Source organism: Lepisosteus platostomus, chromosome 1 (assembly GCF_059453375.1).
Source record: "Lepisosteus platostomus isolate fLepPlt1 chromosome 1, fLepPlt1.hap1, whole genome shotgun sequence".
Classification (NCBI taxonomy): domain Eukaryota; kingdom Metazoa; phylum Chordata; class Actinopteri; order Semionotiformes; family Lepisosteidae; genus Lepisosteus; species Lepisosteus platostomus.
In genome coordinates, this window is record NC_142611.1 from 54356988 (window position 1) to 54498710 (window position 141723).

General features: G+C 43.9%; 8 protein-coding genes across 11 annotated transcripts; 4 read left to right on the forward strand and 4 right to left on the reverse strand.

Annotated features, from left to right (window-relative positions):
* Window positions 1–437: 437 nt before the first annotated feature.
* LOC148678215 (sialic acid-binding Ig-like lectin 15) lies at window positions 438–13652 on the forward strand. Of its 2 annotated transcripts, none has more exons than XM_088632604.1 (6): window positions 438–909; window positions 9046–9456; window positions 9723–10091; window positions 10821–10854; window positions 11915–11982; window positions 12179–13652. In XM_088632604.1, exons 1-6 carry the CDS (start codon window positions 855–857, stop codon window positions 12205–12207), a joined length of 966 nt encoding a protein of 321 aa, XP_088488730.1. In that variant the 5' UTR covers window positions 438–854; the 3' UTR covers window positions 12208–13652. The 2 variants fall into 2 exon arrangements, with proteins under 2 accessions (XP_088488730.1, XP_088488739.1); XM_088632613.1 differs by lacking the exon at window positions 438–909 and adding an exon at window positions 5075–5272.
* Window positions 13653–14937: 1285 nt separating this feature from the next.
* LOC148678216 (5-hydroxytryptamine receptor 3A-like) lies at window positions 14938–21552 on the reverse strand. The gene is made up of 9 exons (XM_088632592.1): window positions 21176–21552; window positions 20268–20422; window positions 20079–20123; window positions 19556–19665; window positions 19288–19457; window positions 18398–18555; window positions 17880–18090; window positions 16507–16722; window positions 14938–15684 (listed from the first exon to the last, which is right to left on the reverse strand). The coding sequence occupies exons 1-9, from the start codon at window positions 21225–21227 to the stop codon at window positions 15416–15418; spliced, it is 1386 nt and encodes a 461-aa protein (XP_088488718.1). The 5' UTR covers window positions 21228–21552; the 3' UTR covers window positions 14938–15415.
* Window positions 21553–22065: 513 nt separating this feature from the next.
* LOC148678217 (5-hydroxytryptamine receptor 3A-like) lies at window positions 22066–31802 on the forward strand. The gene is made up of 10 exons (XM_088639442.1): window positions 22066–22317; window positions 22411–23338; window positions 23577–23746; window positions 24735–24779; window positions 25378–25487; window positions 28751–28920; window positions 29487–29653; window positions 29984–30194; window positions 30732–30941; window positions 31525–31802. Exons 2-10 carry the CDS (start codon window positions 23293–23295, stop codon window positions 31800–31802), a joined length of 1407 nt encoding a protein of 468 aa, XP_088495568.1. The 5' UTR covers window positions 22066–22317; window positions 22411–23292.
* A 102-nt stretch (window positions 31803–31904) lies between these two features.
* Window positions 31905–34808, reverse strand: LOC148678218 (C-C motif chemokine 20-like). The gene is made up of 4 exons (XM_088632645.1): window positions 34574–34808; window positions 33545–33665; window positions 32407–32514; window positions 31905–32194 (listed from the first exon to the last, which is right to left on the reverse strand). The coding sequence occupies exons 1-4, from the start codon at window positions 34710–34712 to the stop codon at window positions 32182–32184; spliced, it is 381 nt and encodes a 126-aa protein (XP_088488771.1). The 5' UTR covers window positions 34713–34808; the 3' UTR covers window positions 31905–32181.
* Window positions 34809–41619: 6811 nt separating this feature from the next.
* rgp1 (GP1 homolog, RAB6A GEF complex partner 1) lies at window positions 41620–49705 on the reverse strand. 3 transcript variants are annotated; one of them, XM_088632628.1, is made up of 9 exons: window positions 49526–49705; window positions 47833–47964; window positions 47189–47322; window positions 46125–46208; window positions 45379–45528; window positions 45006–45152; window positions 44494–44621; window positions 43415–43592; window positions 41620–42412 (listed from the first exon to the last, which is right to left on the reverse strand). In XM_088632628.1, the coding sequence occupies exons 2-9, from the start codon at window positions 47946–47948 to the stop codon at window positions 42189–42191; spliced, it is 1161 nt and encodes a 386-aa protein (XP_088488754.1). In that variant the 5' UTR covers window positions 47949–47964; window positions 49526–49705; the 3' UTR covers window positions 41620–42188. The 3 variants fall into 3 exon arrangements, with proteins under 3 accessions (XP_088488754.1, XP_088488748.1, XP_088488760.1); XM_088632622.1 differs by having other exon boundaries at window positions 47833–47948; window positions 49508–49705; XM_088632634.1 differs by lacking the exon at window positions 49526–49705 and adding an exon at window positions 49093–49248 and having other exon boundaries at window positions 47833–47948.
* A 761-nt stretch (window positions 49706–50466) lies between these two features.
* On the forward strand, window positions 50467–71665 carry gba2 (glucosidase, beta (bile acid) 2). Its single transcript, XM_088632655.1, has 17 exons — window positions 50467–51944; window positions 54729–54820; window positions 54916–55031; window positions 55562–55780; window positions 59363–59602; window positions 60593–60695; window positions 61464–61617; window positions 62309–62434; window positions 62693–62877; window positions 63883–63987; window positions 64163–64270; window positions 65304–65455; window positions 66075–66181; window positions 66750–66892; window positions 67912–68027; window positions 68404–68595; window positions 70381–71665. Exons 1-17 carry the CDS (start codon window positions 51754–51756, stop codon window positions 70732–70734), a joined length of 2703 nt encoding a protein of 900 aa, XP_088488781.1. The 5' UTR covers window positions 50467–51753; the 3' UTR covers window positions 70735–71665.
* A 16157-nt stretch (window positions 71666–87822) lies between these two features.
* On the reverse strand, window positions 87823–89715 carry LOC148678221 (uncharacterized). Its single transcript, XM_088632667.1, has 2 exons — window positions 88544–89715; window positions 87823–87974 (listed from the first exon to the last, which is right to left on the reverse strand). The coding sequence occupies exon 1, from the start codon at window positions 89564–89566 to the stop codon at window positions 88673–88675; it is 894 nt and encodes a 297-aa protein (XP_088488793.1). The 5' UTR covers window positions 89567–89715; the 3' UTR covers window positions 87823–87974; window positions 88544–88672.
* A 14764-nt stretch (window positions 89716–104479) lies between these two features.
* On the forward strand, window positions 104480–111246 carry syt4 (synaptotagmin IV). The gene is made up of 4 exons (XM_088632676.1): window positions 104480–104890; window positions 106517–107355; window positions 108518–108638; window positions 110273–111246. The coding sequence occupies exons 1-4, from the start codon at window positions 104857–104859 to the stop codon at window positions 110581–110583; spliced, it is 1305 nt and encodes a 434-aa protein (XP_088488802.1). The 5' UTR covers window positions 104480–104856; the 3' UTR covers window positions 110584–111246.
* Window positions 111247–141723: the final 30477 nt, after the last annotated feature.

Here is a 141723-nt window from a genome sequence, read left to right on the forward strand (position 1 = left end):
GGGACTCTGCTTTATTGGCCTGTGATAAGCACCAATGCTAGGAACAAGATTAGGTACATTCAGTTGCCAATTCAGACTAGTGGCTCTAGTTTCCCTTGTGTCTTCAGTCCGACACAATTCCTTTCACCTATCCGTGTAGAACTTTCCATTTAGACCTGGGACTGTTCTTCTCCCTCTTATTTCCATTCTTTCTGTGACAGCTTCTTTAATACCTGGATGCCTAAATGCACACAGAAATCTGGGTTAGCTCTGTGTAGTGATTATATAACCTTATCTTTTATTTTCTTTGATTCAATCACTTTTCCAGCATGTTCCTGCACGGTCTCATTGCTTAACCGTATGGCCAGGAAGAGTGCAATAATGAGTCGGAACAAACTGCCGTGCTTGAGTGTTGGGCTGCAAGCGGCTTGTACTGTGTGTTGAGTATCTAGGCAGGCCAGCAGGCTTGTATGCGGAAAGTCGCCGCAGGCCAGCAGGAGTGTATGTGGAACGTTTTCGCAGGCCAGCAGGCTTGTATGTGGAAAGCTGCAGAAAGGTACAGTAGGAGAGGAGCTCAACAGCTGGCTTGTTGTGAGTAGAAGTATGCTACTGGGTATCTTACACTCATAAAGGAGAAAAATCTGTGCCAACTCCTGAATGCAATACACTTGTGTTTACTTCTTTATAATGTGCTATTTTCTCTATAGCTTTCTTACCACAAGCGTGTGGGAGTTGCCCTCTGTGGGTTCCCCACACGGGCGGAAGCTGAAAGTAGAGACCCTGCTCAGCTGTTGCCTTGCAAAGGCCTCTCTCTGCTTCCTCCTCCGCCGCTCTGCCCGTCCTGTTGTCACTCAGTGCCTGCGCTGGCCGGGAGCATGGCCCATCGCTGGCTGCTGCTGGCCGCTGTCGCCATGGGACTGTGTGCTCAAGGTAGGAGCCCGGGGTCATGTCTGTGGGAGAGGAGGAGGCCAGTAGAGCTCTCGGGATCAACAGAGAGGACACCGGGTTTAACAGCGGTATCACTCGACACATTTATTCATTTCAAATAAAAAGGCAGGCTCCTGCCTTTAACCTCTCCTCCGAATCTTGGTTGGGGATTGCTCATTTAGTGTCTGTTAAAGCAGGACGTTTTCTTGGTGTTTGAGCTTTTCTAGGTGGACACTTTCTCATTGTATCTTTATAGCAGGGCATTGCAAGGGAAGATCAACGCACAGACCCAAATATAACTAAATAAAACCCATATGGAATAAAACATTAGGATGGGTTGAACTAAAGGAAAACAGCACTTTAGTAAACACAAAATTATTATTTTTATTTGACCAGATCAGTCATTAACATACACAAATGCGTCTTAGTTCTTTGAGTAACTTTGACTGTTGATTATAACTTCAGGCATAATATTCAGCATTTTAACATGAAATCTCAGCTTTCTGATAAAGTGTCTAAAAGACAATGACAAGCACAGAAACAGTAAGAAACTGCAATAATATGGAATACAGTGATCATTTTATATTTAAAAAAGGGAAGAACATTTTTGTCTGTCTTTTGTTCCTTTTCTTTAGAGCTATGAGATCATAGCTATTATGCTATTAGTTTAACAGCTATATAATATCATTTTTGATAATGTTGTAGTGTGTCACTTCAATTCCATAGACACAATTAGTCATTAGTTGCCGTTGGCTTTTTAATCTGAACAGTGGTGTTCAGTTAGGAACATTGGAAGGCTTAGAGGCTTCACTGGGGAACAAATGTGCTGTTTGGTTTAGGATGGGGTTTCAGATGTGTTAGGCATATTTATTCTTGTTTCACTGCTCAACAATTGCTTTGATGTTTTCAGAACAGACTGGCAGGTATATAGAAGAACCGTGGTCATTTGGAGGGCAATAAAAAACGGATCAAATAGGGAGCTGTGTCAGCATGCCTAGGCTGCAAAGGAACAAGTAAAGTTTATTCCATGCTGAAAAGAGAAGAAAAGAAACACAACATTTCAGCTGTGGGGCCTTATTAGGGTGTGACACCTGAAGAAAGCTCCACAATTGAAATGTGTTTTTCTTCTCTTTTCAGCATGGAATAAACCTTTACTTGTTCCAATAAAAAAAATAGAGCCAGGCAACTACAGATCAGTAAGGTTTACTCTTGTTGTACTGTCATTATGAAGATGTTAATTAAAGTAAAATTGGAAGCCAACGTTTATATAGTGCTAACCTCATTAGGGATTGTCAACAATTGTTTTGAAAGTGCTGATCCTGCGTGAAGATTCTAACTTTTCTTATTTGAGCAAGCAAAAGCAGTGATGGACACAAGAAGTTCGTAATGTGATAAATATGGATTTCCATAAAGCAACTGATAAATTCCCACATAAAAACTCAGTCCTGAAGCTGTGGTGTAGGACTTGAAGGTAAGGTATGGAATGGATTGAGAACTGGGTTAATGCCTATAAAACCGTGAATTGTAGTAAAGAAACCTTGCTATCTGAGCTTCTCAAGCTGTTTTCTAATAGAACTTACATTGTGACTTTAGTGCAAACAGCAATATCTTCTGTTTCCAAATCTTTCCCTTCCCCCGTCCATTTCTTGTCTTATCTATCCTGGGAGTCCACCCTGCTATTGCCCCCTGCTGGACCAAACGTGCAGCTCTGTCAGGGACCCTCACTGCAGTTCCTCAATCTCGGGTGTCCCCACTGAGAACCATGCTGTGCTATAAGGGTCCCCATCCGTTCTCCGGCTCCACCTTGTGTCTGGAGTGGACCTCCAGCGTCTTCTCTTGGCAGATTCTCTGTCCACTGCCCCAGCACACACCTTTCCTTCCACAGCTGTGAGAGGAACACCCCCATGAGGCACTGGTGACAACATCTCTTTATTCTTCATCTCTTCCTCCCCATCCCAGTGAGAACAGCTTTCCATCAACAGCCACTTTGCCTGGCCCCTTCTCTCCTCTCTGAATGTCATCAGTCTCATTAAACTGTGCAGACCCTTGCCTTGCTGGCACTTCACTTTTCCTGAGCATCACAGAAAACTAGGTGTCTATGTGTCTGTAATCTACGATCTTACTACCCATTTGGCAGCTCCACTTCTTACAGTTTCCATAAGCAGTCTCTGCCTTGAGCTACAGCCTTCAGCAGTGAGACCACTTAATTTACTACAGACCTCCAGAAAGTGCACTCTTCTACCACTTGCTTGCCAGTTTGGGCAGAGGTTTGTTTCCTTCAGTCTGTCCATGTAGGACATTCATTTAAATCCAGGGATGTATATGTTTGCTGTTCTCTGGACTGATTCCAGAGCAGCATGTTCTCACACTGTGGTGACCACAGTACAGTAATTGTAACACAAACCAGAGGGCACAAGTGGAGACTAAATTAAACTGAGAACAGAAGGTACAGTAGGTATTTACACAAATGTTTGTGGAAGTCTGGAACATGCTAAAGTTAATACCTTGGCTTCTTTAAATAAATAACCAGATGAGATGCAGTAACTACTAACTACCAGATGGGCACTATGGGTCATATGGTCTCCTCGGCTGTCTTACATGTTCTTATGTTCATAGCAATCTGAAGGAGGTCTTACTAGTGCATTGTATAATTTCAACATAACACCCCATTTCACTTTCTATTTACAGACTCAAACAAGACTTCCTTTTCTTACACCTCTCCAGAAGATGACCTCAGGAAGTAACATAAAATATTATTCTCTGAGTGCAGGAAAAAATAGATAAAGCAAGCAGAAAAAAATATAAAGCAAGCAGGAAAAAAAAGTCACACAACCCCCCCCCCCCCCCCCCCCACAAGAACTTGAACGGAGAGGCAGCACGAGGGCTACTGTGTCAAAACACCAAGACCTTGGGACCCTCTCAACATACCCACGGGCACAGCGCCGAACCCAGCCTGCCCCTGCCAGAGGCGCAGACGTAGAGAGGCACCACTTGGTGCTTCAGGAGGAGCTCCGAAGGTCCAAACTGCTGTTGTTCTTGCTATAAATATCAGTCTCTTGTTCATATTTTCTCTGGGGTGGTGAAATGTAAACTGGTCCTGGACTCTGGGTGACTGTACTTGTACAGCATATTCTGTTAAGAGGCAGAATTTCCTCCGGAGTTATAGCAGGAGTGAGAGAGTCTCGGCTCGCTCTCCAGCAATAGTGTGTTGTACTGTAGGTGTTAGGGTCTTTGTGATGATGGGTCACTTGAACCTTGAGCGGTGGTGTCTTTTGGAAGACCAGTGCCGAGTGTTCTTAGTGTGAGTTACTTGTGAAGCTGTCTCATAATAAATAGTAAGGTATGTTACCGAGTGTGGGAAATCGTAACACTTTCTGGAATGAGAAAATGAGAGAGATCAATCAAATTAGCAGAGGTATGGCCATTAAAGGGTGTTGCTTACACTAAGCAATGTTTTTGGTTAATTTACTTTCTATCCATTCCAGTCAGTTTTGTCAGAAAAGGATTTTTAACATTTAACTTCTTTCATCCATAAAAGTGTAAAGTTTCAACATTGAAGTCTTTTTTTTTATGTAGGTGACTGAAACTACACACTATTGTGAGGTCTTAAAAATCTTAAGCATAATGGCCATTGATTTAAATTTCACACATTTTTCTCAATGCCCAAGTATTTTGTTAGCTTTTTTGTTGCTTCACCCCTTTGTCTTAATGAGGGCAGAGAAACATCTACATATAACACTCGGGTCTGAATCTTTATGAGAAAAAAGTAAAAGGTAAAGTATAAAGTAATGGACCCAAAACAGATACCTGCAGAACACCACTGCTTACGTCTGCCCCATTAGATTAATGGTTTCCAACTCTGGTTTTGAGAGATGGCTGTCTCTCTCGGGTTTTTTTTTCAACTGAGCTTTTAATCACTGGTGCTCATCAAAGTCCTTAACTGATCAGTTGGCTTGTTTAAACTTTTGTTGACCTATTTCTCCTATCTGTCCATAGTTAAATGATATCCAACAGTTGTCACAACAACTTCAGGAAGTTGCAGTACAGAACTGTACAGTTTCTCATCAATTCCCTTTTCTCCTTTATAACTGTATATATAGCAATAAATATAATTAATATCCCTACATCCAAGTTTGTCCATGTGATATTGTGGAGTCACGTGTGGGAGCTGCCCTCTGTGGGTTCCCCACACGGGCGGAAGCTGAAAGTAGAGACCCTGCTCAGCTGTTGCCTTGCAAAGGCCTCTCTCTGCTTCCTCCTCCGCCGCTCTGCCCGTCCTGTTGTCACTCAGTGGCTGCGCTGGCCGGGAGCATAGGCCATCGCTGGATGCCGCTGGCCGCTGTCGCCATGGGACTGTGTGCTCAAGGTAGGAGCCTGGGGTCATGTCTGTGGGAGAGGAGGAGGCCCGTAGAGCTCTCGGGATCAACAGGGAAGACACCGGGTTTAACAGCGGTATCACTCGACACATTTATTCATTTCAAATAAAAAGGCAGGCTCCTGCCTTTAACCTCTCCTCCGAATCTTGGTTGGGGATTGCTCATTTAGTGTCTGTTAAAGCAGGACGTTTTCTTGGTGTTTGAGCTTTTCTAGGTGGACACTTTCTCATTGTATCTTTATAGCAGGGCATTGCAAGGGAAGATCAACGCACAGACCCAAATATAACTAAATAAAACCCATATGGAATAAAACATTAGGATGGGTTGAACTTAGGGAAAACAGCAGTTTAGTAAACACAAAATTATTATTTTTATTTGACCAGATCAGTCATTAACATACACAAATGCTTCTTAGTTCTTTGAGTAACTTTGACTGTTGATTATAACTTCAGGCATAAGTGTGTGTTTTAACATGGAATCTTAAAGTGTCTAAAAGACAATGACAAGCACAGAAACAGTAAGAAACAGCAATAATATGGAATACAGTGATCATTTTATATTTAGAAAAGGCAAGAAAAAGGCATTTTTGTCTGTCTTTTGTTCCTTTTCTTTAGAACTATGACATCATAGCTATTATTACTTAAGAGCTACAGTATATAGTATTGTTTTTGATAATATTGTAGAGTGTCACTTCAATTCCATAGACACAATTAGTCATTAGTTGCCGTTGGTTTTTTGATCTGAACAGTGGTGTTCAGTTAGGAACATTGGAAGGCTTAGAGGCTTCACTGGGGAACAAATGTGCTGTTTGGTTTAGGATGGGGTTTCAGATGTGTTAGGCATATTTATTCTTGTTTCACCGCTCAACAATTACTTTGATGTTTTCAGAACAGACTGGCAGGTATATAGAAGAACCGTGGTCATTTGGAGGGCAATAAAAAAACGGATCAAATAGGGAGCTGTGTCAGCATGCCTAGGCTGCAAAGGAACAAGTAAAGTTTATTCCATGCTGAAAAGAGAAGAAAAGAAACACAACATTTCAGCTGTGGAACCTTCTTAGGGTGTGACACCTGAAGAAAGCTCCACAATTGAAACGTGTTTTTCTTCTCTTCAATCTCAGGTGTCCCCACTGAGAACCATGCTGTGCTATAAGGGTCCCCATCCGTTCTCCGGCTCTACCTTGTGTCTGGAGTGGACCTCCAGGGTCTTCTCTTGGCAGATTCTCTGTCCACTGCCCCAGCACACACCTTTCCTTCCACAGCTGTGAAGAGCAGCCCCATGAGGCCCTGGTGACAACATCTCTTTATTCTTCATCTCTTCCTCCCCATCCCAGCGAGAACAGCTTTCCATCAATAGCCACTTTGCCTGGCTCCTTCTCTCCTCTCTGAATGTCATCAGTCTCATTAAACTGTGCAGACCCTTGCCTTGCTGGCTCTTCACTTTTCCTGAGCATCACAGAAAACTAGGTGTCTATGTATCTGTAATCTACAATCTTACTACCCATTTGGCAGCTCCACTTCTTACATTTTCCATAAGCAGTCTCTGCCTTGAACTGCAGCCTTCAGCAGTGAGACCACTTATTTTACTACAGACCTCCAGAAAGTGCACTCTTCTACCACTTGCTTGCCAGTTTGGGCAGAGGTTTGTTTCCTTCAGTCTGTCCATGTAGGACATTCATTTAAATCCAGGGATGTATATGTTTGCTGTTCTCTGGACTGATTCCAGAGCAGCATGTTCTCACACTGTGGTGACCACAGTACAGTAATTGTAACACAAACCAGAGGGCACAAGTGGAGACTAAATTAAACTGAGAACAGGAGGTAGGTATTTACACAAATGTTTGTGAAAGTCTGGAACATGCTATCATTCATGTTTTTGTTACCTTGGCTTCTTTAAATAAATAACCAGATGAGATGCAGTAACTACTAACTACCAGATGGGCACTATGGGTCATATGGTCTCCTCTGCTGTCTAACATGTTCTTATGTTCATAGCAATCTGAAGGAGGTCTTACTAGTGCATTGTATAATTTCAACATAACACCCCATTTCACTTTCTATTTGTCTGACTCAAACAAGACTTCCTTTTCTAATGCCTCTCCAGAAGCTGACCTCAGGAATAACATAAAATATTATTCTCTGAGTGCAGAAAAAATAGATAAAGCAAGCAGAAAAAAATATAAAACAAGCAGGAAAAAAAAGTCCCACAACTGAATGGTTTAAGTGCTTTGAAAAGCCACCTTTAAAGGTGCTATATAAAATAAAGTTTTAGTTTGGGAATGGAGAACATATTCACTATTGATCAGAGAAAGGACGTTAACTGATCTTAGACAGGCAGACAGGAGGACTGGAACTGATGGGGAGAGTCAATGAAGTAATTTTAGGAAACTAGATGAGATGAGAGTATCACATCTGAAATGCATAACATGAAAAAGCCAACACTAATTTCACTTATTTCAAATACAAACACCTGTATCTTTAACTTTTGTTTTCACTGCAATACCGTCTATTTTAAGTATTGTTAAAATATAATAAAATTATATTACTTTCTAACTATGTTGAACTATAGTTTTACTTACTACAAACTCAAAATAAACTGGATTACAGACAGCACTGATTAGTGTGGGCAGTTATCTGGAACTGTGACAGAGTGCTTACACATCCGTGAGGCTGTAAGTATCTTTCGGCACTTTTTGAAGTGTGAACCTGCCTATCTAACAGAGATTGTAAAACAATGTTCTTGTTAGCTTTGTTGAATTGCAGGTGACTTTTTTCCTTCTCCACAGATTGTGGCCCCCAGAGCCAATTTTACACCTGGAATTTTCTCCCCTTAAACAGTTATATCTCTGCAGCAAAACATTAAGTGGTCTTAAAGTGAAGCTCTAACCCCTTGTACATTAAGTGTAAACAATCAAATTTTTGTTATCTCTTACTGTGTCCACAAATATGCAGAAAAAAAAACACAGACAAAATGTATTTTGTTTTGTCTGAAAATGCTTGTAGATGTTTCCCTATGTGTCTCCTAGCTTGGATAAAAAATTGGAAAAAATTGAAATTGCTATAAAAAGCTTCAAAATTTTACACAATATTCTAAATGAAGCCTAACTAGTATGTTGGAGAGTTGTAGCAGAACATCCCTTGATCTTCATTTTTAACATCCATACTTACATGGAGCTTTCAATTCTTCCTTATATTTTCTAGAAGATGTAAATGATGTGATAGCTTAAACACTAGTTTTTTTATCAGTATCCTCTTCTTGCTCAACTTTTCCCATTTTGTATTTCTAGTTTGTTTTTATTATCTGCACGCTAAACACTGCACTTCTCTACATTCAATGTCAAGTGGGGAGCTGCACGAGAACATGTAAAGTTTAATTCCACTCTTCCACTAAGTGCCAAATCAAAGCTATAAAATATGGAGATAAAGGGTCAAAATACAGTACTTCTACAAGTTGTCTTTCAAATATATTGGATTTGGAAAAGTAATTGTCTGGTGAAACATCAAAGAAGTACTTTTTTTCTGGAGTGCAGGTCTTGTCTTTATCTAATTTGTTTTCTTGAAATAGCTTTAAGTGCAGATTCAGCAAATGATCTTTTCCTCTAGCTACTACAGAGGTGCTGATTTTAGAATTTTCCTAATCAGCTCTGAGGTCCCCTCTGAAGAGGGAGAACTCGAGCTGTGGATCAAGACAGCTGGTGTTCTAGCAAGGCTGGGGCTGTGTGCAGCCTGGCTCAGTGAGTGACCCTGTGTCTTCCTGTCTGCAGAGCTCGGTACGTCCAACTGGAATGTGGACCAACCATCCCCAGTGAATGGCTGGCCAGGGGGCTCTGCAGCCCTGTCCTGTAACTTCACACACCCTCCGACCTCGGGCCCCACACGCATCCTCTGGCTGAAAGATAGGCACAACTTGTACCTCCAGCCAGACTCAGGAGAGGTTGGAGTGGTGGTCCTGAACTGCACAGTGAAAACGCTGGGACAGGAGTGCAGTGCAGGAGCTGGCTGGAAGGGACGCGTCTCTCTGGAGGGGGACCTCCAGCAGAGTAACGGAGCCCTGAGATTGAGAGATCTGAGGCTGAGTGACACTGGACCCTATTACTGTCGCCTGGAGTTACTGGAGAACAGCACAAGGGGCTACACCTTTGTCTATCCAAGACTGCTCAACGTCAGCATGGTGGGTGAGTGCCTTCGCGGTCTCCTGAGGTGATTAACGGGAAAAGGGCTTGAGCAGAGCTGGGGCGTAGGGCCGTTCCTCCTGCTGGCGTTTCTGCCACTATTCCTTTCTGTCCCAGATCTCTGCATGAGGACACCAGCCATGACTCTGCTCTCACATCTCCTGTGTGTCAGCTCTGTCTGCAGGTGGCTTCTTTCGCTCTGCTCTGTCGAACTGGATGTCTCTCTCTCCGTCTTCCTTTAGCTGTCTCCTTCTCCCGCTTTCCCACAGAGCCAGTCTCCATTCGGAACCTGTCCTCAAGCGCTGGCAGCTCTGGCGCCGTCCTGCTGATGTGTGTCGCAGGGGGGACCCCTGTGCCCTCCCTCACCCTCTTCAGCCCCACGGGCAGCACTGTTCCCAAGCTGCCCGGCACCTCCCCGGGACAGCTGAGCGCAGTGCTGCACTCTCCTGTGCCCCCTGGTAATTACACCTGTGTGGCAAACAACACAGCTGGCCAGGAAACCCGCACCATCTGGCTGGAGGGAGATACCCCAGAGGCAAGCCATGGGGGTCACTCTGTGTGGGTGTACATACTGGCGCCCCTGTCTGTGCTCGTCGCCATAGCTACCGGCTTGGCACTGTTCCTCTGGAGGAGGAAGGGTGAGTGACTGCACACTCTATGGTCTATTTACCATTAATATCCTCCCCATGTGGGCGATTAATTAATTTTAGTACATAATTGTGAAAATGTCCATCTATTTTCAAACTGCTTCTTCCAGTTCAGGGCCACGGGGGAGCCAGAGCCTATCTCGGCCAGCAACAGGCAAAAGGTGTGGTACACCCTGGATGGGACACCAGTCCATCGCGGGGCAGAAACAGACACACACTGACGCCGGGGCTAATTTCCCCAGACTGTCAGTATGTTTCTGGAGTGTAGGAGGAAACCAGAGCACCTGAAGGAAATCCACACAAACACAGGGAGAACACACAAACTCCATGCAGATAGAGCCCCAGGAATTGAACACAGGCCCCAAGTGCCACGCAGCAATCCTTAACTGCTGCTCCATGCCTCCCTCACTGTCATAACAGCTTTTACTAAATATTCAGTCTTTAAGTTCTACCCCCTGGTCTTAACTAGGTGCATATCAGTTAGTTCCCATTTACACTTTGAGACAAAAAAACAATTTAATCACTGTGTTAGAGGAATTCTCTAGTTTGAAGAATAAACTCTTTTAGTCGTTTGGAAGCATTTTCTAACCACTGAGAATATCCCCTGACTCTTGAGTTGACCTGTTTGTGGAGGTGCTGTTATGTATGAAAAATCTATTATTTATGGAAGGTCTTGGAGTCTGTAGTTCTATTGACTTTAACAGGAATTATTACTTTCAGGGTTTTCAGGGCCTGAAGACTCTCACCCAGTGATGTAAGTGTATTATCACCTCTAAAACCTCTTTTCTTGTCTTATTTCCTTATCAAGTCTTGTTCTTATTGATCATTCATGTAGCTTACAGATGTCTTATTAACAGGTTAAAGTGATTTAAAATCTCGTATTACATTGGCCTACAACTAGTTTCTCATTCACGACATTACATTGACCCACTGTTAGATTGCCATTTTTGCATTTAACAGCGATTTCCAGAAAACACAGAGCAAACTTTACTGAAAAATGTATTGTCCAGTGAAATTAATGCCTAATGTGTTATCCTTAAGGTCTTGTCAAAATGCCGATGTGTTAAGTTCTGCACTGAGCAATGTGGCTCTTGAGATAGCAGAGCCCAGCACTGTCTGAGAGAAGGGAATTCTGGGAGCGCTGCTTCCTGCCTCACTCTCTGGGACACTGCAGGCAGAGCTGAACTGAATTATTCTTTCTTGCTACACAGCAGCAGTTGGTAGAATTTGCTTTGGGTACAGTAAGAGAACATTGATGAAGCAGACGTACAACACATACAACACAATATTAAAAAAAATGCAAATTGAAATGAAAAGACAAGCAAAACGCATTTACAATCAAATGCATACGTAAACATTTACCTTACTGTACATCTGGCAAATGGAATTTTGAAAAAGATGCTCATTGGAGGCTAAAAAGCTAAAGGGAGAGGTCAAATTCTTACGGATATGGGAAAGAAGCTAAGGTTAAAGCAGGGTTGATTTAAAGTGTTTTCCCAAAGGGCTTGATGTGAGCAATCTAAAATAATCTTGTAGGCACAATTGGAGGTATGGCTTGTGTAAAGGGACTGAAATGGAAGGGAGATCTCGGCCTATTATTTTTGAGACTTTGGACACGATCCTCTCCAGTTTTTAGTGTGCACTGGTGCATGTAGGCAGAGCCTGTGCCAGTAGAACACTAGGGTGACTTTGCTATGAGTGTGTGTCACACCCCGAGGCCTGTGTCGCTGAGTGGGAGCACTGGGGTGCGAAGTGTGCTGGGGAGAGGGAGAGCGGTGTGTCTTCAGCGCTGACTTAGGAGTGTCTGCCTGCAGGGGTGAGGAGCACATCTACATGAACACAGTCTGCAATGCTGGACAGCTCAAGAGACCCCAGGGCAGAGGTGAGTGTCAGAGAGAATAAATGATGTAGAGTTTGTATAATTTATGAGACGAGGGCTTTTGTCCAGCCTTGTGATTCATTTACACACTTCCGGATTTGATTTGAATCATGAATTAAATTGAGACAATTTAGGATACTGCTCTGTACAGAAAATGTGTGTGCACTGACTCATTATTTCTGCCCTGTGTGTTTCACAGACCTCATCTATGAAAACACGAAGTGGTGAAGCAAGGATTTGTTCCAGTTCCATGTTCCTCTTCCCAGCTTGAGCCACAGTTTTCAATGTTTTATTTGGTACTGTAGAGTGCTTCCTTTCTCGCTGTATTGTGTGTTTTTGCTGGTGAAGTTTGTTAAAAGAAGCTTCTTGGACGCCCTTCTTCCTGAGCGCCTTCCCAGCTGACATCAATGTTTTCATCTGCATCTGTGTCTTCATCGCAGGTTAAGACCCTCTTTAAACTGACACCCCCAAACCTGTCAAGTTCCTTCAGCTCATAGCACAAAGAAGCAAATTGAAATGCTAACCAAATAGCTTTTGGCTCATTCTCCCGCAGTCTTATAAAAGAAATGTTTTTAATTTATGAGAGAATAAAGTACAGGGCTAACAGTTGCTATTGATGCTATGCAACACTGCATCCCAGAGTGTTCTTTGGTGCTGTGTGGTACTGTAGCATTGGGGCTTTCAGAGTGAGAGCTGCAGCTGTGAGGAGACTCTGGGACACAGGGGCCAGGGGAGAAGAAACACTGTTTAGGAAAGTGAGTCAGACAGGCATGCATTTTCAGAACACACCAGCTCTAGTCAGCCTTGCCTTAGACTGACGTGGCATCTAGGTCATTTCTGCAGCACCTGTTCGCCCACAGTTCACTGCATTTGAAGTGAATCTGTTCCCGTAACATGACTTGAAAATTAAACCCATAGTTTTGAGAAACCTTTGTTGTAACAGAAAGAATAAGGTCTGGATCCCGAGATGAAGTTAAACAGATGAGTTTATTGCATGCAAGGAACAATAGAACCGAAGTCTTGTTTCCCGCAAGAAACAACAAAACCGAAATATTGTTTCAAGTGCCGGTACAAACTTCCAGTTTATATAGGGTTTTCCTACTGCTTCTGATGTCACTCGTTGTTATTATTGTAAAGGGGGGAGGTCACTTGTTTGGCCAGTTTACGGCTTTTTGGCCAAATGGTCAGGGATTAAATCCCCAGGGAGTTTCCTAGCTTGCATCTGGAATCCTTATCAGTTCTACCTTTCCTGCCATAAACTCCTGTTGCTTAGAAGTCTAATCTTCAAGCAGAAATGACTTAATTTAACCCCCATCTTTACATTTTGTATTTTACTTCACCTTCTTCCCCATTAGCTGGATTAATCATACAGTTTGGTCTTTAAATTGATAATTGGATTATTATTGTATGTATCTTAAGAGTAAATCACTTTCTAAAGAAGATCTTGTAACATCGCTTGTAAGTATATTTTTATGGGTAGCATTAAAAACCTAAGTATTTTTTTAATTAAACTACTCACGTGATCCCTCATGTCGGGTTCTCTGTTCTCCTGCTTGTGGTTTTGTCTGTTTAAAAGCGAGCTTATTAGTTCGGGACGTGCTGTGACTCACCATTTGAAATGCTGGAGTGAGGGTTTTATTTGGTATTAAAAGCTCTCCTTGAATGGCCGCACACAGGGAGGGCGCTGATGCCCGGTGCAGCAGTGTCTGTACCTCAGCCCTGCCTCCGTACAGGGCACCTAGAGGCTGTGCCAAGCTGAGGGACAGGCTGATGCCTTCTCTCGGTGCCATTGATCTGTGCAGGGTATGCAGAGAAACAGGAAAGTGTCCTTATTAAAGGTTATTGCTGTATACCATGGTAAAGGTTTGCTAAAGCATTGAAATACCATGAGTTGCTCTGATTCTGGCAAGTGTGGGTATTTTGGGATTAGATTAGCTATTTTGGGAAAGAGTGTTTGCGTAAACCCTAAATATTTCATAAAGTGCAGCAGAAAGTGTACCTGTGTCTCAGCTTCTCTCTGCTGGCAGAGCACAGTCTGGTGCCGGTGTGGCTCTGACTAGCTGACTGTGGGGGCTGAACTCAAAAAGTGGACTGGGTGAGAGGTAGGTTGTCAAAGCTCATCCTGACCCTTTCCACCCTGTTTGAGCTCTTCCTTTCACAGTTTCAAAGGTTTAAAGGCAATGCACATCACACATTATCTGTTTTAAATTAACATCTTTGGATTTACACAAAACCTAGAAAAATTACAAAATGCTGATGTAAGAGATACATGTAGCTAATAAAAAGGTAGGATTTAGACTTAAAGATGTCAGAAGTTAGATGTACAAATTGCTCTATAAGAGACTGAAATTGATGGAACTAAGGCTAAATATGTCAGTATATGAAATCAAATCAAATTTCTACACAATTTCATTACACATCACTTATACCAATTGGGGCCCCGTTTTTTACTGGGAGATTGTATGATCTTTATCACTGATGCAGAACTGAAGGCAACCTGGCAGTGTCATTCTGTCTCCCTCAGGTGCTCCAGTATCACTCTGTTATTTTCTTTAATCAGGCAGTGTACCCAACTGTGATCTTGGTCATAACATATCAGGCCCAACCACAGCCAGGCTCAGCAGTGTATCACAAATCTGTGCAATGTCAGCAGGACTGAGTATCTGTGAGTTATATTTGCTCTTGAATGCCCCCTTCTGCCTCCTCATCACACTGTTCATGACAACATTGGACAAACACAGACATACTAGGCTTTAAGAAACAGCACATAGACAGGGGGCTGAATACTTATGCAAACAGTTATTTTCCGTTTTATATTTCTAATTAATTTAGGTGTGTCTGTAGAATTTTGTTTTCAGTTTGACATTCTAGAACATTTTGTGGCACGCAGTAGGAAGAAAGGAATCTCACATACTTTCTGATTGCATGTTGTAACAGAAAAAAGTCCATGGGGGTGAATACTTTTGATACGCAACGTTTTATATCAAATTTATTCTTATTCAAGTTCTAACATTTATGATGGGATGAATACATGAGCTGTGACTCCTTCAACCCGCCTAGTCATGCACATACATGAACAGATGACTGCAGCACAGGCTGTAGGATGTTGTACTACAGGACTGAGATACAGCATTAGGGCTGTGTAGCACAGGGAGTCAGGCACTTGTATGTACAGTAGTATGATTAAAAGTATGTGAGATACAGGGTTATTGGATTTAAGGTGTAAAGTACACCTTGACAAAGTCATGTTTTAGACTCCCATTGCTCATTTTAATAAAAAAAAACACACATTAAAGAAAATACAGTGTAAGCCGTGAAAATTCTAATGTCGCTCTGATAGGTTAAACAGGAAGGTCTGTGTCAGGAGAGGTGTGGCAGAGACTTCAGCACTGAAGGTACAGTACACAGCCCTGGGCTGCAGCTCTCCTGCCTGGGCTTAGTGCCCCAGCATCCAGAACACCATCAGGATGAGCAGGAAGGCAGCCAGCATGGCGACGTAGACACAGAAGCACAGCCAGTCCGTCGTCTCCATCAGCTCCAGCCGAGCTCTGCGCCGGCTTCCTCTGTGCGTCAGGATCCTGAGCTCCTCGCTCACCTCCCACAGCTCCGCCTCCAGGGCCTGCACTGCGTCTGCCAGCGTGCTCCTGGCCTCCGAGCCCTGCCCCTGCCCCTGCCCCTCTCCCAGCCTGTAGGCCCGCTGCAGATCTGTGGCACACAAACAGACTGTGATTTAGTGACTATAGGGAAGACACCACTGTACCACCCTCCTCTTCCTCCACTGCCCCAAGGAGTGAGAGTCCATCAGGCATGAAGAGGGAAATGTCGGGTACGAGAGTGTCTGTTGATTCTTGGGACTGTACAGTGTTTGTGTGTATTGGGTCTGTGTTCTACACAGCTCCAGGGTGTAATTCAGCATTGTGTCTCTGCTGGAGGAGGAAGAACTCCTGGAGCTGGAAAAATCAGCTTTCTGAAATTGGGTGGGTGGATAGGTGTTACTAGTCTTCATTTGGACAAGAATGCACTGAAACAAAAGCCAAACAAGTGAACATTTGGAACTGATGTCAATGCAAGTATTAAAGGAGAGCAGTGGGAACTGGAGCTGCTCAAGGACGTTCTAGCCTGGGTTGGATGGGAATACTCCTCCGGGAGTGCTATTCCTACACATGAGCAACATTTGAGGGCATGTGGGGCCAAGGGTACTAATGTGATTTTTGATACAAAATAAAATTCCATATTATATTGAAAAGAGCGTATGTATGCTTAAAAATACAGAAAATGTGACTGTGCGCCAATCTATCCTGCTGGAGCTTGAGTAGATTAACCAGTGTCTGCCCTAGGCTGGCGGGAGTGGGAGATGTCTGACAGGAGGGGGCTCTTTTTGAAGAGCGATTACCAATGGCACTGGCCACACAGTGAACATACTGTATGTATCACACTAAAAGAGTGGAGCATGATTGGGACAGGCTTTCCTTGCCTTCAGCAGGAATAGGACAGGATGCGAAGGATGCAACATCGAGCTCTCCCTACCTCTGATGAGCCGGCTCTTGTCTCTGAACTCTGAGTCAAGTGGTGTCTGTGTTTCTGCCCATTTTTTATTTTTCATCCAATCAGGGAAGAATAGGGTAGCGAGGCGTGGCAGAGGTGGGACATGGTGTAGGATGTCAGGTTTCCCCAGGGCCAGCAGGATCATAGATTCGCCCACACTGAGAGACAGGAATGCCAGGCACACTACAAAATACACACCTGCACAGAGAGACTGAGTTACCTTGCTGTGACACAGATATAGTCAACACCGCATCAAATACACAATCACACACAGATACAGAGTCAACACTACACAAAATACTCAATTTCATTCAGCCTTTTATATTGTCTGATATATAGTATACTTTAAATATTTTGATACCCTTACCAGAATTGTAAGAAAAATTGGATTCAGTTTGAAAATCCAGTTGTAAATCCCTTACTTTTTAATAAAAGTGAATCAAACACTACAGACTTGTATAACCTTCTATTTTTACTTTATTGATACACCATCTTCATTACATAATTTTCAATCGTTCATGGGAACCTTTGGAAACTGCCCCCCCATCCTAGTTAGGATACCATGACATGAGGCCGCAAACTAACATTAAATCGGGACAAATCATGTTATATTCTTTACTGAAAGCTTTCAAAACGAGCTTAGTCTTTTCTGATTGCACCCCAAGTTAGTCTGACCAAAACCCAAATTAGTGCTTCATGTGACCCAATCCTGTGGTTCCATTTGAATTGGGATTCAATTTGTTGCTATGTGGCAAGTTCATGTCATTTCTTTTCATGCACACATGGAACTCAGCCTCCTTTAATAAACAGAGGGGCATTTCACTACGTTTTAGAAACCGAGCCTTGATAAAGGACATCCACGTATTCCTCCATTACTAGAAAACTGCCCATTCAGTGTAATTCTTGTGGCAACATTCTGTCTATTCTGAAAAGACAGGGTGTGGGGCTGAAATACCGTGCAGGACACCAGTGAATCACCTGAGAGGCAGAGATCACTGAGACACCACTTAACCCAGTAGAACATCTTTGGATGGTGGGTAGGACACCTGATCTTCTCATGAGACACAAGCACAAAGGGATAGTTTAGAAACACTAATCTACCAGCATGTCTAAGGAAGCTGGGAGGAAACAGAAGCACCTGGAGAAATCCCCTGTAAAAACAAACTACTATTCCCCTGTCTGAAATCAAATTATGCACTTGATATACTTGATATTTATTTTCATGCATGCTTTTTATTATTTCCTAATTAAAAAGTTTTTATGTTGCCAAATAAGTTCTCAGTTCAGTACATCAGGGACATGAATGCAAGTGAAGACCTTGGTGTGATGGTCTCTTCTGAACCCTTCCCTCTCACCTAGTATTGGAGTGTTTTCTCTGAAGGGTGGCAACAGGTCATTGACCAGCACCAGGAAGACCGTGTAGCCCAGCAGCAGGGTGACCTTGAAAGGGATTCGCTCAGCGCTCTCCACGGGGATGGCAAATCCTGCCAGGTCAATCAACATCACAAACCCACTGGGCACGATGAGGTTCACCACGTAGAAGAGAGAGCTGCGGCCCATCTCCACCTGCAGGCACAGAGGGTCGATGAAGAGCAGGAGAAGAAGCAGACGTAGGAGAAGACTTGGATGATGATTTTACAGACACCAGCGACAATGACTCAGATTTTGACAAGCAAGTTGGCACAACAGGGACAGACTTTAGAGATGTCCTTCAAAAACAGATGTCCGGCCTAATCATACATAGACACATGGATTTTGTCATGATTAAACAAGATGGCTGCGCTACTAGATGAGGAACTGAAATAAGATGAAATGCTTCTCGGTCTCTGGTAGTTTACATCCATGTGCTGGGCAGTGCCTTTGGTGTCAGTACCTGGAAAGTGATGCGGGAGTAGCTGTGGCTGCCCTGAGTCTCGCTGAAGCTGTAGGTCCGGATAGACAGTAGCTCCCACTCCCCGTGGCGGATCAACTGTCGACTGGCATTGAGCACCGCGCCTGCAGACCTCTCTGGAACCAGTTCCACATCCTCCACTGCAGGGGAGGCATGGGCTGACACAGACAGCACAGCAATACACACACCCACACCCTGCAGCACAGACACTAGAGCTGGGCACAAATGCAGTATGGAACGTGCGTAGCTCTGCTCATCCCTTGTCAGGATTCAACCATGGGTGCTCACCGTCTCACAGAGTGGACACAGAGCCACTCTTGTCCCTAGACAAGAATGAACTCCACTGCACCAGAACACTAGACTCTTTGTCACAGCAGAATTTTACATTCTCTAGGTTTCAAGGTGATGATGTCACTTCTGTGATACCTCACTGCTCTGAGCCCCATTACACATACAGTAAGTACCTGCTATATCATATTTGATATATGAAGATTGTTACATGATTGTATTTGTGTTGAGGTTTTTTGTCTGGAGTGTACCTGTGTTGATATGTGTATACAGGTGTCCAGGTCATATGTCTGGAGTGTACCTGTGTTGAGATGTGTGCCAGGTGTATATAGGTGTTGAGGTTGTGTGTCTGGGGTGTCTCTGTGTTGACATGTACCCCAGGTGTATACAGGTGTTGAGGTTGTGTGTCTGGAGTGTACCTATGTTGATATGTGCCCCAGGTGTATACAGGTGTTGAGGTTGTGTTTCTGGAGTGTACCTGTGTTGACATGTGCCCAGGTGTATACAGGTGTTGAGGTTGTGTGTCTGGAGTGTACCTGTGTTGAGATGTGCCCCAGGTGTATACAGGTGTTGAAGCTGTGTACCTGTGTGCAGGTAGGGCCCGAAGGTGAGGTTGCAGCGCTGGCTGTCGAAAGGGAAGCGAAACATGGCCAGGTCACAGCGCAGGACCAGCAGCAGCGGCTCAATGCGCTGCACCCATCCAGTGGAGTTCACTGACACAAAGGCGTCAGCCTCCACCCGTCCCACACTCACCCTGCGGCACACACACACAGGACACTGGCTGATAGACTAACTCTAGGACCATTCGTCACTAAGGAACTGCTGTGTTGCAAAGAAGTAAGCTTGTCTTACGCCTCTCGGACAATGATGTCAGGTGTCCACACGCTGGATACAGGGAGGGTGAAATGAGAGAGGCCACTGAATTCTGCAGGGTCCCATGACAGAAACTCATCTTTCCATCTCTATTGTGAGAAAGAATGAAGAAAAGCAGTATCATATATGACAAGGAGAAAGAGTGAATGAACATTAGAACACACAAACTGGAGTGCTACTGAATACACTCAGACCACACTCTGACTCCCTATCTGACCAGTAAGCAGTGTTCTCCCACAGTGGAAACAGGCTCCTGACACAGCCTGACCACAGAATCTGGAGAACACAGGCAGACCTGGCTGCTAGAGACCTGGAGTGAAATAAATTTAGTCTATATTCCACATTATTTCATTTATTTCAAAAGTTCAGTTGTTAATATTGGATTTTATTTTTTAATGTTTTGCTTGTTTCTCGTAGCAGCGTCTGTGACAACACTGTGAAAGCTCATACCAACAACACTTCTGAATTTGTGGTGGGGAGGGCTGAGGGCTGTCAAACTCACCTGGGTGCAGAGCACGTGCAGGCTGACCTTCTCCTCTTTCTCATTCTGGGGAGAAATAGAGAAGAACCAACAGGAAGGGGGTGGGGAGGAGAGGTGTTAGCAAACAGGGGTCTTGAGGAATCTAATGATCTGTTACTGTCAGCAGCGTAAACGAGTCAACAAGCTTGTAGCAATATATATATATATTACCACATCCAGTATAGAATACAACCGCAGGTCAAGCTGCACAGTGAGTGTGGTGTCCCAGTGTCTGACTGGCCTCAGTCTTGGGGAGGAGTGCTGAATGATGGAGCTGATCAGGGAGGCCATGTCTACTGGCCCCTTCTCACCCAGCACACAGGGACCTGGAGAGACAGGAGGTTTAAGCCTTTTGGTACAGGTTGGCATTCCAATCCTTCAATAATATATGGGTTCACATTATGCAGAAATTAATCAAAGACCTTAAGAACATGAGCATTCTGAAAACCACCAAATTCAGATTATGGTGAAAATTCGACTTATATACAAACGTATCATAGACACCAGGGAGAAATTATAATGATGGTGGAATTCCTTTACATAAATTATGCTGCACAATTACCAGTAGGAAAGATAGGATAGAAACAACAGAAATGGGATATGATGTTTTATGATTCTGATTTTGCGAAGTCAGACACAAGCAAAGGAACTTGTTTTGTTTTCTGAACTGACTGATGTTTGTTTTGATGTTTTTTTCTGAACCAGGGAAAATCTGATCATGTTTCTCTATAACAAAAAAAACTTTATTTTATATAGCACCTTTAAAAGTAGCATCTCAAAGCAATACAGTAGGTGTAAAAACAGTTACTGTATAAGGACCACAGTGACAGATTGAGGACAATGGTCACAGGACTACTATGGAAAAGTGATCACAATTTGGTATCATATGACGCTTGTTTTAAAACTTTATAGCTGGTCTAGCAGTATGGCTTGCACTTTCAGAAAATTAGGCTGTGAAGGAAAGATCAAACAGTTAAAGCTGACAGTGTCTTTTTGCACCCAATCTAATGCTCCATTTTTCTCATCATCCACTCTCTTTCTTCATCTCCTGCCTCGCTCTCTGTCGCACATCTCCTTACCTCCGGAAATCAGCCAATAGAAGCTCAGGACCCACAGAAAACCCAGGTCCATTGCTCAGATCCTGAATCCCAGTTCTCCCCCCTCTCCTGCCTGAGACTCAGCTCATCCAGGTCCACTTCTCCAAATTGAATTTCTCCTCTCCCAGCGCAGGGAGTCAGCACCAGAACATAGATGCTCTGCTACCTCTTGGGCCAATCTGTTCTCTAGTTTGAAGCTTGAATCCTCTTCTACAAACAAAAGAGAAGAGAAGGATCTCTTCCCTCTCACCGACAGAATGCTTGCAGGCTACTCTCTGCCACAGACCTTTAAGTGTTGTAAATGAAGGAAGGGAGATTAAGCTTAATTTCAATATTCAAACTCACAGTGGCTCTCACTTGCACAGAGCTCCATTGTCACATGCTATCTGCATGTACAGATAGGACCTGATTTGAATATCAATTTCTCAGTAGCAGTTCCTCTCCGACTCACTTATCCGGTCTGGTCGCTTTTCTGGGACCTAGGACTGCTTGAACAGGGGGAGCAAGTAGAAAGTGTCCTTCCCTGACAGTATCGAACATGTGCAATGCCCACCCGTCAGGAATCGATTCCCTTCTATTTTTCTTGAAACCTTTTGACAAGGTCTTCAACAGCAATTCAGAATAAATCAGCCTCCACTGAGGTTATGAAGGTTATTGTAGCCATAACATTGCCCCTTTAATCTGTCATAATTCAGAATAGATAAATGACTAATCAGAGCTGTAACCTGATGTGTAGTGGTCAAGATGAATGCAAGATTCCATATACCAATAACATTCTAGGAAAGTATTCAGTTAAACATGCAGACCCACCCCCTGGTACAGTATATTATCATGAAGACTCAGATAGGATAATGATGTGAGGTGAAACCTGTTACATCAGCACAGGACTCCCATTTAATACGCTCTGTTCTCTCCAGATCGGTCTGTCAGCTCTGAGTTCTGGAACAGGTCTGGGAGAGAAAATGCTACACATCCTGAGGGAAAACAGGTCACGGGGATTTGCAGGAATCCAATGTAGAACTGACACAAGAGAGCTCATCTGTGTGGATTTTCATATATATCAAGGATCTGCCACACGACTAGGAAAGCTCTAGAAATTGAAAGCAAGGCTGCAGTAATCCCAGGTAAGATCTGACAGTCCAATATGGAGACTGCATTTCTGATCTGTCAGTCTATGCCAGTGAGGGGCACTGATGTTGAGCTTTGTGTCTCTTCAGATCTCACTGTGCTGAGCATGACTGCTCTCATGGTAGGTAGATGTTCAAAGCTGTTTCTGTCTGGGTATTTGTACTGCTGAGTGACTTGACAGTGGAAACATCAATACTGCCTAAATAGTGGTTGATGAGAGGAGGAAGCCCCCTTGAGCAATCCCTGCAGGGCATGAGGGTGAAACCATGGATGGATATGTAGGTGTCGTGGCACACAGTGAATTGTATTGTTGCCATACTCATTTTTGATGTAATATTGTATAACTAAAATTTGAAACAAACTTGTAAGATATCTACTTTGTAAAAAGTTAAAAGTATACTAATTTCACGTTATTGTTGATTACATGGAGGCATTTGGTGAGCCACATGTCCAAGGCTTTGTTTTCTAAGATGGGTGACACACAGTAAGAACACTGAGGCACAGGGTTTAATCCAGTGAATGTTCCCAGTTAATAAAAGCTTCTTTATGTGTTTTTTTGTGAGTGGAACGGTGGGCAGTATTAGAGACAGATGTTCATGGGAGGTCAGTGCCGTCTGTATTCTCTGAACTCTGCCCTTTCCCTCCAAAAGGAAGTGCAGTATAGTAGTAGAGGCTGACTCTTCTAGTGAGTCTGAGCCCAGAGGCCTCTGTGTATGGTGTACTGCATGCTCACAGCTCCAGTGTTTTCTGTGCATTCTGTGTTGTGAACTCTATGACATGCACTAACATCTGTTATACAGTCACAGCACCAGCTCCCCTTCTCCAGGAGAAACTGACCTTTTTTGGATGCTTCTGCAAGGATATTTTCAAATATTATTTATGTGTATTGTAACCATTGCAAATCACATAAAAGTGTTTCAGGATGAGTTTATCACCCAAGCTGAGCAGGCTGTGAGACTGACCCTCCTAGAATGAGTGTGAATCTCCACCTCTTGCTGCTGCTCTCCCTCCTGCAGGGTAAGAAACGTTCACCCGTTCCTTTTGTATGTATTCAATGCTTACCATGTCTACCACTTCAGGACTAGCTAAGGTCTCAATGTTGTTTTCCAAAATCTGTGTGAAAAGCTAAAATGTCCCATAATAACACCTACTTTCTTTATATAACCACCCCTGATTTGACTGTAAAAAGCCTGCATTATGACTGACACAACGGGAGTTTCTAACTGCATGCCTCTCATCCCATTGTGCCCTCCAGGTGCGTGTGTGAGCCCAGCTCCGCAGCCCCACCCGCCGGCCCCACCCTCCCTGGCCCTCTGGCTAGACACTCTTCTGTCTGGACGCACTGCCCAGTTGCGGCCAGTCCTGGACTGGAGGACAGTCACACTAGTCACCATCGACTTCAATGTGCTGGCAGTGCTGGACATGGTGAGGCTGCTGCAGAGCTCCTGCTGCTTATCAACAGTTGATTTTAACAACAATTAACTACTGATACAAGATCTCCACAGGCACCAGGCATAGAAAGGGATGTGTTTCATGCAAAAGACACCTGTGTCTTTCTCATAACATTTACATTTATGCATTTGGCAGCTGTTTTCATCCAAAATGACTTACAATCACACCCACCCAAGATGTAAAGGGTGAATATAATATTTAAACCACCAGAAGCAGTAAATGCATTGTTAATTGTTAAACGTGATTGTTGCACAGGGTGTTGCAGGGTGTTGCACAAGCTTAAGGAGTTTAAGTGCTGCTTCTCAAACAGGAAGTAATGATAAGTAACTTCTTCAAGCTCGGTGTTTTATCATCTTAAAATGTGTTTGTGCTACCAACTTGTAGCTCTGTACTTGTCTGCATTAGATTTACAATGACAATGATGTATATAATAGCTGTTTGCTCAGACAAGTGGAGGCATGAAAAGTATTGTTCATGAACATCATGAGTGCCATACACTCCAGAAACAATCCTGTTCTGTGCAAAGTGAGAAAAAGAGAAAATTGTCTCTGTGGATCTTAAGGGGTGCATGTTACAACCTCAGAGTGGCATCCCATTTTAATCATTACAATTTAATAGACAGAAAATGTGGCTGCTACCGGGTGGAGGTGGGGGTGTGGATGGGCAGTTGCCATTAGCCTCACTACTTTCCCACACAAGCAACTCACTCTACTCTTCCTGCAGTTTGTCGAATTTTATTTATTCAATTTTTTCGTTGTCCTTTTCTGCAAGGCATTTGAGAACGGAGAGTGTGATAACTTAGGGGGCAACTTTGTAATAATTTTTATAATTGTAATTGTAATAATTTTATATTTTTATAATATAACATTTCTTCTATTTCACAGCATAACACTCATTAACAGTATATTTTCATTAACCAAAATGTAACCTTTCTGCTGTGTTCAATGTTGTCTCTCCACAGGATGAGAAGCATGAAAAGCTGCTACTCTATATCCTATACAGACAGGTAGGCCAGAGACAGGATGGAGGACAAGTGACACACTGGGACTCAAGGGATGTGACCTTATTCTGTGGTAATGGAGTAGGGTGAGAAGATGAGTATAGTCAGGGTGGTAGGAGTGAGGTCAGGTGGAGAGGAGTGAGCTCAGGCTGGGCTGGGAGGAGTGAGATCAGGTGGAGAGGAGTGAGCTCAGGCTGGGTTCGGAGGAGTGAGGTCTGGTGGAGGGGAGTGAGCTCAGGCTGGGCTCGGAGGAGTGAGATCAGGTGGAGAGGATTGAGCTCAGGTTGGGCTCGGAGGAGTGAGATCAGGTGGAGAGGAGTGAGCTCAGGCTGTGCTTGGAGGAGTGAGATCAGGCTGGGCTTGGAGGATTGAGGTAAGAGTGGAAAGGGAGTATAATTTGCTGACTATTAAGGTGGAATAGGAGACGAAGCTGACTAGAGGACATCTAGCCTGTCACTCACACTGGGTCTGAGAGATAATGTGTAATAATGGACATTCCCTGCTTTAATCTCCCTCTTCTGTCTTTTTTTTCTCTTTTCCTCCTCTTTCCCTGTTCATCCTTCTCTCCTACTCACGTCCCATTCCCTCCCCTCTCTCTCCATAGGTCTGGCACAACGAGTACCTATCCTGGGACCCTGCTCTCTATCACGGGGTGAGGCAGGTGTCAGTGCCAGTGAAGGAACTGTGGATCCCTGACATCAGTGTGCATGAAATGTACGTTGACTGAATCCTTATTACTCTGCCTTTCTGTCCATCCCCTGATTCTTTGCCTGATTTACATGTCAATTCAACTGTTTAGAGCAAGGAATATGAACCCTGTTTCTGAGGCTGGTATATGTTCCAACTCTTCTGGTAATTACTCATTTATAACATGTTAGTACTCATTTGTAACAATCGAGCTGTCCAGTGACTGACTCAGCACTACAGAAGAAAAATAAGGAACAACAAGAAAAGTCTCAGTTCTGAGTTTTTTGTAGGATAAGAATTCAAGAAAAAAAAAATTACAAACTTCAACTTTTTTTAAATGCACAAACATCACTATCGATGTTGGCACGATTCATTAAACATAACACCATTCAATGCGTCTTCTCACAAACGACAGAACTTTCCATCCAAAGTCCAGCTTCAAGGACACCAATCTCTGTGCTCCCACTGACTGAACAAGCCAAGCAACTCCTGCCCAATCTGGACACTGAATCTTTCACAGCACTCAACCCTTCCCAGACCTCCAACTTCCATCCGCTATTGACCCAAGATGATCTCACGCTCTTCCCATCCATTTCTCCATCTCCAACACCTGCATCCCTTCTTCCATTCGCCAGGTTTTGGCCCAATCTCTCTACCTCCTGCTCTCCTTTTCCCCGATCCCACGCATTCTTGAGAATCTCCTGGCAGTCAGTCTTGTTACACTACTCTCCGTCTATGCCTATCTCTGTCACACCATTCAGGTTGCAACTATTCCAATAGCTAAATTGGCCTTTAGACTCATGTCTCTTTTCTAAACCACTAGAGCCTGACTTTTCCACATGATATGGAAAATAAGTTGTCATTCTGCCCTCCCTTATATTTTGGCCCATCCTGTTGTACCTCCATTGTGCTCCAGGACAACTGTGTCTCCAGGGCTGCCCTTCATCGCACCCTCTGTGTTTATCCTGCGTGTCTTTCCTTCTCTTTCTCACTTCTTCAGCAATCACACCCAGTTTCTGATTCTTGCTCCTTCCCCCATGGGCTTTCAGTGTTTGTCAGGTCTGGGCTTCTCATAACTCCTGCTGCCTTTAAAGCGTTTCCCACTGGTATCTTACATCCGTCTGCTCCCGACTTTCTCCCCCAAACTACTTATCCCTGGCCCCAGATCTGTACCCTATGTCCCAGACTCCTGGATACAAAAGAAATAGCTTGCAGGCCCTTGGTTTTGCAAAGTGTCTCCAATTCCACTATTACATTCTTCATCAGTATTGTGCAAACTGTGTTCCTTCTTTGGGTGATTGCTCTGATGGAGTCAAGCTTCGCAAGCAATGGTGCAATGATGCTGATTCCTCCTCCTTCAAATGATTTTCCAGTAAGCCCTTTGTTATCTTCACTTTAACAATACTCTTCAGAGCATCATGTCCTGAACTCTTTAATCATAGGGTACTTCATAAATATTAATTTAGTTGCATTGGACATCTCATATCCCCTTTTCTTCAATCACTCCAAGTTTAAATTCTATTTAAATGTTATAACTTAAGAATTCTACATCAGCGTTACAGGGACCATTCATTTATTTTGAGGGTTTCAGCATCCTTGCCCTCTTAGCCAGGCTAGATAAGTAAATAAAGCAAACAATTTAGTATTATGCCCCTACTGTTCCTTTTCATTTATCTTCTCAAATCTTTTCCCCATTTGATCCTCCCAAGAAAACCCATCCCAAAAGATTATACAGTATATACCAATTTCATCTGTCTGGCAACAAACTTCCCCAATTTTGACATCTTGGACCAGGTCCTAAAAGAGGACATATCAAAACTTGAACAGTACTGCCACACGTGGAAACTCAAACAAAGCCCTGCAAAACCAGTATCCAGACAATTTCACCTCTACTATTAAAAAGCTCAACATTCAGATGAATAATCAGAATTTGCAGAACCAGCATCTCCAAACTTGCTGGTACAACATGAAGCGCTGCCGCTACCACCCTCCAGACTTCAACACTTACTGTACACTGTCTTAATCAGCAGCAGAATACCGTGCCCCTGCCTGGTCAAGATCATCACATACTCACAGAGCAGACACCATGTGCATTATCACTGGAACCCTACACTCCACTCTTCTGACACCCTGTCCTAACAAACATCACATATCTGACAACTCGACACAAAAATGCTCCAATAGGTCCTAGTCACTCCTAACCTGCAACTTTAAAGGAACATATTTAACTCACTACAGATACATTTGCTTTCAAGAAAGAAAGCAATCTGGAAAAACCCTCCCCAACAAGACCTCAATACAAACTCCACCTGGGCACAAGAATGAGAATCACTGGACTTATCAAACAAGCTCCTCATCACATGCCCTACCTAACAACCTCCAGGCTCTCACCTACCAAGAAAAGAATGATCCACTCTAAAATACTTTAGGACCGGTCATACTCCATGTCTTGCCAACTTCTGTAGATGGAGAATCAGTGCTGCCCTCTTTGTGCCTGTGGGTTGGAGTAAACTATACAGCACATCCTAAAGGACTGACCAATCCACAGACTCAGTGGAGGATTGCTCACACTCAAGACAGTTGGACCTGAAGCCAAAGCTTGGCTCTGGGATTTTGCATTTGCTAATTAAAATGAGCAAACTCCTCCTTAACTGGGTTTTGTATGAACTGTTGAACTCAATGTGGCTAGAGGAACAGGTTAGTGAAGCATCTCAGAGATCACATAAAGAGTTTGGAGAAGTCAGTCGATCTTCATGCAGTCGTGCAGTTACTGCCACAAAAAATATGCAATCAAATACTGACTTTGAACAGTTTGAAATGTACTTTAAAGTGAATGTGTCTCAATACTCATGATTACTTGGAATTATTGTTAACACAAAGTATGTTTTTGGTCAGCTATGTTCAAATGTGATTGGAATGAATCAAGAATAAAATGCATACTGTACTGTGCTTATCATTCATTTCAAGCTCCTGATCACAAAATCAAATTGCTTGACTCTAAATCAAAGTTTTGACTTTGCTGTCTGAATATATTTTGAGGACAGTGTACCAGGATGTACTGTAATGTTTTTCACGGGGGCACATTCTTTTATTTCTCTGGTTATATGATACAGTACTTTTTCATGAAAGGCCTAAAGTTTAAAATTCACAGTTTATGTTCTATATTGATGTAATATTTTAGATTATTAATTTTGTGCATAATAATTCTCTATATTGATTTGTGAATATGGGTCCCCTCCTGGAGTCCAGCGTTAATTCCTCAATGTCAGTCCTCTCTCTTTATTGTTCAGAGCAGGTGAGAACAGTCTTCCACGGTCACATCTGGTGTCTGTGTCTCACCTGGGACAGGTAGAGCAGATTCAGCCTCATCTTCTGGTGTCCAGCTGCCCACTTGACTTGCACCACTTCCCTCTGGACAGGCACACCTGCAACCTCACCTTCGGGTCGCTGGCACACACGTGTAAGGATCTGTGTCCCTCTGTCACTGTGTTCCTTTCTCCCTCTCACTCTCTGTCACTCTTCACTGTGCTCCTTTCTCCCTCTCACTCTCTGTCACTCTTCACTGTGCTCCTTTCTCCCTCTCACTCTCAGTCACTCTTCACTGTGCTCCTTTCTCCCTCTCACTCTCAGTCACTCTTCACTGTGCTCCTTTCTCACTCTCACTCTCTCAGTCACTCTTCACTTTGCTCCTTTCTCCCTCTCACTCTCAGTCACTCTTCACTGTGCTCCTTTCTCCCTCTTACTCTCAGTCACTCTTCACTGTGCTCCTTTCACACTGTCAGCCAGTTTGCCTTGCTTTCCTCTCTCTTCATGTTTCAGTACCTCTTACCCATATCTCTCTGTTTGCCTCTTTATTTCTGCATCTGATATTTTATTTTACTGCCAGTCAGACCTAAATTGAAAGTCAGACTTAAACTTTTGAACTTTTTAACACTTTCCATCTGATTTGGCTGTCCACAGTGACTCTCATTCCTTCCTCCTTCTCTCCCATCCCTCGTTCCTCTCTGTTCCCCCATCATTTTCCAGGGGAGGAGGTGAGAGTCCAGCTGAGCCCCCAGTTTGTGGAGATCGGCAGGAACTGGGACAGGTCATTCTCTCAGGGGGAGTGGGAACTGGTGTCCCTCACTGTGCCTGGATCTACATCATTCATACTGTCCAAATCCCCCAGCAACACCTCCACTGTCAGGGTGCAGGTCAGTGGGACTCTTTCATCTGTATCACCAACTATTATTCACTCCCCTGCCACACCTCTCTCTCCACTCTCAGTTCTATTGCTCCCACAGCTCTGTAGCAAAGAGTGCACCTCCAGAAGTTAGTCTTCTGGCTCCTCTCTCACTTCTAATTCCATCTCCTCTGAAAGACGCCGATTAAACAAACAGATCTGGGTCTATAGTACTGGAGAACAAAATACTTTCCTTACAAAATGCAAAGAAGATGCTAACTTACAGGATTTGATAAAAACACACTCTTTCTATTTGTCTGAGCCTGACTCTGCCTCACTCGTGTCTGTGTGTGTGTGTCAGGTGACTGTGCGCAGGAGGCCTCTGCTGTACCTGGTCACTCTCCTGCTGCCCAGCTCTTTTCTGCTCCTCCTGGACGGGCTGGCCTTTCTCATCCCCCCGTACTACAAACAGCGGCTCAGTGTGAAGACGACCATCTTTACCGGACACTTCATCTTCATCTTCATGGTGTTCAGCCTCTTCCCCCCCTTCAGAGGACAGCTGCCCCTCATTGGTGAGACAGAAGTGTGGGACAGGGAGGTGTGACGTGAAACTAATGCCCAGCTAGGGCTCTCTCTGAGGCGGCTGATGTCTGCCACGCCAGAAGACCAGCCGATTGGTGTGGGAGACGTCAGCATTGCTGGGAGTCTTGGGAGCAACATCACCCTGGACACATTATGAGACCTGTTAGAGAGAGACAGAGGAAGAGTGAGATGGGGAGGGAGGGGGAGAAGGAAAGACCAAGAAATGTGTTTCTGAAGATAGGGAAGAGGAACTAGCAAGAGATAAGCATCAGGCAACAGGAGAACTGTTTGTTTGGGCAGTCAATGAAAAGGGAGGTGAGATGTTAAGATGAGGGATAAAATACAGACAAAAACACTCACTGTATCATAAGGAGTGTTATAAATTCTGGATTGCTGATGTGTAAACAGTGCTTATTGACAAGGTGCGTGCCAGGGCTCAGAGACAGTAAACAGTAGGTAAACTGCCCCAGGGCAGACTGCTGTAGGACTACACTCAATTAAACTCGGTGTTAACCCCTTCTCCCCAGAGGTGTACTTGATTGGATCCCTTGGGCTGCTTGCCTGTAGTGCCATGGAAACGGCACTTATTTTCCAGCTGTCCAATGACAGAAGTGCATGGGTGGCAAAATACATCTTCCCCCCACTATCACAGCTGGTGCGGAAGGGAAAATGGGAGGATCCAGAGATTAAAGGCAAGTACCTCATCTCCATTGGCTGGTGTGTGAAGGGTGACAGAAGTACTGTAGCTAAGTTTTAATTTAACTGATTCCCTTTGTTCTTTTTGCATGTTAAAGTTATTTTTGATTACCAGTTAGTTACAAATTTATGTTTGCAACAATTTATAGCAAAGGTATTTTTTATCATTAGTGAATCTCTAAAAATCTTTACATGACTGACTGGGGAGGATAACACCTCTCATTGACGTGTAGTAAGACAGACAACACCAAGCAAGCAGGCCAATGTTTCACTGGAAAGCTCGTGGCTCATCACCTGCTGCCAAACTGGGTACAATCTTATTGCACAATTAATAAGTATTCAGTTGGACTCATTGGTCTTTTTGGTGACTGTGGTGTGTCTGTCCCTGTAACTCACATCTACGCTCCTGTGAGACCCCCGCTCCTCTGATAACCACTCTTCTGCTATGAGTGTCTTCTTCAGTAAACACCTGCATGAAGTAATTCACAGAGAGATAAAGGCTTTGTTTGGCAAAGTGATGAGTCTTCTGTCTTTTTCCTTTTTGGAATGAAGTGTTAAATGATCTGTGCCATAGAGAAAGGTCATCTGTTTGCTGACACCTGACCCCTGTTTGTGTGTCTGCAGCGCTCTCAGAGGAGCTGATCATGGGAGATGGCAGGGTGGAGAGGGTGGAGGCCAGTGTGGGACGGGGAGTGTGGCCTCAGAGCCTGGCCAGGCTGAAGCAGGAGCTGAGCCGGGTGCGCAGGGAGCTGGAGTCCCTTCGGAAACAGCAGGACAGGCTGAGTCTGAGCAGGGAGCTGGGCACTGCCCTTGACCACACCTACCTCTACCTGCACTGCCTCACCCTGCTGCTAGGGGGTGCTGTGCTCTACATTTTGTGGGCTCCTAATTCTGAAGACTGAGAGGATGACTTTAGTCTCTGGGAGGACATGACTCTAATCCCTACCTCAGCATCATACTTTTAGCATGTGCAGAATAATATGAGAAAACAGCACGTATTTTACCACACAAGTCTTTTTTTTCAACTTTATTACACAAATTCTGATATATTCCGATATATATTTTTAAATGCAGGTAAGAAAATATTCAGTGTAGCACAGGCGTATACAAGGGTTACAGTATTGGTCAGGTAACAGATTTTGTCCCTATCAGAAATTTGGAATCTGATTGTCAAATATATGGTATGTCCTGCTGAAGGAGGGTAATACTGTGCGGGCCAGGAGTATACGCTGTCCTGCCAATAGGACTCACACAGTCCAGGCCTTCAGCCTGCTCCCCGTCTCAATGGTGCTCCCTAGAGGAAGGACAAATATTGGAGTGTTAGAGTGAACAGTCACAACTTGTACTTTGAAGTCTTTACAAATGTATCAAATAAGACCCTTTACTGTGTCAAGCTCTCAGTAGAGATGGCTGTGCTGGCAGGATGGGATACTCAGACAGGGGTGTCTGCCCTAACTCCCACAGCCACCCTCTACTCCCACCCCAGACATCCTGCCCCCTGCTCACCAGTGTGGGCTCTTCTTCTTGCCCTGATGGTTAAGCCATTTCTTTATATTCTCTACCCACGGCAGGTCCTGAGGGGCGCACAGCTTCTTGTCACGCTTGGTGATAAACCTGCAAGACACAGGAAGAGAGTCTTAGTCCCGGGCAGACACAGATGCCTTTTTTACAAGTCCAGGAACTTCCTAACATGGCCAATTTGAAATGTTCCCCGTTTTCTTGGACAAAAAGACAAGGTGTCCAGTACGAGCAGCTCAGGCACAATGGCCTGCCACAGAATGAATTACTCTAGTCAGGCACAGAGGGAAGTCTGTCCTTTATTTTTTGTTTTAATGCAGTTGATGTTGTCATGTTATTACATAATCAACAGCTTTTGGCATAGCTGTATTTTCCTTAAGAAATGTCAATTGACTTTCATCACTGCTGTTGAAATGTTATGAATGCATTTCTAATAACAAGACCATGAATTTATCTATAAAAAAAACTATAAAATTAAAAGTGTTTCACTTTTGTAAGTCAAAAGTGTAATCACATTTTTTACAATGAAATGTAATTGTTTTCTGTTATTTGAGACGTGCTTTGTAAAATCTGTGATTTCTCTGTCGCTCCAAATAAGCACTTTGAACTACTGAGGGTACAAAGTGGAGGAAGAGATGTGTGAGGCAGAAAGCCCAGTTAAATAGGAGACATTTTTAAAACACGACCAGGAGGAACAGAAATTTAGCAGTGTTGCTTTTTCCACTAAAGAAGATGAGGGAGAAAAGGAGGAAGGAGGAGGGAGGAGAGAGGAGGGGGCTGTTAGGGATCAGGATGGTCAGTGTGAGGAAGAGGAGGGGGCTGTTAGGGATCAGGATGGTCAGTGTGAAGAAGAGGAGGAGGAAGGAGACAGAAGGGGGCTGCTAGGGATCAGGATGGTCAGTGTGAGGAAGAGGAGGTTGAAGTTGACAGGAGGGGGTTGGGAGGGATCTGGATGGTCAGTGTGAGGAAGAGGAGGAGGAAGGTGACAGGAGGGGGTTGTTAGGGATCAGGATGGTCAGTGTGAGGAAGAGTAGGAAGGAGACAGAAGGGGGTTGGGAGGGATCAGGATGGTCAGTATGATGAGGAAGAGGAGGAGAAGGAGTAAGGAGACATGCTCTTCACTCACACCACGGCGGGGATCCGGCAGCCCTGGTCTGGGTTCTGCACCTGATAGTCTTTCAAGATGGAGCGAGGGATGGGAATGCTGCTGGTGCTGAGGCAGCAGTCCAGCGAGCCCATGTCGTTACCTGCACAGAGAGAGAGGCACAATACAGACAATCCCACTCCTGGCCTTCAGAGCACAGTGCTTTAGATCCTTTTCAAATTGGTAAAAATGACAAAAGGTTGATCTAGTTACCTCAGCCACTGTTTCTGAAATTAATTTCAAACATATCTATTCTTGTATTTCACATTCTATAAAATGCAGTTTGGCAACATAAGTAGCAGAGGCTGCCAATCAACAGAAGTCCCCAGGGCTTCCAGAAGGCTGCAGGGTGCCCCCTGATGGTCTTTGCCGTCTACACTCCTCAACAAGCACCCCAGCACGAGCAGCACCAGGTTCCCCATGCTCCTCTCATGGAGAAATCTTCTCCTACAGTACACCTCCCGTGCCACACAGCTGCCAGAAATCCAGTTCCCTACTATTACTTCACTGGCCAGTGCTCTTCCAGCGAGACATGCAAAAATGATTATAGACCAATACTGACTGTCCCAAAACCATGCATCCAGTTCTTGCCTTGGTGAATTACAATGTCTTTGCCCTGTACAGCGCCTGTCTCCCTGTGCTGATGTGGTGCTGTTCTGCCTGACTCTCAGACAGTGCTGGAGAAAAGGACTCTATGAGCCCCCGCATAGCCATATTTTGTTTTCAGTGTCTCTACTGTTTAGAAATCTCCTTTGGACAATTCCTTTCGCACAAAAAATAAAGTCCCTGCAATGCACTATTGTTTCTCATTTTGCCTTTTGTTTGTTAGAGTGCAACAAAAGTATAATCATATTTGAGTCACCGATGTTGTTCGAGACGTTATTCATATGTATGCTGCTCTACACACACTGATCTGTACTTTAACCCTGCTGTGGAAAGATGAGCAGTTAGGTGGGCACCCAGCTGCCCCCTGTGCACGGTGACAGTGTGAACTCAGTATAAACTCAGTACCTCGTGCACAGCCCAGCAGCAGTCCCACCAGCAGAGCGGCCCGCAGTGTTGCCATGGCGCCAGGGAGGAGTCGCTGTCCACAGTGCTGCAGGATGTCCGTGCTCTTCTGCTCCTCCACTGCGAGGTCTTTGTCCCTCATCTCCGGCAGCTGCTCTTTAAATACTGCCAAGAAGTTTCATTTTGAGTAAAGACACGCACCACTTCTCTCCTTCCAAAAGCTGACAAACTCCGCCTCAGCACAGCCTCTTCTCATCTGATCTGTCTGATCCCCCTGCCAGGGCAGAGAGCAACTAGGTCACTGGAAATGAACTTTAACCACATTCCTCCATAAGAGAACGCTTTTAATGTCTTACCTCACACTCTTACAGTAGTGCTTCCATACTGATTATATGGATACTGTGCAAAGTGAACTATGCTTGCTTGTGTCTGTGAATTTGTGTACTCTATATACTAGTTCAAGCTTGTTTCCTCGTGACAACCCCAGAGGACAAAGAGGACTTTAATTTATTAAGGTGTTTTCTTTTTCTGAGAGATTGCTTATTTTGTGCAGTGTGTGTAGGAGGGTGAATGCTCCTCTCTCTGTACCTAGTTACTCTAATGAGAATGCATTACTGTGGACTGCACATGGTCACCACAGACAGAATCTGTATGTACAGCGCTGGGCTACACATCTCTGAGTGTATGTGTGCAGAGAGGCTGTGCTGCACTGCTGGCTTGGCTCCCAAACACTGGTAGCTGAGCCAGCACACCCAGCCCAGAAGTCCCCTCCTTCTCGCCTGTTATTACTGGAATCTCTATTTCCCCAAAGCCCACAGGGCATCCTTACATCCCACCCAGTTACCGTAACAGGAGTACCTCCACCTGTGGGGCAGGACCCCACAGCGAGCACCTAGACTGCACAGCCTTTCACCTGCACTCCACAAAGACCACGGATTCAGTGCAGAACATTGCAACTCAGTACAAGGCAGAAAAAGCCTGCAGCATTAGAACTGTAACACTGTCAAGATAGCTAAAGAGCACTCAGACCTAAGTCTCTTATGTCATCAAGATTATCTACTGCATACTGCAGCAGTATTCTAAGAGACAGTTTGCGTGGTCTGGAAAAAGATACTGCATTTCTGCCTTGTTAGCTGTCTTTGAAGAGGCAATAATGGATTCAAGGGAAATACAGTAGAAAGCCCAGTGGAGTGGATAGCTGTCTTACGAAAGGAAAGGGAGGTTGAACAGTATTAGAAGCTGGATGAGTTAATAGAGTAGAGAAAGTGCACAGAAACACACTGGAAAAGTATTAAGAGGCAAAGCTTCCATCTAATGCTAATTAAAACTTACTTCAGGAGGATAATATTGTTTAGTGAACATACAGTCATCCTGTGTTTTGGGTACAGAGGTGCAGAGATAAGATTAAATATTAAGAGCATGATAAACATGAATACACAGAAACAGGAAATAGAAAATTGAAATAGAAACAAGATTCTTACTGATTTTCTCGAAGTAGCTGCTCTTGTCCTTCCGCTCTCCTTTCACGCTCTTTCAGCACTGGAGTGCCTCCTGTCCGTCTCCCAGGGAAGGGAATTATCACACCAGTGGAGGCAGGAGGAGGTCTGTAGAGCATCTACAGCCTCAGCTGCCTCTGCCTCTGTGCTGTCTCCTCGTCTGCACATCTCTTCTGCTCTAATGCTGTCCAGCCTCTGACACGAGGCAAACCAATACCAACCTCCGAAAGCACAATTTTGTTTTTGCAATACCTAACTATAAATGTGTTCATTTTCAACCAAAGCATTTCCGTAAAGCAGGCTTCTTGACTTAACACATACTGTTGAGCTGCTTTGTATATTTTCCAGGAATTTTGTGACGCGGTACCCTGTGAAAGGCCAGGGTGATTCTCGTCTGAACCACATGCCGCAGAAAGCATCCTCAGTCACTTGCCCAGTGGGTGGAAGGCAATCGGTCAGGTGACATTTAAAACCTGGAAGTTGATGCTTCGAGTTTGACTGTTAACATTTGCTATGGAGTGAGTAGCAGCGGACTGAAGTTTTTATTAGGAAGGATCCATGGATGTTATTGTGATTTTTTGGAAGAGTTTCAGAGAGACTTATATTTTTATGCTGGCAAGCCGTTTAACTCGGAAATCAGATAAAAAATCAGAGAAGCATGGTTAGAGCTCAGAACAAGAAGTGTTTTGTTCTGCACTGTAAAATAAATAAGGACTGTTTCTAATTTGCCATGCACGCGTATCTGTTTTTCTTGCGATCTACCTGTTCTAAGATCCTGTTGTGGCATGGCACCCCTCCCTGGGGTGTGCCATAAAGGGTAACTGTCAATTTGGAAGCTGTAAATATCCTAAAATAATGTGTGCATATGGACTTTGAGCTGATCAATGTGGAGAATACAGAAAGCACTGATAAGGGGAATCCCTTTTAACATAGCTTGGGCTACTAGTAGGGTACCACAGGGGTCTGTGTTAGGACCACAGCTCTTTATCATTTTTAAACCTAAATGCCTTTCCAAATCTTGGTCCAGCTAATCCTTAATTAGAGCCGTGATTAAGTAAAAAAATTAAGAATCAATTCATTACTTAACTTATTGGATAGTTCAAGGTCCTGAAATGGTGTGGAGCCTAGGTGCTAATGTTGATTCTACAGATCCAGATGTGCAGATGACCAATGAGTGGGGTCTGAGAAGAGGTCAACAACAGCAAAGCAAAATTCTTGAGACTATCCTGCTCTGCGGAGAGACCATGTGAAATTCACAATTGACAGGTAAAATGAAAGAGACCTGAGGATCCATTAAGTTAACAGGCTCTGCCATCGACTGTACTCGAGATTAATAGCCTGGCCTCCTTGCTAAGTGTTCTGTTCTCTGGCTAAGATGTAAGACTGAAGCCTTATTGTAAGAGACTTATCGCCGAGGCTCTAGAAGTTACTTTCAAAAGCAAAATCTGCTAAATGGCTATTGACAAACCTCCAAATGCACCATGAATATCAGTCTGTTTGCATTGAATGTAAAGAAACAAATGCAGAAAGCTCGAATATTCTGCCAAACAGATGGAAATCAAGTGAAATAATGTCAAATTTATATTACAGAATTATATAGACGTAAAGCTGTATTTAGAAATCTGATCAGATTTGGTCAGCAGATTATGAAAAGAGGACATTACCGCCCTGGGAAGACATGGATGAAGAACAACCCAATGCCTGGAATGCAGTTCAATGACTGGCGACAGAGATAGCTCTTTGGGGAGGAATAAAAGAAATTGTAAGAAATGTTGATTTTAAGAATTGAAAATTGTTACAAAATTCAGAAAATCAAAATGATGAACTCCTTGTCTCCGTCATGTGGAAAGCAGAAGGCTTGACCTCGCACAGAGAGAAGAGGGTCTCAAAATGTCATTGAACCTGATTCAGGAAATTCATCAAAACACAACTAGATAGGATTACTGTAGTTGCCATGTGTCAGAGGAGTTTGTTTAAAACTTCTTGACACAAAGGATTGTGTGGGTCTAGAACACGATGGCCACCTATGTCGTTAATGTACAGCATACCCTGGCTCCCTTCAAAAAATGTCTGGACTACATGAACTGAATGGTTTCTTCTCATTTGACACCATTTTCACATTCTCACACACTTCTGTTCAGCGACTCTATGCCTACGTCTGTCAGTACTCCATGTCTTAATCTCAGTCAATACTAATAACACTAATACTACTACTGCTAATAATAATAATGCTTTGCAGCTCCAGTCTAATTCAATAGCAGCTCTCAGCTCTGTGGACTCTTTCACTGTGCATCGATAAACAAAGACAGACAAGCCTGATCTAGACAAAGGGGATTTTTATTTTCTTTCTAACTGGAAATATTTTGGTAGAGTAAAAAACAAATAAATAAACTGCTGACATACATTCAGGAAAGGCAGTGACTGGAAAAACATAAGCTGGCTGAGTGCCACACAGCCTGGGGAACAAAGCACATACTGTACAGTAGCACAGAGGACTGAGGGACAGTGTCTGTCCTGGATTATAGATTTTCTATAGGCACTTTACACATTTCATGAACCACTCAGTCACTGACGTGGACAGCATTACTGAGGAACAGCGTTAGGACATTATAAAGATGTTCCTCGAACCACTGAGCTATTAACAGGTTGACACAGCAGGACTGAGGGACAGCATCAGGGCTCTTTAAACACATTCCCACAACCACTGACCTACTGACAGACTGACACAACAAGAGTGAGAGACAGCATCAGGGCTCTATATACACATTCCCTGACCCACTGACTTATTGATAGACTAACACAGCAGGACTGATGGCCAGTGTCAGTGCTCTATAAACACATTTCCAAACCTGCTCAGCTACTGTAGGGCTCTACTGTATATGCACATCTCCACTATGGACACTATTGATATATACACATCCCTGAGCTATTGACAGACTGACACAGCAGGAATGAGGAACAGCATCAGAGCTCTATACAGATTCCCACACCCACTGAGCTATTGACAGACACAGTAGGACTGAGGGATTGTGTTGTGTTGGTGTACTCTTTTGTAACTCCAGGTAACACAGTAGGGAGCGGTACGATCTGAATTGATGACTGGGTTATGGATCTTCAATTGAGAGACATGCAGGGTGTGGATCTGTTTGGGGTTGTAAGTACTCAGACCCTTACCCATGGGAGGAAACAAAAAATGAATATGGAGCTGTGCTGGCCCATTTGTCTGCTATTATACCAGAGTGCCAATTCCTTACACAAAGTAGAAGGAGTAGAGGCTCTCAACCCGATTCCTGTGGAACCCCATTAAAGACCTCACATCACTGGCTCTGCTTTCGTTTTTTTCACTGTCTTCTTTGTCTGTGGACATACAGTTCCTGGACTCGAACAGCTGTTAACTAATGATTTCATTGTCATTCCTCACTCTACATTTTCTATAGTATATGCAACTGTGGCTTGTACAATCTTTACAAAGATTTGCACAGAAGTAAACCTTGCAGGTCAAGCAAAAATCGATGTAAACAGTGAACAAACTGCCATAAATATACTTCAACATGCAACACAAAATGGTTGGCAAATCCAGAATAATTTGTGAGTCTGTGTTTAGTAATTCCTGAAGTTTTATTTTAAGTTTACAAAGCATACAGAGATGGCACAGAAAGCTCTATGTCACCTCACTAATAGCATCAGTATCAGTTTGGGTTTCACCTGGTTAACACCGTTCGTTAACCAGCCTTTTCTTATTATACAAGTCTTTCCCAGGATTCCTATAGATCAAAGATCTTCAAGATACCTAAAATGTTGTGTGTTTTATTGGTCTCCATTGCTACTCCTGCATGCACAAAACAAGTCTAAAAGGTTGGTCTGACAGGATGTTGCTTTTTTATTTGTGCTTCTCTGCTAAAGTGTTATAATGGTTTATTTACAGTTTTACTCACCTGTATAAACTGACACAGCTGAAGTTTATAACTGAAGAGATCTTTATTTTTCTGATCCCTCCCTCTGCATCCAGATAACTGAATCATCCGACATGAGTGAGCAATCCCAGAACAGTCTACATGGACCGTGTAAAGGTTTAGTAAAAGAACATGTTACTCTTTTCCTTGTGAAAGTCTCAATACACAATATTTCCTTTCAGATTGTTTCCTTTCTCTTCCCGCCTCCTCTTTCTCACATTGCACTCTCTCCCTCCCTTGGCCTGTTCACACTCAGCCTGTTCAGACGGGCAGTTTCCTTGCTGAAGCAGGAACTTGCCCGTGTGGGGAATCACACCCCTCAGGGTCAGCCAGGCTATGACGAGAACTCTCTCCTCACTCTTCCCTTGGGATTGCACTGATGCAAGCTCAGGTGGGAAAGCAGCCCTATTTGATCATAGCGTTGTGTAAAGCAGAAAGAGACTCTAACGAAGCACAGGCTCAGTAACCGCAGCCTGGACACGGAAACTGGGTGACAGGTAGACAGGCAGAGGACAGGCTGTGTCCCCACAGCCAGCAGGGAGAAGCTGAGAGATGCACTTTCGGCTCCACTGTGAGTAATATTCAGGGGTTTGCCAACATTCATTTCCAACATAAATCAAATCGCAGACTTCCTACTGGAGAAGGGGGGATGATTTCTTGTCACAGCCTGAGGAACAGATTGATTCTCTTCTAATAATAATATCATAAATTATATTTGTAAATATTTTGGTAACTATTATAGCAAACAGACTTCTTTTAATTTACGCTACTAGAAAAAAAATATAATGAGCGTCAAAGAGAGACCAAAATACTAAGGGTTAGCAGTGATGTCTGTACCTTCAATGGAAGATGAGTTCTGGAAACAAGTACACTGCTCACAAATCACCCAGGACAATACCCACTGGAGCAACAACCTGACTCAGTGTGACCCAGCCCAGCCCAGCCCACCCAGAAGAATGCAGTGATGACTTCACAGTCTTGACACTACAGCCACAACATGGGTCACTAAGTCTAATGTGTTCATGTACCCCACCATACTCATGGGTACACCGTGAGGTCTTGCATTTGAGTCCAAACTAACTTGCAATTGCTTACTTCCTTAATTTGGCATTATCACTGAAAGAGCTGTTACCAGGATGTGTAAAGGTGAATGCCTTATCTTTTAAATCTTTTTTTAAATTATTTTCACTGTCTATATATGGAGTGTTGTGGTTAACGTAAACTACAAGATACCCACAAAATTTGAAGATTTCCTTTACCTCATAATTAAAAAGGCTTAGCCCCAGAAAATTCAGAATTGTTACAGTGAACCCAGAAGACAAAGGGACTCTGGTGATCAGAACAGTTGAGCCCCCACAGTGCAGGGTTCCCAGTCTGGACATTGACTGCACACCCACTAAACTCAGAGAACTGACGTTTTGCAAGGACCTTATTTTCAGCATTTTTGTTCATTATCCATGACTGGAAAATGTGGTATTTCTAGGCAATACAGTTGCAGGGGGTTCACGTGGAGAGTTCTGCCCACAGAACTCGGCTCTGGAGCCCTGCAGAAATACCAACACGATGTGCGGTGAGAAGCACAGATTTACAGCACAGTGACTACAGAAATTATAGTTTATTCCAAACAAACACTGCATTACAGAAAAGAAAGACTTATTATAAGGAAACAAAGCTCCCTTTAAAAGAAACAGAGGCAGAGGGACAGGGGATTGTGTCCGGTTGGCACAGAGAAATGCTGTCAAGGCAGGTCTTGCTGCTGTCGGCTCTACCTCACTGCATCACCCTGTTAGCCTGCCACTCCTGTGCACCATATCTCCCCTGTCATGCTAATTTATCCTCATTCACATTCATCTTTTCTCCTTGTGGTATTCTCTGCTAAACCAACCCCTTGTCTTAACCACTCCACACCTGTGATAACCACCACCTCTCTCTAAACCCATCCTCGCGGGCCACAGTCTTATAGGCTTCACAGCCTTCTTTACCTCAGAAACCAATCAAAACTCTGGAGCAAAAGTCTGTCCGCTCAGAGGAATTTCAGATAAGATGAAGTAACCGAGGCTCAGGCAGAAGTACAGGAAGCCAGAAGAGAAATTCCGTGTCTCTCAGGGTAAAAGGACCCAGTCCAGCTATGGCAGCTGCTTTGACTTCCCAATCCCAGCAGATCCCCGCTCAGATACTGATGCTGTTCTTCCCTGAGAACTGGGACACGTAGGACGCCAGCACGGGATTGGTCGGCAGCACCTTGATGGGCAAGTCCCAGCTAAAGGTGTCCACGTCCACGTGCTCAGCCCCCGTCCACACGGTGACCTCCGACTGGTTCTGCAGCACGATGGCCGGCTCCACGGGCTCGCGGGCCGTGACGAACTCGAAGTGCAGACGCCAGCGCAGAGAGACTGTCGGAAGAAAAACACAAGAGCGATGAAAGCTTATATAGCCACTGTGGAGCGAGTGCAGAGGCTTGGGCTGTGCTTGTGTAGCAGTCTCTCTCAGAGAGAGACAGAGAGAGAGAGCAAGGGTGCAGAAGGAAGGAGAACTGGGCTGCAAGCTGCTTGCTCATGAAGGTTTAGCTCTTGAATTGTTTCTGTGTTGTATGCCAGTATTTTAACTTCAATTTCTACTCTACAGATATCCCTTGATTTACGAACGTCATTAGTTCCATTAAAAAAATATTCCTAAGGCAAAAATTCACAAATCAAAAATTAATTCCCATACGATTATACGCAAGTCCTTCGGACTGATTCTCGAATCCCAGAAAAATCACAAATTTTCAAACTTATTTATGTGTAGTTAAACCATCACTTTTTTAAATGACTTTTTTGTTGATAACCGAGTGTTAAAGCCGAGTTACAAGTAACCTAACAGAGCACTTTCCATATTGTTAAATGATGTGTACGTTGTACAGTAGTTTTGGTATTTAAAGTAGTAAACAACTTACTAAACAAGCAATACATGCAGCAGCTTTCTTTAGTAAAACCTTCATTATTAATGTAAAAAAGTTAAAAAATAAATTAAAATTAAAGAATAAATTAAAGCCCCAGAGCTTTTAAGTGCTAAAATCAAGGTCTGATTAAAGAAAGGTGAAAATGAACACTCACCAGAAAGGTGACAATCGGAAAGGGGGAGTTATGATAGAAGGAACATACTTCTTATAGCAAAATCAGTCCAAATTTAATCAAATATGAATAACTTAGCACGCTTCCTTGAGGTAAAAACTCATAATACGAATGTAGTGGACGACAAAGGATGCTTTGCACTGATGTGTATTTTGTTTTTTATAGTGAAAACTTTGATAGTATTTCACAAAATGGGTATTCCTAAATCAGTTGTCCACAACTCTAGGGATGCATGTATTTGTTTCAGACCTGCTCAGTATTATTAAATATGAATCGGCTGACCGATGTCTGTGCTGAAGCCTGGGGTGGCATTGAGTGGGACGGGCAGGGAGAAGTGGCTGGCTGCGGTGTGCAGACAGGCCTCCTGGTGCCGGGCGTGTCCAGTCACACTGGCCGGCTGGCCGGGCCGGCGCTGGTACTGAGGCTGTACCTCCTCCTCGCTCTGCAGGGTCACGGAGTACTGAAACACACACACAGACACTGTCACTTTCTCTACACACGTGCACCCTTGTGCTCCACCACAAACACAGGTGACCTCACTGACATTTACTTAGATACCCGCGTAACCACCAAAAATGTCGGGCAATTTATAACATTAAAGACACAAAAGTTTCAAATATTTATAGAAATGGTAGAAAATGGTCTTGACATGGTTTAAACTCTAAGTATTCTAGACTACATCCCCGACAGTCTGCCATCCAATTACTAATCAGGATTGACCCTTCTGAGCTTCTGACATCACACTGTGCAGGGATATGTATACTGGGGAACTTGTGGGAAAGCAATCAAAAACACAAACAAAATGTTAGGCAATGCAGTTAAAATGCAGAATTTAAATTTAGGCTAAAATTGTATAATGAACTTGTAAGGGCTCATTTAGAATGTTGTTTACAATTGCAGTTATCACATTATGGAAAATATATTGTTGCTCTGAAATCAGTCCAGAGAAGAGCAACCAGATATATTCTGAGACTAATAAGAACTGCGTACACTGACAAACTGAAGAAACTGAACCTTTGTAGTCTGGAACAGAGCAGACTACCAGGGGACCCACGACAAGTATTGAAAATCCTGAAAGGACTGACGTGAACCCAGTGGACTACTTCTGAATCAACAGTGACACACAAGAACACAAGTGGAAACTATGTGCGATTGCATTTAAAACTGGGAACAGGAGGTACTCCTTGACACCGAAAAAAACGTTGACACCCTTAGGGGAAAAAAAACAATGATACGTTTTGCTCGCATGTGTTTCTCAAACAATAAGCGCTGCTGAAGTAGCCGTTACTGAGAAACTGAACCAGTTTTGTATTGTGTCTGATAAATGAGCACCCTGCACTGATGGACAGACTGCGACTCACCTGCAGACAGGGAATGTCCCCCTCAGAGAAGGTGAAGGTGCCAATGATGTCCTCCCCCAGCCGGTACACTGTCTTGAAGATGCAGAACTTGCCCACCTTCCCCCGGGCATTTGTGATGTTGAATAGGTCTGGGTGGCACAAGGCAGGGTCAGAGGTACACAAAGACAGCCCAACACAGGCAGACCAGTCAACAGACATACAATCAGACAGAAACACAGTCAGAAAGAGCGGACATTCTGACAGTCAAACACAGCGACAGTCAGTCTGATGGACAGACAGTGGGACAGAGAAATGACCAATCTAATGACCAAAAAGACAGTTAGCTAGACAAAGAGCCATTAAGTCTGATGGTCAAACAGTTAGACAGAATGTCAGCCGGTCTGATGTACAGATGGACAGGAAGTCGGCCAATCTGATGGTCAGACGGACAGTTAAGACAGTCAGACAGAGAGCCGTTCTGGTGGTTAGACAGAGTCGCACAGATACCCAGGTAGGCAGTGAAACTGATTTACGGGGAGAGCGGCGGGAGGTGTTGTTCATCAGCAGGTCCATGGCTCTTTCCAACAGCCGAGAGTCACGACGCCCCGACTCCTCCTCCTCCAAGAAGGGGTTTGAAGGGGCCACCTCCTCATCTTGTGGGAACGGGGGCTCAGGAATACCTGAAGTGGAGGGTACAGCTTATTTGACATTCACATACTCCATCACTAACATGCCATGTGCGCACAACACTGGAGATATCTCACCTCATCTTCATCAAATCACACCAGAGTGAGAGAACGAGCGGCAGACACACAGGAAGACAACAGGACATACTGAAGAACAGACATACACACAAAATCAGACAGACAGGAGGTGACAGGCAGCAGGTGGTATGGAAGTACGGACCGTGCAGCACCAGCACTCTGAAGGGCACCCTCAGCAGTTTGATTGGAGAGTTGACACGCTGGCAGCCGATGGTCAGCTTGTAGACATACTTCACTGACTGACCTCTGAAGGTCGGGGGTCCATCCACTGGCACAGTCTCACAGTACGAGTCTGGGACAGGAAACATGTCTTTATTCTAGAGGTCTGTAAATGTTCTGTTAATTGATTCTGCTTTGGTAACACTGTAATTCATCAGTCATGCCAATAAAGCTTTTTCTGAAATTAATTTCGAGAGAGGATAATAACTGCATGGAGCAGCTGTGGGGTATCCTCAACTATCCAAATATCTGCCAGGGACTCCCATTACAGACTGGATTGAGCCCACTGCAGGTCTGGCAGGACTGTGTGAGGCTCCAGAGTAAACTGGAACTCTTTAATTAGGGAGCGTTTATTCATGTCTGGTTTCTACAGACAGGTGGACAGGACAGAGTTCCATCTTCTCTTCTGTGCTCTGATCATTTGCATAGTTTGGCAGAGTTTTCTTTTCAATTTATGTACAATATAATACAACACTTTAATCTGATATAATAATTTGATATAAAACTGATGCTTTTCTTTGTACAAACTTCAGTTGAAATCACAATCACAGCTAATAAGAAAATAAACATGTTCAGTATTTGCTGTACTTTTTGGCTCAATCACACCCATAAAGCACTTTTCTAAGGGGACCGAACATAGAGAGGCAGACACACAGATTTGTGACTCACATGTTTTGGACTCCCCTGGGTCCAGTCGCAGGTCACAGAACAGAATCTTTGGGGGAGTGTCCAGCATGCACTGCCCCCGCTCACCTGAGAGGGAATGTGACAGAGATAAGAAAGGAAAAGTTGTCTTTGCACTTTAGCTGCTCAGTAAGAGTGCTACGAGTTATCAATAGAGAAACCATGTTCATCAAGCACATAAAAGCCAATGAACATGTATGTTCAATTAAAAAAAAGACGAGAATAAAACAACAAGTCAAAAGCTATAAACAAGAAAGAAAGAAGGTAACAGAATCTAATCAGGAATTTCTGATTCTCAAATAGCCTGGAAGATGGGAAGTAGGAAATTTTCTGATCACAATGACAGAGTTTCTACAGTAGTGACATGCAGCCTAACTATACACTCATTCCTTAAAAACAATGTCTGCTTCAAAGACGGCTTCTCTTTGTCCTGCATATTTATCTTTATAATGAGAATCCTATCACACAGTGTGGCCTATAGAGAACACCATCAAGTCAAATCTGCTTCAAGTTCATTCAAGACATCCTTTCAAACATGCAGAAAGACAAGGGAGAACTATCTTAATATATAACACCTGAGAACTCCTGCTGAATAGGAATATATGGGTGAAACAGATTTCTTAGCAATGGTACTCAAAGGCATAGGGACCTATAATGAACATATCATTTTCAGAATCGTTTTTCAGACTTTTCAGAATCATTTTCATATCAGAAAGCAGGAGAATATCATTTTATATACACAGAGATTATTAAAGATAGCAAATAGCTTTAAAACATGGGGGACTAAGATTAACTTGGTAATAAGACTTGGCTGTGTTACCTAAGAGAAAGCAGGAGAATATCATCAGCACAGAGTGAAAGTGATGTTTGGTCTATGAATGTAAATTAGAGTGATGTTGGTATGATACTGCATGTGCCAGGGGCTCTAACGCCGGAAAATAAAATGAAACTAATGGAAATAACGGGAAGCTTTTTTTTCCGCACAGAGATTTATGATCACAGACCACCTCCTTACAGCCCATGCAAACAGCAACTCTCCGTCCTCTCACCTCGGCTGGAGATGAGCACAGTGTCGCTCTCTGCCTGCACATCCTGCTTGGCGCCCTGGCTGGGGAGTGCCACCCGGCTCTCACTGGCATGAAACTGACAGTGGATCTGGGCACTGGCCCATGCCAGCATCTCACTGAGAGGACGAGAGAAGGGAAGAGATTCGAGGAGAATGAAGAAACTAGAGCAACTCAGTTCTGGGCACAACTCCCCTTCCTCTCTGAAACCCCCCCCCCCCTGCATTTCAGCCACTCCTGCCTCCTTCCCTATGGGCAGCGGCATTCTGGAAAGCCCTGCTGCTAGGACACCACCCAGAGGGCATTAAAGAAGCTCACAGGTCTGTGCTGGAGCAGAAACACAGTTTCTCCTGAAGATGGCAAATACAATCACCACATCCAGAGAAACAGACAGAGGGAAGTGTAGAGGAAAGGATGGCAAGAGGTGGGACAGGAGGTTAAGAGTTTTGCTCTCCAGATGAGTTGTACAAAATAATACTCCACTGCATTGTTCAATGTGTCAATGGACACAGGTCGTCACTGCAAATGAAGTGAGAAACAGGTGTGATCTAGCCGATGCTGATAAGACCCTTGTGAGTTCTACAGAAAGAAAGAGCTGAAGAGCAGAAGAAAACGAGGAGGGAGGTTACCTGCTGGCGGAGGTAGACAGGTGAGACATGGGGTTGGTGAAGGTGATCAGACACTCCAGCATCTCTCCAGCCAGGAAGACTGGCCCCCGGGACAGAGAAGCCATCACTTCAATCATCTGAAACACAACAGCACTGTGAGCCAGTGACACACAGCAACGCCAGACAGCACCGGGCATGTACTCAGGCTCTTGCACAGCTTTCACACTGTTGCTTTAAAGCCATGACTCCTTGAAGTAGCAATTTATATTTTTATATACACAACCAATGCCACACATTCACAGTGAAAAACACAAGAAGTAAATAGATAATATAAAAGAAAACTTTCTCATGGAAAACGCATGATTGCATAAGATTGCCATGCATAAATTAATTTTGGTGCATAAAATTACTATGAAACACACAATTAACTGAGTGGCCTTTCTCTGTGTGCTTTTATAGTGGATCACATGATTTCAGAATAAATACACCTGTCTTTGTAATGTCCTTTAGCCAGGCAGTGAATTTCATGTAAAGATTCAAACATGAAAGCTAAGGAGCTTTATAAAATTGTGGAAATGCACAGATCAGGAGCAAGGGGGAAGCTGGTAAAGGATGTCACTGTGAGGCCAACAGAGACTGAAAAAGCTACAGAGCTCAATTAATTTTTTAATTAATTAAACAAGATATTTAAAATTGGGATGAAAATTCACCTCTGAGGAGGACAACGCTCCAAAGCAAAAGGCCAGAGTATTTGAAGTATAAGAAAGTGAATGCTCTAGTGCTTTTTCACTCAGAGAAATGAGTGGCGCAGAGCCTGAGTGGCTCAGTCAAAGTCTTGAATTCTGAGAATCTATGGAAAGATTTGCAAACTGCTGTCCATAAACAATCCTTAAGCAACCTGAGACAGTTTGACCAAATCTGAGAAGAAACAGAAAGACCTGTGGCTTTAACTGCAGTCAAAGGTGCTTCTACAAAATATCGAGTATGGGTCTGAATATTTATGCAATCAACATATTTCATTTGTTTCTCTTTGATATTTCGTTGATCTTTACGCCTCCTACTCTTAGACATTTTCAGCACTAGTTCAGTTTTTGAATAAAAACCACTTAAGGTAAAAACTGGTATGCATCATTTTGTAAACACGAAACACCGTAGAAAGAGTCTGAATATTATGCACTGTAAATAAACACAACTCTGTATCGACAATAACAAATACAATAACAACTTGTACTTAGACACAACAACACTGTGCCAACAAACGTGACATTTTGTTATACGTACCAAAGACACTGCACCACACACACATTGTAGACAGTGTGCGGAATGTATCTTACACAACCAAGTCTCATCCCTGCCGTTGTCTTAACCCTACCCCTTTATCTGAGCCTACAATTCATATTATCCTCAACAATAGCATTATTCTTAAAGATTATTCTTTATCTCAGCCTGTGGTGTAGCACATTCCTAGGGTACAGTACTAAAAAGCAGAACATGTCCCCGGGCTATCGACTCTTCCCTCGAACACCTCTGTAAGGCTATGTGTGTGCTGGTTTGAGTTGCCTTCCGGTGCTGTGCTATTTATTTGTACGGCTCAAAGCGGATGGCAGTTGAGAGGACACCTAGTAGCCTTGCGCTGTCTGCAATATCGGCCACTGGAGCCAGTTGTAAACAATCCGCGGAATGAGTACCGCGGTACCTTAGCAATCAGCGTCACAGTGGTCTGGTCGTCACCCCGCAGTGTCCAGCTCAGTCTGCTTCACTTTGCTGGCTCGGTCCAGTCCGGTGTCACTACAGTTCGAAGTAGTTCTTTGCCATTTTGGGCTCCAGGTCCAACCGGACGACATAGACCCTGTGCAGACAATAACAACAGCTCCACTCTGCTGAACTACCACAAACCTTCCCTGGATTTTTTCAGTCCTCTTGTCGCCAAAGCAGAGAAACAGTTACAAAACAAAATTTAAGAATCCACCATTTCCGAACATTACAAACATTCCCTTGCATAGTGAGTAAGGCAGGGATAATGTATATACGTAAATTAAGAGTACTGAATGAATTGACCAATTTTGTGTGTGCACAACTAAAACATATTGCACTTGCTTTAAGAAATAACGGTTTCCCAGTTTCTGTCACTGGGGTTTCTAATACGCTAAGCTGTTTTGTATGGTAAATGTCTGTTAATGTTTTTTACTGATTGCTAATCTTTTGGTAGTACTGCAATATAACTATTTGAATTTGTTTATCGCAGTTCTGATACCCTCGGATCTGAGATCTGCTGCTGGAGAGAGATACAGTAGCAAGGCTAATTATAATGATTTATCCTGTAACAAGGATGGTCGCGTCCATTTTCAGGGAAACTCTCCTGTCGGCCAACAGACATGGCTCCGTGGCATCTTAACGTCATGGGCTGTGAAAATCAACTTCACGTTACAGGGGGTGCTAAGAGCACAAGAAGTACTAGAGTTACAGTTTAAGTATAAGCACAATCGACGGTAAATTTCCTTGAACCGATAAATTAATTATAACTAAAAAAACATAATTAGATCTTTTATTTGCACACATAATTAAATTAGATCAAATATACTGTTAACATAAAACCCCTGCGTTCTAGGTGAGTTGCGCTCTTCCATACAGGTAGGACGAGCAGACAGAGCTGCGGGTCTGAGGGGTGGCCGCCGGTTCAGCCTGGCTTGATAACACCGAGATCCTAAACAGAACGGGCTTACGTGGTCACACACATTCGATTACCGTGACTAAGATTAGTAACCATATGATTCAGTGTGTGGCGCTGTCGGAGACTGTGGGTCAGGCCTTTATGCTCCTCCTTGTCCTCCCCAGTTATCTGGGATAGCCTGTGCCGCGATCCCTGCAGTTCAGCTTGACCCCAGAGACAGCTGTTCCTGCGGGAAGACTTGCCGGGGGGTTGGGCGCAGAGGGCATTGTCTTCAGCCTGAGCAATACGGCTGGGGATATTAAAGCTAAGTTGAATTTAATTTTAAAGAGTAATGAAACGCAGCCGTGGACGCAGGGCCAGGGACACAGGCTCCCACAGACGGCAGCGTCCGGGCCCTTGAGCTGCCAGCGCTCGGCGCCAGAGAAGCGGCTGAAACAACAACAGCTCAGCCACAGCTGCAGTGCGGGGTCTCCCGCGGCCGTCGCCGCAGTGTCGAGCACCATCCGCACAGAGTGCCGAGCCGGGGCCGGGGCCGAGGCCGAGGCGGAGAGGATGGACAACTCTGTGTTGCATTGCGTCACATGATGTGTTGAGCTTGAAATTGCCGTGGTGGTGCTGCCCGATGCGGCCATGCAAATACAGGACCGTTTCATGTCATGATATTTCAATTTACTTGCAGAGAGTGACACGGGGACTGACTGCATGTGCTAGCGCGGCAGGCGTGTGCGTGATCCACGCCCACTGTACACACAGACAACAGGTCGGACCGGTGCTGGCTGACTCTTAATTAGAGCAGCAGTTGTTAGGCGCAGGAGTGAGCTGGGCTCCTCTGTTGCTGTCCGGCAGTGCACTGTAGTCGGCTTTATCGATGATCAATTATCATTAATTCGGATTTGCGCAGTCGGCACTGGTTGTGTTGAAGTGCGCAGCGTGTCGCTCTCTCTGGGTGCAGCAGGACAATCGACACGGAGGCCTCGCTACATAAAACCGGCGCGTACAGCCGAGGTTCAAGGTTTCGTTGTTTTTTATAGTTTAGTTTCCTTGTTATCGGTAGCTGCAATGCATCACAGACGTGTCACCACGCCTGTGGCTGAAGGCGCTGCGGTCCCGTATAGCTAAACTGCTGGGCTCTGTCGCTGTTCGCCCGGGAGAGGCGTGTGACAGTGGGGACAGAGAGTTGTTTACACAGTGAACGCCTGCGGTTTACGGCAATTCCCACTGCCGTATCCATTGCCTGTTCGGCGGCCGGGTTTCGAGCGCGTTCCGCAGTGATGGAGGCGGGGGACAGCGGCTCCACGGCCGGGCTCATGAGCCGGTACCAGGGTTCGGCCCGGGGGACCGGGGTGCCGGAGGAAGGCTGGCGGATCTGCCTGGCGCACGAGTTCAAGGAGAAGAGGAAGCCCTTCCAGGCGCGAGACGTGTCGCTGGCCAACATAGTGGAGCACCTGGGGCTGGGGGTCAGGTGAGAGGGCTGGTCCGTCTGTCACTATTCTTCTCTCCGTCTGTCTGCACAGCAGGTGCCAGAGCCTTGCTGCTCCATAGGTGCTGGCTGCTATTCTGATTAAATCTGCGTGAACAGTCAACAGGAGTAAAAGGGATATATTCGTTGACTCTGCCAGGCAATGTGGTCTGCTACAGAAACTGGTTACACAAAGCAATTGAGAGCACATGTGCTGTGGAACTGGAGCTGGTGGACGAGCTGACGGCGGTCAGCCTGGTGTGTTCGGGGGAGAGGTGTGGACCCAGAGTGGCCTGGGCAGAGTCACCAGACTGGGGACACAGGGTGAGGCCAGCAACCCAAAGATTAGGATGAACTGATTAGGAAATTAGTGCATTCCAGTCTGACAAGGCACTCCTTTGTGCAGGAGTGTTGGGGACTCTGGTACAGGCTGCCTAGCCAGTGGCTGAAGCAACAGTGTACAGTAGCTCAGTGAGGCTTTGAATGCAGAGAACCACAAGAAAGACGGGTTAAAATACCTCTCGGTAAAACTTGCATTCCTCTCAATTCAGTGGCCTGCATGCCTGTGGCACGATTAAATATGCTCTTAGACACTTGATTATTATTTCATATATCTCCAGACACAGAAATGTGTTATAAATGTAATTGGTGAAACACTATCTGACTTCTGGTCCTGGTCTGCCACACAGTGGGACTGCTGAGTTTCACTCACATGGGGGTAGATGAAATATATTCTGCTAATTTAAAGCAGAGGCTTGTTCTAGAAATGAAATTATGTGACTGAGACAATGACAAACAGGCAGCCTGTGGGTGGTGTGCAGAAGTGGTGTGTTCAGGAGGATCTCCGTGTACAGCAGCTGCACCTTGAAGAGAGAAGGTGTGGGTTGTGTCTGGTGGTGTGTGAAGTTAAGAGTGAAAATGTGTGTCCTTGTGGTGTTGTGTGTACAGAGAGGGGTGTGAAGGTGTGTGTGTTCTGGGCACAGGTGTGAAGAGTGAAGGTGTGCTCCTGTGTGTCTCTGCTCTGTGCGAAGAGTGGTCTGTGTATATGTGTTGTGAACTTGCTCTCAGTGCAAGAGCATTGCTAGGATGAACCATTGAAAACAGAACCAGCCTCATCTTCTGCAGGTCAAGTCTGCTGTGTGAGAGGGCAGAGTGCTGTGGTTGTCCGGGCAACATCCACAGCACATGTGTGGGAGTTTTGTCAGTGTGGATTAATGAGTGACAGGGAGATTAGCAGTTCCAGAGCTAGGGCAATAAAACTGGTCTACGAAGCATTAGTGTTTCTGCAGTTAAGGGGAGGAAAAATCAAAGAACTAAATAAGAAGATTATTGAAATGAAAATGTGTTCTAAGAGATAATTGGCATTGGTTTATAAGAGTAGGCTGTACCTAAATAAATCTAGCGGGTTACTTTAGCAAGAATCTAGTGCACTAGACAGCTTTCGGGAGTCGGGCACAATATAGTATCATTTCAGAAAGATTTTGATTGATACCACATGAAGCTCTGCCTACGAGCTTACAGTTCCAAGATTTCAATGTAAACAAAAGTACGCATGGATAAAAAAAACACAAGAAAAACATAAAAGAGAGGGGAGTAGTAATAATAGCTGTTCCCTCAGATTGAGGCCTTCAGTGAAGCAACACAGGGCTTAGTTGTGAGAATGCTGCTCTTGCCAATCTGTTTTCCTCATCTGGACTCTGCAAAAGTGAGTAAAGGTCAGATCCACAGGTGCTGTAAAACTAGGTGCAAACAGTCTAGCAACAGCGCAAGCCGTATCAGGAGACTGACAAAACACAGGAATGGACAAGGCCTGGCAAATGAAATTTGAAGTGGATTGAATGTAAAGATATAGACACGGGGAGCAGGGAGAGGAAATACCAGTATCAGAAGGGTGGTATGGAGCTGAAAGGAAGAATGTAGGAAGAAAATCTAGGAGTTTACATCGACTCAGCCCACACTAAATACTGCGGGAATGCAACAAAGAGGCCAATGAATGTTTATATTCATCTGAGTGCATAACTAACAGTATGCACATAAACACTAGACTATACCAAAGAAGTCATGTTAAAAGCATTCAAGAAAATCGTTAGACCTCGCTTTGGAATATTGTGTTCAATTTTGGTCAACATTTTACAACAAAATGCTGCTCCAGAGCCACAGTAAAGGAGAGCCACCTAGACTCCCTCCAGTCTGAGGGAAGGGAAGGCTAGGAGGATTGCATACTAGGACAGGCCAAGGGAGTGGAATCTCCTAATGATTTTATGTGTCACAAGCAGTGGTGCCAACATTGAAATGCGAATTAAAGATATCATCAGCAAAGGGCATTATTGAGCAGAAACACATATTCCAGAATCGTGATATCTGTGTATTCATTCAAAGTGCGATTCAAAACGCAACCGCAGATCAATTGACTGCAAATTATAACCTGGAGTGCATCCATCCATTTTCATTAAAAACAGTCTGCTGAGAGCTTTCATGGAGTGGGAGTGGCAATGGACCTCTGAGCTGTGGGAAAATGTAAAGTGGTCAGATGACGGCGATCGTGTGACAGTGGTTGCAGTCACGATGCTGACACAGACAGAGGGCTTGTAACCGACTGACTGTGGCCAGAGGCTGACAGGGGCCATGATGTTATAGCCAGCCAGCAGCCATATCACCCTGCAACTCACAACTGGCAACCCACTGAAGCTAAGCAGGTGTGAGCCTGGTCAGTACCTGTGTTCAGAAAAGTGCTATATAAGTATAAGTTATTATTATTATTATTATTATGTCTCTGCTTGCCTGCAGGTACCTGAGGTGGTGGTACAGGAAGACTCAAGTGGAGAAGAAGGCTCCTTTCATTGACATGTTTAACGCCCTCCCCTTGAGACAGATCTATGGTATGAGCTCTACTCCATCAAAGTGCTCAAAGGTATGAGGTGCAGTTTTGTTGAATGTGCTTTAGTTTCTCAGCACATTGTTCTCGGTCTTTCAGGTGCCCCTATGGGAGGGTTTGGAGGAGGTACCATCACTCGAGGTTGGAGGGGGGAGTTCTGCAGGTGGCAGCTGAACCCTGGAATGTACCACTACAAAACAGTTATTGCTAACCAGGTAAGTCTGAGAGGATGGGGAGTGGAGGGGCTCAGGAAGGCTGCATTCTCCCCTCACTGCCAGGCGATGTTGGGAGGCATGTTGGAGACAGAGTGAGGGAGTCTAAGCAAAGGGGGCATGTTCAATTATTCATCTCTTATCAATATTTTAGCTGCTGTGTCTTAGTCTGATTATAAAGTGGTTGCCATGGCAGTGCCATTTATAAAATAGTGCACTCATCTGCTCTCTGTACTACGGCCATTGGAGCTGGCTTTAAGCAGAGGGGAAGGATAAAGAATCAAGTGTAGAAGGTGAGGACCTTAACAAGAATGATACTTGGGGTGTAATGTGAGGATGCTGCATCACACCGACTCTTGTTTCGTTGTTTTATTGTAATCTGCACAGGGGTTGACATTAACAGGAGCTGAACAGTGGTTTGACGAGGGTATTGGGATACAGGCCTGCCCTCAGGAAGGCCGTCTGTGCTTTGTGGCGCGTTGGGGGGGGTCTCAGGCAGTTCCTCACTGTCCTCCATCCCGTTTCCATCTCAGTTCACAGTGTGCCTGCGGCGCGGAGGACAGACAGTGTACCAGCAGGTGCTCTCGGTAGAGCGCCCCCCCACTCTGCAGGGTTGGAACTGGGGGTACTGTGGCAGCTACGCCTTCTACCACGCCCTGTATCCCCGTGCCTGGACTGTCTACGACCTGCCGGGGCAGAACGTCACGCTCACCTGCCGGCAGGTGTCTCCCGTCATACCACACGACTACCAGGTATCCGCACTCTGTCACACAAGCAGGCGATGGCAGATGAGAGGAGGTCCTCTGGCTGTTGACAGCTAGGATACTTCACCTCTCGCTTAGACTGGGGCTGTACCCACCAAGTGGAGAACTGTATTGTAGCACTAATTCCTAAAAGTCGGCACGATACAGAACCAGGAAACTACCGACCAATCAGTTTTACATCTCTTACGGGTAAAGCTCTAGAAGCTATAGAGCTAAATACTGAAAACTTGGCATTTAAAAGGGGAACTGCAAGCCTATCTTTATGTTTTGGGGTTAGAAAGAATTGGCAATGATGAGTGCATTTTGAACTACAATGAAAGTAAAATGTACACAATAACAGCGTCTGTCACAGTAACAGTGTCGGTCAGCGACCTTCACTTCCTGAGACAGTTAAGGAAGTGGGGGATGAGCAAGACAACACTCACCAATTTTTACAGTAATACGATTGAGAGTGTCCTGACAGGTGGTATGGTGGAGCCAAGGTACAGGACAGAAAAGCCATACAAAGGGTTGTGAGGTACACGTAGAAAATCACTGGGACCGAACTACCCTCCATCGACCGGATATATCTCAACCGTTGCCACAACCGGGCTTGAGCTATACTTCGGGACCCAATTCACCCTGGCCACGATCTGATTTCGCCTCTGGGTTCTGGTAGGAGGTGACAAATAGGTTCAAAAACAGTTTCTTCCCCCAAGCAGTCCGCATCTTAAACAGCTCAAATTAATTAGCACCTGCACATATTAGCACCTGTACTTTAAGGTACTGCACTGTTTGCACTATGTCCTATTTTGGCTGTATTCTAATGTCTATTGTCTAAATTTATTATCCATGTCCGTTTGTCATTCGTGCCTATTTTTTTTTCCTCTAATGTTACTGGGTGACGAGTAAGCATTCCAATACACTTGTTGTATATGGCAAATAAAGAAATCTTGAATCTTGAATTTTAACTTGTAAAACCTCCAATTTACATAGTAAAATAGAGGTAATCTCCAGGTGTGTGCAGCGCCATATTCTGCGATTTAGGTTGAGGCAACAAACTTTGTGATGTGAAGCGGCCTTATTACATTGTTAATAAGCAGGCTTGTGAATTCATCTCTTTTTAATCCAGTAGAAGTATTTTCAGACGGATGCAACTTGTTAACTCTGCATGCAGATCACATTGGAACATGCAGTAAAATGTCTGCTGCACATCCTGTACTTATTCGCTCGTCCATTACATTAGTCATTACAGTGACTAGTGAGCAGAAAGGGCTGCTTCACGTCACAATTCTCACAAACTCTTGCTCTCCTCTGTGGCGAGAACAGTGGTTTTTGACAACAAGGCTACTATCAAGTACTTTCACAAAGTTCACGATTTTGTACTTAATTTAGAATTTCTAAAATTTCACAATACTGTCAATGTATTTTGTTACCGAAGTGTCATAAGTAGTCGGGACTGCAGCTCACCTTTAAGGGCATGGCGAACAGTCATTTAGAGAAAGTGTTAATTCATTTGCTCGACTTCATGGAAGAAGAAGCAAGATCAGTTGATAATAGCACTAGATCCCATCCACACAGTATATTTCTAGAATTATATTTTACATTATATAATATTTATTTAATTAATATTTTCAAATTGTACTCAAAAACTTTAACTGGGAAAGGTAATATAGCTCCTGGATCGTTAACTGCTTGAAAGCTGACAGTGCGTCATCTTAAGGGACAGCTTCTAACTCTGTAGATGTAAGTAGTGGTGTACCACAGAAATCTGTTTTAGGCCCATTGCCCTTCTTGCCCTCAGTAAATTGTTGATCTATATCAACAATTTAGATTCTGATGTTGCTGACAAACTAGTTAAACTTATTGATCATAGAGGGAAAAGGTGGCAAAGGAAATACAGAAAAGCAGATGGGTGGGGCAGACACTTGTCTAATGAAATTTAACATTAAAAAGTGAAGAAGATGGAACACACTGTACATATCACATGTATGATTCTGAGCTGCGTGAACACATGAAAGGGATTTGGATGTTTTTTTCATAGATTTTTCTCTATCCTCATCAGGGAAGTCTTGGGGAAACTAGAAATTAGAATTTGCAAAACTGATATCTGGTCTCAGAAGTGTACTGTATATGCATATTAAGGTAGATAAATCTCTTCAGTCGAGAACGGAGATTGAGAAGAAATTTATATATAAGGTAAATACTAGAAGATTTTAAGGGGTACAGACAGGGTCAGCCCAGAGGACTATTTTACTCTTATTAGGGAAATAAGGGCACAGGGTCCCAAACTGATTAATTTAAGACAGAGAATAATCCATGCCTCTTTCTGCAAAGAGTAGCGGGTAAATGGGATGGGCCTCCTAGTCAGGTTGAGGTCAAAGCTCTTGGCCATTAACAAACAGCTGGATGACATTTTATTTTCACTCAGCTGAACTGTCAAAGGAGCATGATGGGTTGAATGTCTCATCTGCTGTTTTTCTGCCCCTTTATTGAACTTTAGTTTCTCTCTGTGTATATATACTGATGGGGAAAAAAGAAATGCAACTCCTCCTCCTCCTAACTCTGGCCCTGCCGTCTGCGTAGAACAGGCTGAAGAGTGACTCATCTGTCAAGAGGACCTGATGCCACTGCTGACGAGTCCATCACAGCCTCTGTCTGGCCCAAGCCAGTCAGGTGTGACGTCTAGGAGGTGTGAGCAGAGAGCCTCTGACAGGTCGCCTTGCTCTAAGGCCAGCAGCATGGAGCCTCACTGTCCTGTCACTGGTGCGGGCATTGTGTCTGCCTGCAGTTTCAGCAGCAGTACGGGTGGCAGATCTGAAACGATCTCTCAGATGGACCAGTCTAATGTGTCGGTCCTGCTCTGGTGTGGTCACTTGAGGGCGACCGGATCTTGGACGGTCATCTGTTCTGCCGGTCTGCTGAAACCTTCTCTACAGTCGGGACACAGTGGAGCAGCTTACTCCATAGTGTCTGGCAGCGCTGGCACATGACATGTCTGCCTGCAGCATGTCAATGGCCCTCTCCCTTGCTTCTGGTGACATTTGAGTCATTCACAGAAATGCACAGAAAACTGACTGTGTGTGGCCTTTTTTCTTGCAGTGACCTAAGCTTTGAATTATGGCCTTCTTAAATGTGACCTGATCAGACATTGTTCCACCTGGACCTCGTTGGGTAAAAGTGCACCTAATGAGCTTTCATGTGATTGGAAAGTTGCAATGCCTCACTGCACAAGCTGTATTGGTGGCCAGAGGACTTAAATTAAATTGACAACTTTTTGTGGAAGTACATAATCTATAATTATAGTATTCTTATTCCAGAAAATGTTGCGTTTCTTTTTCCCGTCGGTATATATTTGTTTGTTGCTGAGTTACTGAGCATTTGATCACAGTACTAAATATTAACTCTATGGAGAACGTGACCAGCGACATATAGAGAGTGATGCCACTCTTTGATATCACCATGTTTGTTTTTGAAAAGCTCAGAATTGCAATCTGAAATGGGACAAAGCAAACAAATGACATAGGATACTGGCACCGCCATGTGCTCGCAGTGATGGTGGGTTTATTCTCCCAGTAATCTCTCCCTCAGGACTCAAGTCTCCCAGCTGCCGTGCTGGTTTGGGATGTGGAGAACAGGAACGACTTTGCCCTGGAGGTCACCATCATGTTCACCATGACCAACGGGACAGGCCACAAGGATGACAAGATAGGGGGCCACTGGAATGAGCCGTTCCACCTGGAAAAGAACGGGGAGGCTGTGTCTGGGGTCCTGCTTCACCACTGCACCCCTGTGAACCCCTACACCCTGGCCATCGCAGCACGAGAGCAGGTAGGGGACCATGAAAGCAGTGGCCATAGCCGCTGTGGAGTGGGTGGGTGGGAAACCATAGCCCTGGACAGAGCAAGGGTGGAGAACCTTCGAGAAGGTGTGTTCTAATAGCGATGATAGGAAAGTCATTCTCCACAGGGTCAATAGGGCAGGAAGGTTGCCATGACAACAGGACACCTTAGGCACTGTAGCAGTACTGCTTGTAATGGCAAGTAACCATGGCAACATTATCGCCCTGAAAATACTTGGGTCATTAATAATAACTACATTATTGTGCTGTTGCACACTTCCCTTCCTATATAGTTTATTTATAGGCTCAATAAACTCATCAAGAAGGCTGGCACTGTGTTGGGGATGAGCCTTGACCCCATGGAGGTGGTGGCTGAGAGGAGGATGCTGACCAAACTCACAGCCATCATGAACAACACCTCTCCTCTGCTTCATGGGACTGTTACTGGGCAGCGGAGCACTTTTAGCAATAGACTGCTCCAGCTACGGTGTTCAAGGGAACGTTTCCGCAGGTCTTTCCTCCCGGCGGCTGTCAGGGTGTATAACGCTGCCCTAGGCTAGGACTGTCAGCCCTTCATTTGCTCCTCTATGGACAGCATGTTTGCTCCATTGTACTTTTTGGACAATCAGTCTATGCACATATTTTATTGTTTTTACAGTGACTATGATCAGCACATTTTGCACACACCTATGTATTTATTTATTATTTTGTATTATAACTATTCTGATGTCTGTTTTGCTTGTCTTGGGCTGCACTGCTGTAACACATCAATTTCCCTACGGGATTAATAAAGTATTATCTATCTATCTATATGGTAGATTAAATTTCACTTGCTATTTGCTCTTAATTAATAGTCAGTTCCTGTATGGTTGCTGTCCAGGTTTATGTTGTTATTGTTCGGCTCAACACAGTAGTGCCTTAGCCTCACCATGTTATTAATTCCACTAATTCCCTGTCCAATTCTCCTTGTCTGTCCCCAGCCGGGCAGAGAGATCAGCCACCAGACGTCCTTCAGTCCTCAGGGGACGTGCAGTGCGCTGTGGAGTGACCTCATCACTGACGGGCAGCTGGGCTCCCCTGATGGTACAGCACTGCCCTCTGTCCTTCTAAAACATGTCTTTCTGCTGGTTCTGCTCCAGCTGGGTCTTAAAGACAGCTCAGTGCTTCTATACAGGTCTCGGGAGGCAGAGTGGGGCAGGTGTCAGCAGCTTGTGAGTTCTGAGCCTGTCAGACTGCACACCCGAGAACATTCAAGCAATACATCACAGTCAGCAAGTACCCCTAGATCCTCTCACAGCTGGTGTTAAGCTGATGGTTAGCAGTCAGAATCCAATAATACACAGAAACACGATAAATTTATCAGAGGTACGAAGGTGATGCTTCATTAGTAGTGTTCTTCATCTAAGGAAGGATTGGTCGTGTGTGATGAGGTCACACACTAGACGTTAAACTTCAAATAGCGCTTTGCATGATGCGACAATGGCTAGAGGAAATGTCTAAATGGGAAATGGGAGACTCTGAGGAGCCTCCTTGAATAGGAGCTCGTAGATGTTTATTGCTGTCAGACCACTTTGTTCAGCCATTACTTTCACCAGTGATCTCTCCAACTGGGAAAACTCGACATGCTGCTGCTGTATGTTAGAAATCAGTGACATTGTGGAGAAACAGGTACTACAGTGTAGAGCATTTTGATTAATGAGATCTGAAAGAAAAGTGTCTTGGCTTTTCTGTGGATGGTCTGCACAGTGTCTTGGTACCCAGGCTGTACTAACACTGTAGTTCTTTACTACATTCTGTCCAAATCTGTCTGACTAACTTTTCTCTTGCTTTCCATGTCTCTGCACCTCTCAGGCCCTAGTCCTCCCACTCAGAAAGGAGAAAAGGTGGCGGCAGCTCTAGCGGCTCGGTGTACGGTGGCTGCAATGGGCCAAAACAGCCTGGAGTTCAGTCTTGCCTGGGACATGCCCAAGGTGACCTTCGGCGCTGGAGAGAGAGAGCACCTCAGGTACAGAGAGAAGCATAGATTTGATAGCAAATTCAAAATGTTTTGCTGATACCTTTAATCGTTTTTTGAGACAGAGTCCAACTCTGGTTTGTGCTGCTAATCATTATGCAGAATATAATTAAAATATTGGCTCCACTTAAAACCTTACTGACGTCAACCAATTTTGGGACAGCACAGCTGAAACAGCACAAACAAACGTGAACTAAATTACAACACAAACCAGACAGCACTACCTTACCCACTGGTATACCCACAAAATGGAACTACTGTATGGAATCTCAGAATAAACAATATCCCAGAATACCCACACTTGCCGCAATCCGAACAGCTTCCAATCCCATGCTGAGGTGAAAAAACTAAATAGAACTGGCAGTCCAGTACGTGATCTCCAGTCACAGTCTAAGAGTGAGCCTGTCAAATGATGCTGTTGTTCTAAATGTAGAATGTTTTGCTAATTGTTATGGCTTTGGCAACACTGTAAATCATCGGGCAGGCAAATACTGCTCTCTAAATTTGAAATTTGAATTGGAGAGATCAGGTACAGAGGCAGAAATGAGACAACGGAACAGCTCATTTTAAAGGAAACTGGTGATCTCTGATGTGCCTACTTGAGTGTGATGCAGTTTTGTTCTTACATGGGCTTATAGCCGGTGACAGTGGGTGTCTTAGCCTGTAATGTTCTGCATTCCAGGCGGTACACACGTTTTTTTGGCGGTAGTGGAGACGCAGCACCGGCACTCAGCCTATATGCTCTGACCCGGTACCGAGACTGGGAGAGGCGCATTGAGGACTGGCAGAGACCCATCCTACAGGACAGGTACCACCGATTACTGAACTGGACATTTTGAGCAAGACTGGGCTGCTTTCTGTTATTAGGCAAGATTAAACTGGGAGATTGAACTGCAAGGTTTAGACTGGATTAACCAAACTGAACAGGTCTATGCTGACCTATCTAAGCAAAAAAAGGTTATTTTCTCATCTGCTCTCCATGTCTTTTCCCTCGATTTGAGTCAACAATTCACACACAGGCACGTGCTTGTTAAGTACACCTCTCTCTGTGTCCTGCACTCTCCAGGTCCCTGCCCAGCTGGTATAAGTCCGCTCTGTTCAATGAGCTGTACTTCTTGGCTGATGGGGGCACAGTGTGGGTGGAGCTGCGCCCAGACTGTGACATTAGCGGGGGGCTGCGCAGCGAAGAGGGGGGGCTGCCTGCACAGCCGAACATCATCCGAGAGTACGGGCGCTTCGCCTACCTGGAGGGTGAGGCCGGCACACTGTGTGTTGTGTTACAGCTCTTGCAATCACACTTTCAGGAACCTGTGAACGTCTCCACTAACCCCTCGGGATCGATTGTTCTGTTTGTGTGGCGTCTTGGCTTCTGTGTCACCCTGAGGGATTCTCAAGCAGAACCTGCCTGAGTCACTGAGGGGGCTGCCTGCTGTCTTCTGACACTGTTCCAGAGACACTGCTGGGGCTGCCTGTCAAATGATCTTGTATACCACCCCGCATTCTCAACTAAACTGAGTCACCATTCGTTTTCATGTAATGAGACGACAGCATAATTTAAATAACATTCTAATAAATAAAAATATAAAAAAATATATATTTCTTTTTCAGAAAGCTAATCTGAGTTAGCTAATCTGAGTATATGATGATTTACCTTTTTGAGAAAGGGTGGGTCGGGACAGATCTAGCAGTGATTTGTTATACTGTCAGTAAATGGTTGGAGTGTTTCTGTAAGGCCTGTAAGTGTGGGGCTGTGTGTATCTGCGTTTTTGTTTTCATTGTTCTGTTTTACTGTCACAGGATTTCTGCCCCCCTTCCTCTGAAAATACCCCAGGAACTCCCCTCCTCCAAGGGCACAACCTGAAAAAACACTGGGGATAAAACTCTGCCTGTTATTGAGCATCTGTTTAAAGGGAGAAGCCTTTAGATCCTTTATGAACTCTGCCTTTATTTCCAGGTGGCTATGTTAGTTTTAAAAGGGCAGAATGTGTCACATTAATCCAGTGTTAAATGGTTCCAGTCAGGGAGGGCAGAATTCCTCCTCTTCTGCAGCAGAACCAATATCCTTCATTAAGATAGACTTAAATACGTTCTCTTCAGGCTCTAGGCTATTTCAGGCCTTCAGTAGGACGCTGTAAAGAACTACACAGCTCACAGCTCACATCTCTTGCAGGAGCAGGTACATGTATCGAGTAGTCTGTATCATTGTGTACAGTGTGTTCTGTGCTGAGCAGACCGTGTGTTTGCTGTGCCGTGCAGGTCAGGAGTACCGGATGTACAACACGTATGATGTTCACTTCTATGCTTCCTTCGCGCTCATCATGCTGTGGCCCAAACTGGCCCTCAGTCTGCAGTACGACATGGGTGAGTCAGGGCCAAGCAGGCTCACAGAGTGCTCGGGAGAGTGTTTGTTGTGTACAGTTGTGTGGAGATAGTGGCTGGTGAGGGACAGTACTCGGTGTAGAGGCTGTTGTGTATCCATGTGTTGTGTGTCAGTGAGTTGTGTAGTGAGTTTGTTTCCATCTCTCCCTGTCTCCAGCGGGCTGGGTGGTGCAGGAGGACAGCACTCAGAGGCTGCACCTGATGAGCGGACTTGTGTCTCCTGCCAAGACCAGGAATGTCGTCCCACATGATATTGGAGACCCAGGTCAGGCCTGTCCCTCTGTCGCTCCCTCACCACTTTTAGTCTCTGTCTCCGACTCCTTCTCTTTGCCTGTCTTGGTCTCCACAAATGTTCTTAGACCTCTCTGTCTCCAGCAATAGTCACCAACATGTACATGATTGATATCTAACATTTAAACCTCTCTTTCTAAATGTGAGCTGAAGAAATACCTCTTTAGTTTTGAATATCAAGGTCTTCTATTCTTCCAGAACTGATCTTGATTCTAATTTAATAAGCACACTTGTGAAATCATTTGAAAAGGAGGGTGGCAGAGATAAAATAAATCCATCATCTGGGCTTGTGCAGACATGACATTTAATGTAGGTACATGCAGAAATACTTCAGTTGTATATCTTAAATACAAAGATAGGAAATTGATCTGGAGGATGTGGCTTATGAAATGAAGTGAGGTTTTTTTTTGGATGCCTTAGTGTTCTCATTCACACAGTCTGTTGAAGCTGACATCCTGGAATCCTTTCAAGAAACAAGTGGAATAACCAGAGGTGCAAGATGTGCTTGAAATTGAAATCGCATCTTCTGATCTGTGACCTTTATTTTGTTATGGTTTAAAATTAATATTACAGATACTTCCCCTTCATACCAGTTGAGAACCATGTGGACTTTTTCAGTGAACTGCAGTTCCTGCCAGCCAGTGCAGGCCAGTTCCACGGTGATGGTGCTGACTGGTGCTCATGTAGTATCTACCCAATTGTACAGCTGTCTGCTTTTACACTCCCACCAGGTTTGCCAGTTAGAGTAAGACTCAAAAAAAGTTTCAACACTGAACCATCTCTCTGGAGGAATTTGAAAAGTGTGTCTTCTCTTGTGTATTTGAAACAGGATGGAAGAACAGCGCTGCTCCATCTTGGCTTCTCTTACTTCACCATCTTGTTTGGTTTCCTTTCTAATTACATCTTGAGTTTGTGTTTTCAGTTTCAATTTGTAGTTGTCTCTGGGGAGTGTTTCGTTGGAGGCAGGACGCACCTGTGTTAATGTGGCTGTCTCGGTTGCTCCTCAGATGATGAGCCCTGGCAGCGGGTCAATGCCTATCTGATCCACGACACAGCGGACTGGAAAGACCTCAACCTGAAGTTTGTGCTCCACGTCTACAGAGACTTCCATCTTACTCAGGACCAGCAGTACCTGCAAGACATGTGGCCCATCTGCCAGGTCAGCTCTGCTCGCCGGTTGCCTCGGCCCCCCACATCGCTCTTTCGCTGCCAGTAAAGTCACGTCGAGGTGGAGAGAGTAAAAGTAAATGAGAGTAAACTAGCAATGGTGGGAATGCAGCAGTAACTAACCCCCCCTCACCTGACCCTGCCACCTCCACAAGATACTTTAAAAGAGAGGTATCGTGCACAGATACCTTCTGTGTGTAGGAATAAGCTTTTTCCATGTAATAGCAGTGAGGATGGAAGTGTCAGGGTCAAATCAGCACAACATAAAATGGCAGAAATTGTGACTCAATATTTCTGTGAGCTGGGAGACATGACAGAGCTCCTGTCTGTGTGCTGTATTGCTGCTGCTGTGGTATTTGGGCCCTGTCTGAGCTCAGTGTGTGGTTCATCTGTGTTGTATTGTGTCTGATGTGATATTTTGCCCAGTCTAAGCTCAGTGTCCGTGTTGTATCTCTCATGATGTGGTGTTTCAGCCCTGTCTGAGATCAGTGTACAGTGTGCTGTATCTCTCATGATGTGGTATTTCTCCCCCAATCGGAGATCATTATATAGTGTCTGTATGCTGTATCTTTCATGATGTGGTATTTTATTTTCCTAATTAACTTACTCAGGCTGTGATGGAGTCAATGATGCGCTTTGACAAGGATTCCGACGGTCTCATCGAAAACTCAGGCTACGCTGACCAGACTTATGATGGCTGGACCGTGACTGGACCCAGGTGAGGAGGACAGGGCGTGAGGTATTCTGGGGGCTGTGCAGTGTTTTAACTGGGGGACCCAGGTGAGGAGGACAGGGCGTGAGGTATTCTGGGGGCTGTGCAGTGTTTTAACTGGGGGACCCAGGTGAGGAGGACAGGGGTGAGTTAGCTTTTTGGCATTACCAATGAATTACAGTTTTGAGTAAGCAGAAACACTTAACAGAACACTTATAAAAAAAACATTATTTATAGATATCACATAAAATATTATGAGACATGCTATGTGATTCTGTGATGCTCAAGATTTGTTAAAAGAAAGCATTCGGTCTCTCTGTGGGTACTGTGGGGACACTAGAGTAGTAAAGCTTTCTTAGTGTGTACTGTGGGGTCTATAGTGTGTTAAAGCTCTCTCTGTGTGTGCTGGGGTGGCGGTAGTGTGTTAGAGCTCTCTCTGTGTGTACCGTGGGGGCGGTAGTGTGTTAAAGCTCTCTCTTTTTGTACTGTGGGGGTGGTAGTGTGTTAAAGCTCTTTCTGTGTGTACTGCGGGGACTGTAGTGTGATGTATTAACTCTTTCTTTCTTTCTTGCAGTGCGTACTGTGGGGGCCTGTGGCTGGCAGCAGTATGTGTGATGTATAAGATGGCCAGGCTGCTGGACAAGGAGCCGGTGTACAATCGCTACAGAGACCTGCTGGACAGGGGCAGCTCCGCCTTTGACAGACTGCTGTGGAATGGTAAGGGGGCAGTGAAGACAGGGGTGGGTATTTGGGGTAATTGTAAATAAGTGTAATTAGCCACTTTGGCTGATAAATGAATAGGAGGCTTTTTGGTTAGGGAGTGGCCAAGTAGGTAGTTAAGTGGGTGCAATTCTGAAGATGCTCTGAGGCTACTTGATCAGTCCAATCTCAGACCTCCTCCTTGGGACTTACACCTGAAGGTGACAGAGTTACATTAGCTACTTAGGCCATCTTGCTACAGACAACAGTAAGACTGAAACTTAAAACGGCAGTGCGGACTGTGCAATACATAGACCAACAGAAAGACCTCAGGGAAGCTCAAGAGACACCTATACAAGAGCATTCTTATACACAGTTATACTGGTGCTACTACATTCAGCTTTCAAATCAAATCAAATCAAAGTTTATTTATCAAATGCACAACAATACAGCGTGCAGCAGTAGTTGCTGGCAATGAAATGTCTTTTCTGCAAGCTCACAAAAATCACAAGAATCACAGAAATCACAAAAACACAAAAATCACAAAATTGAGGTTATGAAAATAAGGTTACATAATAATAGATGTAATAGAAACGAAAATAAACTCAATATGAGTAGAGCTGCTATGTGTGGTGTATACAACATATACAAGTAGTGCGGTTATGTGGTGACTAGGTCAGTGTGAGTGACTAGTTTGATGGTTAGTGAGTTAGCTTTTGTGACTAGCTGGTTAGTGACTTGTGTGGTGGTCGCTTGTTAGTTAGGGTGGCTAGTTTTTAGTGTAGTGGTTAGTGAGTTTGTTCGGACACTCCGTGGCTAGTTTTGTGGTCACCAGATAAGTTTGGGTGACTAGTTGGCTAGTGTGCTGGTTCCTGAGTTAGGGTTGTGAGTTTCTAGTGTGGTTCTTACTGGGTTAATTAGGTCTGGTTAGGAGGAAGGTGGAGCAGACTGAGCAGTGGGGCAATATCAGGGAGGGGACAGGCTAGGAATAGATTAGTTGCCAGGATGACACTCTTTCCCTGTCTCTCACCCTGTAGGTCAGTACTATAACTATGACAGTAGTGGCCGGGTGTTCTCCAACAGCGTGATGTCAGATCAGTGCGCAGGACAGTGGTTCCTGCGGGCATCTGGACTGGGTGAAGATGAGTTCCAGGTCAGTCAAGTCAGTCCCTCGCGATGCCTGACCCCTGGGATGTTCTTCCATGGCTTTGCAAGTCTCATTCCTCCAGCGCTGTGCCGCCTTTCCCTCTCCATCGCCGACCCTCTTACTCCTCCAGGGCCTCTGGGTTGGGGGCCTCTTGGTCCAGGGCAGTTGATCCAGTGATGCCTGAGCACCTGAAAGGCTGCCAGAACAAATACAGTGAACCACTGGCATGCCATTTGAGAATGTAAAGTAAATGAGATAGACATTAATAAATGGATATCAAACAAGCCCAACCCTCTCACTTTCCTTCCTCCTCCTTTCCTCGTAATTGCTCAGTTTTTTTGTGTGAGCTCAGGTTTGTTCTCCCTATATGTCCATCTCCCAGGCGTTTCCCGTGGAGAAGGTGCGCCGGGCTTTGAAGACCATCTATGAGCTGAACGTGATGCAGTTCGCCGGGGGCCAGATGGGAGCCGTCAATGGGATGCGCCCAGAGGGCGTGCCAGACAGCTCCAGCGTCCAGTCGGACGAGGTGTGGGTGGGCGTAGTCTACGGGCTGGCGGCTACCATGATCCATGAGGTAAGAAGGCCGGCAAATGACTCCCTGTGAGAAATAAGAGAACTGACACAACTAGAGGGCTGGGCTAGAGATCGAGTCGGACTACAAGCACAGCACTGATCACGTACTTATCAGCAGGCTGAAAGGTTTCTCAGAAAAGAGCATTTGATAAGTTTGCCCATCTATTAAAATGCTGCTGCTGTGAGGGTGACAGATTTGAAGGTGCTGGTGCACAATGTAAAAAGTGCAGGAATGGCTGGTGAGTCTTAGGCACTTGTGCGCATTGCACAGAGCTGTGAAGATGGCCGCCCTCTAAACAGCACAAATGATTAAACCCATCACATTCCTTAGTGCTTTATTTGTGCTGGTGTGTGCCATTGAAAGGAGTGTTTGTGCTGCTTTCATTTCCTTAGTACCTTATTTTTTGTGGGGTGTGACATCACTCAATGTCCCTACAACCCCAGGTGAACCGAACTGGTGTGAATCGTTACTGCTGCCTTTGTACCGGTTTGTGCTGTTGAAAGTAGCGTTTGTGCTGCTTTCCTTCCTGAGATAGAGCTTGCTCTGTTTTGTGGTGTATCGTCACTCAGCCCCTCTACACTCAGCCCCTCTTGAGCACAGGAGAACTGAACCGCTCAGAATCTTTAGTGCTGCATTTGTCCTATTAAAAGCAGCTTCCGAGATGCTTTTGTTTCCGAGATACAGCACCATAATTTTCGGGTCACTATGTACAGTGAACTTGACCAGTAGTAGCACAGTCTGGGCAGTTCAGGCACTGAATAACTTCCTGTGAAAATAACATTGTTTGAAATTTTGTTTTTCTGTTTGTCCTGGGGACAAGGTGGAGGTTTTGCATTTAATACTTGTATTTTCTGTGTGTTTGTGTGAACAGAAAAATTAAATGTGTCTCCAATATTGTACTGTAATCACAAGAGTTGCAGTTTCTGCCTTAAAAAGCAAAAACTAGCAAACAGTTGCATTTTCTTTATCAAGGGTTTAGCTGCCATGACATAATCCTTTGCAGCTGTGTCAGTATTTTTTAAAACTGAAGAAGCAGCAGAAGAAAGTTTCTCAAGAGTCCTTTTTAAATAAATAGGCATCATCATCAATAGGCTTTTCAAAGTATTTAAAGATTCAACTCTTCTGACATAAACAGACATGCACACACTCACACCAAGGCCAATTTTCCTAGAAGCCAATGAACCTACCAGTATGAGTTTTTGGACTGTGGGAGGAGACAGGAAAACATGGAGGGAAAACCACACACGGGTACATGGGGAGAACATGCAAACTCCACACATAGAACGGCAGGAATGTATTCCAAAGGCAGCTCAAACAAATGAGACGGGTTCGATTGATGTCAGTGATGTCAAAGAAATAAGGCGCTGTAACGCGGTGGGTTTAATTGTTTGTGCTGTTTGTAAGAGAGCCAACTTCACAGAGCTTTTGCAGAGTTTGGATTCTTATTTACACCACTAGAGGGGGATGATGCACAACTAAAGGTGGAAATCACATCACATCAGAGGATAGCCAGATAGTCTCTAAAATATCTGGGTCTTTGATTACAGATTCACAGAGGTTTACATATATGTGAAAGTGTCCTTCAATACTTTTTTGTACATTATCCGTTTTGAAATCTCTTAATAGTTTAAGGATATTTGTAAAAACATTTTTGCTTTCACATTTATCTTTTGTTTTTTCCCTGTGGGTGCAAAGGTTCGTGTTCTTTAGGCTATCTGTTCTGTTCATGGTGGCTAGGGTGTGTAATAGTCTCCTGACTCCCTCTTCCCTGTTCCTCTGTCTCAGGGGATGTTGGAGGAGGGGCTGAAGACAGCAGAGGGATGTTACCGCACAGTGTGGGAGCGCCTGGGCATGGCGTTTCAGACGCCAGAGGCCTACTGTGAGAAGGGCATCTTCCGCTCGCTTGCCTACATGCGGCCTCTCAGCATCTGGGCAATGCAGCTGGCCCTGGACCAGAGAGCGGGCCAGCCCAGGGACTCGGAGAGCCAGGCAGCTGGCCAGGACGCTGCAGAGCCTGCAGCCAGGACAGAGGGCGAGGCCGTACAGGCTGTCCCACGCACACAAGCTTTCTCTCCTGAGACTGTTATTGACACTGCACAGGTTGTCCAGTGTCAGAGGGCCAGTGAGCAGGACCCATGAACCAGGAAGGGGTAGAGCCACAGTATGGCACAGTGACATATCTGGAGACCCCCATGGCCCTCTGTCTCTACCTCTGCCAGCATTACTTCACAGAGCTCATCAGTCCACCTCTCCTGATCTCCTTGTCCTCTCTGCTCCCTCACAGGGCTCATCAGTCTACCTCTGCTGATCTTGTTTTGACCTCTCTGCTCCCTCACAGAGCTCATCGGTCTACCTCTCTTGATCTCTTTCTGTCCTTCTCTCTGCTCACTCACAAGCTCCTTTCAGATCTCCTCTCCTTGTCAGTCATCCTCTCCCTGCCTTTGCTCTCTGCTCTCCCTGTGTGTGGTGTGGTTGATGACTCTGTGCACAAGGGCTGGAGTCAAGCTCTGTGTCAGCAGCTGTCCGTGTCTCACAGGCACAACCAGCTTGTTCCCCTGGCAGTGCAAGAGCAGGCTGCATGCCCGGTGATCACCTGACTGCTGTTCTCAGAATGACTGCTGGCGCCAGGTGTGGCTGCAGAATGAGTGAAAATGCACAATCCTTAATCCCAGTGCACCTCATCCATAGTCACTGACTCCAAGACAGCATGTTTTTATTCAGATCACTGGAAGTGTCAGGAACCTGGATGACTATAAAGTCACACACTGTGCACCACAGGGTGAGGCCGTGTTAATATCTCCCCTCCAGCCCTGAGGAAACCCCTCACAGGGATGTGGATGAGCTACATTGGGTACTCTCTATGGTTTTATGACTATAAATGAACACTTGAAGTTTTAGGTGAACTCTGCTGTTTCCAGTTCTACTGTACAGTGTGGGTTATGGAGTGTTTGAAGTTTTTTTGTGTGTGTTTATAGACATTATGTTTTTAGATAATCTGGCAGGTAATATGTGGAATGTTGTATATCAATCCAGAGCTTTCCAAGCAAATAAAAATGAATGAATACCTTCATGATGTTTCAGTGCCAGATGTTTTCAGGAAATTTGTCCACATCAGTTGTCACACTGAAGTTAAAAAGAAGTTAAAGTTCCTTGCTGGTGCGAGCAGCATGTACAACTCCTGCGTTCCTTCTTCAGTCTCCTGAGGCCTCGCACTTGCGCCGACTCACAGCCTCCCCCACCTCCTGGGATTTCGTCGTCTTGCTGCCCCCCTGACCTGGGGCCTCGGCCTCTTGCCAACTCGCAGCCTCCCAGACCTCCTGGGGCCTCGCCCTCTCGCTGACATGACCTCCTGATTCAAGGCTCAGCGCCACAGTTAGACCTGAGATAATCAGTTGTATATCAATTCTCAAATCTGAAACCATCAAGAATCTGAAAGAGAACGAACAGTGTGGTCAAGCCTGATTGTCCAGGTGTTTGTGGTTTGTAGATGGAGTAATGCTGCGTTTCTATAGCACTATTATAGCTAACTAGTGACTTGAGTTAACGCCAGCAGCCATATCACCCTGCAACTCACAACTGGCAACCCACTAAAGCTAAGCAGGTCTGAGCCTGGTCAGTACCTGGATAAGAGACCTCCTGGGAAAAACTAAGGTTGCTGCTGGAAGAGGTGTTAGTGGGGCCAGCAGGGGGAGCTCACCCTGCGGTCTGTGTGGGTCCTAATGCCCCAGTATAGTGACGGGGACACTATGCTGTAAACAGGCACCGTCCTTCGGATGAGACGTATAACCGAGGTCCTGACTCTCTGTGGTCATTAAAAATCTCAGGGCGTTTCTCGAAAAGAGTAGGGGTGTAACCCCGGTGTCCTGGCCAAATTTCCCATTGGCCCTTACCAATCATGGCCTCCTAATAATCCCCCTCTATGAATTGGCTACATTACTCTGCTCTCCTCCCCACTAATAGCTGATGTGTGGTGAGCGTTCTGGTGCACTATGGCTGCCGTCGCATCATCCAGGTGGATGCTGGACATTGGTGGTGGTGGAGGGGAGTCCCTATTACCTGTGTCCGGAAAAGCACTATATAGGTGTAAGCAATTATTATTATTATTCAGTTAGCCTTGCAATCCCTCACAATACTGTGCAGTGACCGATGGGACTTGCTGCCTTATCGTATATTTATTTGACCACCTCCTTACCCATTGCACCATCACACCAGTGCAATTTACTTTTGCACCCATTTTCACAGCTGGGAATATACCTGCCATGAAGTATCCTGCTCCGGAGTAGAGCAGCAGTGCTCCAAATGGGATTTGAACGCAATCTTCCAGATACAACTCCAACTCCAGTGACTGGCAGTCAGAGCTAGTCACTTCTGCTAGTGATGTTAATGGCAGCTTTGTATGACTTCATGTGAAAAGTGGAGGATGGTCTTTCTCTGTCCCTTCTGGAGTGGTACAGGGCTGTTGTATGTTAACAGCATGAGGATACACTGGGACAGCAAACTCTAAACTGCTATACATTATAATCATTAGATGAGTATGCATTTTATTTTGAAGCCTTCCATACATTCATCTGATCATAATAGAACAAAAACATGCTTTGTGTTCAACCCATGATTTCAAGTGACTAAGTATTGGTACACATTCATTTAGATTTCAGTGTGTAGAAACAATTGGTTTCTTATTTCTTTGAGCCTTTAACTGAATAATGTCTGCCATCCATTGAGCTGAGCTCACACAACTTTGTGATCATCAACATGCTTTGCCAAAGTTTTGCTGCAGCCACACTGTCTTACCTAACCAACTTCAATGTTTTCTTCAGTTTGTAAAATCCTTGCTTAGTTGCATGTAAATCTGAGCTGTGCATGACATTACCTCCACCAGGCTTCACAGATGAGATAATGATCTTAGGAGCATCTGCAGTCCCTTTCTTCCAGAAAACCTTGTTCCGAAACTCTCTTACCACGTCTGTGTATTTACAAGCAAACTCTAATCAGACTTTTCTGTTATTTTTTCTAATCTCTAATCTTTGTATTTCTGATGTCTCTGTGTTCTGCAAGTTGTATATTTTTATACTCTCACTCCTGCGCTCCAGATGTGATTGGTGATAAAACTTAATTAATTTAAGGTTTACCTTGAAATCTCCAATAATGTTTGGTCATTAGCTGAAGACGATTTTCTTGCCTGACTTGGTCTTGTCTGCTTGGAAATTTACCTGGGTGTCTTTGTTCTTTAGTGTATCCCACATTGTGGTTGTTGGTATGCCTGATTTCTGTGCTGTGTGACTGATTGTTATTTTCTCTTCTTTATGCTTCAGATTCATTGTTTTTTGCTTCTCAACAGTTCTTTTGCATTTATCAACTCCAGGCACTGAGGTCCAAGTGAGACTAGCCCAGCAGGCTGGGGGTTAACACCCCTAATGAGCTGAATGTGGCTGAGGAAATGCTCTGCTCTGCCTCTGTGTGATAATAGGGCTCATCTATAGTATTTATGTCTCCTTCTGGGAAATGTGCCTCTTATTACTGCTGGTAATTGTGGTGTTATAATTTGTGAATGGCTGTCATTAATGAAACAGTCCACTCAGAGGCCAGCCCTCATTCAGAGCCTCAGAGAAGCCGATGACTCGTGGGCAGATGAAGTCACTGAGCAGAATTTACAACAACTCCGCTCCTAATTTCCAGGAAAGCTTTTTAGCATGTTTATGGGAAGAAACATTCCTGATTTTTGAAATTGTGGTGTGATGGGAAACTACAGTACAGAGCAGACAGTAACCACTCTGATAATAATTATGTAGTAATGTTAGTTTTTAATGTGGCCCTGTATAAAAGCTGTCTCAAAGGCCTGTCTTAGCCATCCAGTACTCAATTACGAGTACTCTCTAAGCTGTTTTTAAAGTTAAAAAAAACACTGATACACGGCTTAGAGGTGGCTTTTAAAAGGCTGATCCCAAAAAGAATTTACCTCACAGTCTTGAACAATTGCTGTTCCGTCCCTCTCACATAAGCACTTTTGCCAGGAAAGGGTTAATGAGCTGTGGTAGCTCAGGTGATGCTCATGGGATCTCTCTCTTTATTGGGTCCCGATGAATTCAAACACTGTCTGTAACTGGTGCAAAACCTGAGCCCCAGCTATGCTACTTCCTCTCTGCCAAAAATATTTTTACCCCAAATGCCGAGTTTGTTTTATTTCACACCAGCTATCTGGTTTCTATAACTGGAGTGCAGATGAGCTCTTCATACTGCCAGGCTGCGTGGGTCGGAGCACCCTAGGGTGGCAGGATGTCATGGTGGTATGGGTGTTGGCAAGCCAGAGGTGAAAGGTAACGAGTCTCTCATGGACTCGAGCGCAGACTCCCTATATGAGAGTTACCAGCAGAGTGGCAGGAGCTCTTGTGTTATGAGCAGTAGTCCTGGTGGGGCTGTGTGTCTGCAGGGTGTATTAACTCATAGATCGGCTTTCTGTGCGTCATCACTCTTACCAGGTTACAATCACCGTGCTCGCTGGATGATTACTGGAATGCCTTTCTGTCTAATTTCATTGCAAGGAAAAAACAAGTAATCACGTGCAAAAATGGCAAAGGACAGATCAAAACATCCACAGCAAACATGCAAAAATGTTTCTGAATGACTCTCCAGGACAGAAATTGACCAAAATGAGAGAAGTGCCACTTCAGGCAAGTTAAGGTTCCAGTGAGATGAAGCTACAGAACATACGACTCCTAGAACATAAAGAAGAGGTATTCAGTCTATCGAGCCTATTGTGTTGTTAGAATTTCATTGATGTCAGCATCTCATTCAGCCATGTCTTTAAGTGGGATAGGCTTCAACCAAATGGTTGCTTCTAGCAGTTTTCCACAGCCCCTTTGGTTCAAGTGTCTCTGCTCATTCTAAGACCTCTGCTGGGTTGGCTTTGCCCTTGAGATATGTAGTTTTTCGATCAGGTTCCCTCAGAGTCTTCTCTGTTCAGGACTAAAAATGCTCTCTTCCTTCAGCCTGTGAGTGTAAGACATTCCCTTAAGGCCCAGAATGCATCTCATGGGTCTTCTCTTCATCAATTCCAGAGTAGCAATATCTTTTGTGTCACAATGTGAATTGAACTGTACACAGTATTCTAAATGAAACCTTTTAGCACAGAACAGCACCTAAAGTATCAGCAGAGCAGTACAAATGATTCTGCTTCCTGCAATTACCTGAAAGCTGTTCCCTTAAGCTACACTGTAGGAGAGCATTGTAGAGCATTGAGCAAGTTCTCTCATTCTTTGCACATGGCTGTGGTATGAGTCAGGACAGGGCTGTGACTGCAAGCGGGGCATGACTGGGGTTTACCTGTGAAGGGATTCAAGGGGGACGTGGAGTATATTGGATGCAGACTGTGAGGGGAAAGTCACCAACTGTCAAACACCCTGCAAATTCCCTTTTCGAACTTCTCCTTATTCTTCTGTGGCAACAAGCCTGAGGATCAGGTAAACAGCTGTGAAAGATGCCTCACAGCCTTAGAAGCATGTTTTTCACTTGCCAGGATGCCAGCTGTCTCCATGGTGACCGAGTCTGAGTGCACAGGCAGGAGCAACAGTGGGTTTGCTTGTTTGTGAATCCAGCTGTCTGTCAGTATCACCGGAGCAAACACACAAACACACCACTGGTCCGAGCAGAGTAAGGTGTCTGCAGGGTGATGATAAATGCCTCTACATCTGTGTGTGTCAGCCTGGCTGTGCGTTTGAGCCTATGCACATTTGTGTGTCTCTTTGTGACTATTTTGTTTGTATGCAAGTTTTGAGGTTTTAAGAATTGTTAAATGAAAGGTTGAATGGATTGATTCCTGCTCATAGTGCTGTAAGTACGTAACTGATTGGTTCTAGAATCTCATCGAGCCATTTCTTGAGGAAGATAGACACCAGCATACTTGCCTTTTCTGTTGCTAAGCCTTTCCACTTTGAATATAAAGAAAAACCTCTTCTTCCCTATGCCCTATGAATCTGCTCACAATTGTTCACTTATGTCTTATTTCCTAGTTTCATTAGCAGTCCTTTAGAAGGACTTGGCAAATATCTTTCAGGAATTTGAACACCTGTGCGAAAATTGCTCGAAGTTTTCAAGAGAAGAGAAAAGGGGCTCAGATAGTGAAGGATTATTCTGAAGTCAGTCTTAATCCTTTCTCCAGGGATATACTGTGTTGTAACATGGTAAAGGAATTTGTGGTAGTTTTTGTCTAATTTTTACAATATTTCTTTCTTTTTAAATGAATAGTGATTCACTATACATCCCAGGATTTCGTTAATCTTTTTCATTCCCTAACTGATATCTCCTTCTCATGTTGTTTAATCAAGTAGGCTTGTTTATTCCAGACAGATTTGATATGTATAATCTGAACTGCTGCTTCCTGCATGCATTACTTTACAATTGTTGTCTAGGCTTAAATGTTCTTTGTCTGGTTTCTGCCAAGTCCTAAATAGCATCAGCATCTTGAAATACCTTCTTGCTGCTTGTGCACTCTCTGTGAATGAACACGCTCACTGTCCTGGAAAGAGTAGCAGTTTTGGCACCTGCACTGGCTCCTGAGCTTTTTTTTTCTTGTGTTGACCAAACACTTTTAGGCTTTTTCCTCTGGCTACAACAGGAGCCTTTGGCTGCAGAGTGAAAATTAATCTTTCATGTGGAACTGTAGCAAAATTGTTCCAGAAATTCAGATTTGCCATACTGCACGCTCTGTGGGTTTCCATCGCTGCTATTTATTAAACATACTTTTAAAATCACTGCTGTTTTATTTCCTCAAATGTTTCCTTCTGGTCTGTTTTTAAGCATCCAACACTCCTGTCAGACCAGTACAAGACTCTTAATTTATTGTTACCCTCTGGAAATGACATGTTCAGTACTTGGAAAGTGAATTGTCTTGGTAATTGAGACAGTATCAAAATAGGAGGATTAGCTAACACTGTAAAACAGTCAATACAATTTAAAAAAGATTTAGGTAAAATACAAGACTGAGCATGCACCTGGCAGTATAATATAAATAAGTGTAGAGTGTCATATGTAGAGTAGAAACAAACTACAAATACAAAATAGGGACAACTGAGATAGAAGAGGCTACTTATGAGAAAGACTTAGATTCTAATATTGACATCTTGTAGACAACCTGTGGCAGCAAGAGAAAGGAAAATAAATGTTGTGTTCCTTGCAGGACGTGTTAGAATCAATATTAAGAGCACTAGTCAATAATTCTTACTGAGATCAATGAGCTAAACTGGTGTATATACTGTAGTAGACAGTTTCACAGATGGTAACAAAATGCTATTAGCAAACATTGGAGAAGCTGCAAAGAACATCCAAGACCTAGACAACATCCACGGAATGAACCTACACCTGACAGATTGAGACACAAGTAACTGTTATTACTGTTATAATTTTACTATTAATAGTATTATAACTATATGCAGGTAATGTAGTGTATAAAGATACAAAATGCATAGGAAACACTGAACTTAAGATACTCATGAAAAAAACTCAGGATTTTATATAGATGCATATTTTTTTATCTACTAGACAATGGGGGAAACCAATAGAAAATGAAACAGAGTGTAGGATAAATACTGTAGTTAAAAACATGCAGTGTAGGAAAAAGTATATCCTCTTAGGATTTTATGGTTCAACACATTTTGACATATTTGATATTCACCTACTCACCAAGTCTACTAATAGTAGATAAAACTAAACGCATTTGACAAATAATGTCAAAATTCAACTTTTTCATTTTTGAAAAATCTGCTACTATTCAGTTTTTCTGTCTTCATCTCAGTTAAGAGTATACAGTATGTAGTATCAGGTGCACTAAACAAATGCAAATGATTAGTTGATCATCAGGAAGTGATTCCACCTGGATGTAAAATCAGAAACCTCATCAGTTTGGTCTTAAGCACTCAGGTTTGCTGTAATACATCCTGCCCAGATCAAAAGGAAATCTGTGACAGTCCTAGAGAAAGAATTGCTGTTGTTTATTTGTCTGGGAAGGTTTACAAAGTCATTTTGAAACATCATTTCAAAGTTCATCATTCCATGATAAGAAAGATGATCTACAATTGGAGAAAATTCAAGACTGTTGTCCATTTACCAGCAATGGCTGTCTTTCCAGGACCTGACCGTATGATGTGTGGTGCGTGTGAGAGTGGGGAGGTCTCAGGGTGAATGGGGTAGGTGTGAGAATCAGAGAATGGGGGGAACTGGGGATCTGTGGTGCCTGTGAGATAGCAGATGTCTCAGGGAGAGTGGGGTACATGTGGGGCTCAGAGAATGTTGGGTAGTAGAGTGGTTTGTGTTGTGTTTGAAGGAAAGGGATCTCCTGCCTCTGATGAGTTAAAATCTTAGGTGGAGGCTATGTGTGTTTGTTTATCCTCTTGACATTTCAGAGGCGGAAGAGAGGATTAATAAAAAGTGAGAGTGAGTCAATCCATTTGTTCTGGGATAAAATGTCTTCAGGTCTCGAGTGGCAATTACAGACCCAACCTACAAAAAGCCTACAGAATATTTTTTAAATGTAAATGTCTATATAAACAGTAAATCTCTCTCTTCAATTCCTTGTTATTCTTTCCCTTCCAATGATGTCCCTGTTTCAGTAAATTATAAGAATGAAAACTAATGTAATCAAAGTATTCTAGATTTTTAATTTCTTTCCAGACTCCCACAGTTTCAGGAAGGCAGTGATCACACCAGGGAGCCCCAGTCTAGTATGAGCATGGACTGTACATTGAAATGCTGGAGGAAAAGCAGTATGGAACCCCTGCTAGACTGGCAGAAGGGCGTGCTCTTGTTCGTAACCTTACTTGTCTTGTGTTTCACCCTGGTCAGCTGCTGGCAGGGCTGCTGCTCTGTGTCAGACACACTGCACTGGTTCCAGAGACTGGGGTGTATGACACTCACGTAACTGGTATCATACCGGAGTTCTGGGGGCTTGGTTTATCAGTTCACAGCATCTGACTGGCTCTGCATTTATATTAATAAATATATTTTTACACATATGCTTTACAAAAGTATCAAGATCCAAATAATAGTGGATTAATATATAGTTAATATATGATCACCTTTTCTCTGTTGATGCATTCAGATGGAAAACACAGGAAATTAAATCTCTTGATTTCTTTTTCTTCTTGTCTCCTCTGTAAATTGGAGGCACTCCTCCGCCTGACCCACTGTAACACAATCTGGGTGCTGGGACTGGAAAGCCCTGGGAGGAATTTTCCAATGCAGCTCCCAGACAGTGGGCTCAAGACTAATCCAGGCTCTGGGTTCAGTGCCAGTTCAAGTCTTAAGAGGATTTGCAGGATACATGCATCCTCTCTGGCCAGTCTCATTCACCAGCCTTGAGTAAATGCAGTCTAGACACCAACAACACCTCTTCTTTATTCACAAAGCAGTAATCCTGCCCATCTTCTCTAAAGCAAAACCTAGCCCACTCTCGCTAATGGAGCCTTTTATTCTAAACCATAGGTGATGTTACTGGTGGCTACATTTGTGGCACATGTCTGTGAAGAGACTGAAGTTTTTTTCTTGCACATTTGCATTCATTCATTCACTCACATGCTGCAAGGGTGAGAATATATTCCTTGGGGATTTGAATCTTCTTCATAAGGGCTGGACCTAGTTGATTGGAAGTATGAATGTTTAAATAGAAATTGATGATCATCTGTTTTCTTACAGAACATTCAGCATAGAATTTCGCAACCACAAAATGAATATTATTGGAAGACCAGCAGGTAATAGTTCAATGATTCCATAGGTGTTCACAAAGGAGGAAATTCATGATTTATTACAGGTCAAATGATCATCAAGCTTAGTTCTAAACCATTTTAACATATCACAGACTGAGGTTTAGAAGTCACTCAGAGAACTTTCAAATTGCTGATGGGAAACTTGGAAATGTCAGAATGAGAGAATTACTGACCAATTTCCCTCACCTCAATTACTTCTACCGTTATAGAATCAATTCTAATATTCCGATCAGGAGAACATATAAATGAAAACTCTTTTCACAGCACGGATTAAGAAGAGGTGGGTCATGCCTAACGATTACATTTCTTGGAGAAAATAGATATCTAAATAACAAGAAGTGATATACTGTATATCTTTATTCATATGACATAATTGACTTAATATACTGAGACTTCTAGAAAGCTTTTAATAAGATACCAGGTGCCAGACTGAGCTGGAAAATGACAGACAAATTTAAGTCAATGTGTGGTGAAAAATAAACTGAAGAGCAGTAAACAGAGGGTACTGGTAAGGGAACTGAAGTAACACTGAGGACAGTAGTGGGCTAACACAGTTCTATAACTCTTGACCTTGCTCATAGTATATCATTGATGAACGTAGATACCGGCAAAAGGAATACCAATCAAACTGACGGATTATGCAAAAACATTTGGAGCTACAAATAGCATAACAACAGTACAAACAATACAAAAGAAGTTAAAATCTGAGAAGGTGGACACCTTGCAAATTGATAAACACAGGGCTTAGATACAGGAAGCATTTCAAATGTCAGATGGATCATTCTGATCTCAAAGAAACAATACACCAGATCTAGAAGTTCAATTACAGTACCTCAGTTACTACATGGGACTAATAAACATGGTCAGAAGAATGCTTGACTATACTGCTTATAATGTAGAATTATTCAGTATCCAGTGTATTCTATACACAGTATGTATTGTGTTCAGATTTGGTCACCATTTTACAAGAAAAATAGTCCTGCTATAGGTCGCGTTAGACCAGTAAGAGGTACTATCTTCTTTGGACTAGGATTTTCAAAACCATGGTTCTGATGATGGTCTGGTTAATCTGTGGTCATTAAAGACCCCATGAAACTGGTCAGAAAATGTGGGATATCCTGGCTAAAATCCTGTCTGGCAATCTGGTCTTTTCAATCTTTTAATTAAATCTCCCCTGTAATTTAAATAGTGAAATAAAAATGTTTCCATGCGATCTGCTGAGTAGTAAGCTGCTGTAGAACGAATACTACTTCTCACCAAGGTGTGTGCTGCACTTCAGTGATGGATGTATTGAGTTCCTCTGTGGTGTGTAAAGTGCTCTGAGATCTCTTGCTCTTTTGTGCTCTTGTTCCACTGATGGCACCTCAATACATCTCATGATTACTGCATCTCTGAAGCATGGAGTTTAAGGGCCTTTCCAGCTGGACATTAAGATGTTTGAGCGCATACTGCACCCCACCAAAGCTCCATCAAGAGCCCTCTTCAGTTTTCAGTTCACAAACTATCACCTATCACCCATCTTCAGCAAGACAGCGCACATCCTCAAGGCCTGCATACAAAGCACATCAAAGGTCTCTTGGACATAATTCAAACCTTCAGCACAAACCTTCTTTCTACCCCCTCTGACTCCTCCCTCAGGTTCACCACCATCTCTGTGGCTCAGACACTCTTTCCCACCTCTGACTCCTCACTTCAGTCTCCTCCTCCATTTCTCTGAGGCAACAGAACTGCCTGGTCCCACAGGCGAGACAAACATTCAGGCCCACTTGGACACTCTCCACATGTAGGGACAAAGGAAGAGGGGATCCCTGGGAGAATACTCCTTTGATCAGGAGTCGGTGTGTGTTTGCCACGTTCCACTGTGTATTTGCTGTGAGGTGTCTGTGTTTGTTCCCTATGCTGACCTCCCTGTCTCTCAGGGTGGGCACAACTCCCAGAGCCCAGCTGTTCGGCCCTTACCTGTCACAGCTATGCCACAGCTCTCTCACCACACTCACGAGAGCTGTCACCACTGGGTCTTCACTCAAGCCCTCATTTAATCATATTCATCCCAAATGTGAGTCACACCACTGTTTACTTAGAAACAACAAAAGCTGTCAATCTGAATTGCAAAGGTGAGCGTTTGCAGGCCACTCAGGACTCATTCAGAAAACATTTCCCACTATTCTTATTCCAGTGTTTGCAACTAATAGTACAACAGCCCAGTGAAGCCATTTGAGTCTGATATATGTTTCTAGATGATCATTCAAGGATCCTTGTGGGAGGGAGTTCAAAGATGTCTTTTTGTAGCTCCATTGCACTTTGCTTCTCCTATTTTTGCTAATGTGATTCCTGTTTCATTAGCCTGTTGGAAGGGAGGGTGTGCTTGTGAGGGTGGCTGTGTGCTTGTGAGTCACAAAAAAGCTACAAACATGCAGTTTCTGTTTAATAGAGCTTTCCTGATGAATATGACCTCAAGTCAAACAGAGTCCTGTGCTGTCTAACACTTAAAAATTATATTTCTTAATCTTGCTCCAATGCATAAAAACATCAGAAAAGTTAGAAATGATAGGGGGACATCAGTGCATGTGGCTGATTTGGAATTTAGTAGTTAAATGAACTAAGGATCTCATGCAGCTGTTTTTTTAAAGAAAGTCAAAGTATTAGCTTTAACTACACAGATGACTAGAAGGGCTGAGTGGTTGTAATCATTCTGTTTTTATTTCTACTCTCTGTCTTTTATCCAGTTTGAAATCTATAGTGACAGCACATGTAAGTGAAGAATGATTCCCTTTTGCCCCATTTTCTTTCCCTTTTCCACAATTTTGGAAAATTGGAAATCATTTAGTATTACAAATGTAGCCCTTTTTGAACAGAAACAAACATCGCCGACAGTGGTTCTGATCATTTTTAACGCGCCATTTCTGGTACACCAGTGTTATAACCGCTTTCCGGTCGTGATGATCCAAGTGTTCCCTTCTTCTGAGAGGATCACCAGTTCATGGAGCCAGTGCACATCTCGCTCAGCACGTCATTTCTGGAAATCCTTGTTTGGGCTGCAGGCTCTCCACTTATTCAGGCTCCTTGAGGCCTGCACACAAAGCACATCAAAGACCCACAGGTTGAGACACGAGCCCACGGGCTTTTTATCTCCGATGGAGCTGTGTGTGTTTTATGAATACTTCTCTTTTTCCGGGTGAAAAGGACATGCCCCCGTAATAACCAGTAATATCTCTGTGAATTTTTTCAGCCCACTGCCTCATTTTTAGCAGTGGCCTGCTATCAAGTCTGGACTGGCTCCACAGACCACAGGAGCCCCAGTGATTAGTTAACCTCTGGAAAGGGTGTCTAAACAGCACAGTGTGTCAGTGCACAGTATTGAGTGACAGTCCACTGTTTCACTTCAGTTCCTGTGACAGAGCAACATTACAGGCTGGACAGGCTGAATGTCCTCCTCTCGTTTGTAACCATTAAGAACATTTACCAAAGACAGGCTGCTTCTTATCCATCTGTTTCTTGTAAGAAACCATGAAGAATTTTTTTCTCCAACTTGGTCACAATCTATATAAAGTTCATATTTATCCAGCCATCCATTTCATAACTGTTTCTTCCAATTCAGGGCCACAGAGGAGCCACAGCCTGTTCCGTCAGGTTCAAGGCAGGATACACCCTGGATGTAATGCCAGTCCATCGCAGGGCATACACAGGGCACACCTGGAACAACAACACACTCCCCACTCACCCCAGGGCCAATTTTCCCACTAGCCAATTAACTTACCAGTATGCTGACCCACACTTCCAGGACAATCCTTCACCTCTGTCTCTGTCTCTATCCTTTTACAGAGACACACAGCTCCAGGCAGTCCCTCACATCTGTCTCTGTTTCTGTCGATCCACAGAGACACACAGCCCCAGGGCGGTCCCTCACCTTCGTCTCTGTCTCTGTCCATCCATAGAGACACACAGCTCCAGGACAGTCTCTCATGAGGAGGAATGGGGCTGTCAGGCTGCCTCACTGAGACCTCATAGTTAATAACATTTGACCTTTCAAGCTTGTTTGCTGTCACTAACTTTGTAACTCTGCGCTCTTCTGCAACATGCACAGAGCTGCCGTGTGTGCTGTGAAGAGCTGGACAGGCCTTCTTTCTTTAGCCAGGCGGAGCAGCTGGAATACAGTAAACACCCCTAGCTGGACATACATAGAAATCACACACTGAAGAGATGCAGAGATGCTGATTGTCTCTGTACATAAGCACAGATCTGACATAATATCAAGTAGCCCTGCAGGGAGAATGTTTCAAAGGCAAGATGAATGAGAAAACAGTCCATTAAGCTTATACAAATGCTTCCAACTTAATTGAAGTCATTTGTGAGCAGCGTACCCACATGGTGCAGTACACCATGATGCCAGGCTTTGTGAGGCTATATAAAGGCTATATCTAATTGGGCTGCTGGAAGGAATTAGGGCTTAATAAGCCATAGCAGCTCTAATGAATGTGTTCTGAGTGCAGAGGTGCCAAGAAGCAGCTGCTTCAGTCACAACCCACGTCACAGGCAGGGCAGAGAGTCTTAATAGTTCCAGAATCAACCCAGTCCATTAGTTCAGTGCTCATCTGCCATCTCTCTCTCTCTGTTGCTGAAAGAAACATTCTGTCCCCACAGAACAGGCAATATACAACAAACACACTTCACTAGAAGAACCCTAACAGTCAATACCATCACAATCCACCCATAATATCATTGCAGAGTAAGGAAATAAAGTGGAATTAGTCCAGACGTGTTTTCTATACTGAGATGATTTTATGGATCCATGTGAAACAACAAAACAACAACAAAAACAAAACATTCACTGACTCCGAAGTTAACAAAAAGTCCTGGTCTCGCGGTTTGTGGAGATCATCAGCACAACACATTGAGCTGTAGAGTCATACAGAAAAAGAAAAAGACAAGTGTTAACTACAGGTACATTCATCTCATTTTACATGACCCTGTGATTTGCATGTTTCCAAAGGTTTGCATGTGAACTCTTCTTTCACGTACACTCACATCTCTGAAGAACAGTCATTCTCTCCTAAGGGCTCAAAAGGAATTAAGTGAAGGTCCCCAGGAGCTGCCCGGCATTCAAGTCCAAAGAAAAGGACTTTCTGAGAAAGTTACCTAAGACTTTACAAGGACAAGATCAAGACAGAACATTCCATTGTAGTGGGTCACTCTTTATTGCTTAGTAGTACAAACACTGGAAATTCACTTTGTAACCTGCTTTTTAAATTGATTTTGAGCACTGAAATTGTGACCAGTTAGGTGACTATTAGGCTTTTTGGTATTTGGTATGATCTTCTTTGTTTGATCAGTTGCAGTACAGTAAAAGATTTGCTGTACAGATACAAGTATTCCCATTTTAATGCGTCCTTGTGCACCAGCCAGTGCTTGTGTTTTTGACTCATTATGATGAAGTGGAGAAAGGCAAGGGATCATTTCAGAACAGTGGAGTACACCGGGGGTAAAATGATTGACCAGAACAAGAGGGCAGCCCCATGTGAGGGCATAGCAGATGCTCCAGGAAAGGAGAGGACAGCAGTAAATAAGGCTGCTGGGGGAACACCCTACACTGGTCCTTCAGTGTCCCTGAACTTGTTACTCACATACCTCACGACATGTTTTCTTCTTTGCTGTCAATTTCCTTCTAACTATTTTCTACAAGGTGTTTAATACTTGTATTTCAAGAGTTCAGTTATTTATGCTATAACGCCCACTTCTCCACTTTATAGAAAATAAAGCCTAGCAACTAAAATGTTACAGAGAGAAATTCTCAAAGGCTGAGATAAGCAGAAGAAAGACACGCCTGGAGCAACAGCTGTACATAAGCACAGAAACAACAAACCCTTCTCCTCAGTCAGGATGAACAGCTGTCAATACCCTTCTCCTCAGTCACAGTCTGCACAGCTGTCAACACCCTTCTCCTCAGTCACAGTCTGCACAGCTGTCAACACCCTTCTCCTCAGTCACAGTCTGCACAGCTGTCAGCACCCTTCTCCTCAGCCCCAGTCTGCACAGCTGTCAACACCCTTCTCCTCAGTCACAGTCTGCACAGCTGTCAACACCCTTCTCCTCAGTCACAGTCTGCACAGCTGTCAACACCCTTCTCCTCAGTCACAGTCTGCACAGCTGTCAACATCCTTCTCCTCAGTCACAGTCTGCACAGCTGTCAATACCCTTCTCCTCAGTCACAGTCTGCACAGCTGTCAACACCCTTCTCCTCAGTCACAGTCTGCAGAGCGTCAACAATCTTCTCCTCAGTCCCAGTCTGCACAGCTGTCAACACCCTTCTCCTCAGTCAAAGTCTGCACAGCGTCAACAATCTTCTCCTCAGTCACAGTCTGCACAGCTGTCAACACCCTTCTCCTCAGTTACAGTCTGTACAGCTGTCAATACCCTTCTCCTCAGTCCCAGTCTGCACAGCTGTCAACACCCTTCTCCTCAGTCACAGTCTGCACAGCGTCAACAATCTTCTCCTCAGTCACAGTCTGCACAGCGTCAACACCCTTCTCCTCAGTCCCAGTCTGCACAGCTGTCAACACCCTTCTCCTCAGTTACAGTCTGCACAGCTGTCAACACCCTTCTCCTCAGTCACAGTCTGCACAGCGTCAACAATCTTCTCCTCAGTCACAGTCTGCACAGCTGTCAACACCCTTCTCCTCAGTCACAGTCTGCACAGCTGTCACTTTTAACCCCCTGCACACCATTTCAGGGACTGTGCCTCTGTGAGCTGGTGGAAGCCTCAACCTCCTCCAGTAAATTAGGAGCACGGATCTTAGGAGGTTTCTTCAGCTGCTCTGTGTGACTTTCTCTAGAAGTGCATTGTATGGCTTGGGCCTTTGGGGCCATTGTTCAATGATTCCCCAATTCAAACCTGGGACTTACACCTTCCACACTACATACAGTGTGTATGTAGCCATAATTTATTGTTTATCGCTGAAAGCTGTAGGAGCTGTGTCACGAGCCCAGGGCTGTCACTCAGTGTGGGGCAAAAGTTTATTCTAATGTTTCCGGCAGTTACAAACGTAGAAGCTTTTTGTGTTCATATGTTTTTTAGGCCTTATTAACTGGTAATTATTTTTGCAATGTGGTGCGGTGTGTAAGAGGACTGTTTTTTAACTTTATACTGTATTTGAAAGCCTGGAAAGTTGAATGCAAAACACGTTCACGTTGCAAAGCTTTGTAATGACTGAATATAGAGTGATTTTAACTGAACAGGCTTTGCCAGGGGAATGTTTACTATCAGAATCAGACTGAATTGTATTGCATGGCTGTTCTCCTGGTTACAATGCTTACAATGAAACACAGCCTGTGTACTCTTACTGAGAAGCGCAGCCCTGTCAACGACTGCGGCTGCTCGCCTGTGTCTGAGGAACCTGTGGCACTCACACTCGCTCTCCGCAACCAAGCAAACACGTCCTCGCACCAGATTGTCACAGAAACAGACAAGGGGGCAGGATGTTGGCGTTTCTTTAATAAAGTGTTTATCACAAGACAAACAGGTACAGCAGGTGTCTGGGAAGCAGTCAAAGGCTCTCCTGGAGCAGAGGAAAGGTGGAGTCCCTGTGCCAGCCCTGCCCGGCCGTGGAGATTCTGGGATTCCTGCAGCACCTGCGCAGTAACAGAACACAGCACACACTGACACATGGGCAGAGGGAAGGTCTTCTTCTGTTTCCATGACAGCCTTCACCAGCTTTGTCATCATGCTTCATAATGTCCCAACATTCTTGGTCTAAAATGGCTTGATATGGTTGGCTTAAATTACTAAGCATTTGAATGCAAAACATTTTTGATTCATTAATACGTATTAGAGTTAGTGTTAGTCTCCTATGGAGACTTTTAAAGCTTTTCTTTCATAGCACAATTTGCTTTTTTGTGAAAGTAATTCTAAAAGTCTGAAGGTATGAATCCAGAAAGAGATATCACAGATGTGAAAAAGTGTGTGGTTGCTTTTTTAATGGAGCAATGTGTTACACCTACCACACCAGCAACATTAGAGACTACACTAAGCCCAATTTCTGCTTTAAACTTTTACAATAATTTTTAAAAAGTGTGGAGAACAGTTTCACTGGAACAAATAGCTTAGAAAGATATTTTCACTGTACATAATTTAAAATAGCAGCGGTAGAAATGCTGTGAGTGAGTGAGAGGGGCACGCCGCACGCGGTTAAATCCCTTACCGCCACAGGGAGGGAAAGACCGGTGCTGAAGTACAGTCTCTGGCCTGTTTCACTGCAGCGTTCGTTGCTCTCTGTGTCGGTGATGTTCTTGTCCCTTTGTGCGTCTCAGTCCGTGCAGCAGGAAGCGCCTCACAGCACAGTCTGGCTCCGTGTCCGTCGAAACGAAGCGGGCGCTTTTTCGCCCGTGGAACTACCCGACCGCATGCGCTTGATACTGGCGAGGTGCTTCTTTATCAGGCTTTGGAATCGTGTTTTCTCCGGCTTGTGGCAAGGAGTGAGCGAAAGAGAGTTAGAGGGAGTTGCAGGGTGGGAAGAAGTGGCTTTGCAGATGGCGTCCCAGGACACCGAGCGGCTGGACCGAATGGGTTGTAAAGTGGGTTCCTGCAGCCCGGTTGGAGGCTGCTCAGAGACGCCAACAGGGGAGGAGCGGCTCCGGGAAAGCGAGTTGCTCTTTTTTCGGTGGGACAGCAGCGAGCGGATGTCCTGGGGGTCTTGTTCGAAGAAGAGGGACTCCTTTCTGCGGATGTTCGGGCTCTCACCCAGAGCTAGGAAGCCGTAGGGGGTGGTGATCTTGGCGAGGTGCGGTAGAGAGAGGGCGGCGCGGGTCGCCGGGTCGGAGTGGTCGGCAGCTCTTTCCAGATCCTGTGTGAAGAGAGACCCGTCAGTAGACGGGAGGAAGGCTTTCTTGCACAGAGCTTCTCTGCGGGCCACTGCCTCTCTCCGGCTGCTACAGGGCTCAGGCGAGGCACAGCTGGGTTTAGCGCCACAGGTAACCTGCAGTTCCTGCGCGCACCCGGGCTGCCCTCCATCCCCGGGATTAACGTGTACAAAGATGTGATCCACCTCCAGCGAAGGGATGAAGAACTGGGGGATGCGGTCCGGCGTGACCATGACGCTGAAGATGTCTCTGTTGCGGGCCAGCGGTCTGTCCTGGGTGGAACTCTTGCTGGGCTTGAGGTTGGTCCAGGTGAGCACATTGTCGAGCGCAGTGCGCAGAGAAAGGCTGGAGCTGGCGGACAGCATGCTGAGCTGCTCTCTCCGTCTGCGGCAGAGGGGCTTCCTGGGATTCTTATAGCGAGCCCCCGGGGCCAGAGCCGCCCCGAGGGAATGACATCACTGCCACAGGCGGGAACTGCGGGCTGCCTGCGGATTCGCTGCACCGAGTGTTATAAAATTATCCACAGCTCGACTCATCTAGCGCTTTTTGAAAAGTTAGTTGATAGCGAGGAATATGAGCACTTGTGTGCCATGTTTACTAATACACTGTGTTATGCAGATCGCTGCCTGTTCTTTGGGGAGTTCTTCTGGCGTGTTTTAGCACCAAGCCCCGGCAGACAGCGCCCAGTGTGTCCACTGCAAAAGGAACAGGAAAAGACGAGAGAAAGATTTAAGATAAGATAAGATCACTTTATTGGCCATATACAATTTCTTGCATTAGGAATTTGTCTTTTCGCATACCCCAGTTTGCTCTCCATGAGACACACAGGCACGCAGACAGGAACAAAGAACATTTGGGAAAAGAGAGGAAATGAGGGCGAATGGAGAAAGTCAAGCAGAGCCGGAGAAAAAGAGAAAAGTGAGGGAGGGAGAAACGTGCGTGCGAGAGGCTGTTTAAATGAAAATCAGATCTGACGCTTCAAATAAAGGTTTCGCTGTCAAAACACGACCATCAAAAAAGCGTTACCGACGGTGTTTTTCTCCTACTGTACAGTACCTCATAATAATAACTACAGTATATCCGAACTACAGTATATTGAAATTATTGAAATAATTATATTGTACTATCACTGTGCAGAAAAATGGGCAGCAAACTGTACTGTAGCTGCGTAGTTAACTGTGCAGTAAACTTATCATAGTTGTGAGGTAAAGAGAAGTAAAATCTACTGTAGCTGTGCAGTAAATTATAAATTAACTGTTGTGTATTGTGTAGTCAACTCTAGCTGTTAGTAATCAGTGTAGTAAACTCTAATGTAGCTGTGCAGTAAACTGTACTGCAGCTGTGTAGGAAATTGTGTAGTAAACTATAATGTAGCTTAGTCTTCAACTGTGCAGTTATATACAGTAATACTATACCTATATAGTAAACTGTGATGGTAACTTTACTTCAGCTGTGCAGTAAACTGTTCAGTACACCATGTGTACAGTCAGCTGTGTGAACATGTATGCCTTTGAAAGCAAGCCTCGTGTGGGTGTGCCTTTAGTCCACGCTGTTCAGAGTCCTGACATGAGGCATCAGTCGACAGAGGTACTAAACCATACAGATAGACTTCTGGACATAATTTCCGGCATGAGACCAGAGAAGAGCATCCAGATACATTCTTATTTTAAAGGAATGTCCTACATTGACAGGCTGGAGGACCTGCGGCTTTTTATTCATGAACAGAAAAGATAACAAGAGGACGTGATACAAGTATTTAAAATCATTAACAGCACTGACAAAGCCAGCTCTGCAAATTTCTTCTGAATGCAGAACACGATCCTGAGGACACCAGTAGAAACAACTTGTGGAAGTACCTTTCAAACTGAGAATGGAAGGTGTACACTAAGGGTTGTGGGAGTGTGGGACAAGCTGCCCAGCCATGTTATTGAAACTGATGTACTGGCTTCTTTCAAGAAACAGCTGAATGAGATTCCTGGTTCAATTAACTTCGAACTACCTAACAGGCTGCAGAAGATGGACCAAATGGCCTAATCTCATTAGTAACTATTTCAATGTTCTTATTCCCACATGGCACACATCTGATGGGCTATATTCCAGGGTGCAGATGAAGCATTGTAAAGAACCACAACCAGTGTGGGCTGGGGCACTGGAGCAGCAGCTGGGTCCAGGCAGCTCGTCACACCATGCTCTGTATGCCTCAGGATTCTTGTTCTGTATTGGGAAACAAGTAAAAAAACATTTGAGATGGTCCAGCTCACTCATCTCTTCTGAAATTGTCCCAGTTTCCCTTCTTTCTCTGCCTATTTTCCCTCTTCAATATCCATTTGCCTCCCTCAGGCAGGAGCGATTAAAGGCCATTAGTGAGTCACTCTGCACATTGGCCATTTTCAATGACTCTTCAAAGAGCATTTTCTTGCAGCCAATTTCATGCTCTCTTGGTGCCTTTTAAAACATATTGAAATCTATTAAAATATATGGTGCATTTCATAGTTTCAAATCAGATGATTTTGGCTACAATTATTTCAAGCTCTCAGACTGGTGAAGATGCGACCTATGTGGTTTTACACTCTTTAAAGGCTCAGATATTTGAAATATAGAATTTTATTTGAAATGTTATGTAAAATTAAAATTAGGATTATGAGTCATGTTATGTTTTCACCCTCCTGAGGGAGAGCCCACAGTGCACTCTGTTGGTGAGTAATAATAATAATAATAATAATAATAATAATAATAATAATAATAATAATAATAATAATAATAATAATTGCTTACACTTATATAGCGCTTTTCTGGACACTCCACTCAAAGCGCTTTACATCAAATGGTAATATACTCAGGTCCAAGATCAGAAGGCTGCTTATTTCTGATGAGCTTCACGGTCCACTGTAGGCAGTACACACTGGAAAATAGTTAATACTGTGATGAAGACTAGAACATATCAGTAAGACTGCAGACTAGCTGAATGAAACTCTTGAAAATACTGCTTTCAAAAACACACCTAACCCTAACTCAGAGCTGCAGTCTGTGTATGAAGTGCATATCCAAGTGCTCCTGAAGGAGTTGAATAGGTCAACTACTGGTCTATTGTCATTCTTTGGTTGTAGAGATCTTAGGCCTTACAAAAATGGAGTTCTGTTTCCCAGTTCCAGGTGCTAACTAGATAAGGGCCAGGGTACTGAATGACAGAAGCCTGTGTGCACTGCAGCCTGATTGAGGCCAGAGGTTAACACTCAAAAGCAGCACTGGTTTATGCCCCAGAGCCATGTCTGTAGTTGAACCATGGGGTACATAGACATTCAAGGACTTCTTTAGGAACCTAATGAGTGTCACTACTTTGAAAAGCTCTTTGAATAGACAAAGAATTAAACACAAGGCAGCTCATCCTGATGGTGAACAATTGCTTCATTCAGGAGTGAAGGCAGACATGAGATGAGAGAGAACAGGAGTGTTTGGACAAGTCCCTGCTCTCTTCTGCTTGGAGCAGAAACTAAATCTAAACAACAGTGACCTCTTGCGGATAAATGGTTGTACTGCATTTCCTCCCTTGCCTGAGATAGCACAGGTGCTGCTCACGTAGCACAATAAATAGATCAATCTTTAGGTAGGTTAGAAGTCAACACAAATGTAACACAAATCGAGAATGTAAAGCACAGCTCATCTTTTTGTTCTAAGATAATTGAGCCGATTGTTCAAAATCCGAAGAGAGATTGCCAGATCTTTGCTCCAGATTCAAAGCTACTATTCGAAGTCCGGGCTGTGGGAGTGTTAACAGTATATTTTTTTTATTCCAGCTGGAGTACTTAATTAATCTACAGTAATTATTTAGGTTATTGGGTTGATTCTTTACACATTTTACATGATCTTTTTGTGAAAAGACTTTGAAAGACAAAGACTGTCTAGACCTTGCAATAATTAAACTGCAGAGCATTAATACTAGGCAAAAAGGAGCTCACAGAAGGTGAAGGTGTTAATTAAAGAGTAACTGCAGTCCCAATTTCTCAGACTGGTTATTAAATCTCAGTAACAAAATACATTTATTAATGTTATAGAAAAAAGTTACTTGTGAAAGTACTGTACTGTATGGTCGCTGTGGGGGTGCCGAGCTAGGTGTCATGGGACCTTATCAGTTCATTGTTCACTCTCCGGCTCTCCCTCTTCCTCCCTTGGTCTGGCTAAAACTGGCTCAGTGACTCCTCACACCTCCAAGTCTCGATACCTAACTGTTCCTGCTAGGCGGTATTCATTGGGACAACTGCAGTCGCCCCCCCCTTGAGTAAGAGGCAACATTGACACCACCCTGGAAATCAACATAACCTAATCACTCCCAGCCTTTTACTGCCTCAATAGTCTACATCCTGCAACACTAATTTAGCCAGCAGCCATATCACCCTGCAACTCACAACTGGCAACCCACTGAAGCTAAGCAGGTGTGAGCCTGGTCAGTACCTGGATGAGAGACCTCCTGGGAAAAACTAGGTTGCTGCTGGAAGAGGTGTTAGTGGGGCCAGCAGGGGGCGCTCACCCTGTGGTCCATGTGGGTCCTAATGCCCCAGTATAGTGATGGGGACACTATACTGTAAACAGGCGCCGTCCTTCGGATGAGACGTAAAACCAAGGTCCTGACTCTCTGTGGTCATTAAAAATCCCAGGGCGCTTCTCGAAAAGAGTAGGGGTGTAACCCTGGTGTCCTGGCCAAATTTCCAATTGGCCCTTACCAATCATGGCCTCCTAATACTCCCCCTCTATGAATTGGCTACATTACTCTGCTCTCCTCCCCACTAATAGCTGATGTGTGGTGAGCGTTCTGGCGCACTATGGCTGCCGTCGCATCATCCAGGTGGATGCTACACATTGGTGGTGGTGGAGGAGAGTCCCCATTACATGTAAAGCGCTTTGAGTGGAGTGTTCAGAAAAGCGCTATATAAGTGTAAGCAATTATTATTATTATTATTAATCAACACAACCCAATCAATCCCCGCCTGTGACTGCCTCAATGGCCACATCCTGCGACATAAATGAACGATAAGGATCTGTCCAGGTGTACTACAGATTAGTTGCTATATTGGCTTAACCTGCCTGTTATGGAAGGAATAAAATCCTGTCTATAACAGATTGTCAGCAGTGCTTAGTGCCATGCAACTACTGTTGGAGCTACATTATTCTCCAGTCATTAGCTGTTAAATCCTCTCTTCCGTAATGGAATTCTAACAAAATTATAACAGAAATTTGGGAGGAAGATTGGGAGAAGATGGTCAGAAGTATGCAAGATTGGGTAGATCCTAAACCTGCACACTTCTGCCCGCCTGCGTACAGTACATGTATCTCGCACCTGGAACTTCCTGTAGTCCAGCTCTCTCATATGGAGCACCTCTGCTCAGAATTCTGCATCTCGCTTTGTTGAACACAGGCCTGTCTTGCATTCGACATTCTCAAGACCATACTTTTATCACATTCATCCAGGAGCAGAGTCCCTCTCACTTCACACCCAGCACCTGGGGCTAGGCAGCTACAGAAATGGCTTCCCTCCATCATTTACCTTTCCTTCTCTGGTGTCCAACTGGTGGTTGATACTGGCCTTCGCCTCTTCCCCTCCCAAGCCTCCAACCTCATAATGTATGTCGCCTTTTGTAGGATACAGCTCACAATTTGCTCTAATTCAGCTAAATTCTACAAGTATGAGCTCTCTTCCATCTTCAGCGTCAGACTACACTTCTGGTATCTCTTTCTGTTTTGGCAGTGTGGGAGTGGGAGGAGCCGCGTTGAGCACCGGTAAAAGTCGATGTCCCGTCTCTGAGGGCACCAGTGTGAAGTTAGTGAAACCCCCCCCCCCCAAAATCAAACAAAAAGAAAAATAGAAAAATGTGCTGCTGTGTAACATGGGGACCAGACAGGATTAACCCTACTTAATGGGGTCCAGTCTGGGAGAGCAGGCAGGGAGCGCAAGGCCAAACAAAAAACTAAACAAGATAAACAGGGTCAGTCTTTCTTTCCCAGTAGAGATGCACGATGGGACAGGCAAAAAGAAAATAAAAAGAAGAAGAACGGCCTTATGCACGGTTGTAATCCCCTCTGGGACTACCGGTAGAAGTTCCTCCCCTTCCGGGGGTGCCCTGCTCGTGTTCAGTGTGGTGTTCCGTGTGTCTTCAAAGAGCCCTCACGGCTGTGGCTCTTCCTTGAACAGTCAGTACAGCTGTTACAAAGGCAATGCGTTGGCCTTCATCCAGGGCTCAGCCTCCACCTGAACACGCCCCCCTATGTAGTGCCACACTGTTGACAGCACCTTCTGCTGCCAGAACAGATTTCCAATCTCAAACTATAGTAGCTCATACAGCTACCTGCTAATCCGTAACCGTCTAACCTCCTTCTGCCCATCTAGCTACTCTCCTGATACCCAGTGCCTTCTGCTGCTCACCACTTCCTCTTCACCTAGTCCCTATGGCAACCGGAACAAACTCCATTATGAAATTGTCATCACTTACTCATACAGCACAGCTGGAAACTGAAAAACCAAGAAAATAACATCCTGCTAACCGGCACACGTCAACCAGTGATTCCTATTCCACCTGTTCACTGACACATGTTCTGGTGCTTCTCAAGCACCGCATCCAAACTCACCTACTCTGTGTCTTTCTGGTTTGGCCATTTGTCATACACACTTATTTCAGCTAAAAATAATCTCAGTTCCAAAAAATCCACAGCTGAACTGACTTTTCACTGATCAGTGTTTTTAATTCTGCATTAGTGTTTTTCAGGATTCTTTTCAGGGGTCTGGCAGCCTCATGCTGTCTCTTGTCCCCTCTCCTCCTCCATCAACATCCCTGCAGCAACCCGCTGGCTCAATCCTGGCACTACCGAGGGGGGGTCTGGGCAGTCACATCCTTGCATTGAGGCTGCCAAATTCCCTCAACCAGACGAACTACGCCAAATATACTCTGCATGTCTTAATTCATGCATTTATTAGGTTCTAACTGAACTGCTGAAAGAGCAATTGGCAAAATGGATATGTGTTTGTCTTGAACTTGAGCTTACAAGTGTGCCTGATCTTTAAAAGCATGTGATCTATAAGATTAATTTGATTGATTATCTCCACCCCGTGAGTCGGGCTGGATATCCCTGATGTAGAGCATGACTTCACCCCTCCCTATCTGAGCACTGCCCCCTTCAGGACAGGAGAGGGAGGTGCTGTGAGGGGCTAGTCTGTAGAATATCAGATTTTGATTGCACCTGCTCTTTAAACTTACTGTGGAGATTCCTAGTTCTGCCTGTAGGTGGGGATGAATTATTATGAATCATTAACAATAGCAGAGACATTAGCATTCTGTGCATGTCCAGGCAAAGGTAATTAATTGCCATAAAACTGCTGCTTTTTCCTGAAATTAGTGGAAACTGGAAATGTTGACTCTGAAGCAGAGATGCTCCCAACGGAATTGCTTCTCAAGTACTGCATTATTTACAGTGCCAGTGAAATGGGGGCTTATAAGGGCTGAGCACATCTATATGCTAATAGCAAAGACACTCAGCAAACATGTGGGCGGATTTATGGGATCACTCTAATACTGCTCAGAACTGCCAGGGAATAACAGCCCCGACACAATGAAAGCTGTTTCCTGGATATTTACCTTAGTGATAGACTCATATTCTCACACTGGATGTCCCAGTATTGTCCTGAGTGACAGGTGATCTGGAAATGGAGTGCTGTTGCTCTGTCTGTGCCATAGTGCTGTCTGAAACTGACAGAATGGGCAGGAATTAGCTGTATATTTGGGCTGAAAATATAACATGAAGTGCTGATTTTTAGATCACCAGCCTGAGTATCAGAATGTTAGAAAGACTAGAATCCAGAAAATGGTATACAGTTGACCTCTGGTTTGACTGAATCCTAAATCTCCACCGGCAGCATGTGAAAGAATCCATGGATGGTAGCTTTACCTACTGGGATCAACTTTGAAGTACTGGAATTGCCATCCTGGATTATGGGAGTGTGGAACAAGTTACCCAGCCATGTTGTTGAAGCAGATGCCCTGGCTTCTTTGAAGAAACAGCTGGATGAGATCATTGACTCAATTAGTTACCAAATGAGCTAGAATGACAGAATGGCTTCCTCTCAAGAGTAGACTGTTGTATCCATCCATCGTCAAACCACTTCTTCTAATTCAGAGTTGCAGGGAAGCCGGAGTCTATCCCAGCAAACAACACACACAAGGCAGGGTACACCCTGGACTGGACGCCAGTCCTTTGCAAGGCACACAGAGGCATAAAAACACTCACACTTAGGGCCAATGTTCCCAGTAGAAAATTAGTTTACCAGTATTTTTGACCATGGGAGGAAACTGGGACACATGGAGGAAACCCTTATGAACAAAGGGAGAACATGCAAATTCCATGCAGACAGCACCCCAGATTGAACATCGAAACATAACATACAAATAACTGGACCCATTCTGAGAACACATTTTCTCCAGTCATACAGGAGCAATACATTCTATGCTAAGGAGCTGAATAGCAGTGGAGACACTGGAAGCTATGGAAATATGGGACTCCTGTTGTAAGGGCAGGGCTGGCCTAGCCCTTCTTTTCGGGGACCCCTAGGCCCACCCCAAACTTATTTTAACATTGAAAGTAATAACATGAAATGTGAATCTGTTAACGTCTAGTAAAACACCTCAAGTAGTCTACATGTCTAGCTACAAAATATGACTTGTCTACCATTTGCTAGTTACATGGATCAGATAGACTGGAAACCAAATGAAATAAAAATGAATTAGTACAGTGACTTGATCTGGTGTAGCTCTGTTTGGAGATTGCTTATCCTGCTCTTCTCTGCACTTCCTTTTCTTGATAGGTAGGTGGGAAGAAAGATAGGTACTGTACGTGCTTCTGGAGGACGATGTGTGTTTACCAGTTGCAACTGAATTATTTTAATTTAAAACCATAACAACATCATTTACAACACAAGTAAAAGGTCACTTGTAATGTTTCAGGTTAGATGTAATGAAAGATAAATAATCTGATCATCATACTGTAACATTCACTTCTTTCCTTTATTAAATGAACAGCATTCAGTGTAGCAGCAGGTGCAAGCTGCAGGTGCATTGATACTGTCATCTTACGGTGAAGATGAGAGTCATTTACTGCATCAACAGTGAAATAAATTACTACACTTACATTCATAACTAATAATATCATTACTTTATAACTAACAAACTTCACATTATGGATGTTCACCACAGTAAACTATCACAGCATTTTCACATGACTGCTATGGGATTATCAGTCATTTGCACTGGTTGCTGTGGTTTTACATGCTTTGTGCTTTTCCAAACAGGGCCATGAGACACCCTGGGATCCTAGAGCTGATGTGTGTAAGGAATATAGTAGTGCACTACAGTTCATTCACAGTCAACACCTTATAGCAGAAGTAATGTAAAATATCCACACAAGTAAACTAGTGTGAAAATACAGGTCAGAGTAGTTCTGCTCTCTCTGGTCCTGTAGAATTGAAGGGTCTGCAGGTCTTTAATGCACCTCTACTCATCATGAGTTTCTTCTTGGCCCAAGTGGTATACTGGTATATGTAATGTATTATTTTAGAGTTCATAGTCTTAGATTCCTACACACCTGGCAGATCTGTGATCTCTGGATGAGATCCTTGGATCAGTTAGTTCTAGCACCCAATCAAGATAGATGGGGAAAATGGCATTTTCTCATCTATAAACATTCTTGTGTTCTTATCTTCTCTTTGCTTATTCAATTCTGTGTACACCAGGATTCACCTTTAAAACAAAAAAGGGAGCGAAAGTAGTTCAATGTAATGCATAAATTGTGTTTTCACCGAGAGCAGCATTATCACCAATAAGCCTGATCTCATCAGATCTCCAGCAGCCGTATCACCCTGCGTTTCTTGAAAAGAGTAGGGGTGTAACCCCAGCGTCCTGGCCTAATTTCCCATTGGCCTTTATCAATCATGGCCTCCTAATATTCTTCATCTATGAATTGGCTTCATTATTCTGTTCTCCTCCCCACTGATAGCTGATGTGTGGTGAGCGTTCTGGAACACTATGGCTGCCGTCGCATCATCCAGGTGGATGCTGCACATTGGTGGTGGTGGAGGGGAGTCCCCATTACCTGTAAAGCGCTTTGAGTGGAGTGTCCAGAAAAGTGCTATATAAGTGTAAGCAATGATTATTATTATTATTATTATCATCACAGAAGCTAAGACAGACTGGGCCTGGTCAGTACTGGGACAAGAGACTTTCAGGGAAAACCAGGCTGCTGCTATAAGTGGTGTCGGTTGAACAGCAGGTGGCACACGTTCCTCTGGATCAGGCATATCCAAACCCATGCCCCAGTAACTTAACAGGGGACACAATGCTGTAAGAAGTACCATCTTTCAAGTGAGATATAAAACAAAGGTCCTGATTAATTGGTCATCAAAGATCCCTTTGCTGTTCTTAAGAGTAGGGCTGTTAACCCAAGTGTGACACCAAGATTCCCCTCTGGGTTTGAATAATCGAGACTCTCTCCTTATTTCTACTGGTGAAATGGTGTAAAGAATAATAATAATAATAATAATAATAATAATAATAATAATAATAATAATAATAATAATACTTTCAGTAGTTTAAACTGTAATATTTTCTCATCACCAGCAGAGGACCCTCCTGTCCATAGAACAGTCTTCCTATTGTTATCGTCCATCACTTAATGAGCACTTGTGCAGCTCTGTGTCGTTGAATGTGTGTTTTGTGTGTCTGAGTGTGTTTCTCTGTGTCTGGGTCTGTCCCTGTCTGTTTTCGTGTATGTGAATGTGTATGTGTGTGTGGTTGTGTGTCTCTCCGTGTTTATTTGTGTCTGTGTGTTTCAGAGTTTATGAATCTTTCTGTGAGGGAATGATTTAGACCACAATAACACTAATCAGCCCCCAGATCCTTTGGATATTGTATTTTGTTCCCTGGGGTGGGTTGGTGTCCCACCCAGAGTGCACCCAGCTTGTGCCCGTTGCTTGCCAGGGGCAGCCATAATTGCAGAAATGGTAAGAAAATGAATGTTTGGATGGATATTGTATTTTTATATTACCTAGTGGAGACTGGGCAAATATAACTATTTAGCAGTTCTTTTAAACCATATATTTTTGCTTATGGGTGCAGCAGCGTGGAGTTTCTAGACTCATGCCTGGAAGGTTGTGGATTCAAATTCCAGGTGACACACAAATACAAAACTCCTCCCTTCAGGACAGCTTTTCCATGCTCATGGAATTTCGTTACAGATTTCGGTCTGTCTCTTGTGTTATTAACACCCATTTCAAAATACAAAGCCTGCCCTTACTTCTACTTTAATAACTTCTCTCTTCATTTTATCTGTAGAGTTGTGATCATGCACAGTTTGGTAAGATAGGAAATTGGAATAAAAACAGAACATCTCTGATATGATCTGTGCAACCTTGTATGAAAGTCTAGATTTTCAGTACTGGCTGTGCATGGACTGCTGCTGTAGAGGAAGGGAATAGAACAGGATTTATGTGATATAATTGTATTGTGACTTAACCTCTCCTGCTCAGTGGTGATGATGATGATTGTTTGTATTATCTCAGATACACTTTACTTCATTCTTCACTGATTGTATGTTATTGTAGTGATAGGAATGGTAATGCAAAGTGGTAGAAAGACATTTCATTTTAGCTGGCCTCTAATTTCTGATAACGACACTCCACCAGCTTCCTTGCTCTGTGAAGGGAGTGCGTGTGTCTGTAAAATGGAGCTGAAATTGGTATTCAGTGACACACAGCTGCCCACAGCAAAGAAGACATCTAAGCAGATTTTTTCAACCAGTGAAAAGGAGAGGGATCTCAAACAGCTTGTCGTTTTTAATTAACCCCCAGGTCACTGCCACTGTGGGCCTGCCCTTGACAGTGTCTCAGCCCAGACACTTCAAAGTAAATTAAGAGAAAAGAAACAAACAGCTCCCCAACACAGTGACAGCTGAAGTTCTCCGAGGACAGGGACTGTTCGTCCAGCCCAAGAGATAGGAGGATTGTTCATCACACCACGAACAACTCTTCTGTTTTCATCAGTTGTTTCATTAATGCAATATGCTAATTGTTTCTCCTATGTACAGTAGTTCCTTATCTATGCAGACCAGATCTCCATCGCTGGGACTAGGAAATGAGACACACCAGGCACTCTGTCCGCTTGTGCAAAACACAGACATGTGCAAAGCATGAAGAGCAACAGCAGCAGCATGTCTTAGACTGATCCCCTGCCTCCTAGTCAGGCATTCATCATACTACGGCAGCTGTGATGAGGACAGTTGTTGGAGCTGTTCTTGTTTCCTGCTGCTCTCTTCCTCTGTCCTCCAGTGTGCAGGAGCTCTCACTCCTGACCATGCCTCCCTGACTGAGGGAAGCCAGGGACGACCTGAGAAGGATCGATCTTTTGGCACTTGCACAGCTGACCTGGGATTTGGCAGAACAAGGGCTCAGAAAGAGAGAGGGTGAGCACCCATCAGAATGCCAGGCAGATCTTTGATTTATCTTCAAAAAACTCTTAACAGTATGTGCAATTCAACTAAGACCTGAGCAAAAGTACTGAGAAGTCATAAAAACAGAAAATCCAGCATTAGGGACATTTATTCTCTAAACGTGGCACATTCAATTCCTCAAGACACACCAAATGCTCAGCCTAATGACTCCTCATACAGCGCCCAGAGTCAATACATTACTCCACTCCATTTACCAGGGGCTCACAGCTTAGTCACAAGCCGCAGTAATTTCATTTTTTTTTCTTCGTTGAATGCTTTTGCTTGGCTGAACCGTTTTGTCAAAGAAAGTCAACTCATCTGCAGAGCAGAAATGTTTGCAATGAAGTGAAGGGGCAGTGGAGCAGAAGGGTAATACTGTCAGCCAAACACATATCCAGAAGCTGCTGAAGTTGAGCATGTCAGTGGGCTTTTAAACATTTATGTTTGGTGCGCTGTTTCTTTTGCAGTCTCCCCCAGGCTACTGCGTGCAAATCATCATGAATAATGTGGGAGGCGTCTCAGCTCCCCCTGCACACGTTCCTCCTGGGTGTCCAGGATACAGGATTGAAGAAGCCTTTAGTGTCCGTCATTTACTTTCCTGCCCTACTGGCTCTTGACCTCAGCATGAAGACCTGGCTGGCTCACTGTGTGAGGTCAAGATGACAAAGCCTGATTCCCCCTTCACGCAAGCTAATGTGATTTTCATTGTTGAAAAAAAACATTCAAGCATTTCATGACCTGACGTAACTGTGTCTCTCTGTTTACTGAATTCCTCCAAGTGTCTGAGAGAGATGTTGAGTTTTCATGTTAATAAAACAGATCTATCCCACATTTTCTGTAAAGCACAGGCCTGGAGAGAACCTGCTGTAATGCAGGCTAGAGTTCCAGATCAGATGAGAAAGGATAGCATTAGGGTGTTTCTTCCTGTGTCTCCACCATTACTGACACTTATATAGTACTTTTCTGGACACTCCAGTCATAGCTCTTTACAGGTAATGGAGACTCCCCTGTACCACCACCAATGTGCAACCCCAGGATGATGCAACAGCAGCCATAGTGCACTAGTACACTTCAGCTATGATAGGGAGAAGAACAGAGTGATGAAGTCGATTCATAGATGGGGAGGCCATGATTGGTAAGGGCCAATGGGAAATTTGGTCAGGACGCCGTTACACCCCTACTCTTTTCAAGAAACGCCCCGGGATTTTTAATGACCACAGAGAGTCAGGACCTACAGTATAGTGTCCCCCTCACTATACTGGTGCATTAGAACCCACACAGACTGCAAGGTGACTGCCCCATGCTGGCCCCACTAACACATCCTCCAGCAGCAACCTTAGCTCTTCACAGGAGGTCTCCCATCCAGGTACTGACCAGGCTCACACCTGCTGAGCTTCAGTGGGCTGCCAGTTATGAGTTGCATGGTGATATGGCTGCTGGCTATGGGCAGCTCTCATTGTCGATTTATTACACAGTGACACACAGATTATGTATACTCAAGATATTAAAGAATAAACATTATAAATGTAAGGAGGCCATTTAGTCAATTCACCTGTTTGGTAGGTATTGGCTAATCAATCCATGAATCTCATCCAGCTTTTTCCTGAAATAATCCAGGGTATGTTGTTCAACAACATGTCTAGGTACTTTGCTCAGGACTGCTATAGCCCTGTGTGTCAAACAAAGTTATTTCTGTTCTGAGGTTTTTGTGCATTTCCTCATAGGTTCTATTTGCCTCTCCTGGCTGGTTTTCACTGTTGATACTGTATATGTCTGAAGATTTCGAATAATGCTACAAATGTCCCCCTTTTCACAGTTGGTATACAGAGGTGAAGATGAAGATCCAGTGAACACACGACCAAGGCACTGAAACCCTGCTTCACCAGCACAGGCGCGAGTAGTGTTTCAGTGGTCTCCACTGCGAGGCTGACTGAGGGCGAGTGAGGTTGAGGGGGGATGGGGGGAGGTTCAAAGCTCATGATGACAATCACAGCAGAGAAGGCAAGGCTCATCTTACCCTTTGAGTAACCAGGACTTCCATTAGTAAGAAAATGCCCAGATAAGTTGATAGAGATAAATTTAAGCTTGGCTATGAACAGCTTCAGAGAGCTTCTGTGTATACATTTTCTGCTTCATTAACAGAGCTTCAGAATCCACATGCATTGGAATAACTGAGGTACTATCAAATTCCTAACAGCCAAGGCAATCTGAGTATCTGGTCTGGAATGCATGAAAAAGGAAAGACCATAGAGATTGTGACTGCTTAATTCTGCATAGAGGCTAATCAATTAATATTAATTCACCAATGTTGAAACAGCATCCAAATTAAGAAATGTTAGCTTCTCCGAGAATAGATGTGATGATCGGGCACAGTTTAAGGGTGGGGTCTCTGGCTGTAGCTCAGAAACAGTCAGAGACAGCCTGCTGAGCCAAAGCAGAGAACGCTTTTGGCAGTAAAATCAGCCTGGGGTCATGGGAGGTAAGGATGGATTGATGCCTTGTCTTTAATCTCTGTCTTTGTCCTATCCTCCCCATGCACAAACGCTCTAACTTACATGTTTCTAATGACATGTACTTCCTGTCTTGAATTTCTTTCCTTTGCCCAGTTCAGAGTAATTTTCCTCTGGCTGGTATGATGTATATATTTTTGCTGTGAAATGCAGCAAGGATTAACTTCCCGCAGGCAGGCGGTTACAATAATTGATGAGCCTGTTAGCCTGCCCTGCCATTCCTTGGAGAAAAGGCGGTGATTTCACACAGCTTCGTCAGAACTGCGTCAGAAGCAGAGCAGCCGTGGGGAGCACAGAGCCGAGCCGACGCCTCAGAGGCGCTCAGAGCTCAACGAGTGACCGTGCAAGAAAGTACGACAGAAGTGCTTCGGGAAGATCACGGGGAAAAAAAACAACCGAGTTTTTAATATTATTAAAAAAAGAATAATAACAAAACATTTCGGTACCTTTATATGTAGATTTTCACATTTCTTTTTGATCGACAAATTAAAATAAGAATCAATTTTCAACTGAAAGGCAGGCATTTGAGGGCTGAGTCGCAGTGAAAGCCGGAGCTGTCGAGGGTACACTCAAGCGCTGGAATACAGGAGTGTGCTTTCAGCACCTCGGACAGAGCACCACGCGTCATGGCGCCAGTGATTGCAGAGGGAGCGCAGTTCGGTAAGACCTTTGATTTTCTTCACGCGTTATGCCCTCCGATGGAACGTAACAGGCTGTCTGGATAGAGATTGCAGTTTACAATAACAGTTTTCAGCGAAAGAAAAAGGATCGCTTCATTGTGTCTGTAGAGAGGCCACATTGAATGAAAAATAATACCATTGAATTTAGTTCTAATTGCAAATTCCAGCATTTTTATATTTATTTTTCACGGCGTAATAATCGTATCAGCTATTGCCTTTATTTTCTGTATTTGTCATTAAAAGAAATCCCCCGTAAGTAAATGAGACATATTCAGTTGTTATTTCATGCTGAGGACAAAGATAGGCAGATGACATGTGTTTGGATGAAAACCAAGGTAATTGGTAGATTTGTTTTGCTGCGATTTTGGTTTGTAGAAACATTCGCTGCTTTTCTACTCTTGGAAAGCACGATTGGAATAAAAGAATTATGTTTTTTTGTCTGTTACGGAAAGACCTGCAGCAAGTAGGATGTGGATTCTGGTGTGGCTGCTGAATCCCCAGGATTGTGCAATTCTGAGTCACTGTAGATTCCTGCCCTACTGTGTTACTTAGACCAGTGGACACACTGTCTGCTTCTGCAGAGAATCTTCTGGGAGGGGGAGGTGTGTGAGGGGGGTGGAAAGACAGAGTAGCACATCACGATGTCTGACAATGCTGCTGCCCCAGCCTGGGTGGTGAGGGCTAGACACATAGAAGTTGATAGGGGAAAGCAGAAAAGAGAGAATCAGTGAGGAAGAGTGTAAACAAGGGTTAAACACACACACACACACACACACACACACACACACACACACACACACACACACACACACACACACAGAAGACTCGGGGGACCTGTTTCAGACCAGTTGTGTTCTACTGATGTGTTGATTTCTCAGCTGCATTAACACAAGCTGCAGGCAACATGAACCACGCACTGCGCTGACGAAAATGGTTAATATCTTCTGATACATATAGACAGACGGACACAATCAAATGATGAATCATTTTCACTTCAGAGTGCCATTTCATAGTATACTCCATCTCATACGGATTTTCAAATTCAGGGCGCAACAGGGAACGGCGCAGTTTCAGGTTACCTGACATGTATCATTCCGTACCTCAACAAACAAGAGGTACAGAACTCAAATCAATGTATTAATATTAATTTAAATCATTAATAAAATTTACAATAAGATTCAAACATTTCTATGAACCTCTCTAAGAAAGGTCTTAATACTAGTTGAAGTCATGATAGGGGAAAACAAGACAGATTGTGCACACAGGAACACACACAGACACACACAGAAACTGATGCTTGCACATACAAACACGTACACAAACCAGCGCTTACACACGCACGAACGGATGGTTACGCACAGATACTTGCACACACACACAAACCTATGCTTGCACACAGAAACTGACACTTGCGCGCACACATAACCCAGTGCTTCCACACACACAAACTGATGCTTACACACAAGCCGATTCTTACACACACAAACATACAAAATGACACTTAAACTCAGTTTCCTGAGCACTCGAATGCCACACTGGCTCTGTAGTCCCAGTTTGCAGCTGCAGCCGTGCAGATTTCTCATGTCTGTTCTCTCCTGTATTGTAGCCGAGGTCCCGGCGGCAGTGGGAATCGTCAGTGCCTTTGGACTGGTCTTCACCGTCTCTCTGTTCGCATGGATATGCTGCCAGCGCAAGTCAGCTAAATCCAACAAAACTCCCCCCTACAAGTTTGTGCACATGCTGAAGGGGGTGGACATCTATCCCGAGAGCCTCACCAACAAGAAGAAGTTCGGGGCTGACGAGAAAACAGAGCTGGCCAAGTCCACGCCCAGCCCTACCAGCGCCAAGACCGCCCTCCACCTGGACCTGGAGAAGCGAGACCTCAACGGCAACTTCGCCAAGCCGCACCCCCGCGTGCGGAGCTCGCCCGAGCTGGACATGCCCTCCCCGCATGGCTGCTTCCCAGAGGAAGGCAGGGAGCCAGCCTCCCCGGAGAGCGTGCCCTCCAGCAAGGCGCTAACGCCGGCGGACAAGCCCCCCGACCGAGAAGCGGGGTTGGGGACCCTTTTCTTCTCGCTTGAGTACAACTTCGACAAGAAGGCCTTCATCGTCAACATCAAGGAGGCGCACGGGCTGTCCGCCATGGACGAGCAGTCTCTGACCTCCGACCCCTACGTCAAGATGACCATCTTGCCTGACAAGAAGTACAAGGTGAAGACCCGCGTGCTGAGGAAGACCCTCGATCCCGCCTTCGACGAGACGTTCAGCTTCTACGGGATCCCCTACAGCCGGGTGCCCGAGCTGGCTCTGCACTTCATGGTGTTGAGCTTCGACCGCTTCTCGCGGGATGACGTCATCGGCGAGGCTCTGGTGCCCCTGGCGGGGGTTGACCTCTCGGAGGGGCGTGTCCTCATGACCCGCGAGATCATCAAGCGCAACGTCAGGGTAAATAGCGATTCTCGGGAGGGAGGGGGAGTCCGCACAACACTGTCACACAGGGACAGAAAACACGCAGCGATCAAACGCATTTCAGAAACAGAGCTTGTGCGCTGTAATGAAACAGAGACAAGATAAGCAGAGGAGGTTTTGCAGTTTATTTAAGTCTCAGTATTCAGAAACCTTAGATGCAAAGAAAACATCATCCCAGTGCATGTATTTTAGCATAACAAATACCTGAGAGTTCAGAGTATTAAATACTAAATGAATATTAAATGAGTAATACATATTAAATATTAAAAGAGTATTAAATAGAATCTATGACATTAGAACACACCTTTTTACAGAATGAATCATGGGTGCCTGGAACCAATTACCAAATAATTTTAAAGCTATTTTCTGCTTGGAGACGTTTTTAATTGCAATTTACTAAATAGAAAAGATCGACAGAATGGCCTACTCTCATACTGTATGTACCTTATTCGCTATTTCGCTATTCAAGATGCCATATATGTATACAGTTGTGCAAAAGCATTACACAACTAACAGAATTAAGTGATCTTCAATTCACATTGATCTGAACCTTTAAAAATCTGATGTCCATAACACAAGGTCAGCTAAAGAAGAGCAGTCAATATGAAGGGCTGTGGTAGCTAATCCATCACATTTACCAATCAAATCTAATTGACTCATTGTCAGGTCTTCTTTTCAATATGTCCATACAGTTAAATTGATACTACAAAATACGTATCAAGATCAACTGTTGGATTAAAACAAAACAGATACTACAACAGTAAAGGATTATTACAGGAATGTTTTGGTTTCAAGAAGGACTAATACAGAAATCAAAAGAACAGTGTAAAGTGTTTGATTTTTTTTACAGCCGTGTGTATATTTTTTTCTAACCATTTCAGAACAGACAACAATATGGAAATTATAAAATGAAATCAACCTTTTCCTCCTCTGTTTTCTTTTACGTTTGATCAAGGTAAAATATAAGCGAGGGTGAACACATGTTCGGAGACTCTCCGTGAAGTGATTGGTGAAGAAATGAAAAAGATAAATAGCTCTGGAGAAAGGCAGCAATATCACACTGCACATAGACATGAGCAATACTGGTTTCGAAGGTGATGAGCTCTGGTTTTCATTCCCTCTCTCTGTGTCTCTGCAGAGGTGTGTGGGCAGAGGGGAGCTCCTGCTGTCTCTGTGCTACCAGTCGACCACCAGCACTCTGACTGTTGTGGTGCTGAAGGCACGCCACCTGCCCAAGACCGAAGCCTCCAGCCTTTCAGGTACAGCTCAGGATATGGGGTCCCTGAAGGCCTTCTGCCTTTTAAACCATCAACAGCTGGGAGGCAAGGAAAGGGGGAAATGACCACAGTTGAGACAGTAAATAAAACTAGGTGAAAGCACCCAGGTGGACTGAAGATCAGAAAACCCTACAGAACCAGACCTCAGAGACGTACTTTAACCATCTTTGTCAAACAATAGCAAAAGGTCTGATTTATATGATATGTCTGTGGTAGGAAGAAGATTTATTGTTTCAGTGGTTCAGGCTGCTCATTTCCGCATTCTTGGTTATCGAGACAAATGTCTGGCCTTCATGTGCCAGAGTGGCTGGTCCACCCTTCTTTTCAGTATTTTGACACAATGCTCAGACTCAGCTGTTTTCTTGCGTAGATCTGGGTCAGGAGTGTGCATGTCGCTTTGCCAAGGTCAGGGTGTGCTGCAGTAAACCAGGAAGAGCAGCAGATTCTCTAGAGGAAATGCAGAATACGTGATATAGTTATATAGCAATTTCAAGAACCTGGAACCTTCCATTAGAAGATGTAGGAGCTGTACAGCTGTTCAGCCTCACCTGTACAGACTGAGGCAAAAAATATCAGATAAATTCAGGCTACCAAAGAACTCCAGTAAATTAATTCCTCTCAAAGGCATCTTTTGTAGATTTGAATTTAAAAGAAGATACAGTTCCTTTCTTTAGTATTTAGAGTTAGTGTTCACCTTCACTCTGCAGGGTCTCAGGGCTCTTTGTTAATGATTTCGACCTCTCTTGCTCAGTTCCATCCTTGCCTGTAGATAAGACGGCCAGCTAGAAAGGCCTGTACCAACACTACAACAAGCAGTGAGACTACTGTGTGCTTTTTTCTTTGTTATTGAAGAACCATACAACAGATTATCGATTATTTAAGACAGTATTGGATGAATTTACTTTTTGTATAGATCATTTCAATAAAAAAAGAAAATCAGTGAGAGGCTAGAACAGTTATTCATAATTATTTTCATACCAGCTGTCAGGTGGCGTCACAGACTAGTGAATTCAGAATCTAAACACAGTATCTGTACTCTCCCCTCTTCTTGAAAGCAGAGACTAAGGGCAGAGAGCCCTGGCACTGACAATGGAAAACTGCGCATAATTTCCTAGCACAGCAGGGCCCAGGAAGCAGTGCGATTCATAAAGAAAAAGCTGAGCCAGGGGCACGATCAGCAAGCTCTGCTGCCCCAGGGCACAGTCACTGCCTGACTGTATTCAAGACCATGGGGGAAGTGCAGGCCTGGAGAACAAAGATTGTCTCATTATTTATCATCCTCTCTCCTCCTGAGGGGGGTTATTGAACATGTGATGCCCTGCCAATCAATCAGCAGGGAAATTGCTCAGACTGCATTGCACAGCGAGTGGAATCATTCCAAGCTTTACAAGCAGCAGAGCATTGAGTATCAGCCGGTATCAGGTGCTGCTGAGCTCAAGCACCCTGCCTTCATTTGAATACATTAGTATTGACAGGCATAGGAGGTTAAAATTCAATACAGTGCTTTCGCGATCCATCGGTATCAGTAGAACAAGCGCATGTGACTGGTAAAAGCGCATCTGGTGTGGTTTCTTCCTCTGATCCATGACTGACACCCCCTCTGCCCTCCCCCACAGACCCGTACGTCAAGGTGAACCTCTACCAGGGCAGGAAGCGGGTGTGCAAGAAGAAGACCCACGTGAAGAAGAGCTCCCCCAACCCCGTCTTCAACGAGCTCTTCGTGTTCGACATCCCCCCGGAGACGGGGCTCGGCGACACCAGCGTGGAGCTCCTCCTGCTCGACTCCGACCGGCTGGCCCGCAACCAGGTGATCGGCCGGCTGCTGCTGGGCGCCAACGCCGAGGGGACAGTGGGCGAGCACTGGCGCGAGATCTGCGACCACCCTCGGAGACAGATCGCCAAGTGGCACACGCTCTCCGAAGGCTAGAGCCACCGACCACGCCCGCCCCCATTGCGACCGCTGCTGACCAGCCAGCCCAGGTCACGTATGCCAGAGGGAGTTAATTAATAATCGGCTCATGAATTATCCACATTATTGGGTTCAGCTCCTCAAAGAAGTGTCAGCACACCTGGCCATCAACGATCCAAAGACAGTCACTGAATTCTCAATAATGCCGCTTCATCTTCACTCAATACATCCTGACCTTGTACAGCTGATTGTCTGATTATTATTGTGAACTGTTCTTAGCAGGAAACAACAAGCAAAAAGCATCTTCGACTATACCGTGTTTGTTATTTTTTTATCAAAGCAATCTTTCGTTTATTAATTTATTTATTGATTTCTCGTTTTTTGTATTTTTATGATTGTTTTGTAAGTACAAGTGGTATTTCACATTTCATGCCAATTGGAAAGCAGCCTAAATTAGGCTGCCGTTGGTCCCTGAGATACCCGGAGTGAGAGAGAGAGAGAGAGAGAGAGAGAGAGAGAGAGAGAGAGAGAGAGAGAGAGAGAGAGAGAAACGGGATGAGCAGCAGCTGTGAAGGAGAGGCTGCGAAACTGAACTGTTCGGTCCTCTAAACTGTGAGCACAGAGGCAGGTTGAGAATGTACATGTACCTGAATATAAACCATGTCCAATTCTGAGAACACAGCTGTCGCAAGTCGTGTGAATTACTAGTGCTGTCGTTTCACTTGTCTGAGTGGTGTGGGGTCAGTACAAACTGATTCCCCGGTGTGTTTCTCACACATCACGTACAGGATGTACATTCTTGCACAGGTATTCTTGCACAACCAGGTTTCATTTACAGTTCCCCTCACTAACAGTTAATTCTGCCCTGAGAATAACCTGCATTTATTCTCCACAATAAAAGCCCTTTTGGCTGTAATATCACTCACCTTTGCTGTTCTCGCACCTGGGCCTCAGTTTTCTGGGGAGGCTTGTGGTTCTGGAAATATATTGCCACAGGGTCCTGTACAGAAGCTTTTAGAAATGATTCTCTCTACAGCACAATGACTTGAGAGTAATCGTGACTGACATGGCGCAGACCTATTTGCTGCCTACATACTGCTGCTCTCATGCAGTAAGTGGTAGTGAAAGGAAAACCTTATTGTACAGGGTAGAATAGAGCCTGTAGCACAATGCAGCTGTAAGGAGAGTGGGAGATTCAAGCAGGGTCTCTCACAGCTGCTTGTGAACTCTGTTTACTTCCTTACAGCCTTTTTTGGAAACTCAAATTAAGAAAGGTAACTATGGTAAATTTGAATGGAAAACTGTTTTTTCCAGTACAGTATTCAATTTGGTAAACTCACATAATGTGCTTTCAGTATTTTTTCTTCTGATTAAACCATGTTTCATTTAGGGTAATTGCACAAGACAGTGAGCATAACGCAGTTTCTCATAGCTTCTTTCCATTAGGACAATTGGAAATTCTTTCTGTTGTAAAATCCAGTATCTCCCCATAGTCTAGTGATTGTATGCATGGTGAATGATAAAAAAACAGGCAAGCACAGGAAAAGGACAGGATTTCCCACATATATATATAGGATTCAGTCATTATTTCTGTTAACTCAATACTTTCCTGCTGCTTTAAAACATGTAAATACATACCCAATAAACTGCACCAATAAATGGATTATTTTCTCTCATGCCAATTTTATCAAGATTATGGTGCCTAGAGGGGTTTAGATTATAGCCTGGTGACGCAGGGGTTAGCAGGGGTTAGTTTTCTTACAGAATCCAGGAACATTCTGGTAGGTTAATTGTCCTGGTGGATGTGTGTGTCTGTTTGTGTCTGTGTGCCCTGTGGTGGACGGACATTCTGTCCAGGGTATATCCTGCCTTGCTCCTGTTGCTTGCCAGGATAGGATCCGGCTGCCCCCGCAACCCTATATTGGATAAGGTTCCATTCGAAAATGGATGTATGGAAGATTGGATGTTCGGATTAACTGGTGTCTGTGAATCAGTGCTCTTTCGAGCAGTCCCTGTAAAAATGCTTAGCAAAACCTGCTTCTGGCTCTATTGCATCAGGAGCACAACTCAAGACTATGAAGGTAGTCACTTTCCTTCTTTCCCAACACTGAAGAAAACAGACTTCGAGGACTATTGTACACTCATCGTGTTAGGAATAAATAGGCCTTCAAATGTTATGAACAGAACTTGTATTTTCAGGGAAAGTTCAGTTCTGAGCAGCCTGTCCTCATTCGAATCTTCCTCTCAGCTCGTACATCTACTGACGTGGACTTTGGACAACTGTGAAAGTACTGAGCTTTCTTACCCAGGTAGACCTTTACAAGAGAGAAAAATAAGCAGTCAGACAAATGCCGTAGTCTTTGAAGATATCAGGCCACTGAACTGTACAATGTGAGCCAGACCAAAGCCTGCATGGGTAGCAGAGCCAAGGCTCATTGCAGTGCAGGCTGTACCCATCTGAGCAGACAGCTGGGAGAACACAGACACTCTGAATGAAGCTGAATCCCCTTCAGCTGGCTGAGGTCCATACAGCCTGAGGTGAGGCTTATGAATTAGAAGGTGCACAGAGTGTTATCCACCCTAAAATTTAAGGATATAAAAAGAGTTACAGATGAGGAAAACAGTTTTCATCCTGCCTTGCTCATTTAGTTACTCAGTGACTAATTAATCCCTCAGGACTGAATTAAATTCTCAGTTGAAGTCCATTTGAGCTACACGGCTGTGTATTTTTGTTCCAGACACATTCACATCTTTGTGTTTGTGCTCACCATGACAATAGCACAGAAAAGGCATAGTCAGAGGAGTAGATAATTAGAAGAATAATGGTACATCCTACATTACCTACATTAACGACAGCCAAAATGCCACTCAGAATTACAATGCTGCTTTAATGTACAGTTCTCCACCCCCATCAACCCCATCCTCCTCCGTCAGCTTTCTGAATAAGTGCAGGCAGTGTGAGTCTTTGCTTGCAGAACCAGCACATCACCCCCCCTCCCTCCAGGGGCTCCGGAGCCCTGTCATTCCAATTCTGACATCATTTTCTATTCTTAATGTGGCTCAAGAGCAATGACATGACATTCTGTTCCTGCGGTCTTAATGTAATCAGCAGGTTACTCTGCAAAGCTTCTCCCTGTAGTAAACTGACATCTTCTATCATCTCTAGTTCTGTGGACAACTTTCTTCCCTGAAACAGGGCTCACAGAGAAAGAGAGAGGGAGAAAGTATAGTTGAAAAAGATCAAGGAAATGCTCTCTGAAGACACCATAATCCCAACAGAAAAAGAAAGAGCCACTGTGAAGTACAACACAACTGATGGTTTGTATCGGAAGAGCAATATTTTTCAATCACAGAATCGCAGATCACTAGTTGTGAAAAAGGAGTCTTTAAGAATCCTCCTCTTTGCAGGCAGTGCTGTTCAAGCCCTCTTTGATGCCCACACAGGGAAAGCTAAAGGCTTAGCTGGCACCCTGGCTGCAGCGTGCTTTTTCTATTTGGCACGCATGCCCTTTCAATAAGAACAGGAGGAGTGTGCGCAAGCTGCCCAGAATAACAACTGCTGCACTAGTGCAGGGCAGCATGTGGTCTCTCTGTGAATGAGTGAAGAGCTACATTAGCAATGCGCTGCACCTGTTGTGAGATCACTGCTATCACAGCAGGCTCACTGCACTCTACACACAGTAAAAACACAGAGCCACTGACAGCAAATGGTCATTAAGAAACAACAGCTCAAGTGTCTGACTTCACGTATCATATGGACATAAGATTTTTTACAAATGAAAGACCTACAGTATTCTATAAAAATATTTAGTTTTATTCAATACTGTAAGCAGAGTTCCTGATTCAAGAGTCAGACTGGTTCAATACTGTGCAGAGAGCCTATTTCAAGAGTCATTCTGGTTCAATATTGTGGGCAGAATGTCTGATTCCAGAGTCTGACTGGTTTAACACCATGTGCCGAGTGCTTGATTTCAGAGTCCGTCTGGTTCAATACTGTGTGCAGAGTACCTGATTCCAGAGTCAGTCCTGTTTAGTACTGTCCACCATGTACACAGACTTTGTTTACAGACTTTGCAAATATGCAAGATATTTAATAACAGTAGAACATGGTAATCCCACCCAATTAACTGCAGAAATGGACTACAAAGAAATAAAATATTTACTATTTGAGAAAATAATAATAATAATAATAATAATAATAATAATAATAATAATAATAATGGAGCTATACCAGGGGAAGCATAGTCTCCTGGTAGGGTCACCCACGTCAAAAGGTCGACGAGTAGAGGCCAGACTAAGTGCGATCCACTTTAATAAATTATGATTACTGGTAATAAGGTTTTCTCATGCCACATTGCTCATCACATGGATAAACAGGGAGCGTGTCTCCCACTGAATGCCGAACAAGTTGGGGTCGATAAATGGAAACAAATGGAAAGAGTTGGCACCTCTTTCAGATCAAACTGGTCACCACACCGAGAATACTCAATGTGGTCCAATTGATAGTGCAACTAGACCAACAACACCAGTTCAGATAATAAAATGTAGACAGAACTGGACACATAAAGACCACTGCAACAACAACAATTATAAAAACAACAACAATAAGAAATACACAAGATAAACACGATGAGAATGTGTAGATGGTGGTACTAAATACAGTAGGAGCAGAGGGGTAAAGAACGGAACCAGTTAAGTAAAGGCTATCTCAAGCCTGAAATATCACACCAATGTTTTTCAATTTAGACTGAAGCTCAAGCACAGTACCATCCACAGATAGGGTAACAGGACTGGCTTTACAAAGTTGATGGGGGGGTATTGGGGGGTGCCAATAAGCATGACTTCAGTCTTGTCACAGTTAAGATGAAGGACATTTTGAGACATCCACGTTTTTATGTCAGAGATTAAATAAGATAGAATAGAGACAGCCACATCAGTGTCAGGTTTGGTATGGATGTATATTTGAGCTTCATCAGCATAGAAATGGTAGTTGAGGCCATTTGATCTTAAAAGCTGACCAAGTGGAAACATGTAAATGCTGAAAAGTAAGGGGCCTAGTATTGAGCCCTGAGAAACACCAAATTTAACGAGACCCATTTCAGACCTCTATCCGCCAAGAGAGACAAAGTGAGAGAGTGTGAGGCAAGATTTGAACCATTTGAGAGCAGTGTCAGAAACTCCAAAAACCGTTTCAGGACGAGAAGGTAAGATATCATGGTTCACAGTGTCGAAAGCAGCACTGAGATCAAGAAGAATGAGGACAGAAAGAGAACCAGAACCAGAAGCTATAGAGTCGTTAGTGACTTTGACCAGTGCAGTTTCTGTGCTGTGAAGTTGTCGGAAGCCAGATTGGTGGGGTCGAAAAGGTTATTTGCAATGAGGGGGTTATGTAACTGAAAATTGACAGCACGTTCTAGACTTTTTGCAAGAAAGTGTAAGTTAATGCTAACTTATCAAGATCACTCTGCCCATATCTACAGTATGTCCCTGCCTTGGCCTGAGAACTATGTTGCACATGGGTTGGCATGTCAGAGTCTTTCCAATAACAACAGAACAGTAGATTGACAGAAGAGTGGGCTGCCAGCGCTCTCATCTAACCAGGTTTGGAGGAATTAATTTTGTGCATGTTCATGTTAATTCGAATAAATTTGAATTTACTGTTTAAGCACATAGATGTTCACTGTTTTATTATTTTTACTGTTAGGTGATGTAATGATCATTCATATAAATTGAAAGTCATTTTTACGTCTGGTGCAGCTCCCAGGGAGTGGCTTGTCCTTCAGTACTGTGTGCTCTTTAAATCTCCTTCAGTGCCGATGTTTAGATTTACATCGCTAGAATGTTCAATTTGCTTCACTTCAGGGGACCCATCTCAGGTCTGCTGATGTTCACAGATTTCAAATTAAGCATTATGAAGTCATTGCTCATTCCTGCATGGGAAGATAAATATTACTGTCATTGGTTTTAGCAGTGATACTGAAGGTCATTTTTGTCATGCGATCGTGATGCTTAATAGTATTAAACTGGATTGATCTTCTACCTATCTGCATAGATGGAAGACAAACACTTAAAGCACTTGAAAAACTTTGATCCACAGTTTTCTTTTTAACCTCATTAGACTTTGGACTCTACGGGGAAATACTCCCTAAAGTAATTCAAAATCCATGACTAAATGCCTGTTTATCATTTATTATGTTATGTCCCTTCCCTCTCCTTTTATCCCATGTTATCCTTCATGTCTTCCCCGTGTCTTCTCTGTCCTTTTATCCCTTGTCTTCCTGTGCCTCTACTTTCCTCTTGTGCCCCTGAATGCTTCCAAACTTGAGGAAGATGTCAAAGAAATGATGCCTCAGGTTTGAGAAATACTTGTCTTAAGAACTAGTTGTCAGGCAGACACAAAACTGACTATATTTTTGTTTCTTCATCTTTGCAGCAGTACATTTCCACTCCTGGCATGTAGCCACTCCTCAAGCTCTGTCTCTTTTCACATGCGTTTACTTCCAGAAATACCTGTAATACATGCTGGTGTTTTAACTCTTTATTCCGTGTGATGAAACTATCTTAAAACATCCCTCTAACAGTCTGATCTTTAAGAGATTAAAAACAATCATCCTTAAATTAGCCCTCAATTTTCATGGGAACCTTTTAGATGCTTAATAGCGTTGCTGTATTGTTTTTTATTTCTAACTTGAAGAAACACAGTGAAATGGATTTCTTAGATAAAAACTAAAGTCCTGCAGTTCGATGCAGAACAACATCATAACGTGAAGTTTAAGGCTGGAAACCCATCCAGTCTGAAAAGCAAAAGTACACAAGCAGATCTACTACAAACCTGCTTAAGACCCTAGCAGGTTACTTGCACAAAATGGACAATAACAGTATTATACTATTTGGGACAAGTAATAGGTTTATTCCATGCTGAAAAAAAGAAGAAAGAAAGCACAATGTTTCAGCCGTGGAGCCTTCTTCAGGTGTGTCACCTGAACCATTATACTATTTGAGCATGTTAATAAAGCTTTCCAGGGCTTTTCTTCTCATCTCTATAATTCTGAAGTCAGTACAGACCTGACCAAGATTATGTAATTTAGTTAGTAGCCTCTCAATCTCTGCAGAAAATGAAATTGTTGTCTTAGATAAATAAGAACAGTTTGTAAATTGAGGAAGCCATTAGACCCATCTACAGTTGATAATTATTTTTTTCAGTAGCCAATTGACTGGTCATCCTAGTTTCTTAAACAAAGCTAGGATCCTGAAGGCTGTGAAGCTTTCCAGACTTCCATATACTGTAGCTTTGGGTAAATAACTACTTCCTTTTTTTATTTTGAATGCACTTTCCCCTAGTTTACACTTGAGTCCTCTGGTTTGTCTTTCACTGTTGATTTTGAAGTAGCCCACAGTTGCCTCCAATGACTTGGAGAATTTTGAATTCTTGAATCATAGTCTTATCTCCTCATTTAGCCTGTCAGCGTACTACAGGCACAATGGGAACAACTGTATTGTTTTCAATTCAATCTAGAATCTAGAGCATTGATATAAATCTGGAAGAGCAGTGATCCTAATATACATGTAAATCCCTGTGGTATTTTGCTAATTACATCACTCGTTATCTGTACTCTCTGTTTAATGTCCATTTTCTAGTTCTAAATGCAAGAACATGAATCTCCATTTATTTCTGCTTTATGTATATTGAGATTTTAACTAATGTGAAGAATGTTACCCAAACACCTTTTGAAATTGTAAATACATCATAGGATATGATGCACTACTGCTGGTGCTTATTCAAAGATCTCTAGCAAGTTAGCTAAGCCTAACATTCCTTTTCTAAATCTAAGTCCATGTTGACAATCTCCTAGAATCCTAACATATGGAAGATTTTCTAGTTTATTCCTCAATATTGTTTTTCTCACTTTATATGTAGTTGGGTTGCTGGTTAGAAATTACTTGACTCAGTTTCATTTTCTATGTTCATGAATGGGTGCTACTGTACATCAGAAACACTCTAGGCCATTGTTATTAGCCTGTCTTGAGAGGTCGCTGGAAGTGTTTTCTTAAAGGCCTGTTAATATCTCTTGTTTCCTTATGTAGTTAAGTAAGAAATTTATTTTAAGTGCTTGTAGTACCTGAAACATTTCTGCCTCTTTTATGTTGATACTATTTAATATTGAACTTTGTTCTTTCGATGCCTGGGGTAAGGTATTGAATTTTTCCATGGTGCATACTTGAGTGAAATATTCATTTATTACATCAGACAGTTCCCTTTCATCATCCAAAAGTTTCCCAAGTTTATTTTTAAACACTCCATGCTTTACTTTTTTGAATTACTATCTATTGTAATACTCTCTTCATTCTCTGTCTTGGCCTTTCCAATACACTTTTTACGTGAGTTTACAGTTCATCAAACCTTTCTTTTATTAATCAATTAATAAAGTGCTTCTCTTAATATGTTTCACATTTGAGATTAGGCTTGTTCTGTGCACTAAGAAGCTGGCACACTCTTTACTCTACAGCTTCAATATCCATCCTGTCCCATTCTACCTTTCTTTATTAAGCTCTGTCACACTCTGCTTTGCTGGTATTATAAACCTTTGAATTGCACTCCACTTGTACAGTTTCAATATACACCATGTTATGATTGTTATTCTCTATTGGATTACTCACCTCTGTTTGTTTCATCTGTCTTGATTGTTGATGGGATCAATATAGCCATTCCCTCTTGTAGGTGCTCTGACATACTGTGTAGGAAATCAGCCATTACAGGTCTGCCATTTCATTTCATTTGCTGTGCCTTTTGACCCCTTTAGATTGTGAGACCATGATTCAGTTAAGATAATTTCTTCTGCCTGAATGCACCATTTGAAGTAAAGTGACACATCACTCCCTTTTGCAACTTTTCTGTCTCTCCAGAACACTGTGACCACTAATGCAGTATTCATCTCCATTGCTTTCCATTAGCCATGTTGCAGGGATTCAATTACACGATAATCCCCTACTGATGTACTAGTTTCTATCTCAAGAGTTTGTGTTCTAGTATTCCTTTTGTTTTCTTCTTTAGTTCTTTTTTACTTTAAAAGACTGTGCTCCTTGGTAGGATACTCATTATAAAAATGAATATAGATACATATGCCAACTACACATCCTTTTATAGACACCCGGAGAAGGCTCCACAGCCAAAACGTTGTGTTTTCTTTCTTCTCTTTTCAGCATGGAATAAACCTATTACTTGTTCCTTTGCAGCCTACACATGCTGACGCAGCTACCCACCTGAACTACTTCTGCTGCGGCCCACTATGGCTTCCTTTAAATCTTTTTCTAGATCTCTTTATCGTTCCTTCTCTTCCTCCCTGGGCTACTTTCTCCCCTCTGTTACTTAACCAGCATTCCAACACCCGAAGAAGGCTTCACAGCCCAAATGTTGTGTTTTCTTTTTTTCTCCTCTTTTCAGCATGGAATGAACCTATTACTTGTTCCTTTGCGGCCTACGCACACTGACGTACCTATGCACGTAAAACTAAATTATTACTAGTTGAATTTGAAGGGCGTAGACAACCTCAAAACTCTTCTTATGCCTTTCAGTACCACTGGCAGGACATCTCCACCACTGCATATTCCTATTGGGTGGCAGTCCCCAGGGTTTATTTCTAAAAGTATTTAGATCTTCCTTAATGTTTAGCATTTTTGTAAGGAGACTCTAAATGAAATTAAAGCAAATTTGACTAGATTATGTGACAGTTCTCACTTCTTTACAGAAGCTTCTTGGGATCTGGTTATACCTCATTTTAAATCCTGTTATTGGAGTTTTGACTTGAGGATGTTTAAACTATTACTAGTTACTAGATAAATAAATCTAATAATGTTTAAGACATGATTAGATTGGGAGGCCATGGTTTTATGGTGACTGAGGAATCTTTAATTCAGCCAATTAGACTCCTAGATTATTTATTTGCTGCTCCCAAGGACAGGACTTTCTCCCATCAAATCATTCTGGCTATAGAAATTTGGAGGAAAGTCAATCCACTGCCTGGTGACATTTTACACTAACTGCTGAGTCTATTTTTCCTCACTTTGGTCTACATCTTGATGACATCTTTGATGACAACAGTGCACGTGTCAGGACCTACAGTAAGTGGGACTGACTCACTGAGAAATCTATCGAAAAGGATACAGCAAGATTTTCTTGTGAATGGTGCTGGGTGAAGGGGTCTGCTAATGTTTTTTTGATATGATAAGTCTAGTGAGAACTCAATCTCATTTACAATGATGACCTGGAGACACCTTGACACAACTGGGCCTTACCAGAGCAATTTAGATGAAATACCTTGATTGAGGGTGTCATCCCACCTGGGCCTTGAATCCACCGTTTGGCCTAGAGAACAACCCTTGACCTTGTCTGCTTGTACTTAGGGGTGGATCTCCTGCTGCTGTAGGTCTTCAGGCTTGATGATTACTGGTCAAAGTCTGGAAATAAAATCTCTTTTACAAGGTTGGGTGGAGACTTAAATTGACTTAAACCACTCTACTGCATTTGCATTTATTGACCTACAGACAGGCTGCCCTTTGTTAAAATACTATAATGGCATGGTCAAGTGATTCACTCCTCAGTGGAATTATTTTCTTCCTTATTTTATTTTTTGCATTTTTGTGCATCTACTATTAATTTGCTTTTTGTGTCATCCTGTTTAATAGTTTGAACCAAAAGCATTTGGAATCGTGCCTTCTCACGGTCACCATGTCACAGGCTGGTAGCACTGGGGCCCCTAGATACAGGAGTGAAACAGCTGTTAGAAAGTTAAAGGAGCATCAGTGCCTGCAAGGGACCAGTCTAACCCTCAAAACACTCGCGTCACCCGGGACTGGCTGCTCTCAAGCACACAGCTCATTGCACTCTTTCAGAGCATGTAATCTGATCTTTTTCGAGCTCTGAAACTCTGCAGAATCATTTCCCCCTTTATTAACACATTAAGACACACTGTGGCAGCAGCGGTTTCCATGCCAACCATGCAGTGAGATGAAAGGAGACGGGAAGGGGGGTCTGAGGCTGGAGCTGGATAGTGGAAGGAAGGGTTTTCTATAGTTTACAGAAAGGAGAGGAGTCTGAGGCAGGTACACAGAGAGCGCCGGAATGTTCCAGATGAGATGCCGTAGCAGTCATCATCATCCACACAAACTGGGGTAGACGTAAAGGAGTACTTATGTAGTCAGGACCCTCAGTGGGACACCAAGGGCTCAGAGACCAGTGAACAGGCACATGCTTGTCCAGGCTCTATGAAAGGAACAGTATGTCACAAGACAGAATCTGCAACCTGGTGCAAAGCTTGCGTCAGACACGCACAGATTGTGTGAGTGGCCACTCACGGCTTAGCCCCCTACGTTCAAAGTGGACCTCTTGTTCATCGGCCCTGTCGGAGACAAATGGTAATCAGCCTAATGAATTGAGCTGTCTCTTGTTTGTTCTATAACACATCTGTACACCTGCTGTAGTTTTTTTTGTCATTTTGCTATTAATAACTTAGAGAATTTGTTGTAGTTATAAGTCATCTGTTTCTTTTCATGCTCTATACATGGACATGGTAAGCAAATACAAATGGGCAGCACAGTGCTTCAGTGGCTGGGGCCCTGGGTTCAATTCCTAGAGTGCTGTCTTCTTTGGACTTTGTATGCTCTTCCTGCGTTCACATGGGTTTTCTCACATAGTCCAAATATTACTCATCATTACACAGTTGGGATAAAAAGAGTTTTTAACAAATGCTCAGAAGGGACAATAGCAAGCTTGGTCTCCCTCATCCCTGCTCCTGAAACTCATGATCCTCCATGACAGCACTTCCTGTAGAGCTGGAAACACCCAGTGAGCTCCTGTCTCTTCCCTGTGCTCCTCTGTCTGCTGCCCCCCTCCAGCCCCTCTCCCCCTGTGGAGCTGCCCCCTGGTTCACTCCTCTCTCTACAGGGGCTCCTGACTTCCTCGTCCTGCGGCCAGCGCGGACGAGATAAGCCAGCGTTTGTTACACCTGACTCCTCAGTACACATTCCTCAATGTGTGTTCTTGTTGGGTGTTGTTATGTCTTGTGAACTGTTTTTTCTTTCTTTAGGAAGAATTAGGAGTGTGCAGTTCCAGTGTGTGTGGAAAGTGTACAGTATGTGGACAGGATGGGGGATGTGGAGTGAGGTAACCTGTGACTCAGCAAAATGTGAACTAGGGGAGAGGAGAGAGAGGAGGATAGAACAAAACTGTAATGATTGTATTGTACTCATCAGTTGGATGCTTTTCTCAGGAGTAAAAAACATGCTGAGCTGCCCTACACTGTGTGAAATGTCATCCTAGTTCTCCTCTGCTCTCAAGTTTGTGCAGCCTTTATTCTTCACAGGAAGAGGCAGATTGCACTTACAGCTGTAGGTGCAATTAGGTGTCTTTGAGCAAGTAAGCACTATGCAGGATGTTATACTGGGACTGTGAGAAAGCTTTACTAATGAAAGACTGATAACCCAGACTTAAAATTCAGTTATTGTGTAAACAAGAACTGGATAAAAACATACCAAAACATAACATTAAGTCACTCGTAGGAACTACAGGAATTAATTCAAAGACATCTGTTTTTTATCATATCTATCGGTGGCCTTTATGAAAGATCTAGAAGAATTAATAGACATGTCACTGTAGTGATTCATAGCCGGTTCAGGGACGCCAAATATGTAATCATAGTGGCTCTCTGAAGGCACCAGTTCTGTAGGGTTTGGGCATTTACTGAGACAATTATTAATTGTAGCAGTAAATCACAAAGTTGATTCTTTTGATGGCTTTAGAATCCAACCATGCGACATAACTCAAACAACGCGCACACACAGGTACTAATACACGAGGATACATTTATTAATACATAGAATATGCATATAAACCTAACAGATCTTATCGAGAGGGTTATCAGAATACAAAAGATATATATTCAATCAGTTACAAAGTGTTACACATCAAGAGGACATACGTTCAGTATATCATTCATTAAGACCGTTTCGTAAAGTGAACTTGGTTACAACTTCTACATTAGATACTCAAACAAGTACATAACTCTTAGGAATTAAATTGATATCAACTGGTTGGGATAACAATTGAATTCTCGAGCTGTAATGCATTGAAGTTGAATACTCATCCAATCTTTGGGGATTCAGATCTCCTGCGGGCACAAAGAAACAGTTGCAGGCTGTTGCTGTCCAATCCGCGCTCTCTGGCTCCGTGCCAGGCTGTGCTGTGCGGCTTGCGACGGTGCGCTGCTGATGCTCACTGTTGGCATTAACTAGCAAAGTTTGTGCACAGGAGAAAAGATGACTGTGGGTCCCAGCAAGTCAGGAAGAGGACTGGTTCGTTCCTGATGAAGAGCTAGTTCTGAATAGTGATTCAGCTTTCCACAGTTCCGACCTGTTCAGGAGGCCTGCTGCTGGTTACTCTCTGGCAACCTCCACTCTAGACTCTTAGAACAAAGGAAAGTTCTGGCACTCGGACACACTGGCCGTTCCGTGGTTGTCCGGGCTGAGTCTCAGGATGGTCAGGAGGCGCGCTGCGAGAATGTCCTGCCCTTGGGAGCCTTCTGCTCCTGGGCCGTCCTGCCCTGGAATTCTCACAGAATCTTGTTGAATCTGAATCTCAATCTGAATCTGAATCTTGTCTGAATCTCCCAGGCTCTCTGTGTTGCCTGTTTTTACCTGGAGGAACTTCAGCTCATTGATTGGCTGAAAGTTCCATGGGCATCAGAGTCCCACGTGGGTTACTCGGCCCTACCAGTCCCTGATTGGTTGATCAAGGTGAGATATGAGTCACTTAGTCCTGACACTTAGGAATGCAATCTAGATGTCCAACTCGCACTCCCTAGACAGATAGGCACCAATGGATGACCATTGATCATGATAGCCAGGCTTAGCTAAGTGCATCCCCCTTTGGGAGCTGTCCTTGGACCTTAAATCACCTTGCATGAATGGTTTCTCTGTGGCTGCACCACAGAGATGAACAGAGAAATGAGGCCTCATTTGGGAAGCTCAGAAACACTTAATTCTGCCTTATTATTAAGCCTCGCCGCTACATATCCCCCCTTTTTGAAGGTCACGAGGTCCCGAGGCATTGTTGCCTTCAAAACAAAACAGAGTTAAGTGATGTCCCTTGCCATTAGAACATTAATCTTAAATGTCTACATTACTCCTCGAGAATTCATACCGGAACCAGCATTGGATACAAACAGGATGAATAACATCTGGAGTATGTATAAACACGGTAGGAGACATTATCTCAGTCTAGGAATTACACATCAGGAAGTTCACTGTCAATATCTGATACCTCTGTGGTAGATATTTGGGGAGAAGTCACTTCCTTTCTTTTGACATGCTACCTTTGACTCATTCATGCTACCCAGAGTACATCTTGATGTGAGAGTACATCATTCAGAGTACACTGTCAGTCATGATCCAGCTACCTGGCAGTAGTGTTACAATAACAACAGTTCCTGTTCCCAGCCCCCCGATAAACCACAACACCTGTGTTGGGTATCTGCTAGGGTGGTTTGGAGGTTTGTTCCATTAAAGCAAACTAACTACCTTTACCTCTTCAGGGCTTACTGTTTCTTGGATTTCTATCCAATTCAATAGTGTGGCACCTGAAGGCATCCAAGACCTCAAGTTTGGTCTTATATCGTCTGGTTCCAGACCGTACAGTGTTAAGTTACCATGCTGTACTATGGCCTCCTCGGGAACTTACAGGAAAACTATTGGTTAGGTAGCTGCATTGCGGTAGCTGTATCATGCCTGTCACAAGTCATAGTGTCAGTTAAATGTGGTGTGCTTACCAGCCATTTACTTCCCACCTGCTCTTCATGGGGTCCATTAACCTCCCTCTGCTCGTTAGTAGCTTTACACCCTCCATTGGTGAATCGTTTAGACACAGCCAATGGATAGCTCGGAACCGAATTCAATCTTGGATTGCCTTCTGGGTGAGCTATGAGCGATGGGGTTAATGTCACATACTCCTCTACTGAGAAGAGTGGAATCAAGTGGGTTGGGAATTGTGCCATGGCTAGACTGGCCACAGTGGCACTAAACTCCCTTAACAGGTCTTGTGTCAACATTCTGGCCTGTTGCACACAAGCATAAACCCACTGTATAACACCAACAATCATGTCCACTGTTTGGGGAATAAGGTTTAACCCTGTTGCATAGGAAGTTGCCTGTAGGGTTTTCCCTAAGCTTTCCAACTTTTGCTGCTGTCGATACAGTCTGTCACTACCCTCTGGCCTCTCTGACACCTGCCTTCTTGGGGCAGTCAGGGTGAGAGTGCCAGTAGCACACAAACCTACCAGAAAAAGCAAACGTGCAACAGTGGCGGCAGCAATCAGTCCTCCCAAAAGTCTTTTCGGGTGGCTGATCCCAGTCATCTCCTTCTGAGTGACTGTTGCCTTTCTAAGCTGGTGCAGCGTGTTCATGGTGTCTTTCTCAGTATGCCATGTGGCATCTTGGGCACCAACATCCTGGAAATCTGGGGAGATCTGACGCAGCTGCTGATGCTGCTCCTCCTTTTCCAGGGCATTTGCTTTTTCGATTTGTTCATGCCTGTGCTCTAGGAACCCTGCAGGGGGTGGTGCAGTGGTGGAGCATGCCTGACCCTCGGCTGAGTGGTCATCTGGAGCACCTGAGTGATCTGGGATTGTTATCCTATTCTCACTGTTCAGGTCCACCCTGCACACTTCCTGATTGAGGAATCCCTCTATCGGCATGTTTCCAATCGTTTGCTGGGGGTAGGTGTAGGACACCTGCTCGCTCCCCCCTTCCCTCGCTAGGGGTTCAGGGAGCTGCCCCAGCACTGGGATAGCTAGTTCACTGTCTTTGAACTTACTATCACTCACCAGGCCCATGTCAGTGCAGGCGGGGATTCTGACACCTCTCTTTGCGATGTCCTGCACTGGCAGGCGGGTGACTTGACCATCCAGCTCCAGTCTGGCTGAACCACTGTTGGTCAGACTCAGACTGACAGACTGAGCTGGTGGCTGTAAGAAAACCGGCTCGGCTTTCATTCCCTGTCCCTTCTGGGGGACTGGGTGTGTTGGAAACCCTGCCATTGAGGCAGGAACAATCAGGTCAGTCTCACTCACTACCTGGTAGTCGTGAGAAATAATGTTACCTGACTGCAGGTTCCCTGGGTCAAAGCAGAGGGAATCAGCATCTGGGATCAGGTGTGTCCACAGCGCAGTAGTCTCAGCGTCCAGCTGGACCTCCTGTCTAACCTGTGAATGTTGCACCAGGGGCACCTGGCGGTGGCCCTGTGACAGCTGCTCAAGCAGATCCTCACTAATAGAGGACCTCTCAGGGCTAAGGGTGGGGGCTACATCACCAACCTGCTCTCCTGCCATCTGGATCCTTTCCACCACTGCGGGGTGGTGGTCCTGACCCCTCTTGGGTGCCAGGGTGCACAGGGAAAGCTCCTTTTCATCGCCAGGTGGGGAGATCTGCTCCTCTTTAGGGATGTAAAAGGTGTGTGCTTTACCTGGTGGATCAGGCGGCTGCTTGGAGCACCGCTCCTGTGGCAGGGAGGCTGTTGAGACCTCGGCCGGGACACGACTTCCCTGTATATTCGGGGAACAAGAAAATATTTTTATTTCTTGTCCAGAGGGAACAGAAGGAATCTCCGCATGGGCTTCTGTGTTCGGTGGGCATTGTGTGAGCACAGTCTGCCTCTTGGCCCCCCTTTCCTTCTGTACAGAAGACTTAGGAGCCTTGACCTGTTTCCACACCTTGCCTTTCTGGTGATCCACCAAAGGTTCCTCTCTGAGTCGCATGCCCTTTTCTTTTTCTACCCGTTTGAGCTTGCCGTGTGACATCAAACACCTTTCAACCTCAGTGTCAATCAGTGTCTCACTGGGTAAGACATCTCCCATGGCAGCCTTGAGGTAAAAGCTTCCTGCTTTTCCTCTCTGTTTTACTGCCTGCTCTGTGACTTCAGGGGTGGAGTCAGCACTCGCTTGGGAGTGGCTGACCTTATCCAGGCAGGAACTCTTCCGCTCAATCAGATAGACTGAGGGAGGGAGAGGGGGCGGGTCTCCGCCTCCTCCAGTGGAGAGTATCAGCTCATTCACGTTTCCGGCAGCCCTGGGGAGCGGTTGTCCCTGTCTTAATAAAGCTTGTTCAAGCCTGGCCAGGCGGGCGGCTACTGAATCCTTTTGTTCAGCTTTATCTAGCCCTTTCCCTCCCCCGGTGTTCTCATGGCACTTAGAACGCTGGGTGCGGTCCTGTGTGAGTGCTTTGGAACGGGGCTTAGCCAGCTCAGGAACCTGTGCTCCTTCGAGCAGGAGGGAGTTAACCCTGCTGGCTCTGACGGCGAACACAGTCGCTTTAACAGCTTTTTTCTCAGAGCGACTTTGGACATCATACTCCCAGGCTTTCTGCACGAATCTCTTAATATCAGTCATTTTCATGGTGTGTGCATCTGTATGCATTAAGATCATATTTCTGACTGATGGGTGGAGATTCGCAATGAATAAACCCTTGAAATGTGTGTTCTCTTCGCAACCCTCATCATTTCGCCCTGCAAAATAAGTTCGTCTAAGTCTCTCGTAATATTCGCGAGGGGACTCTGCTCTCTCGTGCTTAATGTTAAGTGCGGCGGCTATCGCGGCAGTCGGGTCAATAAACGCACTGTATTCTTCGATAAGTGCTTGACATAGCTGCTCAAAGTCATTACAGACTTCTTTCATCTGCCTAGCCATCCACTCATGTACAGCTCTGCTGGTAGTTTTCCTGACCAGAAACACTTTCTCCTGTTCTGTGGCGTTTGGCAGGTACTGCAGGTTATACCTGAGGTCCTGAATATAACTCTCGATATTATTCTCTGACACTGCCGGGTCAAATCTCTCTATGTCCTTCGCTAGCTCTCTCAGAGAATGGAGATTTATCCTTCTAGCTTCTCCGCTGACGGAGATATGAAAGAGATCGTGGTCAGACCTGTCGCTGCTAGAGAGAGTGCTTAATAGCGACTCGAACTCAGACCTTTTAGCAACCATCGTTAAACTTAAAGAGTATTACTTTTAAGTACGAAATCACAGTTTTACCACAGAAAACCACAAGATCAAGTATGCAATCAACCCGGTAGATTGCAAAAGATCACAAAACAATCAAGCACTGCTTAAAGAGCAAGGGGAACTTTTTTCCTTTCGGCTTTCAGCACACTGTATTGTCGTGTATGAAACCCGCGGCGTTTTATATTGAATTATTCCGCTTGGTTGACTCATTTCAGTCTTGCCACGCCCACCCAGGGACGCCAAATGTAGTGATTCATAGCTGGTTCAGGGACGCCAAATATGTAATCATAGTGGCTCTCTGAAGGCACCAGTTCTGTAGGGTTTGGGCATTTACTGAGACAATTATTAATTGTAGCAGTAAATCACAAAGTTGATTCTTTTGATGGCTTTAGAATCCAACCATGCGACATAACTCAAACAACGCGCACACACAGGTACTAATACACGAGGATACATTTATTAATACATAGAATATGCATATAAACCTAACAGATCTTATCGAGAGGGTTATCAGAATACAAAAGATATATATTCAATCAGTTACAAAGTGTTACACATCAAGAGGACATACGTTCAGTATATCATTCATTAAGACCATTTCGTAAAGTGAACTTGGTTACAACTTCTACATTAGATACTCAAACAAGTACATAACTCTTAGGAATTAAATTGATATCAACTGGTTGGGATAACAATTGAATTCTCGAGCTGTAATGCATTGAAGTTGAATACTCATCCAATCTTTGGGGATTCAGATCTCCTGCGGGCACAAAGAAACAGTTGCAGGCTGTTGCTGTCCAATCCGCGCTCTCTGGCTCCGTGCCAGGCTGTGCTGTGCGGCTTGCGACGGTGCGCTGCTGATGCTCACTGTTGGCATTAACTAGCAAAGTTTGTGCACAGGAGAAAAGATGACTGTGGGTCCCAGCAAGTCAGGAAGAGGACTGGTTCGTTCCTGATGAAGAGCTAGTTCTGAATAGTGATTCAGCTTTCCACAGTTCCGACCTGTTCAGGAGGCCTGCTGCTGGTTACTCTCTGGCAACCTCCACTCTAGACTCTTAGAACAAAGGAAAGTTCTGGCACTCGGACACACTGGCCGTTCCGTGGTTGTCCGGGCTGAGTCTCAGGATGGTCAGGAGGCGCGCTGCGAGAATGTCCTGCCCTTGGGAGCCTTCTGCTCCTGGGCCGTCCTGCCCTGGAATTCTCACAGAATCTTGTTGAATCTGAATCTCAATCTGAATCTGAATCTTGTCTGAATCTCCCAGGCTCTCTGTGTTGCCTGTTTTTACCTGGAGGAACTTCAGCTCATTGATTGGCTGAAAGTTCCATGGGCATCAGAGTCCCACGTGGGTTACTCGGCCCTACCAGTCCCTGATTGGTTGATCAAGGTGAGATATGAGTCACTTAGTCCTGACACTTAGGAATGCAATCCAGATGTCCAACTCGCACTCCCTAGACAGATAGGCACCAATGGATGACCATTGATCATGATAGCCAGGCTTAGCTAAGTGCATCCCCCTTTGGGAGCTGTCCTTGGACCTTAAATCACCTTGCATGAATGGTTTCTCTGTGGCTGCACCACAGAGATGAACAGAGAAATGAGGCCTCATTTGGGAAGCTCAGAAACACTTAATTCTGCCTTATTATTAAGCCTCGCCGCTACATCACCCATTTTCTAACTGCTAACTTCTGGTGAGGGTCGAGTTGTAACAGGCTGAGCAGGGCGGACCACACCACCTTCTCCCCAGCATCAGTCTCCAGCGACTCCTGAGAGATTGCCAGATGTTATAAACAGTGCACGTCAATAGCCTCATTGGAATGAAATGATTATTAGTCTGAAAATGTTGTTATACAGCATGTGCCTGACACAGTTCTTGTCAGAAACGGGGTGCTACCTCCAGTCTTTCCGTATACCTCTCTTGTTGCTCAGATTCCCTGTGTCTCTGGCCCCTGCGTTGAGTGAGCTTGGATTGTGGGAAGACCAGCTCAGCCCTGGGCTCCACATTATTCACTGTTGTTGAGCTCATAAGCTCACAGCAGCTTCAGCAACAATGGTTTATTCTGCTGCATGGAAACGTCGACAATAATGTAATTATTACTACTACCTTTCACTCATGTAAGGTTCAATTATCACATAGGGCATGCTGTGATACTGCAGTCCAAAGTGATTCAAGTGTGCATTCCCTACGGGAAAATCATATTGGGGATTTCTAAATATTGGAAACAGAATATTGGACAGAAAACAGCTCTTTTTATTATTTTCAGTCCCAGGGAGTGTAATAAAATATACTAGAAAGACAGAGAGTTACAAAGTGATATTGCAATGGAGGCTGAAATAGGATGTTTTCTTCAGTATTAGAACAGAAAAGGAGTGGTAAAGGATGAAATAAAGTATCTCATAAATACAACTGGAAAGTTTTAGATGACAAAAGTGACATATCTGGTGTATAGAATGAAATTTCTTTTATGTCTTCACTAAGGAAGGAACTGACGACTTGCCTCGGGCTGAGGAAGAACAAAGTTTGTATTAAACAGGAGCAGCACAGAGGAAACAGAAACAGTGAGCAGTAATTCAGGTACTAGAATCACTTAAGATAACACAGTCTCCAGGGCTTGAGAGTGTTTTACCGAATAACCTTAAGGAAACAAAAGATATTATCCAGAAGCCATTGATGCAACTTGTTTAAGTCTCACAAGACAGGATTAGTACCAGAGACTGGAGAATAGCTAATGTAGTCCCCACCTTTAAGAAGAGTGAGAAACCCCAAACCATGTAATTATACAGGTAGATCAGTAAATCTGAATTCATTACTTGTAACATTCTTGAAATAATAACTATAACTACATGGAAATAGGATTAAATGGAAAACAGAAAGTACATATAAGGAGTGAATGTTCAAACTGAGGTGATGTAATTAGTGTAGTACCACAGGGACATGTAGTGCTCTTCCTTCCTAGTTTAGGAATTAGTGATCTAGATTCTGATAAAGTTAACAAACTACTCAGATTAGCAGCTGATAACACAATACAATGATTAGCAAACCACTAGAGTCTAAAATCTCAAGAATGCTTGAAAACAGAAGGCCAGGGTTCAACCGAATTAATGCAATTTTAATCACCTGGTACATACAGTAAACTGTAGAGAAGAAAGATGGTGGTATTAGAGAATCAAAGGAAGGGAGCAATTAAAAAAGAGCGAGCTATAGACAGGTGGTGAGCTGGAGCACCTGGAGACAGTGACCAGCCTACACAATGGAGCGAGGAGATTGATGAACTTGAACTGAGCACCAAGGAGCTAAAATGAGCATATCAGTTCTTCTGAAAAATAAGAATACTGTTTTATTTCTCTCTGAACTTCCGAGCAGTTTAGCTGCATAATCTAAATTAGGACTGTAGTGTTTGCTATTAGAGCTGCAGTAAGGTCTCATTTGTCTTCTTTTGAACAGCTTTGAGTTTTGTAAGTAGAAAGGTTATCTTCACTGCACATCCTCCCCTCAGTGTGTGAAAATGTACACACAGGCCTTCTGTGGCAATTTGTAGTTTCAGAAGGATCACTGCATAACACACTTTGCTTTTACTGTACACCAAAAGCAGGATACTGAACTGTCAAGAAAACATTTCTTTTTGGAGTTTTAAATTCAGAAATGAAAGCAGTTGTTTTTTCCCCAACAATTGACACAGTATTGGGAGACCATATTGTCACATATTTTTTCCATAGAATTTGCCTGCAATTTGTGAGCCTCTCAATGAACCACTTGCAGGCTTCAGGTTATTTTATGATGTCTGCACCACCTCAATCTTTAACAGTTTTAAGTGTGTTTACTGATGCAGATTTTTGCACACCATGCTCCTGCATGCCCTTCGGCTTTCTGCAGAGGGGCAGCCCAAGGCCAGTAAACAGCTCACCAAGCCTTGTGTACCATCACGGACTACTCTATTGCTGTGTGAATCAACAGGACATTAAAAAGCCTCTTCTCTTGCTTTTTAATATCTCCTGTGGTTGCCATGGCAATTGAACTCCTAGCAACAGTTTATCATAGAGATCTCAAACGCTGATGACAGCCAACTGTTTGGAGTGACTGCAGACACAGAATATTAAAGAGGCACATTCCTAAATTGGGTACAAATTTGATACTTTTTTATCATTACAATGTTTTTTTTTGCAGTGGTTCAATTTGAAATGTTAGATGAGTCCATAACTCAACGTTGAGAGGCTCAGTGGTGTCAATACAGCCAGATTGATGTTGGTCGGTTGTTGAGGGATTATTTAAGGACAGAACTGGTAACTTGAAACTTATTCACTGTTTTCAAACTCGTATTTTTGTTGATGACTAAGCAGCTGGAGTTTTACAATAAAACAGAGGGCATGTGAATCCCGTTGCACATCCTGTGGAGAGCAGAGAGTATACGTCTGGTATAACACATTTCTCTCCTCAGTGAACTGAGCTGGGGGACTTTATGTGGAGTTTTCTATTCAGATGGTATAGCTTCTGTTTTAATAATATTCGATAACCCTAATTTCTTTACACTCCTGAGTATAATGAATAGTATACACAGTACAACACATCACGACACTTTCAAGAACCATTTAACCAACTCAGGGTCACAGTGGCCCAGAAGCTATCCCTGCAAACAACAGGTGCAAGGCATGGTGCACCCTGGATCAGACACCACTCCATTACAGGACCCAAGCAGACACAAATTCTTACACTCACCCTAGGGCCAATTAACCTACTAGCCTGTCCTTGGACTGCGAGGGGCCACAAGAGCAGCCAGAGGAAAGCCACTCAAACATGGGTTACTCCACATACAGTAGATAGCACCCCAGGAACTGCATCTAGGGCCCCACCGCTGCGAGGTAGCAATTCTAATCACTGTCACTCCATACATACAGTAATATTAAATGGAATAAAAACCAAGAATAAAAAGGTGTTTCAGCTGGACTTTGGAAGAAAAGGTTGCTAGAAAAATGTTTTTCTTTGCTTTCCCAGCGATCTTCTCCTCTGAGAGTAAGGAATCTCTTTTGAGAACACTCTATAACCACCTCGGGCAAGCAGACAAGAGCCATAAACTATCACCGCCATCTGTTTACAGACACTGCCTGTCCCACAACTCCTTTCTGTGTCTTTCTCCTTCCCAGTCCATCTCTCGTCTCCTTTTTTTTCTCTGTTTGTCTCTGTCCGCTATTACATATTCAGTCCATCTCCTTATGTCATTCCTGCTTCGTCTGTCGAACCACTTTTATCACAGATATAAATATGCAATCTGCACAGGAAGCACAGCCACCCCCATCGCCACACATGAAGCCTGAACAGGAGATGGGTGACCTCTCTCTGTGCTCATCCTTGCTGACGTTCGCTTATCTCATTGCAGAAAGAAAGCTGAATACAGTATGTTTTATTGCAGTGAACGAGATTCCAGTGGTTTCTGATACATTTGGGGCTCCCCGAAATATTCCAGTCTTGAGGATTAGAGAGGGTATCAATGTCAGGGAGAGGTTTCCAACTGAGGCCTGATAGTTGAAAGGTTTTCAGATGGAGTTTCACTCTGTCTACCACTATATCGACAGGCATATACAGTATCTGATCCTCGGATTTCAATGTGGTGCTGCAGGACTGGAGAAAGTGACAGAGACACTCTATTGACTTTATTGACAGACTGGGGCCTCCTGATACACCCTTTTGAGGAACGACGAGAACATGTTTCAGTTCTAGTGTGAGCCTGAACTACAAAAGCACTTGCTTCTGTGTGTCTGGAGTGGGCACAGTTGACACAGGGACTGTATGCTTCACCTTTCTGTCACACTGATGGAGAAGCACAACTAGCAGAACATATTGTTAAGATCATGAAAAGGAAAAGGTCATATAGTTTGAATAGGAAAGCATCCTAGACAGGTCTGATAATGTCCCGTATCTCTCTATGTGTTTCCCTTATTGCCACACTTGCATCTTACAGACGAATATATTCTGGAACTAATGGGTTAAAACTTTGACTGAAGATTTGATCTAAAAGACAGCATGTAGCTCCTAATGACTGTCTGCTGGAGTGTCTGTATTCTCTTTTTTCTTATCCATCACCCTGCCCATTCAAAAGAATCTTAACCTGCGGTTTTACAGATTTCTATATCAAATAGCTCTCAATTCTCTTGATCAGGGAGTGTCAGAGATCATGATCATCAGTTGTTTCTTTAGGGTCTCTGTCAGATCTTTTTTAAGAGAGCTGTTGTGGAGTGAGAAGAGCCTCAGTGCTTGCTCACACACACTGTTTATCCCTCTCCGCTCTCCAGAGACACCCTGCAGGCTTTAATGACACTGCAATAAATGCCTAGCAGAGAGGGCCTGTCACTACAGAGAGCCCCCTGTTAAAGAATGAAAATAATACAGTATCTCTTACAATGCTGGCTTGCTCCTGGTCATGCTGTCTCCTGCACCGTATTTATAAAGAACAGAGGCAGAGACACTCTACGTCATACAAAGCCACTGGCTCAGAAAACAAAATGCAAATAATACTTTAACACATGTTCCTTCCCCACACTGGAGCTGCATGTTGCAACAGAAGGTGTCATTTCAGACATCTGTCCCTGGAAGTGAGCCACAGAGTGTGAGTGCCACAGCTCTGTGTCTCTCTGGGGCGAGTGCTGAGCCCTTCTGGATGTGGGAGAGCATGCAGAAGTCAAGGTGCTGGTGGACAGTGGACATGAAGTTTTAAGCTTTTGATTTGGAGCATAATTCCTTGCAAATAATAGGATTTCACGTGGATCTATCTTTATTTTTGTTTTTTAAATATTGCTTCTTTGCATCTCCAATTTATCATGTACCGTACCAATAAGATCAATCCTGTAGTTTGGAAAGCTAAGCTTAAGCTAAGCTTAATAAGTCTGGCTTTGAGAGAGCAGCACATGTAAACAGTCTATAGGCTTGTCTATCACAGTGACAGGTGTCCCACTGCTTGCAGAGCCAAACAAACACCCTCCATCTCACTGTGCTCCTGCAGTCTGTCTGTGTGCAGGACCTCAGACACAGTACCTGATTTCAGCTCTGGCCAGACTGCAGAGTGTTAGCTGGCTATATTCCACTCATTGGGATGCCTGACAGTGAGCAAGCTGTTTCCTCTTTAATGCTCACTCCCCAAATCCCTAGTGTGCTCTGCAGATGGCATTGCTATCTATTGAAAAATATAGCAGATACCAAAAAAGAAATCGTCGTTTAATTTCGTCAGAGCTCACAAACACAAGAAGCTTTTAAAGGTGCATGTTAAGTGTATGTATTATTCATATAAAAGGCTTTCTGTACCATATCAGGATAGCAACTATTATTGACAAAAGGGCTTTTTGGTATAGAATTTAAAAATAGAGCCATTAGTTCTAGTCTAAATTTAGAGTGTGCAGTAATCTTAATGGCTGTCCTTGGAAACCAGCACAGTGTCTTAAGAAGAGGGAGGTGAGTTTGAAATCCAAACACAGTTCTGAACAACATGCTGTAACACACAGCAGGACAGATGTGAATATTCTGTATTTAGAGAAGCAACTCCTATTACATATCATGTTATTCTGCACTATAGTATATCTCTGACAAGCTGTGGCTCATGTCTGGATTGTACTCAGTATAGAGATGATAGCACTGCACAGAACAGAGCAAGCACACACATTCTCTCTTAAATTGCCCTAACTTTTCTTACTAAACACATTTTTTTTTCAGTTCTGAGAAGCTTCAGTACTATTTCCAGTCATTCTATATCTCTTAATCTCTGTGTCTCATTTATATATACAGTATATTCTACACATATAGCCAAAAACTACTGTATATCACCCTGTAACTCACAACTGGCAAGCCACTGAAGCTAAGCAGGTGTGAGCCTGGCAGTACCTAAATGGAAGACCTGGAGGGAAAACTAAGGTTTCTGGTGAAAGAAGTGTTAACGGTACTAGTAGGGGGCGCTTACCCTGTGGTTTGTAGTCTAACGCCCCAGTATAGTATATAACCTGTAATGTAAAAAATGTAAAAAAGGCTCTGTCCTTTGATTGTGACACAAAACCAAGGTCCTGACTCTCCTTAGTAATTTAAAATCCTGGAGCATTTGTCCAAAAGAGTATGGGTGTTAACCCTGGTGTCTTGGCCAAATTTCCCCTGGCCTTTGACAATCATGGCCTCCTAATAATCCTCATCTAGGAATTTGTTTCATCGCTCTGTTCTCCTCCCCACTGATAGCTGGTGTGTGGGGAGCTTACTGTGTACGTTTTGGCTGGCATCACATCATCCAGGTGGGTGCTGCACGGTGGTGGTGGTGGAGGAGAGTCCCCATTATCTGTAAAGCACTTTGAGTGGAGTTTCCAGAACTGGAAGGAATTATTAATTATGATTTTTTTCAGCAGAAAATCTATGAAAAAGTTCCATTTATTTAGTTAAATTATTTTAATTTCAAGCAATATTTTGAAAAGGTCTCTGTCTGCATTTCAGTTCAGTTCCAGGACAGAAACATTCCTGGATAGATTAACAGGCAATTCATCATTGAGTGCTGAGCCACATAGTACTTCCTTTCTGATTCTGCTGGATCTTAAGCTGTTTTCGTTACAGTGAAATTGATCCGTCTTAATTGACATGGTGGTTAATTTATTAAACTGTAATTGAAACATTTTTTTTTCATTAGTGAAGTCTAGATTGAGTATTACAAATATTATTTGTGGTGTCCCTCAGGGCTCTATTCATGGTCCAATGTTATTCTCTTTTTGTTTACATTACTTGTAAGCATTGTTTACAGTGTTTCAATGCTGTCCTTCGCTGCTATGATGTTTTGATCAGTGAATGTGTTACTGTTACAACATCTTAGATGTCCCACACTTTTCTGAAACTAAACTCTGATAAGGCAGAAAATGTGTCTATAGTTCTCAGTAACAACTTTACTTCTCAAAAATACACTTTGGTGACAAATTTGAAATTGAGAAGTCTAGTTGTTTTATGTCACAGATAAAAAATGCAAAAGTAAGTTTTTACTATTCTGTAAATCTCTCATATGATGCTGAGAAAGTAGTCTTTGTAATTTCAACATACAATCTTTATTACTACAGCCTGGACAAAAATCAGCTATTAGGATCCTTGCTACAACAGAAAAGACAGCATGTCTAACTCCCGAGCTGGCATCTCTGCATTACCTTCTAGTTACTGTAGTTTTAGTTATGTAAAAGCACAGAACTGACTGGCACCACAGTGCATGTCAGCTGTCTGTCAGTCAGTCTCAGGGTGCTTTGATGTTGATTGATCTCTCTTTCTCTTCTGAGAATGAAGATTAGAGGTAAAATTAAGGAGTTAGATCTTCACCCACAGTTTTAAGAACAAAAAAACATACTATTTTTACACTTGAGATTTCTTAATATTTTACAGTTGTATAAGGTGTTTTGTCTGTTAATACATTTTTTTTTATTTTGATTTGTATCAATTATCATTGTCCTGTTATTTAACTGTGTGATTATTTTCATTTGATGTTCTTTTTACACATGGCATGAAAGACACTATGCAACTATAGTGTAGTGTATTGTATTACCCAGGGTGCCCACTGAGCTCTGATGGGGACAGCAATCCACCACTATCTTCACCTCCCCTGTTCCCACATGAGGGGGATGGTGTCATCCAGTTTTTATTGTGTTCAAGATAGAGAGACATGGCTGTGGATGCATTAGGCCATTAGGCCTGTGCATTTCCTCAGATGAGATCTCTGTGCCACTTTTTCTATGTCTGCAGTGAATGAAAAAAAACACAAAGTGGTTTATGCAGGTGTGGACACGCCTTGTTAAAGAAAAAGATCATTCTTATTCTTATTCCTATTCCTACAAACAAATCTAAGATTAAGGCATTATTAGCAAGCCAGGAGTCAGGTACGTTAACAGCACTCCTATCAGCCTAGTCATTCAGCTCTGTAGTGTTATTATATAGTGACCCAGACACCTACCCTCCTTGACCTGGGGCTAGCAGCAGAATGATTAATGATTACTGCCCCCTGGATCAGATAAACCCAGTCAAAAACATCCAGCAGCTCTGCTCTCTTTTGTTTCTGCTGTATGTATGCAGGACTCTATATCCCAATATGTTGTAAATTACAGTAAGTGAAACATACATTTTAGTTAGTGCCACCTTAGAGAAGCCAACAATTTCTGCCTTTGCCCTCTGCATAGTTCTTTATATATTCACCCTATATGAAGCTGCCAGTAAGACTAGGTTTATGGCTGCAGACCGCAAGGGATGAGCGAGGGTTCCTTCTCTAACACAGCCACTTGTCAGAGTTGCTCATCCCTTGACCCCCGTAGGGTTCACAGCCTCACCTGGACTGGGGGTGTGTCCCTCACTGAGGCCTCCACAAGCCTGCAGGAGCAGAAGGCTGGGAGGGACACTGGATGACCCCAGCATGACCCCAGCATGACCCTGGCTTGACCCCACAATGTCTGGGCTGAAGGAGCCCGAGTCTCTGTGTTCTTAAACTTTCAATCACAGGGATTTATTTAATAAAACAGAGCTTACAGAATTTGTTTTTCTTCCTGCATTATGAAAATATACAGTCTAATGTAACTTTCATCAGAAGTTTGAGTGCAACCGCCAATTAATACACCATGGAGGAAGTGTACAGATATCGTGACCTTCAGAACACCTTTAATAACAACTCCCTTAGCTCTGTTTAGTTGAATGCCTTCACTCTGTGATTATAATTTACTACACTGATTAACCTATGGCTTTACATCTTTAAATCGCATTAGCGTGCATCTAAAACATCCATCTCTGATGTCAGAACATATTTGCAGACGAGGTTCAAATCGGGTTATCTGGCTTCTTGCTGATCTGGAAGAGTAACCTTTGAAAATGACCTTAAATTACAACTCAGTAAGCAGGACTGATGCATATATTCATGAGCACTATCTGTGTATATTACCTGAAGACAAATAGCCCTAAAACAAGATAAAAACTGAATTCTCAACCTTTAAATCTCATTATTCTGCCACAGAGAAAAAGAGCATGCTCGCACTTATAGCATTTTGTACAGCTTGAAAGGGTGTTCTGTTTCAGTGGTTCAATCTATCCATTTTCAGTCTCCTGTGTTTTAACAGCAAACTGCCTTATTTCTAGAGCAGGGGTTTGGACCCCTGTGTCTGCTGGTTGTCTTTCCAACATGCATGAAATGAACAAATAATAATAATTAGCTTGTGATTAAGACCTTGGGTGGAACAACAACCAAAGGACATACAGTAGTGGTTGGTGAAGGGGGAGGGCAAATGTGCTTTGAACAGTATTAAATAAGATTTAGGGGAGCTGTGGTTCTGGACTCACAACTAGAAAGTTATGGGCTCAAATCTCAGTTCTAAGACAGGTGTTTCACCTGAACTGTTCCTTAAAAACACCTGCATAAATGATAGCAAATAAAAGCATTGGCAAAGTAAATTGGTAATTAGGAGCCTGGGGATTGGAGTTTTGGAAATGACCTACCGGAACAGCAGCTTGAGTTCAAATTATATTTTGAATTACAGTCTATGGAAACTCTGTGGAAGTGCATTTAAACTGAGAATGGCAGGGACTTATTAACCCAAATATTTGTAAGGATTTGGAACAAACTACTATAGTGATGGCTGAAGCCATGACCCTAAAGAAATGGCTGTGCAGGATCCTTGGATCAATTAGTTACTAATGAGCAAAGGGTGTAAATGGGCTTTTTTATCAGTTTTCCCATTACTTTCCAATTCATTTTTGTCTCAGACTATGTGATCTGTTTTCCTCTTCCTCTTATTTCATCGCTTGTTCTTAGCCACACTATCTAACTTTTCATGATGAAAAAGTTTGGTGCAACGAAATCTTCAAAGCATCAGGTGACAGTGAACTGGTGGTTGCACTACAGTGAATCAAGAAAAGGCAAACCTGAGAAGTAGAAGTGACAGAAGGGTGCATCTTTACAGCGACAGATTTGTTTCCTTGTTCTCATTCTGACAGTAACTTCTAAGAGATCTGAAAGACCTACAACCCTTCGGTGATGGGCCCAGTTATGGAAGACAGATGCTGGACATCTAGAGTCAAGGAACATTTAGCACTTATTTGATTTTCTGTTTTAAAAGCGTTCTGTTTTACTTTCCATACAGACACCAATAATAACATGACAGTGGACAACAGGAAAGGGTGAAAAGCTCAATGTCCCAGGTTGTTTATTGATCCTTAAATGGACATACCCATATCAATCCGAGTTAAATCACACATTTGAAGCTGTCCGGTCTCCAAGGTCTCCAAGGAGTACAAAGTGCAGTAGATCATGACCCAGCCCAGCAGCAGAGAAGTTACAGTATGTCATCTGCTATACAGGAAGCAGTGCGCTTGGTAAGTAAACTGACAGGCGAACACAGATAAACAATAAATCAATACTTGCACACAGGACCTTTAAGATTTCAAAATGCAAGAGCAAACAGAAACTGGAGCTAAAACACAAATCGATTGAATTGACTTTGCAGCGTTGAATGAAACTGTCATCAATTTCTTTGAAAGGGCACATGATTCTCTTTCGGTCAGTTTTGATTTTGGATCAGGACAGCCAACTTGCAGACTAGAAAGCAGTGGCTCATTTGTCTGGATACAAATTGAATTCTATCTCTTAATGTTTCCTATTGCGATGGTGATCATTGCTTTTGCAGTGCATTTGTCTGTTGACTGGTGTCATGGCTGAAGACGCAGTCATGCTGGTTCTCTCCGCAAGGGCCCCGGGGCTGTTCCGGAGCCTCACTCTGTGTCACGCCCAGTACACCTAGAGGGTGATCTACTTCTCTCCTGTGCCTAGTTCTCTGTGATTATTCATGTCTTTTCAGTGTGTCTTGTTGGGTAGCTTATTTAGTTCCTGTGTCTGCTCTGCTCCTGGCTCAGCATTGAGGGTATGGATGTCCTGAGACCCACCTAGCACCAGGTCGCTCCTGTCCATGGCCTGAGGACATAGGTTACTTTCCAAACATCGTCTGACCCCTGAGCCTGGGCTAAACCCCATGTTGCCCCTTTTACCGCTACACATAGGGTCTTTATTGCTCTCCTTGTCATTCCAAGGCTTGCCCTTCCAACATCCATGACCCCGCGAGTGTTTTTTTATATTTTTTATTTTTCCTGGTTTTTGG

Excerpts from the sequence above, each read along its gene's own strand:
- rgp1 (XM_088632628.1), bottom strand. The coding sequence starts at position 47,948 with ATGATTGAAGTGATGGCTTCTCTGTCCCGGGGGCCAGTCTTCCTGGCT. Across the intron at positions 43,593-44,493 it reads GGGACATTCCCTGTCTGCAG|TACTCCGTGACCCTGCAGAG; the intron begins GTGAGTCGCAGT and ends TGTGTGTTTCAG. Across the intron at positions 42,413-43,414 it reads AGGCTTCAGCACAGACATCG|TCTCTCTGCGCTGGCGTCTG; the intron begins GTCAGCCGATTC and ends TTCTTCCGACAG.
- LOC148678221 (XM_088632667.1), bottom strand. The coding sequence starts at position 89,566 with ATGCTGTCCGCCAGCTCCAGCCTTTCTCTGCGCACTGCGCTCGACAAT.
- gba2 (XM_088632655.1), top strand. The coding sequence starts at position 51,754 with ATGGAGGCGGGGGACAGCGGCTCCACGGCCGGGCTCATGAGCCGGTAC. Across the intron at positions 55,781-59,362 it reads TCATACCACACGACTACCAG|GACTCAAGTCTCCCAGCTGC; the intron begins GTATCCGCACTC and ends TCTCTCCCTCAG. Across the intron at positions 63,988-64,162 it reads CAGTCTGCAGTACGACATGG|CGGGCTGGGTGGTGCAGGAG; the intron begins GTGAGTCAGGGC and ends CCCTGTCTCCAG.
- LOC148678216 (XM_088632592.1), bottom strand. The coding sequence starts at position 21,227 with ATGGACCTGGGTTTTCTGTGGGTCCTGAGCTTCTATTGGCTGATTTCC. Across the intron at positions 20,124-20,267 it reads TGTATTCTATACTGGATGTG|AATGAGAAAGAGGAGAAGGT; the intron begins GTAATATATATA and ends ATTTCTCCCCAG. Across the intron at positions 16,723-17,879 it reads AGAAAACACTCCAATACTAG|GTGTGTATTTTGTAGTGTGC; the intron begins GTGAGAGGGAAG and ends CTCTCTGTGCAG.
- LOC148678215 (XM_088632604.1), top strand. The coding sequence starts at position 855 with ATGGCCCATCGCTGGCTGCTGCTGGCCGCTGTCGCCATGGGACTGTGT. Across the intron at positions 910-9,045 it reads CATGGGACTGTGTGCTCAAG|AGCTCGGTACGTCCAACTGG; the intron begins GTAGGAGCCCGG and ends TCCTGTCTGCAG. Across the intron at positions 10,855-11,914 it reads GAAGACTCTCACCCAGTGAT|GGGTGAGGAGCACATCTACA; the intron begins GTAAGTGTATTA and ends GTCTGCCTGCAG.
- LOC148678218 (XM_088632645.1), bottom strand. The coding sequence starts at position 34,712 with ATGAGGGACAAAGACCTCGCAGTGGAGGAGCAGAAGAGCACGGACATC. Across the intron at positions 33,666-34,573 it reads GCTGCTGGGCTGTGCACGAG|GTAACGACATGGGCTCGCTG; the intron begins GTACTGAGTTTA and ends CTCTCTGTGCAG. Across the intron at positions 32,515-33,544 it reads TGCCGGATCCCCGCCGTGGT|GTTTATCACCAAGCGTGACA; the intron begins GTGAGTGAAGAG and ends TGTGTCTTGCAG.
- LOC148678217 (XM_088639442.1), top strand. The coding sequence starts at position 23,293 with ATGAGTGTGAATCTCCACCTCTTGCTGCTGCTCTCCCTCCTGCAGG. Across the intron at positions 23,747-24,734 it reads TGCTGGCAGTGCTGGACATG|GATGAGAAGCATGAAAAGCT; the intron begins GTGAGGCTGCTG and ends GTCTCTCCACAG. Across the intron at positions 25,488-28,750 it reads GACATCAGTGTGCATGAAAT|AGCAGGTGAGAACAGTCTTC; the intron begins GTACGTTGACTG and ends TTTATTGTTCAG.
- syt4 (XM_088632676.1), top strand. The coding sequence starts at position 104,857 with ATGGCGCCAGTGATTGCAGAGGGAGCGCAGTTCG. Across the intron at positions 104,891-106,516 it reads TGCAGAGGGAGCGCAGTTCG|CCGAGGTCCCGGCGGCAGTG; the intron begins GTAAGACCTTTG and ends CCTGTATTGTAG. Across the intron at positions 107,356-108,517 it reads TCATCAAGCGCAACGTCAGG|AGGTGTGTGGGCAGAGGGGA; the intron begins GTAAATAGCGAT and ends GTGTCTCTGCAG.